Source organism: Anastrepha ludens, chromosome 5 (genome assembly GCF_028408465.1).
Source record: "Anastrepha ludens isolate Willacy chromosome 5, idAnaLude1.1, whole genome shotgun sequence".
Lineage (NCBI taxonomy): Eukaryota > Metazoa > Arthropoda > Insecta > Diptera > Tephritidae > Anastrepha > Anastrepha ludens.
The window spans coordinates 22182627-22324870 of NC_071501.1; the positions used below are offsets into that span (position 1 = coordinate 22182627).

The window sequence follows — 142244 nt, forward strand, 5'->3', positions numbered from 1 at the left end:
TGTACAAATCACACCAATTTAAATAGGAAGGTAGATGAAATGCCTGAAGTATCGCTCTTTCACTCTTAAAGTAATACTAAAGCGCCGTTTTCATACCTCCTTGAGACCTCCAACAGGCAGATATCTACAGCCAGCCAGAGCTGTTGATGTAATGCCCCACTGCCCCAGGTTGTCAAAGAAAGGAACACCCAGTGACCTTAATCGTCTAGCTGCCAAACCTGGGCAATTACAGAGAAAGTGCTCAATAGTTTCCTTCTCTGACAGCTCCTGCAATGGGAATTAAATGGTAAACCGCGTATGTGCCGATCATCCAATGACCGGATGATACAACTACGAGTTTGGAAATTGAATAGCGTGGAGTCCCGAGGACTTTTTGAGTCCTCCGTATATTGAACTGTGACTAAAGTGTTTTCAAAATAGCATATGAAGAAATGGAGCTTCATTTTTTATGTGCTTCCCTGAGAAATAAGTTGTGCAATACCCCTTCAAGATAAGAGGTCTCTAAGACCAATTTAGTCCCCTTTTGGCAAGCTCATCAGCAATTTCATTTCCCTCTATGTTCTTTATGTTCTGGAACCCAGCTCTGGGGAATGTTATCTGCACACCAAAGAGATTTGATCTTATCCTAACAGGAGTTGTCTAAACTGGGTTTGCACCATGGCGTCGTGGAATGCCTTGATCGCGGCTTGACTATCAGAAAAATAGGGATTAGAAACAATCAGAAAACATATTGGTTGAATTGAAGAAAACCCCTGATCCGAGTCCCTATTCCATCTTGGAATCGTCAGTAGAGACAGAGGTACCAGCTTCGGTACAGTGCCTTGATCGCGGCTTGACTATCAGAAAAATAGGGAATAGAAACAATCAGAAAACATATTGGTTGAATTGAAGAAAACCCCTGATCCGAGTCCCTATTCCATCTTGGAGCCGTCAGTGAAGACAGACGTTCCAATCCTGACTACTTGGAAAGATTGCCTTGGCGCGACCTCTAAACTCCAGTTTGCAGTGTTAACTGCCTAAAAATGCTACATGTCCCTTGAGAGATAGCCTCACACCGATTTACAAATCTCTAATTTTCATAAGTTTCGGCGTGGATCTGGTGGCGATGCAGAATCTGTTGCAAAGTTCAAACAACACGAGGAACGTTCTGACACTGTTCCATCTGCAGAATTTATTCAGCAAGTGCAAGTAATCATTAACGAGGTCTTATCTCTTCGAGTTTTCTATGAAGATCTCCAGTATAAATCCTACGTTACACGCAGAAGTAAGTTTAGGTCGGAACAAACACGAGAACAGCGAGTTGTCCGATCAAAACGATTTCTAAACAAAATTAAACACCCCGAAACCACTGAGATGATATGGTTTGTTGACCAACCAACCAACCAAACGACTAGCCGCAGAAATGGCAGATAGCTATATTCCAATCCTACAGAGGTTCCTGTTGTTATGCACATGAAGTTTCCAGCCACTGTTATGGTTTTAGGTGTTGTGAGCAACAAAGGACATGTCATGTCACCACACTTCTTTGCTCAAGGATGTCGAGTGTATTCTGCTGCCTTTATTGAGGTTCTAGAGATAGTAGTGAAACCCTGAATTTATATTATATTTTACGCGGTGATACCTAACATATGTAACTTTCAGCAAGACTCTGCTAATAGCTCCAGATTTCAGTACAAGATTTCAGTACAGATGCATGAAGCTATATAGCTATGACCTGATAAAAAAAAACTCGTAACCCAATAGATTGCAGAGGATGTACGATTCGAAGACCTAACATCTACTCGATTCACCATAATAATCCCAACAATTGCCTTCCTTCCGCTCAACCGACACGAGAAGCGCGGTATGCATGGCATAGGATAATTTTTAATTCGCGCTGAACCACCATCAAAAATCTCTTAAGAAAACTCCACGTTAAAAAACTGCAAGGACAATAGTTAGCCATCAGATTTGCCACACGACTCCCGCTACTGCTCTCAGAGAATAAGGCTAACGTTCATTTCTCGATACTCACGCACCGTTGCCGAATAAGAAACTGGACTTTGGTAAGTCGGAAAAAACATCAAAAGACGTATTATTCAAAGAAAGAAGTGAGAGACCGAGAAGAAAATCACCAGAAGATTTCAAAACCGGTGCGCTTTTCTGTAAGATCTGATGACTGATGTCCACAGATTAAACCTACTCTGTCCAACGGTCAATGGGGGTATGCCGAGATATCAGAATTATTTAAGAGCCGTAAGATGAAGTTGAAATAGAAAAACGGAAATTTTACCTAGACTTTATACCGAGCCTCTGGGATCAACGAGTACAATTTTTGCAATCGCTTAAAAATATTTTATACTAATTTTGTATTAATTTGATTTTTATTTCACAGCAAATATTCAGTTATTAGTTGTTTTTTGGAAAATGCTAACCTAACCCAACAATATCTTACTACGTAGGTGAGAGATCAAAATCAAGAAAAGGTTTTTTCTAATAGCGGTTTTTTCTAAATGCTATCCTAACCTAAAAATATTTCAAAATACTGATTTTTTATTTATTCGGTTTTTGTAGTTTTCTTTAGCCGATTTAGCCTGGCCTCAACATATTTTATACTAATTTTTCATTCATTTTATTTTTGCTCCACCACAAATTTTAATTTATTGACGGTATTTTTGCAAAATATGTACTCTCTAAGTGAACTTTTTAAGAGCAACAAGTCGGACTTAACCTAAAAATATTTATACTAATTTTTCTTTAATTTAATTTTTGTGATTTTTGTGGCCATTAATTGAACTCTTTTCAAGATCAGCCCGACTGGCCTAACCTAAAAATATGTATTAGCTATATTCCTGAAAATGCTAACCTAACCTAAAGATATTTTAAAACACTAATTTTTCTTTAATTTGATTTTAGTAGATTTCTGTGGCCATTAAAAGGACTCTTTTCCAGAGCAACCCGACTGGCCTAACCTAAATATATGTATTAGCTGTATTCCTGAAAATGCTAACCTAACCTAAAAATATTTCAAAACACTAATTTTTTATTAATTTGAGTCTTGACCTAAACATATTTTATACTCATTTCTCATTTATTTGATTTTTGTTTAAAGAAGAAATTCAATTACTGGCTGTATTTTGGAAAGTGCAAACTTAAGCTAAACATATTTTATACTAATTTTTTTTTTATATATACAGTCGAACTTCGATAACTCGAACTATGACATGCCACAAAAAAAATCGAGCTATCAAGATTTCGAGTTATCAAATATAATATACATATGTACATAAATACATAAAAATCCATAAACAAATAAAACCTTAAGGAAAAATAAAACGATCCATAAAACTCAAGGGTTAGCAAACAATTTTATTGATAAAACAGTACATGCTTCAAATTATGTATAGTTGCTATATAATATTGTATGTGTATATTTTAAAATTATATATACATAATTAAGAACATTGTATGAATAGATGTATAGCTTTCATTCGTTTAAAGTAAAAAAGTCAGTTATTTGGGATTGACGAAAGGATTTTTTGTTATGATCTTCAAAAAAAGCTTCAATATTATTTAAACCATTGTACAGAGAATCGGTTGTATGTTCATTGGTTTTTAAATATGACCGCAAAATCTTGAACGAATTTGCAACTAGCTCATTTGAAACTGGTTGCAGTATATCATCTTGCAAATCATCTTCTACATCACTTTCGCTATCATGCTCAAAATCGGATTTAGATCCCAATAGCTCCACAATATCTTCATCTGTGGGAAACTCTGAAGTAACAATAACGTCATCCACATGCATAAAATCATTAAAGGTGACACCTTCTGTACCTTTGCTATTTTGCCAAGCTTCATATTCATTCTGCAGTTGAATTTCTTCCTTACTCCTTTATTTTAAGCGTTCGCTTATGAAAACCAAAGGAATGTCATCTTCTTCCTCCCATTCAGAATATTGACCGAAGCCGGCTTTTCTAAAACAATTAGAGATCGTTTCAAGCTTAACATCGATATTCTATGCATTAGTTATTTCATCAACACAGTCCATTAATGTAATGTTAAGATTTTTGTTTACTTCAAAGCACCTTGATCGAGTGGTTGTAATTTTGATGTCATATTCGGGGAAAAAATGCAAGTTTGATAAACTTTACAGCTACATCTTTTTTCGCGCACCCATTTCTACTTCCTTTATTAGTTTAAATTTTTCATCAACAAATAAAGTTTTTAAACAACGTTTTGGTGACATGTCAACAGAGTTTATTTTCGCGTAAGAACTACTAATAAAATACCTGTGGACTTAAACAGTGCAGCGACCCTACTGCTGACATCTGTTTGCTATAAAATAAGTAACACGTAATAAAGGGATTCCCCTGGAAATTCGACTTATCAAAGCTGGCGCCAAATATTCTGTTCGAGTTATCAAGATATTCGAGTAATAGAAGTTCGAGTTATCAAGTAAAAATTACACACAATTCTCACTCTAAACGCCATTGCCAAGCAATTTGATTCGAGATATCAAATATTCGAGATATCGAAGTTCGACTTATTGAGGTTCGACTGTATTTTTTTACGTTATTAATTCAGCGAAAAACTTTCAATTATTTACTCTATTTTCGTAAATTCACTTCGGATGATTCATTTTACTGACAGCATTTGGCATAATTTTTCGAAGATCTCTGTACGCGTTCACCCAATCTTTAGGAAATTGAACGAAAACTGCATTTAGTCACCCGAAACTTAAAATAGAAAAATCCTCAATCTAACACTTTCCATACCAATTAGCCGCTCAAGCTTTGAAATGTTTTGAACTGTCCAAATCAATTTCTACAAGTAAATAATAAGCGAAAAAAATCACCAGCACAATTTCTGATGTAGATAAGCATTTTTGACAGCAACCACCTCCTGGTTGATATTTTTTTCTAAGATTTATATGGCTACCAGATCAGTGTCGATAAGCTTGCACATTCGACAGTCAAAGGGAATTATTTTCATGATCGATTCGTTTTTTGCGTTTTCTACAACGAATAGGTAAATAGCCAATACAAAACAAAAAACCAAAACGAGCAATAAAAAATAAAAACGCAATTGCCGCGCATATCACTGTGACTCATTTGACGTCAGTGGACCCCAGTCCCGTCGTCAAACATATTTTGTCTTTGCCGTATTGTGGGGTATTTAAGCAGCAAGAATTGACATCAAATGCTACAAAAGTCTAAATTGATATGGTGAACAACTGAACGCTTTGCTTTCCGTCAATAATTAAAACAAGTGAACAGTGTGGGCCACACGGAAACTTGATTGCTCCGGCAAGTGACAACTATTTGACGCTTTCTCGTGTTAAAATCTTAATGTTGATTAATTGGATTAGCTTTTGAGATTGTTGGCATTATTAATGTGTGCCGTTTTGATAGCCTGATCACCCCTCTTTCGCCAACACCACCACCACCACCACCGCGTTTTGGGTGCCAACGACAGTTGTCCAGCCGCAAACGTGTTTATAAGTACGGAAGCTTACAATCAGTAATAGAGTTACTGTTTTTTTGTTTTACTTTATTTTGTAGCAACAACTTTCAGAGCTCCCTCCACATACACACATCACACACCCACTTAGGCGTTACATGCCAGCTAACCTTGATTGGTTCGTTTCTATGCTATTAGACAGCTTGGTGCGTCGTGCGATTGATGATCACTTCGATCACTTGGATCACTACGCTCACTATGAACACTTTGATTACTTTGAACTCTTTGATCGTTGCTGCAAACGTTTGGATATGCGATTTTCCTTTGGCGGCGAAACCTATTTGATCTCACTCGGCTATGACTCGGCAAATAATTTTGATAGAAGAAGCTGATAGCATGTCGTTCGTTCGGTCGGTAGATGGCGGAGGGGCAGGCAAAAAAATATGCTGATTTACGCGTCGTAATGGAGCGACATGAAGTCTCCAATGGCCGCCAGTTCTCTGCACTTCACACAGCAATTTCAATTTACAATTCGATCCGCTAATCGCATTCGACGGCGGCAACCTCTAATACCCCTCCTGCACAACCCACGACGTCGTGGCATTGCGTTATCGGTTTGCTGAGTGTGCGGGTGAGTTTCAAGTGCTTTGCTCTCACTGCGGCTTTATTGGTATTTATGTACAAGTACTGCTTATGGTTGATGTTGTGGCTGGAATTTGTTTTTTTTTTTCATTTTTTCCACTTGGGCTTGCATGAGTCAGTTGTTGCGCGGAATTCATATTTTATTCTACATATGTATGTATGTATTCATGTATTTTCATATCGTAAGAGCTGAGTTATTTGATTTTCTATATTTTTTCCAAAATATGTATGTATATTCTTCACAGGTTTATAGCTAACTCACTCAGCAGTAATTTTGCATTATCATTCTCGAATGCGTCGGCAAAGTGAGTTACCTTGCAGTTGGTAGTGAGAAGCATTCCTACACACACAACCATACATATGGTACATTTCGTACAAACATGCACACGTTGAACTAAAAGATCTGTGTTGCAATGGGCATGGCTTTCAAAAATAAACACACTCGCACTGATTTCGTTTAACTTTGTTGTTTTTCTTCGGCGACAGATCTGTTAAAAACTCCACTTTGAACTACATTCACCTACCCACTTGCGTTCAGTGATCACATCGATCGACGTGATCAATGATCGGTAGTATTTTTCATCGGTTTTCATTGTTTGGTTGTGAAACAAGTTTTGTATAAATATTTTCATATTGAACACTGATCGGAAAATAATGAAAGATAGTCACTTTATTTATTTATTTACATAATTATGAGTTTCGATTGATTTTGAAAAAGATTTTATGATGTGAAAAATAAACTAAATCGCTCCCTTTCATTTACATACATACATACATAAATGCAGGGAGTTTATTTAATTGAAATCGTCATTGAATGCAGGCTACGATTGAACTGTAGAAAATAAGTAATATAAATAAATTTTAGTATGGATTTTTTTTGGAACGGAATAACTACTGTTCTTTTTAATATTTTTATAATTTTTGGAAGAAATATATTACTTAAGAAAACTTTTTTTTTGAAAAATATTATATTATTTTCTTCAAAATTTATTCAATGTTGAAAGTGTTGGTATAGATTTCTTTTTAGTGAAACATCTTCTGTTCTTTTTAACGTCATTATATTTTTTCTTTTTTAATATTTTAGTATTTAGTATTTCTTAAAAAGTTTACCGAGAAAAAATTATATGTTTTATTCAAAATTGGGAAATGTTTTGTTTATTTTAGGATAAAATATACTTCTTCAAAAGTTTATTGAGATAAAATTATATTTTTTGTTTAAAAATGAGAAAAAAAATGAGAAAAAAAATGTTTGTTGTTATATTTGAAAAACACCCGGAAATTTGTTTCCCATCGTTTTATTAATAATTTACGCTATGCTTCCCCGCAATTTTCCGAATTATGTTCAAATGCGCAGAGCGAACCAGAGAAAAATATCGTTTGCGAAGGTTGCTTTTTATTTTGCACCTTTGAACACTATTTTCGAAGAATATTTCTATAGAAAAGTTTTGTATTTTTTTCAGTACGAGCTTTGTTTGTTCTTTTTTCAGTGAGGTGAAAAATTCATTTCACAAAAGGTGGAGTTGGTATGTTGGTTGGTTAAGGTTATCAGGTTGTTGACATCTAAGCCAGACAGCTGTTCCAGACTCTCTAACAGCGGTTTACCCAGGGTTATAATTATGTCCTTCGATAGGGCAGGACATTCGCAGAGGAAATGGAAGATTGTTTCCTTTTTTGCCGGTTATTTACAACTGTGAGGGATGTTGTGAGGGATGTTGTGAGGGATGCCCATTTTCGCTGCTTGTTCTCCCACAGACCAAAAGCCAGTTATGACTGTCGTTAGTCTCCAGGCGTCCCGTCGTTTCATGTTTATCAAAGTTGACGATTGCTTAAGGTTGTAGGTGAGCCATAACGTTCTGCTGATTTTGCATTTCGTCTGTTCTCTCCATCTACAATCTGTGATCTGGCAGATCCCCTTCTTGCCAGTTCATCAGCTTTTTCATTACCTTCAATGCTTCGATGTCCCGGGACCCAGATTAAGGTAACTTTATGGTTTTCGTTCAAGGTGGTAAGGCTAGTCCTGCTTTGTTCCACCACTTTAGAGGTTGTTGTAGCCGAACCCAGTGCCTGGATTGCAGCTTGGCTATCCGAAAGAATAGCGATATTGCCCTTAAGAGAGGGCACAATCTGCGATTAGTAGCCTACTAGCTTCCCCAATTGCCAGTACTTCCGCCTGAAAGACACTGCAAGCATTAGGGAGACGCACAGATCTTTCAATTTTAAGTCTATGAGAATATACATATACCAGCTCCAACACCACAATCCATTTTACTACCATCTGTATAAACTGTAGTGTCGAACTTGTTTAGTGAGAATCCCTAATTCCATTCTTTCCGAGATGGAAAGAGAGTGACAAAATTTCTACTGAATGTTATCGTCGAACAGTTCCCTTCGAGGTATACTGGGTTTGTCGCAATAATAGACTGGCATGGCCATAAGCTTTTTCCTTCCAGCGACCCGCTTCATTTAACCTAAATGTACTCATTGTTGCCATCTTCTTGATATGTAGATCTACCGGAATAACGTGTGTCAGAGCGTGCAGGGCCTCTGGAATTAACTCGTAAAAATTTTCGTGTGATTTTCGAAGTGATTTATCGAGGCAGAAATGAATTAATCAACTTACTTCGACTTTTTGCGTTGAAGCACCTAGCCACTGTGAAACGGTGGTACAAGCAAATTCTAACGTGGCCGTCGATCCTTTTTGGGATGAATTTTGTGAAGGACGTCCAAAACCATTCGTTGTGTCAGAACCTATCGATGCTGTGCGTCAGTTGCCAATGCAAGATCTTCTTATGGCATTGGTTGGACCAGCATACATTCAATAGTGCATGAACAGTTGGTCATCAAGAAGATTTGTTCTCGTTGGATACCGCAGAATTTGACAATCGCCAAAAACAGAACTTGTGTCGGTTGGTGTAAAATGTTGAAGAAATTCAGCCGCGCTGGGGCGACGTCTATGACAACATAACAGGTGACGAAACCTTTATCTATGCATATGAGCCGGAAACAAAGCAGTGATCGACAATATTGGCTTAATCCAACAAAGGGTTTTTCGCGCAAGAAGCAACTCAAAGCAAATGGTCGCCTGTTTTTTCGGGAAGTCCAATCAAGTCGCAACTGTTTCACTAGAGAAACTTAAAGTACCCAATACCGAGTGATACACAACCATTTGTTTGCCAGAAGCTTTCGAAGAATTAAGGAAAACCATCCGCCGAAGACGAATCATCATTCACTAAGACAATGCGAGCTCGCGCGTATCGGCTCACGCGAGAGAGTTTTTGAGCACTCAAAAGATGGAACTAATTGGTTATCCGCCTTTCAGTCCTGATTTGGCATGTAATGATTTTTTCTTGTTCCCCGAAATCAAAAGTAAAATACGAGTTCAACATTTTTCAATGCCTGACGAAGCTGTTGAAGCCCTTAAACCGATTTTTTTAGAGGGTTCTACTTCTGAGTGGTAAAAGTTCCGCTTCGATCGATTTGAAAGCGGTATTTTGAAGTACTTTAAGAACCGAAAGTTAGGTTAGGTTATGGTCGTAGTTGGTCTGCAAGACCAACTCACTTGGTCCTGGCAGGTCCATTGTGATACCACTGTGCGACACGGGAACCTTATCTATTTTTCTTCGTGGAACCATTTTGTGGCGTATAATTGGTTCCCATCTTCACGCCAGACAGTTTGGTAAGGGAATTGAAAAAGTATTTACCTCGAAAACCTGCTATGATTTTAGCTAAGGCTGGACAATTGCAAAGAAAGTGCTCGACTGTTTCTTCCTCATCTCTACAACTCCTGCTATATTCATGTGAAAAACTCCTACTTTCAAGGAATGCCTGTCAAATAGGCAATGACGGGTTATTCAAGCCATGGCATTCGAGATATCCTCTCTTGAAAGGCTAAGCACTTCCTTTGTATTTTTCTTATTTCTTTGCGGGCATAGTAACCTAGGTGTTACCTATACGCCTTCATCTCTGTGCACCGGGACCCAAATAAGGCTGACCTTCAATACGACGCTAATATTATTTGGGCCTGTCCGGCATTCCTGTGCAAACTTCGATCTTAGTATAGCAGCATTCATTGATGTAATGATCGCCTGGCTATCCGAGAATATACTACATAGTTTTTTTTTATATTTACTTTATATACGTAACCACTTCTTTTATAGCTAGAACCTCTGCCTGATAGCCGCTGCAATAGTCTGGTAGTCGAACGGATAGTGCCAGTCCTAATTCGTTCCAGTCCTTCGAAAATACTCCATAGCCAACCTTATCGTCTAGCTTGGCACCATCTGTATAAAAATTGAATTCCCCTTTCCCCATGGCCTTGGTTTCTGCCACTCTCTTCTTGAAGGTAAGCGCGTCTTAAAGAGTCTGTTGAAGGCGCGTCTAGGAATAGAATAGTCTATTTCTTGTTTGTGACTATTCAGAGTGTGTAAAATAGAAGCGTGATCAAGCCACCAGTCTTTTCATGGCGTCACACTTTTAAGTCTAAGCGCCGAGGTGGCAGTCATGTGTTTCCCTACGAATTTTAGTGCAGTTGGGGTAGTCCTTAAAGCACTAGAGATGCATAAAAAGGCTGTTCTTTGGACCTTACTCATGATTTTGGCGTAACGCGCCTCTTGAGCAGATGGCCACCCTACCACAATATTATATAAATTAAGATTGACCTATCTACAGAAGTATACAGACAATGTGTAACACGAGGTGTTAACCCCATTTAATACCGACCGCTTTTTTGCAAGAATGCTTATCATGCAACGTTGGCCTTCTTTACTCTATCCTCAATATTAGGTTCCTACGTGACTTTTCTGTCTAATATGAGTCCGAAGTACTTAACATTGTTCCTCAAAGGAATGTCCACACCCTCAAAAATTAGCGGGGGGAATATAGTGAGCCTATGTTTCTATGTAACATGAATTAGATTAGTTTTTGCGGAATTTATAGCGAGTCTCTTACCCTCCGTCCAGCTTCTATGCAAGGTCATGTTAGAGCGCAGAATATCTATAAGGGTGTTAAGATATTTGCCTTTAACAGCAATTGCGAGTTCATCTTCATAAGCAGTGACGTGGCAACCTCATCTCCGCTGCTTTAAATATTATATTATTTATAATTTTTCAAACCAACCTTGGCCACAAATATGAAAACCTAATTTGGCCACTAAAAAAAATGTTTGACTCCGTTGAGGGTTTTGATATACTCGCTATCATTCTGCAAAGGAATGTCGCACCACACTCAGCTTCATCTTCGCTCAGCCTTCGCATCACTTAAAAAAAGTCTACCCGAACTTTGCAATATAAATTTGCAGATCAACGAATTAAATAAAATGAAGCAATTCAGCGAGCCCCCGCTATCAACTTTCCCCAGCTACATTGTTCCAGAGAGCCCTATTTCCAGAAATTTTAACCATTAGTTCGATATGCTTTCTCGTCCAATTCAGATGATCTGCTTTACAAACTTAATAAATACCGATTGCTACAAACTACCGGTCATCAATTTGAAAGGTGGTTTTGTTTATAAATTTCGCAATCTTCTTTTATTCTTTCCAATCGATTTCGTCTACCAGTTGTGAAACTCTAATAGTTCGTTTGTTACCGGTTCTTAATTTTTTCTTGTTCCATGTCGTAATTTAAGTAACTCACACACTTTTGCGATGACATCTAAATTTTTATTTTAATTTCGCAATAAATCTCGCTTAATTTGCATAATTTTGCATAAATTCATTTCACATTTCAGGTGAGGTGAGCAAAAGTAATAGCGAAAGGTGAAGGAAGAAAGGCAATGGCAAAAAATATCAGACAAACACGAATTGTCTAACAACTGTGAGCGAAAGATTCTCGCCCGGTCGACACTACAACTCTTCAACGTCGATTTATGTGATTTATTTTGCTAGAGCAAGTATCCCACAATCAGCTGACCAACCAGTTGAACAGTTGCTACGATAAATACAAAATACAGTGGTGAGCATAGAAATAAGAAATTTGCAGTTTTTTTTTTAATTAATTATTATTACATATCTTTATAGACTTTTGACAAATCAATTAAATTTGACGTAATGAACTTTTAATACAAAAATTCATTTTTTTAATGATTAATAATATCTTTTTTTTTTATTCCTTGATATATATTAGGGTAGGTAGATATGATATATATTGGGTTGGGGAATAAGTTCGTAGCGTTTTCACCGAAGACTTTTGTTTAAACAAAAAACAATAATTAAATCAATAGGTTAATCAATTATATATTCGCCATTGCTGTTTACAATCTTTTCCCTCCTCCAATTTGTTGATGGCGTTCCACTAAAAATCGCCTGGCCTGGTGTCAAAGAAGTTGTTGAGCCAATTTTTAAAATCTCTTTGTTATCGAAGGAAACGTCGTTCATATGGCTTGACAGGCAGCGGAAAAGATGGTAATCGGTCGGTGCAAAGTCCGGAGAATACGGCTGATGCTAAAATACGTCCCATTCGAACTTTTTCGGTGCGGCTTTGACGACTTGTGCAACATGGGGCCTGGCGTTGTCGTTAGGGAGTATGGTTTAACCATGTCCATCAGGTCTTTTTCGTCGCATAGCCTCATTAACGCGGTGTAGCTGGGCAGTGTAGGACTTCTTGTTGACCGTGGCATTCTTTTCGAGCATTTCCCAGTGCATAATACCCTTTCAGTGCCCCAAACACATATCATGAACTTCTTTGGATGATGTACCTGTACATGTACAGGCACCACTTCTCATCTCCCGTGAGCATTTGGCACAAAAGGCGCTATTTATGGCCGCGTGTTGCTCGATAGCGGGCGATATGTTGAGAAGCAATTGCGACTTTCTGAGTTTTTTTTTCCGTTGAGCTCGTGAGGCACCCAGGCCCCCAATTTTACGCTAAATCCCCTTGAATGAAGGTGACATTCGTTTTATGATCACAGTTCATTTTTTCTGCCAATTCACGACTGGTTTGGCGACTGTCCTCCTTCAAAGGCAATTTGAGACGTTCTTCATCGAATTCAGAAGGTCTTCCGCTGCGGGACGTGTCATCGACGTAAAAGTCGCCATTTTTGAACTTTGCAAACCATTTTCGTGCTGTATACTCACCTATGGCACCTTCTCCATACACGTCGCAAATGTCCCGGTCTACTTCGGCAGCTTTTTCCCCTCGATGAAACGCAAAGAAAAGCAAGTGTCGAAAATTCTGATTTTTGCCTCCTGGATATTTCATTTCTAAGCCTCAAAACTAATAAAAAATTAAATAACTCTAGAAAACGATTAACACAGTTTTGTAGAGCAGAAAAAGTTCTATCGAATGAATACTTACGCTTTGTCAAACAGCAAACAAATCGTTGTAAAATAAAAGAAAATATAAAAACGCTATGAACTTATTCCCCAACCAAATACTTTTAGGACGTTTTTAACACACGATTAGAAGAAACTTTTTCTATCAGTTTGGTGTGTCATGCACGGAGTTTCGAACTTACGTGCTTCCGAATGGTAGTCACGCACCAACCCATTTGGCTACTTGAGTCGCAAAGCTTTGAAACGGCAGCTTAAACACAAATATTTTTCATTGTTAATAATCCCATTGCTACTAATGAACTTAATCGGCTCTGTGCAAATAGAGTTCAAGGTAAGACATGGCTTCAATTCTTCGTTGAAATCACTGTCAATAATGTTGAAAATTATCAGTGCATCTTTATATGCACTTTTTTATTGATTCGTGAATTCGGTTAGAAAATCGTTAATCCAAATAATTTCATAAGCAATGTCAACCAAGAAAATAAATCTATAGCCTTGTACATCATTCAAACTTATAAGATGAACAATGGCTTCATTCACTTGGAAATCTACCGCTATTGGATGGTACACAACACTTTTTGAGTCCATGAAACCAGCTACAAACATACAAACATTCTTAATTTGATTACAAAAACCTGCTGAAACCATTGAAAACTTCATCCAGCTCAGCTACTATTTATTTTTCTGCATTATTTGCCGCTTGAAGAAGACATATTTTTTTAGAATTAATGTATCAACATTCTTTTCAGCTTCCAAAGACGTACCAGTACTTAAGATTTTCTGACGATAATTATTGAAGCATTCATTGAGATCTTTAGAGGTTGCTGCGTTATCTGTCATGCAAGCATCGAACTTTAAAAACAACTTAGACTGCCATGGCTCCGATCCATTATTTTTAAACCCTCTATTACTGCTTTTAATTGATATTCCATGCTTTTAGTTGGCACTTCTTCAATTGTAACAACAACTTCATTTGATTCGTCTGCACAGAAAGCTGACGCTGTAATTTATGAGCGCCCAATGTGGTTTCGCCATCATGCAACGTAAAATCTTTTCGGTGGTCGAGCAAATAATATATTGAGCTGTTGGGACAAGTTAGTGATGGAAAGAATAAAACCCGTGCACGTCGCTCAAGAACAGCTGAAAATATTGGTGTTGTAGCCGAAAATGTTGAAAAACCCCCAAAACCCATTCCTCGTCGTTCTTTGGAATTAGGGATTCCACAAACGTCATTACACCATATTTTGCATAAAGATTTGGGTCTTAAAAAGTCGAGTTAACACAAGAACTCTAGCCGGCCGATCATCAACAACGTCGTGTCTTTGCTGATTGGGTCGTTGAAATTCATGAAAATGATCCGGAATTCCATCGAAAAATCCTCTTAAGTGATGGGGCCCCATTTCTACCTCGGTGGCTTCGTCAACAAGCAAAATTGTCGGATTTGGGGCTCAGAAAATCCAAGAGTTATTGTTAAAAAGCCTCTCTATCGCCAACGTGTGAATGTGTGGTGCGGTTTATGGTCCGGTGGAATCATTCGACCTTACTTTTTCGAAAATGAAGCTGGAGCAACAGTTACGGTGAATGGATTGCGCGGTCGAGAGGTGATTAACGATTTTTTATGGCCGGAATTGGATGGTATTGATCTGGACATCGTTGATTTTCAACAATACGGCGCTACGTGCCACACAAGCAACGAAACCATTGATCTTTTACGGGAATAACACCTCTTATTGGAAACCCCTTTACATTCGGTATGAGGTAAACAGCTCGACAAAATAAAGAAATTATCATATTTGTATATAGCTATGAAGAAGAGAAGAGGGGAAATAAATTTTTACACGAACGGATCCAAGCTAGAAAACAAAATATGCCTATGGAGTCCGACTTCCGGACTGCTGTAGCGCCTACCAGGCAGAAGTCTTAGCCATAAATGAGACTGTGCACCTTAACACACAGGCCGTAACAAACATTACGATAAATGTCTTCTCGGATAGCCAGAAGGCCATAAAATCAATGGAGAGAAGAAAAGAGATAAAATAAAGTCAGGAGAATTGCTCAACGTCTCAAGAGACGACATCTCGAAGGTGGGTAGGATACGGTACCCTAGACAGCCCTTGGTCGGGAAAACCCCGAGTCAATTCGGCTGCCATGGGAATGCATATCTCGAAGGGCGTAGCTAGGAGTATTTTCTCATGAATACGGCAGAAGTTGTAGAGACGAGGAAGAGGAAGACACAGTAGAACACTTCCTCTGTAATTGTCCAGCCTAAGCTAGGAGTAGAGCAAGGTTGTTGAGAAAGTACTATTTTGGCTCTCTGACGGATCTATCCGGTGTTGGGATAAAATCTATCCTACGCTTCATAAGAGCGTATAAATGGTTCCATGATGAATAAACACTGAGGTTCCCGTGTTACACAGTGGTACCACATGGTCTAATTGAGATGGCTATTCTAAAGAAAGATGATGAAAGATGAAAGAAAGATTAACTAAAGAATTTTTGCAGCTTCTGTACTACTTCCCTGCTCTATCCAGACTAAGATTCTTCAATAAGCTCGAGGCAGACCTTAGCACTGTGGAAATCGGGGATCTTATTATTAGTTCAAATTGGTTTTAGAAGAGATCGCTGCAAGTTCAAATTATAAGAAAAAAACTCCATTGGAACACAGCTCTTAAGTCACTTTCGAGCTTCCCAAATTAAAAAAGCTATCTTCGATTAATACAGTTGAGCAAAAATGTTTACCTTTACTATCGTTTTTTATTATTACTATTAGCCTAATGTGCACGGCGACCAAAAAAAAAAAATAGATGAGTACCAGTAATTTGTTTAGAATTTTCTATGAAGCAAATTTACTCTAACCGGTAGTCACCAGTATTTTGCCTTACACCAAATATGGATATGCCTCTATTTTTTTGCCATTACTGTACATAAAAATTAGATATATATGCACATACCTATGCTCAAATGTAGATTTGCGAAAACCAAAACTCAACTTTAGTAAGTTTAGAAATTAATTGCCTACAATACAGCGAATTCAAGAAAATAAGCAATGAATTTTTTTTTCCAAAAAAATGTTAAAACATTTAATATTATTAGTAAAAAAATAATTACAATATTTTTCCCATCAATTAACTCCAAATTGGCTCGGCAAATTTATTGCATAATATTTATAGCTTAATTGGCAACTGAAATGTGTACAGGGTGCGCCATATAGTGGTTTCTTTTTTTAAATTAAAATTTTTTTACAAAAATTAATTGAAAAATAAAATAAATAATTGACGCTTACACCCTTTTTAGTTGATTGGCCGAGCTCCTCCTCCTCTTCCTATTTGTGGGGTGCGTCTTGATGTTGTTCCACAAAAATCAATTTTGTTTCCATATATTTTTGGTTTATTCTAAAGAGCGAATATTCCTATTATTTATGGAGCACGACTTCATTTGAGTGACTGCCTCGCCTGGGATTCGCAGTAGCGCATCCTGTTCAGGGGTTATATACAGTTAGAAGGCCGAAATAAAGTGAAATTTCCAAAATTTTTTTTTAGGAAACTTTTAAATTTATTGATCTAAAAATTTTTACACAAATTATGTTATCTTTTAAATGTATTTTAAGACTTGGTATTAGTAAGCATATTTATTTGGAAAGGAGCTACAGCTGATCTCCGGGAGCTCCTCTCAAAAACGGCGTTTTGCAGTGACCACTATATCTCTGAACTGGATCCTCTGAAATTAAAAAAACCAAACCGATTTCGTTAAAGTAATGTTAAATCTAGTAATAAATCGAAAAAACAAGCAAAATAAAGGTACTAATCTGACGAAATGGCGGCTTCTCAAAAAAAAATCGATTTTTCCCCAAAATTTCGGCCTTAAAGAGTTTATAAAAAAATATTTAGCGGTGGGAAAAAATCTTTGATTTATTACTAAAAAATATATTTAAGAAGCTCGTGTTAAAATTTAAGACTAAGCGGGTTAGCCGTTTTCGAGTAATGTTGGTCACCAACTTTGAAAACACCATTTTGAGTTTGAAAAGCACTTTACATAGAATAATTTTTTTTTAACTTGCATGGAGTTGTCTATTCCAGGAACATATAATACACCCTCCGCCGCTTCCGCCGCTTCTAATAACTCGAGCTGATGTTGTCTGCGGGCCATTCTTCCATCTCGGGTACTCTCACGCGCTCTGAGATCAGAAATGTTCAAGCGATGCTCATCTTCTTTTTCGGCATATGAATGCGCATTGGGCCCAAGTGTAATTCCTATTGCCTTCATATAATGCAATAGTGATGCCATTCATTCATTAAACCAGTTTTTCAAGACCTTGGCAACGGTTTCTGGCTCTATCTCGAGAATGGCTTGCTTGACATTCGCCTTAAGCGCCTGATTTGTTCGCATAACACTGGTCCCACCCGGCACCTCTCAAAAAACGACTAACGGCGTCAAACCGCTGCTCCGAGTCGGCCAATTGACAACGCCGAGGCGCCTGATGACACCTTTACCCAACTTGGCGCGCAAAAAATCGGTTGTGGGCATAGTCTAAGTGGCATGGCGCATCATCCTGCTGAAACCCAAAGATCGTCCAAGTGCAAGACTTCAATTCCCGGCCACAAAAAATCGTTTATCATGCCACTGTAGCACTCACCTTTGACCAAAATGACGTTTACAGCAGGTTTTTCAAGGAAAAAAGGGTCAATAATGATTATTGACTGCAAGTTCCGCCCTCGACGATCACGAAAGTGACTTTCCGTTCCCCGAAGTTTGACTTATTTTCAATAAACTCACTTTTAAGACTACACAACATTGGCTATGCAAATCTGTAAGTTCGCATCATTTCTCAACGCTACTCAAACGTAAATCGATTAATTTCCCTCCGCATAGCAACGACACTGGCTTTCTGTCAAGATCTCCAGCGTGAAAGAGCCGGACCACCCTGTACATCCATAGCCACCAAACAGTCAGCAGCTCTCGTTGAATATTAATAGCAAATCCTTAGATTTCGAGCATAAACTGTCGCAACCTCTGCATAAATTAATGCTAATAAAGTGTAAATTTGAAGGGGACCATGAAATGATATGAAATAAATATTTTTTTATTACCCGCAATTTTTTTGCAAGCCTAGTTCTGTGGTCAACCTAATGCCGTAAGTTACCAATATGAAGTCAAATTTTTCCATTTATACCTCATTAATATTTTGAAGTGTTGAATATTTACGAACCAATTTTTACCCGCGTGTGTAGTATATTGAGATGTTGTATCCAAATACGCGGAGAAGCTAGCCATTTTTTTTTTTTTCATATTAAAAAATTTGTCGTGCGTGCTTTGTATGCAAGAAAATGCGTGATACTGTCGGTGAAAAATATTCCCAAAAATCAATAGTATTTTTTAGCCACTTGCAACTTGCACTTTATTTAGCTAAAGTGAATGGACTGTAAAACTATATACCTAAAATTATTCTAAAAATTATAAATAAATTCTGATGAAGAAAAGTTTGCAATTTTGTTGAAAATTTGCAGAATTTTCATAATTTTTGCTCAAAGTTTGAAGAAACGATGTACAAGGTGAAATGTTTTTGATGGCGCCCCGTTCATGAGTTAGCGCGTTGGAAGTTACATCCCTAGCTGACTTCCAGTGAAAGCTTGGTGACATTCGGTTCAGTGGAAAGGAAGTTATTGCGTCTAAAGGGTCAGTATTTTTGTGTCATCGGTACAAAAATGAGTTTCGAACAAAGAGCTACTAACAAATTTTGCTTTAAAATCGGTAAAACCTTAACCGAAGCATTTGAATTGATGAAAAAAGTTTATGGCGATGATTGTCTATCTCGCACGAGAGCTCATGAGTGGTTTACACGTTTCAGAGATGGTTGTTAGGACAATGAATGGCAATGAACATACGGGCCGCCCAAAATCAGCTATCACCGAAAACTCCATCGAAATTGCTCGTAAATTTATCAAAAATTAACCGCAATAATCGTTGAAATTCACGGAATCGGAGTTGAATATCTCCAAAACATCGATTTGTCGCATTTTAACTGATCATTTGGGCTTACGAAAGGTGCACGTGCACGTTTCATTCCACACAAGTGAATTGAGGACCGAAAATTGCTCAGAATTTAACATTCGAAAGACCTCATTAAAGAGGCTAGAAAAGACGAGAACTTCCTTTACAACTTTGGAACTGGTGATAATGCGTGGTGTTTCCAACATGAACCTGAAACTAAGCGTCAAAGTGCCGCATGGAAGGCCCCAGACGAGTGCCAGCCAAATAATAGCGTTTGGAGAAGTCAAAAATCAAGTCGATGCTCGTTTGTTTTTACGATTACAAGGGAATTGTCCTAGAGGAGTTCGTGCCGACGGGCCAAACCGTCAATGCAATTTTGTATTTTGGCGTTTTAAAGCGTTTGTTGCAGCGCATTCGTCGAATTCGCGCTGAATACCTAAGTAACACGAAGATGGAAGCTGGCACTTATTGCATGTAAATGTAGCATCTCATCGATCCACTCTTGCGACTGATTTTGACGTGATAACGTCTTATAATTCGATTTAGCCGGCTGCACGCACGAAAAAATGTGTCGTTACCTTGCTCATTTGTCGTTACCGTGCTCATTTATCGTTACCTTGCTCATTTGTTGTTACCTTGCTCATTTGCCGTTACCTTGCTCATTGTCGTTATCTTGCTCATTTGCCGTTACCTTGCTCATTGTCGTTACCTTAAATGAACTGCAAGCGAAAGCGCGGAACGAACGGCAAAGCAAACGAACGGCAACGTTCGACATCTTGCTCTCTCCTACTTAAGTGAGCGTATATATGTATGTATATGCGCATATGTACATATATAAATTCACGTATTTGTATTTGCATATGCCTTCTTATTGATTATTATTAATTTGATTTACTTGAAGAATTTAAAATAAAACCAAGTTTGTTAATAATACCTGTTGTTTTAATGTTATTATTATTAATTTTTTTATTATATATGAAGGAAAAAATGTATGGTAATATTTACCATATACCTTATAAGATATGTTGTATACTAATATACATATGTATATAAACATGCATATACATATACAATTTCGCGCAATTTTCAAAAAGAACAAATCTATATGTAAAGATGCATACAAGTCATATGAACATATCAAATATACGAATCTATTCCGTACGCAAGCAAATGTAAGCTAATGTGCTTGAACTGCAAGCGAGAGCGCGGAACGAACGACAAAGAGCACAATCGGCCCCCGCGTTCGACAACGTTCGACATCTGGCTCTATCCTACTTGAGTGAGCATATATATGTATGTATATGCGCATTTGTATATAAATTCACATACTTGTATTTGCATATGCCTTCTTCCTGTGTGCATGGTAATGAACCATTTCTCTGTTGAGAATAGGACGATGATAGAAAAAGTAGGAAATGAAAGGGAGTGTTTCGAGTGTAAAGTGTCTTGAAAAAGGCAAATCGATGATGGTGCCTCTTAGTGTTGTTGACTTATTAACGTCTGATGCACAATCGAAATTGAAGATATCTTTCATGAATTTGATAAATGTTTCGTCATTTTTCACGTTTGTGTAAATGTAACTTGACCTATTCCATTGCAATTCCATTTATCTCCTCCTCTATATCCATACAAAATATCCATTTTAACCATCAATCACTCACCGTATTCGCTTGATTTGGCTCCCTGTGACTTCTACCTATTCGGAAAATTGCGTTTGAAAGGAGAACGTTTTGCGTCCGTAGAGGCCATCCACAAGGCTTGTACCGACATCCTGAAGGACATTCCGGTGAATGACCTGAAACACTCTTTCGAAAAGCTTTTAGATCGCGCAAAACAGTGTATGGAGGACAAAGGTGAGTATTTTGAAAAAACTCGAAGTTATCAGAACAAATAAAATGTTCGAAGGGCGCACAACGGGCCGATTTCGTGGTGTAAGTGGTATCACTGCCTCTATGTGCGATGCGGCTGCCAAACCTAACCTATGAGAACGAAGCTCCTGTCGTTTCTATATTAGCTCAGTCTTTCTTATTTTGAACTTCACCTTGTATGTTATATGACTTAAACGTTTATAAAAAATTACTAGACGCCAAATAAACAAAAGTTAAAGAGCCAAAACCGATCGAAATATCGCACGCGTAATCTAATATATTTTCCATGATTTAAATGCGAAATTAATGTGAGCGTTAATTTTAAATAGAAAATTTAATTTATTTTCATTAATTTGTTTCATTCAAATAAAAATCATCATCATCCTCCTATATATTTTATTTTCCTCATTTCCCAGCATAAAAGTTGCCGAACCAGCATTTGTACTAAAATGGAACTATTTTTCTCGAGCGCCTAAAAGCACGCAATAAAAATTTACTGTTTGAGTCAATCATAGCAACAATTCGAAATCGAAAAAACAATAGCAACAAACTTTTTTTTTTTTTTTTTTTTTACTGACAATTGTATTTATAGTTATTGTATATATGACTATTAACTATTAACTTAACTATAAAATACAAAAAAAGCTTATAGCTATGGCTACTGCGGCCTTAAGCTAATATACTGGGTGTGTATATATGTGTATGTAGGGTGTTAGCTAAATTTCATTTAAGATATTACAATATTTTAAATAATTTATAAGTTTAATAATGTTCTCTGTAGAATTGTTTAAAAGTAGATCAGTAGGTTTTGTGTTGTTTAGTGATTTTCTGTGGTTTGTAAAATGTGTGCAGTCGTCTAGGATGTGTTTGATGTTTGGAGCTGAGGTATTGCAGTATTTGCAGATATTTAGGTCTTTTTTTATTAAATATTCGTGTGTTAGTCGTGTGTGCCCAAGTCGTAGTCTAATTATTTTTGTTATTTCCCTTCTAGTTATGTTAGTATTATGTGTAAATGTGTGTTCATTGATCGCTTGCTTCTTTGGGTTAACAAATTTGTACCAGCTTGTTGTTTGTTCGAATGTGGAGTGTTGTGTATTTTTGAATATTTTTGTTATATGTTTTTTAATATCTGTGTGTAGGAGGTTCAGAGACATAGTTAGGGGGCGGTTTTGTGCTTCTTTTGCTGCTAAATCTGCTAGTTCGTTGCCCTTGATTTTAGCGTGTCCTGGTATCCATATGAGTTCGATTTTATTTTTGAATTTTAGTAAGCAGTTTCTTATGTAGTCTGTATAATAATTATTATTGTTTATATTTTTTATCATTTCTAATGAGGCTAAGGAATCGGAACAAATTGCAAATTTTCCAGGTGTTTGGCTAGCATATTGTACTGCTTCAAATATGGCTATCGTTTCTGCAGCAAAATTTGTGCTGTAATAAGGTAAAACCTTGCTAATTAATATTCTGTCATTGTATATAACGCTGAAGCTTGTTTGGTTTGCGCTCTTTGAACCGTCTGTGAAGATTAGTTTGAACTTTTTTTTTATAAGTTTGTTGGTTAATTCTGAGAAGAGTTTTTGGAATATTGTTGAAGGCGTATTTTCTTTTTTCCAATGGTGGAGTGATGTATCTATGGCATTGAAAGGTAGTTGCCATCCAGGAAATCGGGTGACGGTCTTAGGTTTATAATTGATGGGAATATCTAATTCCAGAGATTTTTCTATTATGCGTTTGAGTGTTGATTGAATTTTGTGTTTTCGTTTAGAAATTATTATTTTGTGTGTAAGTTTTGAAAGTGTTGACTGGTCATTAACGATTAGGTTTTTGCAAAGTTTTGTTGTGGCAAACTCCCTCATTTGTGTTAACGGAGGTATGCCTGTTTCGAACGTCATGTTGCGAATCGGTGTAGTACGGTATGCGCCTAAGGCGGTTCGTATAGCAGAGTTTAGTAATGAGTTGAGTTTGTTGATATTGGACTTAGGTGTGTAGCCAAAAAGGTATAATCCATAGTAAATTTTTGATACAATTAAAGATTTGGTAGCGGCAATGATTGAACTAGTGTTAGCATTCAGTTTTGGGCTTGAAAGGCATTTTATTATATTCAAACGTTTATTTAATGAGTTGACAAGTTTTGAAATGTGGGCTTCCCATCTATATCTTTTATTAAATTCGATACCTAATATTTTTAAGTTTTCGGCGTTGTTTATTGTAAAGTTGTTGCATGTGATATTTGGATGACAGGTTTTTTTCCTGCATATGTGTATGTGTTTACTTTTTTCTGTTGAGAGGCTTGCACCTGAGTAATTGCACCAGTTCAAAATATCGTTGTGAATGTCGTTGAGATCTATGTTTGTATTTTCATGTTTATTCATTTTTTTTATGAGAGTGAAATCGTCTGCGTAAGCCAGAAAGTCTATTTCTTTGTGTAATGATAAAATGTTGCTGAGTTTGTGGTATGCTATAAGAAATAGTATGACTGAAATTGGGGATCCTTGGGGTATCCCATTCTGTAGTGGATATGTTTCGGAGAAGTGAGAATCTATTCTTATTTTAATTTTTCTGTTTGTCATAAAATTTTTGATATAGTTTAATATTTTAGGACCTATTTTCCATTCTAAGAGCTGGTCTAGAATGGTGTGTACTCCGATTTTGTCAAATGCTTTAGTAAAGTCGAGTGAGATGATTGACAAATGCTTTTTTTGGGATAGGGAGGACGTGATCTGATGGTCTAGATATACTAGATAATCAGACACTGATTTACCCTTTCTAAATCCAATTTGCTGGCTATGTAGTAGTTTGTTGCAGGAAACAAACCACCATAGCCGATTAGCTACTACTTTGTCTAATAATTTTGCGCAGACCGGATTCAAGGATATTGGACGGTAGGATTTGATGGAGGATTTATCTTGGTTTGGTTTATGTATAGGGAGGACGAGACTGCTTTTGAACATTTGAGGAATTTGATTGTTTAAAATGTTGTTATAAAGACAAAGTAAACGGGTTTTCATGACCGCCGGTAAGTTTTTTATCATGGGGTAAGAAATTCTATCAGTACCTGGGGTGCGACCCTTAAGTTTTGACAAAGCTATAGAGAGTTCTATTGGAGTTATATCGCTTTCTATTTGGAGCGCAGTTTTGCTTGGGGTTAAGCTGTTAATTGGTGTTAAGGAGGAGTATTTGTGGTCTAAAAATGATCGTGTAAAGTTGGTGTCGCTGGCTTCATTTGACCAGTATTTTCCAAATGAGTTGGCTATTGTAAGTTTATTGGTTGTGGTAGTTTGGATTGGATCTTGTAGGGCTATACTGTGTATCGGAAGGTATGGTTTTAAGCCGCATAATCGACGTATAGTGTGCCATAACTGTCCAGTGGGTGTATGGGGGTGAATGTGGCTTGTAAACTTATGCATTGCCTTGTTTTTGGATAATTTAAGTTCCCTTTTAAATAGAGCATTTGCTCTTTTGTAATTTATTATGTTTTCAGTTGTTATGTGTCTTTTTACTTTATTCCAAAAGCGATTTCTATCTTTCTTCAATCTTTCGAGTTCTTTGTTCCACCAAGGTGTACATTTTTTCGTATTGTAATTCGTTTGAGGGATTGCTTCATTTGCGCTTTGGAGTATGATTTTGTGTAGCGTGGCCGCTTCTTTATTTGTATTATTGCTGTGTGGTTTAGCTTGACATAGTATATTCGCTAGGGTGCTGAATTTTTCCCAATTAGCTTTATTAAGGTTAAACCTGGGTCTGATATTTATTGTGGTGTTTGATTGGTTGTTAAAGATGGTTGTGGTTATTGGGAAGTGGTCGCTGCCAAAAAGGCAGGATTCTACTTGCCAATTACTTTGCAGGGCTATGGAAGGTGAAGCTATGGTTAAATCCACATGAGTGAATGTATGGTGTGTTGTAAAGTGGGTTGGTGAGCCATCGTTCAAAAGAATTAGTCTTGATTGACTAACGAATTTAAAAAGCTTATTACCTCTGCTGTTGCTTTTGGGGGATCCCCAGTTTGGATGCCAACTATTAAAGTCACCGGTAATTAAAATTGGTGGTTGCAAGCTGTCAAATATATCTTGAAGGTTTTTGGTATTGAAGTTTTTGTTTGGTGAAAGGTAGATGGAACTAATTGTAAATTTGAGTACGGACTGTATTTGTATACTAACTATATCAAAAGTGTTAGTAGTGTGGTTTATTATTTTATGCTGTATGGATTTATGTATAAGAATAGCAGATCCTCCAAATGAGTTGCATGGGTTTGTGGATGTGTATAATTATAATTAATAGGCGTTGGCATTGGTATCGAGTTTTGGATGTGTGTCTCTTGCAGGGTAATTACGTGTGGTCTGATTTGTGTTAGTAATATTTGTAGTTCGTTGTAGTTATTTTGGTATCCTCGTATATTCCATTGTATGATTTTTAGTGAGGGCGTCATATATCAGTAGAATAGATAAGTGTTCGTGTTTTTGTTTTGAATTAACTAAATTAAGATTTAATAAGTATTTATATAAGGTGTAAGTAAGTTAAGAATAAGTATGTATAAGTATATATAGTTCTGTTTTTAGGAATATTAGGATAATTAACGTTTTGGCTAGTTGTAGTGTTAGTTGGGTTACTTTTTTTTGTTAAGTTTTTTATCTGTGATTGTAGTCGTTTCGATTTTTATCTTCTGCTTTGATGTAGATGTGGATTCTAAGCTGTCATCTGTCTCTGATTCGCTCATTACATCTGAATATTGCATGATTTGTCTTTCCATGCTATTTTCAGTGAGAGAATTGGTAGTTGGTGTGGTTGGCTTTGTTGGTGGTTTTGTTGGCTGTACTGCGAGTGGGTGATTAAAGTGTGGTGAGTTTTGATGTTCTGATTGTGAGTTGAGTGTTGTTTGTTTAGAAGTATGTTGACTGGTGACTTCTGCAGTGTAGTTGTTGTGTGGATGTCGTTCTTTGTAAATAGCTCGTGCAGTTTTGTTGTCGACTTGTGAGGTGTCTTAATTGTTTGGATTTCTTTCTCGCGTATGAATATGGGACATTTTTTGTCGAGAGTGGTGTGATTAGTACATGTTAGTCCGTTCGCATCGCAATTGCCGCATTTCGTAGGATTATTACATTTCTCTTGGTTTTCGTCGTTAACATGGTAATTGCTTGCACAGTTATGGCAGGACTTTGGACTTTTGCAGAATTTTGCTACGTGATTAAATTTAAAACAATTTTTGCATCGCATTGGTGGGGGGATGTATGGGCGAACTGTTGTTTTAATATAACCGATGTGTATTTTCGTTGGCAATGTTGTTGTGGCAAATGTTAATATAATTAATCCTGTTTCAATCAGGTCATTGTTCACTTTTTTGAGTATTTTTTTCACCTCGCATACATTTTGGGGTTTTAGTTCATCGAGGATTTCACTTTCGGGTATTGATCTTAGTTCGTTACAATATATTACGCCTTTCGAATAATTAAGTGTCTTGTGTGGTGTAATCTCAACTATGATTGTGTTTGAAAGCGCTGTTAGTGTCGTTAATTTGTTCGCTTGTGAGCCGTTTTTGGTTTTGATCAAAATTTGGCCGCTAATAATTTTTTTGCAATATTCAACTTCGCCGCAAGTTGAGTTGATTGCTTTTTGAATCAAAAAAGGTGATACATTCTTTAAATTGTCTGAGTTATTGGGTCTGGACATGAGTAGGTATACCGGTTCGTTCGATGTAAAGTTTGATTGCTTTGTTTTGTCCCATTTGAGTGCAGGTAAATTGGGAGGTAAATTTACTTTATTGTCCGGTGGCTTATTCATTTTGAGTGAGGGATAAGAAGGTAATTCCTATTACACAAATTGAAAATTCACTTGTTCAATGTTATTAGTATTATATATATATATAATATATATATATGTATATTTAAAGTTTGTTAATGCTCTAGTTGTTAAATTAATTATCACTATTTTTTTTTTTTTTTTTTTTTTTTTTGACTATAAGACTTTGCGCGTTTTGCTTTAATATCGATTTTCGCGAAAATACGTTCGTATGCTTGGGGCAGTAGTTTGCGACTGAGCAACAAACTTGTTGCTGGAAAAGCGTAGCCGAGAGCGATTTAAAGGTAGAAAAATAATATAATGGGAATACTAACAACAAATCTGGAAAAAAAAATAAAATAAAATAAATAAAAGTATAAAATGACATATACAGTCAGCGTCAAAAGAGAACAAAACTGTACACCATATATTGACAAATTTTTACTACTTATTTATTTATTTATTAATTTCAATTATTTTCTTTTACAAAAATATAGTTCATACTGCAACAAGATTATATAATCTTTATATTATAAAACAAAATTTCGAACTTTGTATAAAATTTGAAAAATTGCGCCAAATTCTCATCAAAATTCAAACTTTTAATTCAGAATTTTTAGAGAAATTTAAATTTAAATAAAAAAATAAATAAATAAATTTAAAGTCACTATAATTCGCATTTTACTTCTGTCAAACTATTTACCGAATTATCGTTATTTAAAAATTTTAATCGAAAATTTAGTTTCGGGTATGCAGATCATTGAATTTCGGTATAATAAAATGTAAGTTTCAAGTGGTACAAAAATCGAAAATGCAAAAAACCGAGACCGAAAAAATTGTCAAAAATCCGTATGATTTTTTACCTAGTTGACACTTGCACTTCGATGAAAATTTGCCAAAATTTGCTTTACATGGTTTTTGATGTAGTATAGACCCAGTGTAAATATAAAAGATATATTTTTCCCCGTAGTTCCTATGTGGAACAAAGGGCCTCAATAAACCAGTGAAAATTCGATTTGTTTAAACCTAAGAATTTGATTTGTCTCCAAGTGCGCCCAGCTTGCAGCGCTTTTGCTTCCACTGGGCGCCTCCACGTGTAAGATGTCCTACCACATCTCCGACTACTTTGCGGGTTCCAGTCTGTTTTCAAGAAGGACGGGTGAGTACCATATCTGCTTCGCCAATGCCCAGAGGTCGGTGTTAGTGATGGTATTAGGCCAGAAAACGCGCACAATTTTGCACTTGTTAAGGGGTTATACACAGCACTTGTTAAGGGGTTATACACAGTTACGAAGTTGCAAATTTTTTTTATACGAAGTTGCAATTTTTTTTTATACGAAGTTGCAAATTTTTCAGAATTTTTTCTGAGAAAGCTTTTAAATGTATTGATTTAAAAATTTTTACACATATTATGTTATTTTTAACTGTATTTTAAGACTAAGTATTAGTAAAAATATATCTTTGGAAAGGAGTTCCTCTAAAAAAACACGTTTTGCGGTGACCACTATATCTCTGATCTGGATCCTCTGAAATTAAAAAACCAAACATATTTCGTTAAAGTAATGCTAAGTCTAGTAATTAAACGAAGAAATAAGCAAAATAAATTTTTTTGACAAAATGGCGGTTACTCAAAAAAAATCGATTTTTCACCAAAATTTCGACCTTAAATTATTTATAAAAAAAATATTTATCGTTTTCTCACCGAGTCTTCGATTAATTACTAAAAAATATATTTAAGAAGCTCGTGTTTATTTGAGACTCAGTTTAGCCGTTTTCGAGTAATGTTGGTCACCGACTTTGAAAAAACCATTTTGAGAAAAACGCGTTTAAAGTTTAAAAAGCACTGAGTTTAAGTCTGAAACGTCTTTTCAAATGTGCGTGTAACTTTGAAAATATTCACCGGAACGATATTAAATCTTCTGAGTATTCTTAAATAAATGTACATTAAGAAAATAAAATTAAAAAAATTAATTTTTGGAAAATTCTAACTGTATATAACTTCTTTAGCAGCATTTACATTCTTTTATAACGCAAGTTTGAATTTTTCCGGTCACGCTTCTATTAGACAGACAGTTGGTTGGTTGGTTGGTTAGAGTGGTGATTCAGCCAGAATCCAACTAGCGCTTCCGCACCATTTTGTTGCCACATCCTCGTTGCCAAATTGTTTAACAGTTATTTGCAGCAGGACTATATCCAGTCTGTGCGGTTTAGGAACATTATTAGGTTATTGACGTCTAAGCCAGACAGTTGCTCGAGACTCTCGAACAGCGGTTTGCCCAGGGTTAACATTCTGTCCCTCCATAGGGCAGGGCATTCACAGAGGAAATGGAAGATTGTTTCTTTTTTCTCCGGTTGTTTACAACTGTGACAGTATGTGTTGTGAGGGATGCCCATTTTGGCGGCTTGTTCTCCGATAGACCAGAAGCCAGTTATGACTGCCGTAAGTTTACAGGTGACCCGTCGTTTCATGTTTATTAATGTCGACGATTGCTTGAGGTTGGCCATAACGTTCTGCTGATTTTGCATTTCGTCTGGTCTCTCCATCTACAATCTACAATTCGAAGGTATTTTAGGGAAATTGCGTTCTTGACCGCACCTAGTGGAGTGAATACTGGTACTGCAAGATCGCTTTTCATGGCAGATCCCCCTCTTGCCAGTTCATCAGCTTTTTCGTTACCTTCTATGTTCCGGTGTCCCGGGACCCAAATTAAGGTTACTCTATGGTTTTCACTCAAGTTGGTGAGGCTATTCCTACTTTGCTCCGCCACTTTAGAGGTTGTTATAGTCGCGTCCAGCGCCTGGATTGCGGCTTGGCTATCCGAAAGAATAGCGATATTGCCCTTAAAAGAGAAATCTGCGATTAGTAACCTACAGGCTTCCCCAATTGCTAGTACTTCCGCTTGGAAGACGCTGCTGGTATTAGGGAGACGCACAGATTTTTGAATTCCAAGTCTATGAGAATATATACCAGCTCCAACCCCACAATCCATTTTACTGCCATCTGTAAAGACTGTGGTATCGAAGTTGTTTAGAGAGAATCCCTTATTCCATTCTTTTTTAGACGGAAAGAGTGTGGCAAAATTCCTATTGAACGTTACCATCGGGACGATGTAGTCAGTCCTCACCGAGGTTAACTGAGTTTGTCGCGATAATAGACTAGCGTGACCATAAGTTTTTCCTTTCCAGCGACCCGCTTCATTTAACCTAAATGCACTCATGGTTGCCGTCTTCTTTATATGTAGGTCTATTGGAATAACGTGTGTCAGTGCATTGAGAGCCTCTCTAGGACATGATCTGATTGCACCGACCGTTATTGCAAGGCTGATCTTTGTATTCTGCCGAGTAATTTGGTATTGTACTCTCTCCCTAGAGCTTTCCACCAAACTACCGAACCATACGATAAAATGGGTCGTATAATCGCCTTATACAGCCATAATGTATGCTTAGGTTGAAGACCCCATATTCTTCCAAGCATACGCTTGCAGGCATATAAAGCAATTTCTGCTTTCCTTACCCGTTCTTCGACGTTTAACTTCCAGCTAAGTTTGGAGTCCAAAATTACCCCTAAGTACTTTGCGGTGGTTGATAAAGACAGAGTTTGTCAGTTGATATTTGGTAGGGTAAAAGTTGGTACCTTATATCTGGTGGTAAAAAGCATAAGTTCTGTTTTACATCCTGTGGCCCAAGAGTTAAGCTCGCCTAACGCCCTTTGGATGATCCCACTGATCGTATTTGGACACAGTCCTGACACCATTAACACCACATCATCAGCGTACGCCACCACTTTTACCCCACCTCCGTCAAGTTTTATTAAGATTTTGCTAATCACACATAGCCAAAGAAGTGGAGATAATACTCCCCCTTGTGGAGTGCCCCCGTGGACCTTCTTGGTTATGTTGATATTACCCATATTAGCTTTGATGATCCTGGTTTCTAGCATGGAGATGATCCAGTTACTGATACAACTGTCCACCTCCAGGTCTATCAACGCCCGTTGGATGGCATCTATGCTAACATTGTTAAAGGCGCCTTCGATATCCAAGAATGCCGCCATGGTATAATATTTGCTCTCTAGAGAGCCCTCTATTGTTCCGATTACCTCGTGAAGCGCTGTCTCCGTAGATTTGCCTTTAAGGTATGCGTGTTGTGCAGTTGATATACCCGAGCTCTCCAAAGAGCTTCTGAGGTGCGTATCCAAAAGTCTTTCAAAAGTTTTTAACAGGAAAGACGAAAGACTGATTGGCCTGAAGTCCTTCGCTGATTCATGTCCTCTTCTACCTACTTTTTTGGTATGAAGACGACCTTGACTAGTTTCCAGCTATCTGGAATATGGCCTAAGTTTAAACACGCTTTAAAAATTTCCTCTAACCATGGTAGGATACAGTCCAAGGTTTCCTGTAACATCTTTTGGAATGATCCCATCTGGCCCCGGAGATTTAAAGGGTGAGAAAGATTTGATTGCCCATGCAACTTTTTCTTTGGTAATAATTTCATTTGCAAGATGCTGTGGATTATATTGGCTCCGCCTAATGTTTCCCCTCTCACTTTCGTAGGCGCTGCATACCGGAAAATGCGTGTTTAGCAGAAGCTCTAGCGATTCTTCTGCTGTAGTAGTCCAAGTTCCATCAGGTTATACACATAATTGGCGCTTACATTTGTTTGGTGTGTAACCAAGCTCCTCCTCCTAATTAGTACGTACGTCTTGTTGTTATTCCACAAATGGAGGGACCTACAGTTTTAAGCCGATTCCGAACGGCAGATATTTTTATGAGGAGCTTTTTCATCGCAGAAATACTTTCGGAGGTTTGCCATTGCTTGCCGAGGGGCGACCGCTATTAGAAAAAACTTCTTCCATTATTTTGGGTTTTCAGGCACGCTGATGGCAACACTATTTATCACTTCAAAAATACGTCTCAATAATTTCAAGATTTACAAAACGTTATGAGTGAAATTTAGATAAGTTGTAACAAAATATTGTCGTTGTGATAATAAAATATGGGCTCAAATTTTATCCTCAAAAACAACAAATACTCTTCATTTTTAATTAGATTTGGATATGGGTTGTTTTAAATTTTACAGACAGTTGAAAAAGCGAAAATTATTATTATTTTTACGAGGCCCATCTCGTTACAAAAACAACAATAGAATAGAGTTTATTCTTCTAGCATTCGCGTTAAGGGGTTACATGGGTTTCGTTGGTTCAAAAAATCGATTTATTTTTTTTTTTCTTATTAATTTCTACAACTTCTCAGGAATATTATCCATAATTTTCAAGTCGATCCGAATAATAAATTCGGAGATACAGCCTTTGGAATGTGTGCGCTCCAAGCCACTTTTATTGTTACTCAAAACTTTAAACGCGTTTTTCTCGGAACCGTGTTTTCAAATTCGGTTGTCAAATGTTCTGGAAAACTACTCAACCGATTTTGATGAAATTTTACACAGGTGTTCGAAATACAATTTACCCGAGCTTGAACGAAGGAGTTTATGGTCTTAACTAAAACACTTATTTTTGTTTTTTTCATTTTTGATGAGCCTGTCAGGAGTTATGCTGACAACGCGGACGCACCTTTTTTTCGAGGGGTCACCGAAAATGACGTCACAATGGTGGAGTTTTAATTTTCTGTTTTTTGAAAATTTCAGAAATTATTCTTTAAATATGTATCTATAAGGCAGAAAAAAGTTTGAATTATATTAAATAAAGAATTTTTTACATGGAAACAAAAATATTGAAAATAGGCCTTTTTTTGCCCGACGAAACCCAGATTTCTTCTTCTTCCCTTTTATACCCTCCACTAACAAAAATAACATGCGCCAATATTTATTTTTTTTAAGTTTATGTGTTTTTTTTAGTTTTAAAATATTTATTTTTTTCTGTGTGTTTTGTGTGTCATTATAACATAATTTTTGTTTGCTTTGCGGCGTAATTTTTGTGTATTATTATTAATAATAATTACTATTATTATATTAGTAAAAAAACTCGTTTGAATAATGGTTCTTTCAGATCAATTTTTACGGCGTAACTTTATATATATATAAATATATATTAATATATATTAAGTAATAAAAATTAAAACAAAATCTACTTAGTTGCTCGAATCTGTAATAATATATATATATTATTATGTATATATATATATATATATATATATATATATATATATATGTATGTATAAGTGTAAAAAATCGATGTACACACTTATAGTATAATTTACATTACTGTTTTCAACGCTTATGATTTTATTAAATTTATTTTTATTTTATTTTTTTTTTTTTTGTTTTTTTGTTTTTATATATAAAATAATTACTCAAGCAGGATGCCGTGATATACATTATGGTACAACTCAGAAAGGCCTAAAGCTGTTGTTGCTTTGAAGCTTCGAAAAGAGAGCAGTACCACCAAAACATACACATACACATGTGTATGTAGTATTTATATAATACAATATCGTTTTTTTTTATAATTTATGTTTTTTTTAATAAATTAATCTCAATTTGTAAGTGCGCATAAATTGTCACTCGGCCTCACGTGGGCTTCAATTCAAATCGTTTACAAAATTTTATTTTTTTTTTTAGAATTTTCATTTCAATATTTTTAATGCTATACATACTTAGAGAGAGAGAGAGAGAAAGAATAAAAAAACTACCTAAATTGTTCTTGCAATAGCGAATACTTAATTTTTTTGATTATCGAACATCAATTATTTAAAGACTTCTATGCCTAAGGTGAAGTCCTGCCTACACTACTTTTTGGGTTTTTATGCAGAAATGCATACGGTTCGTTAATTTTAATTTAGAAAAATTCAGCTTTAATGCATTCGAATACAAAGATCACTTCTTACGTGCTTAAGAAAATTATACAATACAAATTTTTTAATAATTTTTTTCGTTTTTGATCTGTTTCTTTTTAAGAATGCAGTTTGAAATGTCCTACAGCTATTATCGTATAATTTATTTTTTTATCAAATACGAAACTTGTTTTTTTTTAATTTCATTTTTTGAAAAAACGTTAAAATTCCAAAGTGAATTAAAAATGTTTATTCCAAATAAAAAACGAGTAATTTTTATTAAAATTAAAATTGGCAAAAAATGCTTTAAAAAAATTCGAGTTGAATATCTGTATATAAATTTCTCTTTTTATGTATTTAATAACTTTTAGTTTATTTTTTCATTTTTCTTTTTATCAAATGAATGTATTGTAGAAAAAATAAAAAAACATAACACTCAATAAAAATCACACAAATTCACTGAGTTGCAAAATGAGCTTACTATAGCTGAAATAAAAGTAGTTATGTGTATGTGTGTGTGTGCTAAGCCTAAAAATATTTTACCTCGTGTTTGCTATATTTTTAGCGCAAAAAACAAAAAATCTGCACCCACTCAGTTCGGCTCTGCTCGGCTCGGATTTAGATATCTTATTTGAACTTCGTCCTTTGTTTAAACTCTATACAACAACAGAAACAAAGATAAGCTGCTCTATGATTCTATGCTTGATTACCACAAACAAATACGACAACAAAAAATTACACACTATACATACATGTGCATATGTATATGTACCGTTTAACGTTTTAAGTTACAAAATGTTCACAATAAATTCGCTATTCTTGAGCGTCTCTCGGAGGAGAATTATATAAGTATATATAAGTAAATGTGCGCAAAAATTAAAAAAAAAAAAGAAACAAACAAACAAAAAAGAATCGGGGAGTTCACAGAACAAAGAAGATGGTGAGTGTTTATATACATGTTAATAGATATACTATGTAAGTATGTTTGTATATTGAAAAGCGTTGCTTAAATTTCCCCATAAAGCAATTTTATAAATATGTATGTATGTATGTATCTGCTCTAATACTGATAAAACAGCGCAAACATAAATATCGATTAACGATTTAAGTTGTGCAGATACGCATAATTTTTTTTCATTGTTTTTTTGTTTGTTAATTAATTATTATTTTATTTTATTTATTTTTTTTTGGTGTACTACCGTGAAAAGTAAGTATGTAATAAATAGGGACGACTACAAGCCTATATACATATTATATGTACGTAAGTATGCATATACATATTTAATATGTTGCTAATGTTAGACATTACTCTCATATTAATTTTTCTTCTTCGCAAGTGCACACACACCGCATATGTATGCGTGTATGTGTGTATGTGCTTTTTAAAAAAAATCTTTGAACTTTGAGTAATAAGACCTTTCTGTGATTGTCCATTAATATATGCGAATAAAACACCCTGTATGTGAAATTTGTATTGCTTTTTTTTTAATAAGATTAATAAGTTCGATATTATTAGATTAAATGTAAGTAATTATCACATGATTCGCATATAGGCAAGAGATTTTAAAGTGAGTGAGTGTATTATCTATTTTTTTTGTGTTTTTGTTTAGATTGAAATCTGCTTTTTTGTTTTAAATATGTACAATCCTTATTCTCATATATGTATTGTATATGTAAAACAAGCTTTCCTATTATTTAAGTAGGGGGTAGTAATAAACATTGTCATTGTGGTTCAAAAAATACTGAAGCTTCGATTTTTTTTTTGTTTTAAACTTTTAATTACAATAAATTATTAACTTAAAAAATTGTATTTAAGTATATATGCCCTTGGTTAAATTAATTATTTAATTAATTAATTAATTAATGTTAAAACGTCGCTTTACCTTCCACTCTATAAACATTATTTCATTGCTGTTTTGGTATTGGTTTCTTTTCTTACTGCTTCGCTATGTAATTTTCCCCTTTTTCTTCAAATTCATAATTTTATTTAATAATTTGTTGGTTTATTTGCATTTTTGTTTTTACCTTTTCTGCATGCGCGGCACTCATAGTCTTCTACTTCTAAACTTTTATTTTCTTTTTCTATTTGTTCTTTTTTTTTTGTGTTGTAACTTATTAGTTTTTTTTTTCTTTTTTGTAATTTCTGCTTCGTTATTTTGATTTGATTTTTCTGATTTGGCGTTTTATGTTAACTTAGTATTATTTTCACTGGAGACAAGATTAAGAGGTACTAAAAAATCGTCCATCTGATTGAATTCCCCTTTAATCGAACCTTGCTGTAGTTTCTTTTTCTTTAGCAAACCATCTTTGATCATATTCGCTTGTTCCTCGTCCATGCGTCGCTTGTATTTCTATAAAATAAACACAAATCAATAAAAGACATATAATTTTTTTTTACTTCCAGTGGAAAAATTTCTAATGATAAATAATTTTATTAGGAGTGAGAAAGTATGCGGCAATGTGCGAAATTATGTTAGGTTATGATGTCAACAGTAAATTAAAAGTGAGTGAGAGAACGGACTAACAAAATAAAGCAAGGTGGCTAAAAAATATAGAAGAACTTATAAAGAGTGGAAGTAAAACAAGTAGAAGTAAAGCTAATTAAAAATTGGGTACAAACAATATTCTAATATTATACAAAAATTCAAATAAAAGCATATCAATAAAATATTGAAGAGGAAGAAAAAAATGAAAATATACATCAAATGCCAATGAAGCAAAAATAAAAATTGAGGTTATGTTGAATTTTCAAATTAGATACCAAAAAACAATGTTAATCTTACGTTTTGTATACAGCCATGAATGAAAGGCCGAAATTGAGGTTAGGACAGGGTGTTAACATAATGCTAAACAATTATAGGAATTCCAAACACGAAATAAAATTTTAAAAGCAAGTAAAATAAGTATTCTTAGGAAAAATACATGAGACGTCAAAGTGAAAAAAAAAATATAGTTATCCCTGGATCACTAAACATTCGTCAAATAGACTACGCATGTGCTGTTGTTGTAGCAGTATAAACATTCCCGATATATGTACGGGAGATGGAGCTGGAGTGACAGGACCTTGGCTGAATATAAATCCGGATCATTCCGGTAACATAGAACCGACTGTCGTGGAAATAGACATATTCCCGTCACACCACCTCACTAACAGAACTTTCATAACTACAATAGTTAAGGGGGAGCCTGCTTTAGAGGCTTCAAAAAATCGATTATTTCGAAGTTTTTTTTGGGAAGGAAAGAAATATTCAATTGAAACGAAACTTTCAAGTATTATTGTTATATATTTCAACAGGCTTCTGAAATTTTTTCATTAAAATATATGTCATGGTATGCCTGGTACAAGCATTTTGCCGAGGCGCCTCGAGTGTGCATGTATCGTGCGGCGGGAAATATGCAGGTCGCAATTTTCATCTGAACCCAAAAACGCAAAAAAACATTTTACTTTAGTAGGGGAGGGGGCCCAGTTGTGACGCGGGTTTTGAAAAAAATTAAATTTTTTTCCTCAGTTCCGCAAATTGAAAAATGAAGAAGTTTAACATTTAACTATTAACCAAACGCAACTTTTCTCCAAAGAAAGTATGTTTATTTGAGTTACTCAAAAAATGTTGGAACAAATTTTTTCAGGATAACTTTTTTTAGGACAAAAAAAAAAGTGGCCCAGTTGTGACGCACCTCAAGAAATTTACTGGAAATGAGAAAATATGAAAGGAATGTCACACCAATTGTTGTGATTTAATGATTTATTTATTTTGAAGGCTTTCAATGGCAAAAATAATGAAAAATACAAAAGAAAATGTCCTTCAATGGCCATAAATGACAACGATTTTTATTCATCATCGTCATCTAAATATTCCTAGTCGTCGTCCACGTCACTTTCGCAGTGTTTGCAAGTGAAATAACTTGCCTACATGTTGGCGCACTTCAAATGAACTGGACGCTTGCATACGTTGCAATTGATCGAGTTGGCAGTTGGTTTTTTTTAAACAACAACAAAAATGTAGGAATTCGGCAGTTCTATATGATCGTAGTGCAAAAAAAAGGTGCGTCATAACTGGGCCACCCGCTGAGTCACAACCGGGTCACGATGCTATTTTGTGTATGACAAGCAAGTTTTTTATAGACACCACATAATCACATAAATCCATATAGAATCACAAAATATACGGCAAATACAATATTTTGATGCATTACACTCGCCTTTTCACTGTTAATTTCACAAAATTTTGGTACTTTGAAAAAAATCAAAATAACTTTTTCGCACGATTTTCAACACGATGTTTGGTGCGTGTATACACAATGCGACTACTAACGTTGGTGTCTGCACAAAAACTGCTGAACGTCAAACGAACATGATTGGCAGGGCTCAAACTGTCATTTTCATACCGCATGTCAAAAATATTTAGCTGCGTCACAGCTGGGCCTGCGTCACAACTGGGCCCCCTCCCCTATAGTATAGCTTCTAATTAAACCAAGAAAATTAAACAAAAAGTGAGAAATTCAATAATTTTTCGCTAATTAAAAAAATTCATTTTTTTGGAAAAACAAATTCACTTTAGATTGTTTAAAAAGTGGGTTAATCATAACTTTCTTAAGATTTTTTAGGTTCAACTAGAAGAGAATTTAACTCCGAATACAATCAATGTAATCTCGTTTCGATAGGACGTTTAACTTTTTCCCTATCTTTCCCGCCAATTAGGAAAAATCGTAAAAATAAAAAACCGAGAAATCGCACTTCGTATACCTGCTCGACGCTTGCTCACAATTTCTTCTGTAACTTCCAAAATATTTTGAATTTTCTTCTGAAATTTTGAGGACACATTCTTGGATAGTTTGGAAAGACATTTATGCAAAAAAAAAATCGATTTTTTGAAGCCTCCCCCCTTAAATAGAAATGATAAAATACTTCTCTTAATTTACACTCATTTGTTTGAAATAAAGAAAAAAGAAATATAAACTTGTTTCTAATTTGCAGTCTGTGAGACGAATGATTCTGTCACTAAAAAGAATGGAATAGATCAATTTGGAAAACCAAAGACTTTATGTTAACCAAAACCAAGGTTTTGTATGAGCGAATTTAGGTAATAAAATATTGTTAATAGTTAGTTAAAAGTAACTTCATTAAAAAAACAAATACACAAACAGAACAGTCTGAAAAAAAACAAATGAATAAAATACATCAAACTCCAAAGAAGCTAAAATAAAAATTGAGGTTATGTTAAATTTTCAAATTAGGTTATATATAAAGTGGTTAGTGTCACGAGTGAACGTTCGAAATGAAATTAGAAAATGAGAGATCTCCGAAAACCAAAAATCAAATTTTGGAACACTTACATATATGTACACATAAAAAATTTTGAAATAAAGAGGATGTTTTATATTTTTAATAGCGATCTCCACAAATTAATAAATAAAAATACGTTTTTTCTTAGGAAAGATGTAAGAATAACAAAACCAAACATACAGGTTAATTAATTAATAATTATTAGTAAGCTGCTACAAACAAAAACAACAACAATAGTAATTAATATAATACAGAAACATTTTTTTTTTTAAGCTATCACTACACTATTTAATATTGTATTTATTTTGAGCCTGACGCCTCAATCATAACCGAAGCAACAAAGGTTTTTGTTTTTGCATTTTAAAAACAGTTTTCTCTTTTGAAAGCAGATGTTGTGCATTGAATATATATATATTTAATTGGCGCATACACCCTTTTTGGGTGTTTGGCCGAGCTCCTCCTCCTATTTGTGGTGTTCGTCTTGATGTTGTTCCACAAATGGAGGGACCTACAGTTTCAAACCGCCTCCGAACGGCAGATATTTTTATGAGGAGCTTTTTCATAGCAGAAATACACTTGATGGTTTGCCATTGCCTGCCGAGGGGCGGCCGCTATTAGAAAAATGTTTTTCTTAATTTTAGTGTTGCATTGGTTTTGGTATGCATTGAATACAGTATTAAATTATAGAGATAATTAAGTTATGAATGTGCGAGAACAAAACACATATAATATATTTCTGTATTCAACAAAGAAACTCCCCACAGAAACTTTTATTATAAATTATTTTTGGTTGGCTAATAAAGAATTTGTTATTGGAAAACTTGGATGCTATTTTTTAAATTTTTTTTTTTTGTTTGTTTTAAATTGTTTTTAATGTTTTTTTTTTAATATTTTTAAATTTTTTTACTATTTTTTATTTTTTAATTATTACTATTTCTTTTTCTTAAATTTTTTTCTTTTATTATTTTTTTTCATTATTATTTTTTTTTTTTTTTTTATTATTTTTTTATTCTTTTTTTTATTATTCTTTTTATTATTTTTTATTCTTTTTTTTATTATTTGTTTTATTATTTTTTTATTATTTTTTTATTATAATTTTTTTGTTACTATTTTTTTATTTTTTTTATTTTTTTTTTCTTTCTTTTTTACTTTTTTTTTTATTTTTTTTTTTATTTTTTTTTTATTTTTTTATATTTTGTTTTTTTATTTTATTTTTATTTATTTTTTATTAATTTTGTTTCTTTGAGAGTTTGGTCAATTCACGAGCTTAGATTCCAAAACAAAATTAAAACTCACCAGATATTAAAACGAAATTATGATCAGTTCGAATACAAAACTTAAAAACTCGTATACAAAACTTAAAAAAACGAATAGCAAGATAAAATTATTTTCTGTTAAAAGTTTTTATCAGCCACTATCACACTGAATTTAAAACTTCGAAAATTCAGTTACAAGGCGAGTAATAAAACGAAAATATGTATAAAAAAGAAAGAAAATATGAAATATGAAAGGAGAATTCATTAAAAGGGTTGGCATTAAGCCAACAACAACATTTTGTACATTAGAATGTCATGTCAAAGTAGAAAACGAATAAGTGATTTATTTATTTAAAACAAGTTGCACACTTTCTCATTATTTTACAATTTTTATTTATAAAAAGCCTTTTGAATTTAAATTCATTACCAAATTATAATACGTTTCGTATTTTAATTTTGTATCATCATCCAAATGTACTCGATGAAAGAAAAAAACAAATCAGCTGGTCTACTACTACCACCGTTAATAGAATCGCCTTGTAACTAATGCAATATCAAAACAATAATTGTTTTCGTACTATAGCCTGTGACAAGACATTAACCATCAAACGCCTTTTTTACTACGTTGGAGTTTTGTAACTTCTCTGAAGTGATTTTCTAAAAAATGTTTACAAAAGAAAAAAAATATGCACTTCGAATTTGAAACTTTATTTATTCAAAGATGTAGAAAATGTAATTGCTATAGACTGGCTTATTATTGTGAGCAAAAATCACGTTCAACACATAAATTCCGAAATTCATAAGCACTCGGAAAGAGATTTCAATCGGTAAAAGCTGAAATGGATACAATCCCAATTAATAAAGTAGTTTATGATATTTATTTCTCCAACATTTTGTGTGCGTTGCACTTCAGAGTCAAAATTCAGCGAGAAAATAAAGGAGTTATAATGAGTTTCTTTGATTTTCGAGGACAGGCGTTTTTTGCAGTTACCTGCTGACTTTATTGGCTATATTGAAAGACTTTGAAATATTAAAAGTCCCCAACTCTAGTGCCAAAATTTATTTGTTTTCATTTACGCTACATGCTTTTCAAATACATACGAGTAGTTAGCACAAGAAAATATGACTATTTCAATTATTTAGTGCTAGCATAAAGCAAATTTAGAGGTTTTCGTTTAACACACAAAAACTCTTCGCTTTGTTTGTTCCAACATTGTCTATATTCAGTAATGTCTATTTGCATAAGCCCTCAGTTTTGAATGAATTGTTGAATACACACATATTAATATAGCAGAACGAGCAAAGCGCAAATAATGATATGGAAGAAACAAGCTGTTAATGAATTGGTTAGTTTTGGCGTTCGCTAATGTTTCAAAATGAAAAAAGTAATAAAACATAATAAAAATATGAATGAAATGCATAAAACTTGGTACTTGAAATAAATAGTTCAACCATTATGGGAGAGAAGGAACTTTGTAAGAATTCGAATGATAAGAAGTCACTTACCGTGAAGGCAAAAACAGATGTCTCTGGATTTTCAACTGTTAAGAACACATTTTGTTTAAGCTCAACTCCTGCACCACTCGTACCACAGATGGGCATTTTACATAATACTTCGGAAGGCGAACTTGAGCGTTTGTTTTCTAAATTACAAAAAAGAAGCGCGAACATTAGTGCTGATATATGTAGATGTACGTGTAAACAATGATGATTGATAAAGATCTAAGGCACATTATGTGCATCAATAAGTATGTATGTATGTGGATACAATAATAGCACAGCGACATTTTGCCTAGTCTTGACTATTTATTTATTTGTTTATTTATTTTGTTTTATTTATTTTTTTAATTTTTAAATTATTATTTTTTAATTCATTTTTTTTGTTTTTTTTATTATAATTTTTTTATTATTATTATTTTTTTTTATTTTATTATTATATTATTATTTTATTATTTTTTTTTTATATTTTTTTTTACTTTTTTTTTTTTCTTTTTTTATTTTTTTTTTTTTATTTTTTTTTTTTATTCTTTTTTATTTTGTTATTCTTTTTTATTTTTTTATTCTTTTTTATTTTTTTATAAATATATGGGCATTTTCACGGTAACGGACGCGACATTTGTACGCTTTTAAGTGCGTCCAAAACAATGAAGACAAAGTAAAAGTTTATATATATTGATATTGTTTTAAAGGGCTGACGGAGTGCTAGATTTTAATATATACGGGAAAGATCTTTTACAAATAAGTACGTAGTTATAAGCAATTATAAAGTGATACGGACGCGACAAAAAATAGAAGTTTTTTTGAGGCGCATTCAGAAATATACAAAATTCAGCAAATTAAGGATTTTTATATATATACAATATATATGTTAATAAATGCGAACAGATGACTGTTATTCGTAGGATTATGAAATATGATAATTTTCTCTTCGTTTTTTTTAATTAAGTATAGAAGAAATACGGACGCGACAAAATTTTCCATGAGCTAGGAAATAGAATTTTTTTCATTATAACACTTCAATTTTATTTAAAATAAAAACTCAAGTAATATTACAGTAAAAACGACTTAAAAAATTAAGAAGAAAGTTATTAGTTTTTAGGATGGTCTATTTTAATTATTTTCTTTAATGAATAGGCCGTCCGAGCAACTTCAATACATTTACTGTCGAAATATGAAAACCAATGCATACTTTTAATTCCTTTGATATTTGGAACATTTTGCCATAACTCTGACAGTTGATTAGAAAAACTATCAATTTGTGTTCCAGAGATATACAAAACTTTAACTTCATCAATGTTGTTCTTAGCTCATTCACAGAAGCATAAAGCATCACCGAGAATGGTATTTCTTGCTTTAACGATTTGCCAGACTTTTCGTTTAACTACGGCCCTATTCCGTCTACAGCACCTTTGCCATGTGAAGTGGCGAAAAAATTCCACTCTAAGATTCCGCAACGAAATTCAGCTGCAAGTCTTGGAATACTAGAAAGAATAAATTTATTTTTGAATTGGGAAGTGCTTCAATCAGAGAAAATAAAAATGCTGGTAACTCCTTTGTACTGGTTTTGTAAGATATTGATAATTTTGGAAATAGAGCAGTAAACGTCGAATTTACTGTGAGTCAAATCACTGATAACAGCATAGGACTTGGTTTCACCAAGAACCCAAGCTACGCACGTAAACACTGCTACTTGGTTATAACTAAAGTGGGCATCTTGAATTTCGTTTTGGCATGTCAAGCGATAATTTTCAGCAAAATCAACTTGAATAACAATTTCATTAGTTGCTAAATTTTTCTTTTTAATTTTAAAGTAATTTTGTTGGTGACGTTTAATAAAACAATGCATTTTAAAAGCTGGTAGCTGAATCTCTACATCATGAATTAAGTCGCTTAAAGGACCAATAGTGTAGTTTAAAGTTATGCGATCGTCTACTTTTCTCCACTGTTTCCATTTGATTCGCATATCAAATTGATTAATAAACTGTATTGGAACTAGATCGTCTTTAATGTCGCGTACACAGCTGTCACAAGTATTAGCCATGCACTTTTCATTCATAACGTCGCAGCAAACTGATGTAAGAAATAAATCAGCTTTGGCAGGAATCTGCGGTATAATCTTTGCACAGCCTTCTAGTAAAAAAAATAAAATTTGCATGGTACTTACAGATACACATATTGTGTCGTAAATTATTGATTAACTGAATGTAAGTGGGCTTAGAACGAATAAAAATAGTTTTGCAGACTTTTTCCTCGGTATATTCGGCTTTGAAGAGTTGATATGCTTCTGTTAAGGTCATAAGCGTAAAACGTTTTGAGACTACTTTCCCATTGATTAGCATTGTATCCTTTCTCCCAGGAGCTTGGACGCTGATTCCATCTTGCAAAAAGAATTTTTCAATTAATTTTTCACGCATCAGGCTTTTTGATGACTTGGTAGTATTTTCATCCATCGTTTCTGTTGACCTAAGATATTTATTGCATAAAGATTTGAGGATAGCTATTTTTCTATTCAGGTTTTTAGGTAACGCACGCTCAACTTTTTTTTATTGCTTTTCCCATCGTTTGCTTACAGCTGTAAATTTCGCAATTCAACCTATCAATATTATTTACGCTCTTTTTTTGCCGCAAAACTTGCTGCCTAACACGGTCCTTTTCTTTTTTCTTTTCTAATAAATTGCTATCACTTTTCATTTTTTGCGATAATCTTTTTCGGTACTCTTGCTTTCGTTTAGCTTCTTTCTTCTTGCATTCCTGCCATTTCTCGACGTTTTCTTTCATTTTCTCTCTATATTTCGTTCTTATTGCCTTTCTTATTTCTTTTGCCGTTTTTGCCATCTATAAAATTTTAATATTGTGCAATCTCTACGACTTTATTTAAAATTTTAGGTTCGCGGTAACGGACGCGACGAATTTCAAACACCAATAAATTTAATTAATCGTTTTTGTCGAGAGTTAATGGCTACTTTTCTTAAGTGAAATTAGTTATTTGCTTAAAGTCTGAAAGCAATTTATACTTCAACACTTTTTGCACTAATGAGAACAATAAATGCTATTTTTCGGTAACGGACGCGACATACGAATATAAGCAGAACTAATCAAAAAAAAACTACCGTTATTCGATCTCCACTAAGTCTCTCTGCTTGTTAAACATTATGTTACTATCAGTAGAAGATTTTTAAATTATAAAAACATCATAGTATTGCTTTGAATAAGGGAATATTACAAGGAAAAAGTTGGTATATTTGGTCAAAAGAGTTAGATTTTTGTAAATTTTGTATATTCGTTGTATATTTCGGCTCAAAATTAAAAGAAAAGAAAAATTCTTTTATATTTATAAAGTAAACACATTTGAGATTTATTATTCATCAACAAAAAGTTTTCAGGAACAGTTTGAGTTTTGCACTCGTGGTTGACCTTTTTGTGAAAATGCCCATATAGGTTGTGCTACAACAAAACCACATAACATATTTCCTCCCATATAAAAAAAATTGCGAGCATTTGTTGTGTGGAAAAAATGCATAAACCATCAACAAATAAAATATTAAAACTCAATGCAAGTCACTTAACCCCTCCATTGGGCAGCCGGGTCTGGCCAGACTTTGGACGTGAATTTAAGATATTTTTATTTATATTTATTGTTTAGTCAGTCATATTTGCACATACCGACCCTCATGCCCCAGTTTTTCCAAAAAATGCAATCACAGCATGGTTTCTCTACTGAGAGTGATTGCCAATAAAGCAAAAATCTGGCCTAATAATCACTCTGTACTTGTCTAAGCAATTTTAAGAAGTCCGGAATAGCAAAAAGAAAAATTGGTAACTAGTAATTGTAAACTCAGCGGAATGAAAAAGGGTTACCAAATACTTACTAAATGTTAGTTCTAAGCTATGTAAGCACTTTACCCTTGACTTCATGACAAAATGATCTTCACAAAATGCAACGCATTTGCTTATTAACGCTACAATAACAACTCAGTGATACTAGTTCCCTAGATAGACGTGCGTGTCTGTTTGAGTGTTTTAAGCTATTGCCACCACAACTCACATAACCCCACCCCTATAACACGGTGGATTGGTTCCGCGTTGTAGGAAAACACAGTGTAGGAGTATTCTCGAAAATATCAATTTTTGTGGTAGAGAAACACGTTTCCTTCTCAGCTTACATATTTTTTCCTTTTCACTTGTCATGACTTAGAAATATTTTATTTAAAATAAATACTTTTACCGTTCACTTTCTCTGCAAATGTCCGGCTGGTTGGCTGTAGACGGTTTTATCTTCCCTAATTTTTTTTTTCGCAGGTAGTGGACCACATTATGGTATCAAAACAGCACGTAAGTGCTACTTGCAATGTACCGGTGGTACTCTTGCCATCTAACCTACCTACCTACCTAAATACTTTAGGATGCCTTTACCTCTCGGTACATAAATGTATGTATAATCAATACTCTTACACTTCAAAAACTATAAACACAATGTAGAATTTAATTATGAACTCTACAACTAATTCACAGTAGAGAAATATGGGGGAAATACCGCATTATATGGGGGATACGTAATAAGAAATCGCGTTTTAGGGGGTTTACTGAAATTTATCTTAACTTACTCTTCTTCGATTTTTCACACTCCTTCGGACGTCTCCGCCGTGTGTGTATAGTGTCACGCCTCATCGAATGCGGTCTGTTTACACCATGTAATTTGAAGTATAGACCACAAGCATTGCATACCATTTCACCTCGAATACTACGTCTCCAAATAGTCGTAGTAAGTGTGCCGCAATTGGAGCAAGACATATCCTTTGGGTTATTGATTATACCGGCAGCGCCAGCGCTAATATTCTTGTTATTCTAAATAATTAAAGTTCTGTGAATTACATTACATTAATTTACTACTTAAACTTTTATTACCTTTTTATCTTGCATTGATGCAGCTGCCGCTGCAGCTGCGGCGGCAACAGCCACGTGGTTATGTGTACTGACATTAAGCTCGAGATTTTGAGCATTAACAGCCATAACATTGGGCAGTTGTTCGATTGCATCATTTTTCGTAGGACATGTTTGCTTTCTTCGGCATAATTTATTTATATTATCATTCTGAAAGGGATTGAAATTAGTATTTTAAATGGTGATCGATCATTTACAACCAACCTTTAATAATGCCATTGGTTCCTCAGGTACATTCTCAGCGGATATTGCAGTTGCCGGCGGGGGATATACAAGCGATTGATGTATCATATGCCGGAGAAGCTGATTATTTTCATTATTTGCTGTAATTGTGTAAAGTTAATATTTGAAGGCAAATTACAATGAATATTTCTGTGTAAAAGTGGATTAAATGAAAATAGTTATTTGTATTATTTTTTTAAAGCTTAATAACTTATTCGTTATCGGAAAAGTGTTTGGCCGAGTTCGGGATTAGCATCTTGAATTTGTTCGCCAGATGCCTTTTATCAGAAGCTTTTTAAAGGCAGTGGGAAAAAAACTTTTTTTTTCAGTCGATGTTTCATATCAAAGTAGGCATTGAACTCGGTACCGAACGAATGGTAAAGTAATAACGCACAATACACGCGGCTATGTTAGACAAACTAGCAAGTTGTTGTTTACTTACCAGCTGATCTGGCAAGCGCTTGCCACAATTGTGTGGTCGCAACGTCCGTTACTTGTTCTTCTGATGTTATACTGTCCGGCGATTTACGTTCATTCAACATTGAACTCATATCCATCTCTAAACGATTCGAATCGGAACTCTCATCGGAGTCTGTGTATGCTGCTGGTGTTTCCTTTTTATTTGGTATTGGTAAATGGTTACTACTGCAAGGTATACTTGTATTTTCAATTCCTCCTTTAATAATACTTGTAGTTTCTAAATCTAAATTTACAGGTTGTGTAAGTGTTTGTTGTTGTTGTTGCTGTTGCTGTAATTCGAGTATTGTGGGACGAGTGTAATGAAGTAATTGAGATACGGTTGTTGTTGTTTGTTGAGTGTTTGAGAATTCTTGTTTCGGTTTTTTAATTGATAAGTCTATTTCCTTTCCATCTTGTAGTGTTGTAGTAACTGTTGATGTTACTGTTGTCTTTTCATTTGATGGACGTTCATTTTTTATCACAGAATTTTTAATACTTTCATCTGTTGTTTGCATTGAAGGTAGATTTGGAGACTGGCGATTCGAGCATGGTGGTGATATGATCACTTTTTTACTAATATCCATAAGCACAGCAGCCGTTTCTAGCTTTTGTTGCAAATGCCGAATTTTCTCAATATTCGGCAAACTTTCACTTTTCATATTTATCAAATTATTTGCAATTGTGTGCGACGAAATGATACCATCATAGCTTAATGGATTATCATTGGGATAATAATCTGTACCAGTGCGATTTTCTAATATATCTTCCGTTGTTGTGGTTGTTGTTGTTGTTGATAATGTGGGTGGAGGCGGCGGCGGAGGTGCTAGCAGTGGAGAGAGCGCTCGCAATTTCTTCCTCATTATGGGCGGAGTTTTCGAAGAACAGGATGCTGTATTGTAAATGTCATCATCATTTTCGTTTATATTCGTTTTCTGAAGCGATTTAGTGACAGCTGCTGCAGCTGGTGCGAGTGTGCAAGCTTCAGCATAATTATCGGCAGTAGCATTTACGGGTTTATAACTTCCAAAATAATTTTTAGATGATTTACTTAATTCGGTTAAAGCCTTTGCTGCCATTGTTTCCGAAGAAGACTTTCCGCAAGGTGGTGATTTTGAAATGCTTGTGAGACGAGTGTCACTTTCCAAGGAATTCTTTCAAAGAAAAATGGAGGAGATTAAGTAATATAGCGAAAATATTTGCTTGTATATTTGATGATATATTAAGGTATTTTTCTTAGCTTTACAAAATCAAAAGTATGTTTGAAAAAGAATCAACTAATAATTATAATCGATCTGTTAAAAACTGATTTCGTGCCTCCCCTTTGCTGGTTTACCTTCATTCCAGAAAGTGCATAGACTCATTTCTTGAATCAGTTTCAGTACTGTTTGAAGTGTGTAACAAAAATTCTCAACTTTCCTAAATTAATAATAGAAATCCCCCCCATGATTCTTAAGTCTGATAGATATAAAATGTTATTACGTTTTGTAAATCTGTTGTACCGTAAATTGGGCAGTAGTAGTTGCAGTTACTTGGGACTTATCAGAGAATAACGTCTTGTCGTTGCGAAGATGGCAGGAACCACTGTTGAGGATCATGTTCAGGGTAGGCAAGCTTTACTAAGCGTTCTCTAATTTTCTGCTGTCAAAACAAAATCCGACAAATAACGTTTACTTCAACACATTCCCTAAAAATGTGTTGTATAAGGAAAGTTTGTTAGAAAAAAAGGCATAAAACCCATTTGTTTTAAGGTTCATCGCTATTTTACTGGGACTGCAGCCCTTCCGTCCAGCATATTGCAGTAGGTTTCGCTGTTACCTATCCAGAACTTACTCAGCGTACGTCCGGCATGTAAAGGTACTCTGCACCACACTAGCCACCTATTCACGTATACCCTCAAACCCACTATCTAACACCCCTCACCCTTTGAGCTCACCCCGCCGAAATAGCATGTTTCTTGAGCCTAATCGTTAGATCAGATTGACGATGACGACCGGTGACTACACCACTTGATGAACTGCTACAACAACGGTCTATGTATTATAACTTGCTGGACGAATGAGGGGATTTGGGATTGCCCATTCAACTTTTTTCTAACTAAAAGTAACACTGATTTCTTCGTCCAAGTCTGCCCTCTCTCTCTGGACAACCTTTTCAAACTAACCTAAAAGTCACACATCTACTTGCGTAGCGTTAGACAGTTTAATCCTCAATTCTGGATTATAGTGTCTATCCCCGCTTCCTCTTTCCATCAGTAAGCTATTTAATACTTATTAAATTATTTTATTTTTGCGTACTTCTGTCTTAGTTTCAAAATAAAAATTATTCATAGCTTTTTAAGACGCACCTGTTTTGAAAATTTCGTTAATTCTTTTAACGTAAACTCCGATTTTTGAGCCATCAATCGAAAATTCCAAAATGCTTTCAATTTATTTCTACAGTTGTTGCACACAATGGCGGGCAAACCGTCATTTGGTGAAATCTAAAAGAAAATGAGAATTCGATTTTAATAAGTATTTATTTCATATCTTATATCAATGTTATTTGTATAAATATAAAGTTAGGTTGATTGCTTTAATTCGTTAAATCTGAATTAGTTTTGTTTTTTGTTTCTTCTCTGCGGGAGATAATGTTGCAACACTAATATCGATAAGGGCACAACAACGATAACACAAAACTGAATTATTTACTAACAAAAGGAGATTGGCTGCACGTGTTGCGCTGACACGTTTTGACAACTTCGCTTATAATTCCTTTCAAAACCATAAACACGTGTATGCAAGCGCACATTGTTTTAAACTTGTAAGATTTAATTTTTCTTTGCACATATTACGCACATTTTTTTTTACAAATGCAACTTGATCAAAAAACGTGAAACACACAGGTTTTTCTCATTGTGCAAATACAAATGAGCCGGCAACCCTAATTGTTTAATTATTGTCAGTGGTGTCGTAATCGGATCTCTTATTTATTACGTACCTTTATAGAGAGACAGCTGAGTATTTGAATGGTAATATGTGGTGATGAATCATCATGGTTTTCCTTCTTGAACACCTCCTCTCCCAGAGATATGCCATCATTGCTTTTGCCTTCTTCGTTATCATTGGATAATGTAATCTTACATTTCACATGTGTGGCATTTTTTGCATGTATTTGTGGATTAGACGTTGAAAAGCCCCCCGCTTCGTTATTTTCCAATGATTTGGACATCAATTGACTGATTCCATATGTAGAAGTTTCAGATACAGCAATGGAAGAAGGCACAATCGGCACAAGTGTACTTAGATTATTATCTGGTATCTCTTCCTCACTCTTGAAAACTGATGCAGGGGAATGAGATAGGTTATCAGAGGTACAATCATTTTTTGTGTTGCAACTGCTCTGTGGCCTCCCGAATTGTTGAGGATGGAGATTATAATGATGGTGAAACTGTTGGTCGAGGGTATTTGCAGAGGCTTTGTTTGATTGGTTTTCAGAGCCAAACGACACTGTTGTCGTAGCTGTAGCTGTAGCTGCTGTTGATGATGAATTAAATATTTGCAGCACCTCAACGTCATGCTCTTTGACCAAAGTAAGGCATAAACGACAAACTTGAAAGAACTTAGGTGGTACATTACACATAGTTATTGGGTTATATGAAATTATTTTCACACAATTTAAGCACTTCACAATCTTAAAACAATATACAAAGTTATAAATTAATTAATAATATTAAAAAAAGAACGCCCTTTTAACACATCCGAACAGATTCACAATAAAATCTAATAATATGAAGGCGCTATACTAATACGTTCAGCCAGAACAAGACATTTTGAGACATTTCTCTCACACACAAGAAAATCCAGAGTTTCCGTTACACGAAAATAATTCAACGCACTGCATGCAAACACCAACACAGAAAATCGTGATAAAATCTAAACGTGTACACAAATATGTAATCATCACATTCACATTCAGTCCGACAATCTATCTTTGCATATATAAATACAACTGGTCTCTTGCTCTTGTTTTGTGTTTATTGAACGAGTTGGCCGAATATTCGCTTTTATGTTTTGTTGAGAGCGCTTACGCATCTGCATCATATCAAACGATGTTGCCAACATTTACTAACTTGCGCGTTTCAGCAGCAGTACCTCTTATCGTCCTTCTTATCACTTCTGTTAACACTAAATATGTTGTTAACGGTAAAGTATAACATTTATTTCAACGTTTTAGTAGATAAAAAACTCTTCTTGACTTCTCGTTTACACCGATTTTTCTACATCGTCAAAAGAAACTGTAGTTTTTTGCTTATTTGAGGCAGACCGAATCAATCACCATGATTACAAGGCAACGAACAACACCAATCATGTACAGTATTGCCATGTGCAGCCTATAAATACACAAGAACCCAGCCAACGCAGGGAGCCCAACTTTTAACTGTTGCGCCATTTATGTATTTCACGTAATTTTATTCATCTACACCCTGTTGAAAAGAAATGCAATTATTTTGTGAAGAGCAGATATGCTCATTTGTAAATTTAAGTACGATTATTAACTATATATTTTCAAACAAGTAAAGAATATGCACCGATTCGCTAAGAAATAACCCAAAATTAGGTTCAATACAAAAGTTCACGCTGATTATAACGGTTTTATGTGCTAATTAAAAGCGGAGGAGATATCGAAGGTCAGGTCAATTTTACGCACTTTAAAGCCCACAATATCTCGAATTTTTCTCAAGTTTTTGAAAAGCTAAATTTTGTAAGTATTAGTAAAGCTACATGAAACGACGTTTTATTCGAAAATTTTCCGAATTAACATAGTCAAATACTATGTCTTTAAAAATATTATTCAATAACCTTTCATTTGAAACACCATATGCTTACTTTTAGCTCTTCTTTCAACCAAATATGACACATACAGTAGGGAGCAAAAGTGTTTCCATAGTTGACATTCTCAACTTTATGGGCCAATAAAATGCAAACGAATGAAGCAAACCAAAAAAACCTTTTGTTCTAATAATTTGTCTTTAATTCTTAATAAATTGCCGTATATGATAAAAACAAAACAGAATCAGTAAAATATTCAAACAAAAAAAACCAAAACAATTCGCATGTGTACAATTTTGCACCTTTAGTGAACAAAATGAAATATGATATGAAATTAATATTTTGTCCACAGACCCTTATTAGCTATTACACCTTTTATTCGGTTTGGCATACTCTCGGCCAACTTCTCTATGTTTTCTTTTGGAATTCGGTTCCACTCCAGTTCTACACGCTTCCAAAGATCGTCTAGGTTGGATGGCGCTGATTGATATTGCCCGAGCCGTCGCTTCACGATTGACCACAGGTTCTCAATCGGATTGAGGTCGGGACTTTGAACTGACCATTCCATCAACTTAAAATGTTGGCTTTTTAACCATTCGCGGACAATTTTGGCAGTGTGCTTCGCGTCCCCATCTTGTTGAAAAGTAATTTCCTCTTCGGGATATGCACACTTGTCCAGAATATTTGATTAGTTTGCAAAATATTGAGGTAGTCTTCTTTTAACATTATACCATCAATTTTTTGTAATGGTCCAATGTGCCACCAAGTAAATCATCCCCAAACTTTGACATTGCCTCATCCATGCTTGACGCTTTGCTTCACATGGTGTTTTTGAAGTTTGTCGCCTGGCCTATGCCAATAGTATTGCTTGCCATCCGACTGAAAGCGGTTGAACTTGGATTCATCTGACCAGATAACACGTTTCCAGTCATCTAGAGTCCAGTTTCTGTGTTCCCGGGCAAATTTCAATCGAGCCTTGACATTCTTCTCGGATAGAGCTGGTTTATTTTTTTTTCACACTTGCCACATATCCAATCTTAGCCAGTGCTCTTCTAGCTGTCCACCGACTTACGTCTTTTCCTATGTCCATAGATGCCTTCTTTGGTGTTAGGAACTTATCAGATCTCATTTTCGACATCATTAGTCTGGCGTCAGAGTCTTTTAAGAGGCGTTTACGGCCTTTAATAATATTTTTGGGTGCAACATGTCGTCTTTTTTGGTCCTTGGGCACCGCTGAATGGGAAATCTTAAGCTGATCTGCAATAGCACGAGTCGAACAGCCACTTTCAGTTAGGCTAATAATACTATTTTCGACATCAGACGAAAGCTTCTTCATTTTTTCGCGGTACTTTATAGACTAATTGCTAAAATCAACAAATCTGTTTCGAATAATAAGAAACAGTGATTTTCTGGATCATATAAGCGAAGAATGAACAAACAAAACATATAATGGTAAAACTGCATGTCTATTACTGAAAAGAGAATTAAGAAATCAAACAAAAGTAAGAATAACGGAAAGTGCAAAATTGTACACATGGGAGTTGTTTTGGTTTTTTTTGTTTGACTATTTTACTGATTCTGTTTTGTTTTTATCATATACGGCAATTTGTTGAGGTTTAAAGACATATTATTACAACAAAAAGGTTTTTTGATTTGCTTCATTCGTTTGCATTTTATTGGCCCACAAAGTTGATAATGTTAACTATGGAAACACTTTTGCTCCCTACTGTATATTTTATGTATATGTTTAATTTTGACATCAGTTTATTTTACTGTTTAGAAATAAAAATTTATTTTCTTAAATTATTTTTAATAATATAACAGTGTTTATAGCGTAGCGGGAGTTGGTTCCGTGAAGGTTTGTTTTTTAAGTACAGCCGAAAACAAAGTATATGGTATTTCAAATGAAAGGTAATTGAACATAGAGGGGCAGCTCGGCCTAACACCCAGAAAACGATCTTCACGCGAATTAAACAAAAAAAATGTATGCAATATCAGGCAGCGAAATAAGATAAAATGAAAATTTTTTTTAATTTCAATCACGAAATATAAATTGTATTCAAGAATGTTAAATTTTAAACATTGGGTCGATAGCGGTCCAAACAAATTTGGTTCGGCTCATCTAAATACATCGTTATATTAAAGTAAATATGCAAACATTGAATTCATTTCAATTTGAAAAAATAAAAAATAAAAAAGGCAGAATATGTAGAATGCGGAAGGTAATTTCAGATTCCTAACCTGTTGATGACTAGTGGAAATGAAAAACAATGCCAGTTCTCTACTAACTAAACACTCTCATATTCGAACTGTTGGACCACCCTAATGGCATTTACAACGAATATTAAAACACTCAAATATCCACTCAGAATGTAAGACAAAATGTTATTTGAGAGAACGGAGAATCTTTTGCCAATAAGTGCTACTTTGGACTAAGTAGGCAAGTAGTAAAATTCTCTCTCGACGAACGAAACTAACAATCTATAAGGCTCTCATCATGAAGAAGAAGCTTATACGATGACAATATCCGATGAGGCGTCCCTTGTAGTGTTTAGAGAAAGATTCTGTGGAAGATTTTTGAACCACTTTGAGGACGTTGAGTGTCGTAGGCGATGGAACAATGAGCTGTATGAGCTTTACGGCGGACATAGACATAGCGCAGCAAATAAAAATCCAGCGGCTTCGTTGGCTGAATCGTGTTGTCCGAATGGATACAAACGCTCCAGCTCTAAAAGTATTCGATGCGGTACCTGTTGGTGGTAGCAGAGGAGGGCCTCCTTTGAGTTAGAAATATCAGGTGGAGAAGTACTTTGCTTCACTTGGTATGTCCAACTGGCGCCGGTTACAACGAGAAAGAAACGTCTGGCGCGCTTTGTTCAACTCGCGTACGCGACTATCGTACCAATCAAGAAAAAGAAAACCTTTGAAGATCTGGAAGTACAGCAACGATTCCTCATCTAGTCTCATATTTGCAAAAACCAGCAAACTTCGAAATGCTGTGATTCATCATCATGCTTTTTAGTACGTAGGAATCACTGGGTACAAGTTCTGAAATTGCGAAAGTCATGTTTATCTACATCGTCATGGGCAACAACAACAACAATCAGACTGGCAATGCATGGAATGAATCACTTAACTACAAATTCAATTTCCAACTTGATCTAAATGTTCTCAGGTTTTAGACGTCATTGAAAATTTGATTCGATAGTCAAACGCAAGTCAGAATCTGGCAAGCATAATCTCGACGATTATCTCCATTATCAATAATCATAAACTACTGTAATGAAATCGAGCGGTGTTGTCCCCCAACTCCAAGCATAAACTTACTGGTTGCCATCTATTTAAGGAGATGATCTCAAATCAGCGCTTCGACCCAACGAAAAGTTTTGACTTGTGTATCAATTGTCTAAGCAATGGGCTTAGGATAACTTAGTGTCCGTCAAAACTGCGCTGTCGCACTTGCAAAAAAAAGGTCATCACACGATGCTACATCATGTAACTCGTCTCTGACCTCGTATTCCACTCCACGAGTTTGGCAAATTCTACTAATAGACTTCAGACGTATACCGATGCGCATTCTTCACAAGCAGTAACACATTCGCATATGAATACTTCGGAAAGCGAGCAAGTGATACTTACAAAGGCAGTCGTTTTGGTCAGAGACGCAACAGGTTCCTACAAACTCGGCAGGGGTTTGATTGACTCATGCTCGTAAGTGAATTTAATCACGGACGATTTCGCAAAAAATTTCGTGTCAGCCGCAAAAGACGTCACGAAACTCATTGACAAATACCAAGGCACGTGCAACTACAACCGTCAAGTTACGGACAGCGAACTTTAAACTGTCACTACGATTCGGCATTGCAAAACACATCGTCTACCAACCAAATGCTGATATCGATACTTCGACATAGAGCCTTCCACGCAACACAACTTTGGCAGACGAAGAGTTTTTCAAACCACGTCGCATTGAACTCCTTGTTGGAACAGAAACATTTTTCTAAGCTCTTGTAGTTGACCAAAAACGGTTAGGAGCCCTCTACAAACATTGCAAAAGACATTGTTCGGTTGGATCGTTTTTGGCAGATATCAGAAATAAGGTGAAATCAATAACTTCACTTCGGTGCTAGTTTTTTGTAGTCATTAAGTCGTTCTTAATTTTTTGGATTTTCGTTTTTGTATCAAAATCCAAATTATTCTTAAGTTATCACAACTTATAATCGAAAGCTCTTCACAAAGCGCAATCTCTTTATTTTGTCATTCTTGACACCCCCTGTTCTGTTTCTTAAATGATTCTTTGCAAATTCGCAACATAAGAAACTTCAAACTTGGTTTTTGGCGCGTTTAAGCGACATTCTGCTAAGAAATTTTCCACATTTTAGTGGTTTTCTTAATAGTGGTTAGCTGCTAATTTTTCTCCGCAATGAAGTCGCCTAAATTATATGTAATAAAAAGAGGTAAGTTTTACGGAATTGTAATATACAATATATCATTACCCAAATGAATGTAAAAGCGTGTAACTGGCTAATTAGGATATTTTTATGTCGGCATATTATATGGATTGATGTGATAAAAGCATCAGTGTCGTTTTTATATTAATATTATTATTAAAATTGTCCATGGTTTCATGCACGGTGCTATATCAGTTTTGGCTGGATGTTGTGAAATACACGCTTGCGCTTATGTTTGTGTTGGCAGCAAAAAAATCGGAATAGATTGTCGGAAAAACCTCTGTAGTAACGGTTATTGGTACGGTAACTTATACTCGACTGGGAACGTGCTTCTATACCTCGGAAGTTATTGATTACGTCTAATATAATATGTAGAATCCCATAGAGCTGCCCATATTGAGCAGAATGAATATTACTCCCATTGTTCTAGAAATAAAAGAATGTCTCCCATTTACGATTTTGCAAAGCCTTAAATATCATGAAGTTTATCTTTAAAAATAAAATTCGTAAAATTTTCCTTAACAGATGGACGGAAGGAAGATATACATTTTGATAAAATCACCTCACGTGTGCAAAAGCTCTGCTATGGACTCAACATGGATTTCGTTGATCCGGTAAATTCATACATACAATTTATCTTCATTAGAAAATTCTCATGTCTTTTAATTGCCGTTAAAGGTCGCCATCACACTTAAGGTCATAAATGGCTTGTATTGTGGCGTTACCACACAAGAACTTGACAACTTGGCAGCCGAAATTGCCGCAAGTCTTACAACTCAACATGCAGACTACGCAACTTTGGCTGCTCGTATTGCCATTTCAAATTTGCATAAAGAAACTAAGAAAGTGTTCTCTGGTAAGTGTTGAAATTACAAACATTTTAGTTTAATGAGCACAGATTTTTTTTTTAACGATTTTTACGCCTCCCTACTACTGCTTTGTATAATTCTATATCCCATTAGATGTCATAACTGATCTATACACGTATGTGAGCGCCGAAACTGGCTTAGCTACGCCGATCATATCGGACTTTCATTATAATGTTGTAAAGGAAAATGCAGATCGATTGAATTCCGCTATAATATATGACCGTGATTTCAGTTATAATTATTTTGGTTTTAAAACGCTGGAGCGTTCCTATCTGCTTAAGTTGAACGGGAAAATTGTTGAAAGACCGCAGCATATGTTAATGCGTGTTTCCATAGGTATTCATGGCGAAGATATTGATGCTGCAATTGAAACATACAATTTTCTTTCCGAACGCTATTTTACACATGCTTCACCCACACTTTTTGCTTCTGCTACTAGACAGCCACAATTATCATCGTGTTTCCTATTGACTATGGTTGGAGATTCGATTGATGGTATTTTCAACTCTGCCCACCAATGTGCATTAATCTCCAAGTCCGCTGGCGGCATTGGTCTTAATGTCCATTGCATACGCGCAAAGGGGACTGGAATAGCTGGCACAAATGGCACCTCAAATGGTTTGGTGCCCATGTTGAGGGTATTTAATAATATAGCACGTTATGTAGATCAAGGTGGTGGCAAGCGACCTGGAGCTTTTGCCATTTATTTAGAACCTTGGCATGCAGATATTTTTGAGTTTTTGGATTTAAAGAAAAATACAGGCAAAGAAGAGAACAGAGCTAGAGATTTATTTTATGCTTTGTGGATACCTGATTTATTTATGAAACGTGTTGAAGCTGACGAAGACTGGTCATTGATGTGTCCTCACAAATGTCCCGGCTTACACGAAGTTTGGGGCGAAGAATTCGAGAAATTATATGAGAAATATGAACAGGAAGGACGTGCTAATAAAAAAGTGAAAGCTCAGAGTCTTTGGTTCGCTATCATTGAATCGCAGGTGGAAACTGGCACACCATATATGTTGTATAAAGATGCGTGCAATAGAAAAAGTAATCAGCAGAATATTGGAACTATCAAATGTAGTAACCTATGCACCGAAATTGTTGAATATTCCGCGCCGGATGAAGTGGCAGTGTGCAACTTAGCATCGATTGCGCTTAATATGTTTGTTACGCCTGAAAAAACGTACGATTTCCAACGACTTAAAGACGTCACTAAAACCGTTACACGGAATCTAAACAAAATTATAGATATAAATCACTATCCATTGCCAGAAGCAAAAAAATCAAATTTCAGACATCGCCCCATTGGCATTGGCGTTCAAGGTTTCGCAGATGCCCTTATTCTTATGCGTTTTCCATACGAAAGCGAGCAAGCATTCTTATTGAATCAACAAATTTTCGAAACAATTTACTACGGCGCTTTGGAAGCTAGTTGTGAGTTGGCGGAAAAATATGGTCCATACGAAACGTATGAAGGTTCACCAGTTAGTAAGGGAATTCTTCAATATGATATGTGGAACAAGAAACCAACAGAACTGTGGAATTGGGCCGAGTTGAAAGAGAAAATCAAACAGCATGGTGTTAGGAACTCTCTGTTGCTTGCACCTATGCCAACCGCATCTACAGCCCAAATTATGGGTAACAATGAGTCATTTGAACCTTACACTACAAATATCTATACGCGTCGTGTGCTTTCCGGAGAATTCCAAGTTGTTAATCATCATTTGATTCGCGATCTTACAGAGCTGGGCCTATGGGATGATGACATGAAAAACCAAATCATTATTCACCGCGGTTCTATACAAAACATTGATTCCATACCACAAAACATACGCGATCTTTACAAAACTGTTTGGGAGATATCTGTGAAGAACACAATTAAAATGGCAGCAGATCGTGGTGCGTTCATTGATCAAAGTCAATCTTTCAACATTCATGTTGCAGATCCAAACTATGGTAAACTTACTTCCATACATTTTTATGGGTGGAAAGCGGGACTCAAAACCGGAATGTATTATCTACGTACAAAGCCTGCTGCAAACGCTATACAATTTACAGTTGACAGAAGTCGCAAAGAGACAAATGGCGAGGTAAAAGCTAAATCGCCAATACAAGAAGCTGCATCACCCAACCATAGTAGAAATTTGGCAGATATGGTTTGTTCGCTCGAAAATAAAGATGCTTGCATGTCTTGTGGGTCATAAGATTGGCTTTTATATATATTTTAAAATAATTTTTGTATGTTTTTTCTCGTATTCAATGTATTACAAGTTCGTAAATAAAATTTTAATGTTAAGTGTAAATTATTAAAACCAAAATTAACGACTTTGTTTTAATTTGACTTTTGACTTGGGCGGTTTCTTATAGACTTTGGGACTAATGCTATACAATGCCTTGCCTTAAATTAGAACTGGCGGTGAAAAGTTTTCTACACTGAGATTGACACGAGCGTAATATTAAAAGAAAAATATGTGCATATAAGGAGAATTTACGTGAGATATAACAATGAACGTGCAGAATATAAATGGTGTAGTGCGAACTTTTCATCACTTTCAACGAGTTGCAGATTGCCCCTTATGACAGCAAATTCTATATCAGGAAAATAAGTATAGAATTAGTAATTTGCAACTAATAATTTGATTTGATATGTTGGAAAATTAAATCACGCGTGCTTACAAAGTACAACTGATAGTAAAAGAAAAATATCCAATTTTTTCAATTTATTTTATATTTACTAGTAATGAAAAATGTTAGGTGTTACCAAGTTTATCACAAAAATGTGTCGTCTTATTTGTTTAACACATGAATGAGTCAGCTGCGCAAGTCTCGTTTGTGAACTTTTTTTGGCTACCCTTACCATTTTCTTAACTAATTCCAAACTTTATCGGATATAATGCAATTTTAATCCTTTTTACAAACATCTAATACTACTCCTCTCCACCAGGAGAATAGTAATCGGTTAAATAGGTAATAAAATATTAAGCAGTATTTTCACTTATCCATAACATACCTATAAAAAGTGCTTCAACAATACCAATCACCAGTAGAGAAACTAAGCGTTTTCAGTTTTCCCTGATTCAAATGAATGTTTGAGAGTATCAACGAAGTAAAGTTAAAATCAATAACTGCACTTCGGTGTCAGTTTTTTGTAGTCATAAGAACAACAAGTGACCTCCTCGCTCTTAATTCTGTTGATTAAATTCTCAATTATTCTTAAATGATTATAATTTACAATCGGAAGTACTTCGCACCCAAGAATGATAGAAACAAGATTGCGCCCATCATATATGACTAGATGCGAAAATTATCTATGCTTCGCAAAGTGCAATTACTTTATTTTATCATTTGTGATACTCCCTGTTCTGTTTCTTCCAGAGAACGTAAATTCATTGAATTCATTGAATTTACGTTATCTGTTTCTTCTTTCGCAACATATCAAACTTCAAACTTGGTTTTTGGCGCGTTTAAGAGACATTCTTCTAAGAAATTTTCCTCATTTTACTGATTTGCCGTTATCGGTTGTTTAGCTGTTAATTATTTCCCGAAATGAAGTCACCTAAATTATATGTAATAAAAAGAGGTAAGTTTTACAGAATATCAATATATAGAAGGTAAATATGATAACCCAACTAAAAGTAAAATTAAAGATTCGGGATAACTGCAATAATTGTATTACATTGGATTACATACATACAAACATACATAGATTGATTACATGGACTGATTTGCATTTGATAAAAACATTAGTGTCGTTTTTATATTAGTATTTTTAAAATTGTTATTAGTTATTAAAATTGTTACAAGTTATTAAAATATTTACAAATTATTACTGAAATTGTTATTAGTTATTAAAGTTGTAGTAACGGATATTGGGCGACTAATAATTGGATAGTTCAGATACGGTAGACTCGACTCGGAACATGCATTTATACTTCTAAGATATATGTAGATTATGCCTGATATGTAGAATGACAAGGCCTGCCCATATTTAGAAGAATAAATATTAGTCCATTATTCTAGAAATAAGAGAATGTTTCTCATTTACTTTTTTGCAAAGCCTTAAATATCATGCCTTTTGAAGTTTTATTAAACCGGGTAGTTTTGAGACACCAATATAAAACTAATATTTTACCAAAACCCTCATATGTAAATGAGGTAGTAAATAAAATTCGTGAAATTTTCCTTAACAGATGGGCTTAAGGAGGATATGGATTTTGATAAAATCGCCGCACGTGTGCAAAAGCTCTGCTACGGACTCAATATGGATTTCGTTGATCCGGTAAATTCATACATACAATTTATCTTAATTTAGAGAGCGCTCATGCCCTTTTTAACTGCTGTTACAGGTCGCCATCGCACATACGGTCGTAAATGGCTTGTATTGTGGCGTCACCACACAAGAAATCGACAACTTGGCAGCCGAGATTGCCGCAAGTCTTACAACTCAACATTCAGACTACGCAACTTTGGCTGCTCGTATTGCCATTTCAAATTTGCATAAAAAAACTAAGAAAGTGTTCTCTGGTAAGTGTTGAATTTACAAACACTTTAGTTAATGAGCATAGATTTTTTTCCGTTTAGATGTCATAACTGATCTATACACATATGTGAGCGCCGAAACTGGCTTAGCTACGCCGATCATATCGGACTTTCATTACAATGTTGTAAAGGAAAATGCAGATCGATTGAATTCCGCTATAATATATGACCGTGATTTCAGTTATAATTATTTTGGTTTTAAAACGCTGGAGCGTTCCTATCTGCTTAAGTTGAACGGGAAAATTGTTGAAAGACCACAACATATGTTAATGCGTGTTTCCATAGGTATTCATGGCGAAGATATTGATGCTGCAATTGAAACATACAATTTTCTTTCCGAACGCTATTTTACACATGCTTCACCGACACTTTTTGCTTCTGCCACTAGGCAGCAACAATTATCATCGTGCTTTCTATTGACTATGGTTGGAGATTCGATTGATGGTATTTACACCACTGCCCACCAATGTGCACTAATTTCCAAGTCAGCTGGCGGCCTTGGTCTTAATGTCCATTGCATACGCGCAAAGGGGACTGGAATAGCTGGCACAAATGGCACCTCAAATGGTTTGGTGCCCATGTTGGCGGTATATAATAATATAGCACGTCATGTAAATCAAGGTGGAGGCAAGCGACCTGGAGCTCTGGCCATTTATTTAGAACCTTGGCATGCAGATATTTTTGAGTTTTTGGATTTAAAGAAAAATACAGGCAAAGAAGAGAATAGAGCTAGAGATTTATTTTATGCTTTGTGGATACCTGATTTATTTATGAAACGTGTTGAAGCTGACGAAGACTGGTCATTGATGTGTCCTCACAAATGTCCCGGCTTACACGAAGTTTGGGGCGAAGAATTCGAGAAATTATATGAGAAATATGAACAGGAAGGACGTGCTAATAAAAAAGTGAAAGCTCAGAGTCTTTGGTTCGCCATCATTGAATCGCAGGTGGAAACTGGCACACCATATATGTTGTATAAAGATGCTTGCAATAGAAAAAGTAATCAGCAGAATATTGGAACTATCAAATGTAGCAACCTATGCACCGAAATTGTTGAATATTCCGCGCCGGATGAAGTGGCAGTATGCAACTTAGCATCGATTGCGCTTAATATGTTTGTTACGCCTGAAAAAACGTACGATTTCCAACGACTTAAAGACGTCACTAAAACCGTTACACGGAATCTAAACAAAATTATAGATATAAATCACTATCCGTTGCCAGAGGCAAAAAAATCAAATTTCAGACATCGCCCCATTGGCATTGGCGTACAAGGTTTCGCAGATGCTCTTATTCTTATGCGTTTTCCATACGAAAGCGAGCAATCATTCTTATTGAATCAACAAATTTTCGAAACAATTTACTACGGCGCTTTGGAAGCTAGTTGTGAGTTGGCGGAAAAATATGGTCCATATGAAACGTATGAAGGTTCACCAGTTAGTAAGGGAATTCTTCAATATGATATGTGGAACAAGAAACCAACAGAACTGTGGAATTGGGCCGAGTTGAAAGAGAAAATCAAACAGCATGGTGTTAGGAACTCTCTGTTGCTTGCACCTATGCCAACCGCATCTACAGCCCAAATTATGGGTAATAATGAGTCATTTGAACCTTACACTACAAATATCTATACGCGTCGTGTGCTTTCCGGAGAATTCCAAGTTGTTAATCATCATTTGATTCGCGATCTTACAGAGCTGGGCCTATGGGATGATGACATGAAAAACCAAATCATTATTCACCGCGGTTCTATACAAAACATTGATTCCATACCACAAAACATACGCGATCTTTACAAAACTGTTTGGGAGATATCTGTGAAGAACACAATTAAAATGGCAGCAGATCGTGGTGCGTTCATTGATCAAAGTCAATCTTTCAACATTCATGTTGCAGATCCAAACTATGGTAAACTTACTTCCATACATTTTTATGGGTGGAAAGCGGGACTCAAAACCGGAATGTATTATCTACGTACAAAGCCTGCTGCAAACGCTATACAATTTACAGTTGACAGAAGTCGCAAAGAGACAAATGGCGAGGTAAAAGCTAAATCGCCAATACAAGAAGCTGCATTACCCAACCATAGTAAAAATTTGGCAGATATGGTTTGTTCGCTCGAAAATAAAGATGCTTGCATGTCTTGTGGATCATAAGATTGGCCTTTATGTATATTTTAAAATAATTTTTGTATGTTTTTTTTTCTCGTATTCAATGTATTACAAGTTCATAAATAAAGTTTTAATGTTAAGTGTAAATTATTAAAACCAAACTTAACGACTTTGTTTATTTTGACGTTTGATTGAAATTTAGGAACTTGGGCGGTTTCTTATAAATTTGCAACACATTGCTTTTGAAACTGGTGGTGAAAAGTCTAAGAAAAAAAAAAACGACAATCACCCTCAGTTGGGTACAAAGCGCTTCTAAACTATTTTACCATTTTCGTTTGGATTTTCAAAGACCTAAATGGAATTTTAGAATAGTCAATGGGATTTCTTATTGATTCATATACTAAACAAAGGCTTCTTCATTTAAATTCTATCATATATAATTAATAAAAGAATAAATATAAGAAATAAAATAATTTGTATATGTTTGTTCAGCTGCTAATGTGTCGGCCAGTAACGGATTGGATAGGCTTGGAATTTTTAGTTGTCGCATGATTAATAAAAGTATATACCAAGGCACATTCATGAATAGATTCGCCTTGGTACATACATTCGAAATTCCACAGTCACTAAAAGAAAAGCCTCTCCGTTTTTCGATTTGTTTTATATTTACTAGTAATAAAAAATCTTAGGTGTTAGCAAATTTATCACAAAAATGTGGTGTCTTATTTGTTTTACACATTAATGAGTCAGCTGCGCAAGTTTCGTTAATGATTTTTTTTTTTTTTCTTTTACTTTGAACAGGTTTTTAGACGTTTTTGGCTCCTCTTACCATTTTCTTAACTAATTTCCAACTTTAACGAATATAATGCAATTTTAATCCTTTTTACAAACATCTAAATATCTGCCTCTCCTCCAGGCAAATAGTCCTCGGTTAAATAGGTAATAAAATACGACGCAGTACTTTCACTTATCCATAAAATACCTATGAAAAGTGCTTCAACAATACCAATCGCCATGCCACCAACAACATCCAATATGTAATGACGGCTGAGTAAGACTCTTGAGAAACACACACTTATCGTCCACGAAAGGATGGGCATCCATAATATTTTTGAGACAGGGTTCAGCACGGTGAAAAAAATTAATACGAAGGCCGATCTGGATGCATGACCCGAAGGAAAACTGAACTTGTCAGGTCCTAAGGTGAGCATATCTGAACATGCTGATGGTCGTCTTCGACGAAAGATCGCTTTTAGCACTGCAATTACGACGATATCAAATATTAGACCAAATAGTAGATTTAACTGCATTTGATAGAGTGATTTGCTGTCCGCTATCCAAATGAAAGCCAACAGCCCGGCCAACCAAGCGATGCCATTGCACGAGATCTCCAAACACTTGCAGTGCAAGCGTAGTTTCGCGAATGGAATGTGCTGGAAGACAAATGTGACCAACTTCTTTGTCCATATAACATCTTGCTTTAAGACCACTTCGGCAAGACCCGAACGTTGTGATGTCCCCTGGAAAATTGCAACAATTTTTTTAATAACTTTTTACATTCGTTGGTTGAACAATTCAAGTGTTTGGAAAAATAAAAAAATTGAGATTTTTATTCGATTGCTACCAGTAAGTTAAGGTCCAGGATAGACAATTCTACATTAGAGAAGGCCATCTATCTTGTTGGGAATAAATTATTAATTTGGGTTTGGCTCAATAATTTAGAATAAACAACATAAATGCATATGTAAATAGTTGTTGCTGATAGCCTTTATTGGTTGTTTGTTCGAGCTCCTCCTTTGTAGTGTGATTTTTGATGTCGTTCATAGGAAGAGCAGTAATCATACAACAAATATTTGCATTTGTATCTACATATGTACGCATTCAAAGTTGCTGAAAATAGTTTTATCACAATGGAAAATTTTCTTTTCTGCAAAGCGATTGCAAAAAACCAATAACAAGTATAAATTATTCCATTTAAATAAGAAACCAACCATTATTTATTTTATTGCACTTATTCTGCTACACGTACTTCTATAATATTTTATTGTTGCAAATACGACAGAGCACAAAGCTGCAAATGTATAGGGCTAACTGTCGATGGAACATAACTATTGCATTTATCGATGGTGCTGACTATCAGCTGTACGAGTACACGACGGGCGACGGTATTCCATACCTATGTATCGGGTGTGTTTTAAGAGCTTAAAATTACATACAAAACAGAAATATTGTCGGAATTAATTTTTTTTAATAATCTTGTAGATAATGTCATGGCATTTATTTTTTTGAATATGATATCCAGCATATGACCACCACGGCTACGATATTATTAATAATAATAAAAAATCTAATGAGCCCAAATAACAAAACTGCGGCGGAAACGATGGTCATTCGGATTCAATTCTTTCACAAGCCACAAGGCACGTAAGCCAAGGTTCTTACGTGAAATTTTCCACGCGGCGGTAGGACAAAGGCCAACAAGTTGAGAACGACGACGCATTAACATAGCGATCCATTTGTTTTAATTTAATTTTTCAAAGTAAATTTCAAACATTTTGAAGCGTTCTTCTGGCATTGAACGATTCATGATGAGTTCTTATGGTTCCGAGAGGGAGCAAAGGGCAAGGCAAACCTTAGATTAAAAATGCCAACACATTTTGACATTCTCAGCTGTCAAACTTAGTTATCGATATCGACAGTTCTCATGCAGCTAAAAAACACCCGAACTTATTTTTTAATTGAGATTGTAGTATGGATGGACCTCCCAAATACTATAAACATGCAAATATTCTCGCTAGCGAAGTAGATATGTGGTAAACTATCCATAATATCAATACCATATCACAATACCGACTACCGATATACATATATATACGCACTATCGGCAGAAAACGATTATGGAAACAATCGATAGTGCGCCAAAAATCGTCTGGAAGTATCGATAGCTTGTCACCCCTATTGCAACTATTAAATAAATGTATAATGCACAGGGTGACCAAGTGATTGCAAAACTTATATGTAGCGGTGTTGAATAACATATTATTGTTACTAATGTGGTACGTTTTATCCAAATAAATAGTAACTTCTCACAATAATTCCTCTAAGTTCGCCCACTTGATTGTGAAATAAAAGTCACAAATTAATGGCAACACGTTAGCGTGCTTTATTTTCAACTCTAATCGCTTTACTATTCATGTACACGCTCACCCGCTTGACTTAAGACTACAATCAATGGTTTATCAAACCTCACTTCACCAATGATGGCATTCTTCGTCGAAATATAATTGAAAAAAAAAAAAACGCGTACAAGTAAAATTTATTTTATTTGAAATTATTGGATTTTTAATTGAACTGAAAATCACTGTAATAGTTTTCCAGTTTTGTTGATTCAATCAATTTACTATATAAATCATGTTTTAAATTATTTGTTAATTTGTATTGAATGCGCAAATGTCTTATATGCATAACAATTTTCACGAAAGCTGTACTCAATTTTACAGAAGGAAGAGGTTTTACATTATTTATTGAATACTTAATTACACATACATTGAATTGAACACATTTTATTAATTTAAGGCACTTAATTGAGTACTTTTCAGAAGTTTTGTTCCATATGCAATAAAACAGACAAAAAAGCGAAAATTCATGGTACGAATCAAGGTGAATCTGTCAGGGTGGTATTACTTATACAACTACAAACATCTCCATGTATTGTCTTTAACCATTCTGATGGAATTAGTGCTACAAACCTGAATTTCAATTTGACATTACACCCATCAAGTCGAAATAAAATAAAAAATCACGTCACAAGAAATACCAGCTTAATAGATTCGCCTTGGTAGGAATTTTATCACAATCAGATATTCGTTCGTTTCTTTTTATACATTATACACGATGTTTGTCGTAACCGTATTTCTTCCAACATGCGTATTAACAATTGGTACAAACTACGCGTACGAGAACACTACTATTGATTTTTAATTTGTTACGTTGATTTTTAATACGATATGGCAACTTTCACAATCGCTTTTGTGTTTTTACAGATGTTTTTGTATTACCCTTAATTTTGTTGAATTGTGTGCGGCAAATTTTTGCTTCGGACGTGCACCAACATATATCAATTCGGCAAAATGTTGAATGGAACAATAGCAGAGCCATCCGTACATTTCTTCGAAGGTGTAGAGAAATTATTGGAAATTTGGTTCGAAGACGGTGATAGCGACGAATGTGACTTGAGGAAGATACCGAGGTAAGATTTGTCTCCCTTACGGATAACATTTTGTTCTATGAATATAAAACGTGATGTTTTCGCGATAAATAAACCGAGTGTTAAATAAGATAATTTAAAAACTAAATAAACTCCAGTATGTATGTTTTCTGGAGCAACAAGCCTGGCCGGATGCAAACCCGGGTCGTTCCGGTTCCGTGGATCATGCTTTCAATTTTCAAACTTGCATATATGTATATGTATGTATGATTTTAAACTCACGTGTATACATATGTATGCATAATGTTCCATTGTGTGTTGAGTGGTGACGATAGTGAGTGAGAGTAAAATTAGTAGAGGTCGCAGAACGTAGCTTAAACGCTGGCTTTATGCACTGGTTTTATTTAACACGCCTTTTTCATATACTTTGTAATGCTCTTATCAATTATATTCTTTCATAAACAAATTCTTATCACATTCATATGACCCTTAATAGTTGAACTTTTGAATTGTAAGTAATGTTGTAGAAGATTGTTATCAAATTATCTTTACATATTTTGCTAGTATAGGAACTATTCTATATTTTCAGATCTAATTGGGAAACTTTACTGCAAGTCGTTAAATGTGAAATCATAAGTTTTTCCAAAAATGATGCCATCGATGCTTACGTGCTAAGGTGTATAACTAGAAAATGAAAATCCTATGTAATTTGTGTAACTAACTTTCTTGTAATTGTAGTGAAAGTAGCATGTTTGTGTCCAAAAAGCGATGGATTCTAAAGACCTGTGGCTCCACAACGTTACTTAAAAGCCTAAAGCCGTTACTGGAACTTGTGCCACAGTATGGCTTCACAGAAATAACCGACTTGTTTTATTCAAGAAAAAATTTCTCGAGGCCAGAACTTCAAGTATGTATTTTTAATTCAATTTTTTTATTATTACACCTAACACACGCACACCCATTGCAGTCATTCCCCCATCGTGGATTCTGTGAGGAAGTCGAGTACCTTGATACTCTCTTTGAAGAAGGCAGATCCTACTGTTTGGGATCAATCAATAGAGAATGTTGGTATTTGTACACATTCAGCAAATATAAGAAAGAAGTGAGCAGACCACCCAAATTGGATAATTCAGAGCCGGACCAAACTATTGAAATTTTGATGCAAAATCTAGATAATGATGTTATGGGCAAGTTTTCCAAAGAAAAATTCTCAACCGGTGCCGAAGTGACCAAGGTTTGTGAAGTCAGTTTCAACGCGAGTGTAATAAATACATATCTTAATCATATTACCAGGCTACAGGCATAGATAAACTGCTTCCGGAAATGGAAATAGATGATTTTCTTTTCGATCCATGCGGATATTCAATGAATGGAATTGGCGCAAAGGTAAGAAAGTGTTGCTATTTGTATGTATGTATAATTGGCGCGTACACCCCTTTTGGGTGTTTGGCCGAGCTCCTCCTCCTATTTGTGGTGTGCGTCTTGATGTTATTCCATAAATGGAGGGACCTACAGTTGTAAGCCGACTTCGAATGGCAGATATTTTTTCAGGAGCTTTTCACGGCAGAAATACGCTCGAAGGTTTCCCATTGTCTGCCGAGGGGCGCCCGCTTTTAGAAAAACGTTCTCTCTGGATTCCGAATGGTAGTGGCGCACCAACCCATTCGGCTACGGCGCCCGCCTTGCTACATAGCTAAGTACCTATTTATATTATAGCATACCACATTTTTACTATTCGTAACAATTAAAGAAGCTTAGAAATATTAATCATAAAATTACAACTTGATTAATATTTATATTTGTTTCTGTTTCTTTGTTTTTTAGGGCGAATATATGACCATTCATATAACACCTGAAAGCAATTTTTCCTACGTCAGTTTTGAAAGCAATGTTTCAATGAATAATTATGCGGAACTCATAAACCGGGTGATCAAAACTTTCAAGCCGGGAAAGTTCGTTGTAACAATTTTTGCAAATAAGGTAGTCAACATTAATATATTCATTAATTTCAATAGCTGCTTACATTTAATCTTTTCACACTTGCCCATTTCCAGTCATCGCCTGCTTACGCAACTATAAAGGAGTTAGAGCTCGAATATACAGAGACGACCAGTTGGAAACGCTCAGACATGCAGTACTGCAGTTTCCCGCTCTACAATTTATTATTCGCACAATATCGTCAATGTGCTTGAGATTGTTGAGACGCATAGAAATCTCAAATGTTTTTAACACATGACTTCAGTAAACTTATTTCTGTTAAATTTGTAGAATAAAAACCAAAGCCAAAAATCAGAATAGAACGAAAAATATATACATACACATATTTCAGTTAAAAATGTTTTAATTGCAAAATACTTGAATAGCATTTGGAACAACTTCGATGCGTAACGGTTTAACACGATATTCCTCGCCATCGACCGAGTAATGCGCGTCAGCTGCATCCTTAAGTGCAGGTAGTAGATTTATTGTTCGACTTTTAATTAAGCTGTTGGGTTCCAGCTCTTTTTCAATTACTTTATTTACTTTTTTAACGAATTCGATACCAGGCGTGAGTGTATCGATAATTTTGGTTTCAAGTTCTGTAATTGAGTCACTATTTTGCTTACAAGTTATATTAAGTTGATTAGCATTTGTATGCCCTTCAATTTTCGTATCGCAGTCTTCATTCAATTTATAAGAGTTCGCGTTAACCGCATTATTGTGCGGAACTGTATATATTCTGGGCAAAAACTTTTTTACGTAAGATGTATTCTCATTCGGCTGGCAATTGCGACAGCCAGCACAAGGCGGTGTGTAAATGAAATTTGTGGAGAGATTCCAGTTTAATTTACTTGAGAATGCATTTAATAACGTAGCTGCATACTGCCTCAGCGGTCCGAAGTACCAATATTTATCTGTAATGCTCTCAAGATCTCTTAATAGACCCCACGAAAAGTCAGTCAATCCATAAATGGTGTTAGAGTCTTTGGAAGGGACCACATTATCTGTTGGATCATTAACGAAATCTACTTTCATAACACTTTCGTTCTTTACTTTCTCTTGCAGCAAAGGCATTAAGGCTGCGGTTAACGATTTCACACGCCCGAGTTTGTTTTCCGGTTTAAAGTCGAGATATTTCAACGCGCTTGTGCTTTTCCGACCCAATGGCAGTAATACAATTGGGCACTTGCCTTCCTTTCGCCGCAATAAGCCGGTAACTACTTCAGATGCCGTACCATCGCCACCTGCAACTACAATCGCATGTGGACGCACAGTCATATCGTTCAGCCATGTCTTGATATGTCCCTCTTCCGTCGTTTTAATGATATCCACGCTGTAACCAGATAGATGTAGAATGGGCTCGCAGTAATCCTTAAACTGTAAACAATTTAAATTTAAATCAAGCGAAAAAAGATTCGCGTCAAATTTTACCATTTTCTCTGCCTTTCTTTTGTTAGCTGCAGGATTTAAAACAACCAAAATATGCTTGGGCTTGTCACAAACTTTCCCTTGAGCTATAGTTTCCGTGCATACATTTTTCATATGCTGTGATATACTGCAAATATTAAAAATAAAATGTGTTTTATAACTTATGCAAGACCGTAAAAAATCAGTTGTTTACAAATCTTAAATTGCACTTTGAGATATCTGGCAACAATTTGTAAACCGCATATCCTCTGATTACACCATAATATTGGAATTGCAAACACTTTTTAATTAAAAGCAACTTACTCAAAGCTTGTTTTTGCATAATAGAGTCCGTAGCCTGCAACGCCAGCTGCAAACAACGATTTCTTCCAGTGATTTCGTAAGGTTGTTAAGCTAACCATTTTATTTCCGCACTACTATCGCAAGCACACTTGCTACAATCATAAAAACTTTGCTGAAATGTCAAGTAGCTGCTAAGTACAGGGTGAGTTGTGTCGAAGAGCACTATAGATTTTCGATGGTAGACAATAATTGAAAAACAAATTTTCAACTTTAAGAAATATTATGTCATTTTCGCACGACACGTAATTTGCTGTCTAGGTAGGTAGGTGAAATGGTTGCAGAACCACTCGGGCACTCTCAAAGTAGCACTAAAGGTTTCTCTCCCCTCCAATAGTCAGTTATCTGCAGCCAACCAGAGCTGTTGATGCAATGGAGAAAATTGACGGGGCTTAGGTTCGCGCACTGCCCTAGGCTGTCAAAGAAAGGAGCACCCAGTGATTTTAATCGTCTAGCTGCCAAATCCGGACATTTACAGAGAAAATTCTCAACAGTCTCCTTCCCTGAAAGATCTCCACAGCTTCTGCAATGTGGGTTAAATGGTAAACTTAGCTTTTCCGTGTGTGTGCCCAATGACCGGTAAACACAATACGAATTTGGGAAATGAATTCCGATGAGGTGCCAGGAGTTTCTGAATCCTCCATATATTGTAATGGGGCCACAGGGGTTTCGAAGTAGCACATGAAGAAATGGATATCCATCTTTTCTGCGCTTTCCTGATAAATAAGTTGCGCAATTTCCCTTTAACAACAGTCATGGGTATGCCGAAGGCCGCGTATGAGGTCTCTCAGGCCCAGGCGGTGCCCTTCCTGGCAAGCTCATCAGTAATTTTATTTGCTTCTATGTTTCTATGTCCTGGAGCCCAGATCAGGGAAATATTACCTGCACACCCAAGAGACTTGATCTCCTCTTTACAGGAGTTGACTAACTTGACACCATAGCGTCGTCAGAGCTTTGCCCGCGGCTTGGCTACAGGAAAAATGTTAATATCTCCTTCAATCCCACGGTCCCCATGCTCCTTAAACATTTTGCATGCCTGCAGGATCGCAAAAATTTCCGAATGAAAAATACTCGCGTTTATGGGGACCGTCTAGTTTAGCCCTTTCAAAAAATCAATTTTTTTTTTTCAAAAGTATATGTATGTAGAAATCTTGTGTTTAAATTTCAGAGAGTACAAAGCAGTGTAAATATATTTTTTTCTTATCTGAACATCACTACCTAGAAGCGCTTTTTATATTAAAAAAAACTTTAAACGCGTTTTTCTCAAAACAACGTTTTAAAAACGGTACCAAGGAGTTTACAAAAACTGTTAGACTGATTCTTTTGAAATTTAAACCACATAATCTACACATACTAAACGAGGTAGTCTATCTATAAAATATTAAAATTTTGCATTGTTACTAATTGTTTATTTAAAAAACAGCGAAAACAAAGTGATTTTTTTTTCAATTTTTGACCGCCATTTTGATATTTTTCGATAAATATTGATTTTTATAGGTGGATTAACTAGTATTTGTTATACTGAATCTAACCCATTTTGATTTTTTTGTTTCAGACTAGCCGCTCCCGAGATCTGCTTGGTACCATTTTGCACTTCGATTTTAAGCCGCGGCCACCATTTTGTACATTAAAATGCAATAAAATGAATAAAAAATTTTTGTTTACATAATTTAAGACTTTATTTATTATATCTAACAATATCTATATCTGTATCTTTCATTACATACTCAAAAATAATTCCTAAAAATAGCTTTTTTTAGCGCATGATCTGGACGGTCCCCTTAAGTAATTCGTAAGTAAATTGCCTTATTTCAACGGTGCATTCGTAATCCAGAAAAAAAGTGCTAAGTCGACTTAAGTTGTTTTATCAAAAGTGAACAGATATATTCTAAAGACGCGTGTGCTATAATATCTGTGGTCAAAAGCAATTAACACCTAAATCGACTTAAGAAAGAATTGCTATGAAAAAGCTCGTCATAAAAAAACATATTTTTTCCATTGAAAGTAGTGGAGAAGCGTGGGTGTTGCTGATTGCTAATGTCAAGTTCAGCTTTCATGGAAAATTTATTAAAAAAATTGGTTAGATGATAATCAACAAAGTACTATTTAAGCTGAGGACATGCACTAAACTAAACTATGGGAATAATACTGCGCTATCATTTATATGGTATTGGAAAAAAGTGGCAAGACTTTTCACTTAGCACGACACTTAACCCTTAGATGAGAGCATATATATTTTAAATTTGGTATTTCATCAATTAAAAGATTTGAATTAAAAACAAAATTAATGCACATACGCCGTTTTTAAATTTTTATTCAATAATTTGGTATTATTTTTTATCTAATAACAAAAAAAAAAAACAACCTCTTGGTACAGGTATGAAAAATATACAAGTGAAAACGTCACACTTAATGCGCATGTGCCATTACCAGGCTCTTGTCTATGTCAAGGAAGTATTATGTGCATTTTATAGTAAAAGTTTCTGTTGTGTTAAAAGCAAAAGTATGTCTTGCGACCTGAAGCAACTTAAATAGTTTCATACTTGCAACATAAAACTAAAATGTTTCGCAACTTAAAAGCAATTTGTGGATTAGCCATAATTTTTATATGTGAGTAGCATAAAGTGTAATACATGGCGTATATTTAATTTCCCATCAAAAATATGGACTCAAAACAAGCACTCAAGCGCAGATTTCCGATTTCACAAAAAAAAAAAAGAAAAACATAACGAATCTTTCCCCTGATTGATGCGAAATTTGCTTTATCTGTATTTATAATCAAAAAAAAACCTTTACCTACTTTAAATTAATACCGTTATTTTTCTGCCACATAGTTTTTCACAGAATAATCGACTGCCAATATGTGTATATTGATCAGAGCCAACAAACCAACGGGTCGGAATTGATGCAAAAATCAAGGGGGGTCGAGGAAACGTTTGAAACAATGGAAGAAACATATTTGAAAGGAAATAGACCGCTTAATAGAGGGCCCTATTTTGATACGTCAGCTACTAAAAATGTAACATCATTGGTGGGTAAAACGGCGCATTTAAATTGCCGTATTAAGAACCTTGGAAACAAAACAGTGAGTATTAATAATTGCCATCGGATGGGCATTGAGCCAAATGGATGGTGAATTGCTCGTGAATGCATTGAAGATTAATGGTTTTGAAAAGCAGGAAGGGACACTAAAAAAAGATAGTTGAATTTTCTATTCCTCCCCAACTCCCCCTTCTTGGTATATTGACTAAAGAAGTTTGCCAAACAATTATTTTTTTGCAATTTTACGTTGTTGTAGCGGAATAAAATATTTCACATACATTTTTGTGGAATGTTGCTGAAGTGACGTTTCCTTGACCGGTACCGGTAGCGTAAAACCGACTGTTGTGAGAAAGTATAAAATTTACAAAATAAGTTGTGTATTTTACGGGCCACTCTGCCGCCGTAGTCGAGTGTGTTTGTGCGTGGCATAACATCAATAGAACTTGGCCGCGATCTTTTCACAAAAAGTGTCTACCGGTCTCAGATGCCAGAAAACTGCTAGTCTCTTCGTTTGCTTTGTACGAAACAACTTAAAAGTGCACACACTAAATTGGAGGAGAAGCTTGGGCTAGATAAAAAAAAAAAATAATAATTGGCGCGTGCACTTCTGTTAGGTGTTTGGCCGAGCGCCTCTTCCTATTTGCGGTGTGCGTCTTGGTGTTGTTCCACAAAATGTAGGGACCTATAGTTTTAAGTCTAGTCTGAAAGGCAAATTATTTGTTTAATGAGGAGAATACACTCGGCGGTTTGCCGTTGCCTACCGAGGGGCAACCAGTATTAGAAAAAGCTTTTTCTATTATTTGATGCTCAAGCATGGAGATTCGCACCTACGCACTTCCGAATGGTAGTCACGTACCAACTTATTCGGCTACGACGGCCTTCTAGCTTGGCCTAGATACGTCTTCGCTTTCTTGATTGCCCCTGTATTTGCTATACACGATTTTGACCGAAACCTACAAAACGTGCCAGCTATTTCTGCATTCGAGGTGAAGCCAAATTCGTCTCAGTAATTGACCTTTGCAAATCAAACGAGTTCCTCAGCATGTACCGCATTGAATACTTTTTATGCTGGAGTTGTGCGCATTGCCTAGATATATAATTATCAAGGTTCTCGATCGTCTGTGGTATTCATCGAAAGCTCATGCGCAGAGATTCAAAAGTCCTTCGCAGAATCTATCTCTATAACACTCCAAGGACGACCTCATCAGATGTAATCAGTGTTCATCTATTTGAAGTGCTGTTTTTGATCGTTCAGTGGAGATTTTATTTCTTCCACCGGCTACTTAGTCCGGAGTGGCATTATTTGGCAAGACAGCTCCTTCGTTGGGTTTCAAGACTGAAATTATTATTGGTCTTAAGGCTGGCTTCAAAATAAACAAAGTCCTTCAATATTTCAAAACTATAAATGTCAACAGTGACGTTTGAGTCGAGAAGCTAGTGCGCTAACTGTTTGCTTGATGATGGGAGACCATTTCTGTTGTCCTTATCCAGCTCTAGATCCAATCTTTTAAACCACATTTTATATCTTACTGCTGGTCAAGGTATTTCTCAATTCTGATCAAGCTATTGCATCTCACTTTTGCTAGTTGTTGTCGTCAAGCAGCCGGCAATTTCAAACCTCTACCATTAAAAACTTAACACTTTTGAAGAATATGGGGACCAGTTGTTGTCCTCGCTAATTGTTTAAAGAATGCTACTGAAGTGACAGTCTTTGAGCGGTTATAAACTCGGGTAGCTTCGCTAACTCAAAACCAATTAGATTATTATTATTATTATTATTATTTTTAATTTAAGATAAATATTATTCTGTCGCAGTTTTGCATGGAGGAATGTAATAAAAACTATTTTCATTTCAGGTCTCGTGGATCAGACATAGGGACTTACATCTACTGACTGTGGGTGAAAGCACCTATACATCCGACCAAAGGTTTACTTCCATATACAACAAGCTAACTGGAGACTGGTCACTGCAGGTAAGAATATTTTTATCATAATAATAACAATCATCTGGGAACATATCCCTTTTATGTCCATTATATGAAGGACTGAAGAAGAGTAGACAACGTATTCCATTCACAGAGTTGGCTAATGGTAAACGTGAGGGGCATTAAGCCATGTCGGTGAAAGCTATTGACGTCTGCTATCCAGTAGGTACTGCTATACAGGATGGAAGTCTGGTAGGGTCACTGCGTTTTGCGATGGTGTATTTTACAGTGTCTGCAGTTGGGGTTCTTATAATTAGTTACACCAATTGACTTACAAAATTTGGTTGAGAGCGAAATAAGGAATATGCATAGGGAAAATAATTCAGAAGGTGTGGCCAAGATCAGACCGTTAACCGGCTCTCGGCGAATATGAAAGAATCAGCTGATTGGCTCACATCACCGGGATCATGACAGCGTTTTATTTACAAAAAAGCTGAGATTGTGTGGGTGATATACAGCCTACGCTCATGTTGCTTCGGTGTCGTCTGAACAACGACTGATTTGAAAAGTGTGTGAATACGTGTGAAATGAGCGGGCGAAATTCGGCAGCCGAGTACCCGGTGACGTGGCAGCCGAAGTTGCCCACACAATTTTGTTTTTTACCATAGCAGTTTGGACAAACCTGGCTATCTACTATCCTTGAGGAAATTGGATACTTTAAACTCCGAGGTAGGCAGAGTAGTCGCCGTAACGTAAATTTAAGAGCAACTGAATCGACAGTGGCAAGAAACGATGGCCAACACTTTTAAAAGCCATTGTTCCGTTATGAATAAGACAACAGTTGGTTTTTACCTGATATAATTTCTCACGGGCACAGATAATTCAGCAATTACTTTCATAGTATGGGCTGAATGGATTCTCATACATATTGTTATCCATTTGAGAATATTTCGAGCGACGTGAGTTTTAAAGGTTCTCCATCAATCGTCGTCGCCGATTTCATGCATATTACCCTGGGAACTATAAATTAACCATTCGGACGGTGTCGGTGACGGGAATGAAATGTAGATGACTTGGTTTGGAGCGGCAAGTAAAGAAAGGATGTCAGCCACGTGGGATATATGTCGAGATAAAGTCTGGATAGGCAGGAATGTAAACCGCTACAAAAGCTAGAGCATAAAACCGCGTAACGCAGCATAACGAAGCTTTTCTTCCGCATTCATGAGACGAGAGTTAGGGAAAGTGGTTATAATCTGTCTTTGAATACTCTTCAACGTCTGTCAAAATATAAGAATGATAAAATACAGCATGTAAACTAAATTCTACAATTACTTAAGTTCAGTGACTGATTTTGCCAAATTCACTGAGAGCCGAACGAGAGGTAACCTTCTATATTCTCTCAACTGTAGCCAAGATGCCGCCCACTGGTTGTCGGATGTTTAAAGTGATGATTTCTGACATGTTTGGGAGTTATCTCGGTGACCCGCAGTTGTCTGCTATGATGAGCCCTATGTTGCTAACTCAGCCAGAAGTCACTGGCAACGCTTGATACAATAATACAAGCCCCATTGTATCAGTGACATTCTAGGTAGGCTTGCACGATGTAGAATAATTGTTGCAGTTGTAACAGTTCAGAAACGCCGACCGAATACAATAATGCCATCGGTCATCGTCGACTATCTCATCTAATAGTTGGCCCAGGAAACTGGTTGGTTCTTCAGAGTGGCATCAGAGGGAAAGCGGTGTGAGATAAATGGATTTAAGGGAGCATGTAATGAGGTGATTAGTATCGGGCTGGATACCTTCACATGCGTGGCATATATTAAAAATATCTGGGCCAATGATAATGACTGATGGGAGAGACCGAGAGCTATGCTCCTCTGGTGAGCTCTAGGGAATTGCGGAGCCTCCAATTTAAGTGCTTTGGAAAGGCATCGGCGCATTGCGCTAAGTAGAAACTGTGGTGGCTGAGGGCACCTGTTGGCGAGAGCGCCATGCGGCCGGCCACCCACTGTGCAGTCCATTCCTTATGAGTTTTAATACATGAGCAGGTACTAAGGTGACTGCACCTGTTGCATCGAGTTCGGGAGAAGCCTTCATTGGCTAACGCATATATATTTATATGTTATATATACCACGGATATAAACTTCGAATCAACGGTTAGGTTTAGTGTCTGCGCCCTGATTAGAAGCGTTTGGAACAACTTAGCCGCATAGCGAGGCTCCAGGGACGAAATATAAGGGGGGAATTCCTTTGTACTAAAAAGGTTTAGTTTTGTGGCGGCAGCTCTTGTTCGGGAAAACCCGAGTAATACCGACTGCAGACTAGTATTCCTGGTTAGGGCGTAAATCATTTTTTGCTTACTTAAATCGAATAAAATATATAAAATAATAATAATATCGTTTTTAATAAGTGCTAATAGATAAAATAAAATTGAATCATAACATCACCGTTATTATCCGCCATTATAGATCAAATTTCCGCAAATCAGAGATTCCGGTGTTTATGAGTGTCAAGTCTCCACAACGCCTCCCGTTGGCTATACAATGGTGTTCTCTGTCGTCGGTAAGTAAATGCCCACATGCATGCATACACAGTATATATGTATATGTATGTATATGAATAATGTAAAAATATATGCAGAACCAATAACAACTATTCCCGGCGGTCCCGAATTGTACATCGACATGGGATCAACAGTTAATTTAACTTGTATCGTTAAACACCTGCCAGATCCACCTTTAACAGTGCACTGGACACATAACAACGAGGTTAAGAATCGAATTATTCGAAAAAAATGTGGTGGTGTTGAATAAATTTTATTAATATATTTAAATAGGAAATTAATTATGATTCACCACGTGGCGGAGTTTCTGTCATCACTGAAAAGGGGGACATAACAACGTCATATCTTCTGATACAAAAGGCGAGAATCTCAGATTCGGGCAGATATTCTTGCTTGCCATCCAATGCGAATTCTAAATCGGTAAACGTGCATGTTCTAAATGGTAAGATATTAGTAAATACAAATATCGAGAATGTAATGAAAATAGAATTTTTTTAAATATAAATTAAGGCGATCATCCAGCTGCCGTTCAACGGGCCGCTGATTCATTGAAGTATTATAGCAATTTAATTGTTGTGTTAATTGTGAGTCGTATAATCTATATAATACATTAAATCTTGTATGTATGTATAACGTAAAAATTAAATATTTCTTACATTGTTATAGATTCGAACATTTTATAGATATTTAATGGAATATCATTGTAAATTAAAAAACATTTTCTATGTAAATATAATTTATCTGATCTGATTAAGACAAAAGCGAATTTAAGTGGGTTGGTTTTTTTTTTTTTAAGATTCAATCAACAGGTTGAAGTTAACCCCTACAAACGGTTCTGAATCACTTGGAAGTGTGCTTTGTGTCATTACTGGCCTGGCAAACTAGAAAGGGCTATATTTCAATGGCCATATTTTTTATTTTTTTTAAATCCATTAAATTTTTTTATTTATTAAGCAATATTTTTACTTAAACCTATTTAATTTAAATTTCAATCGCCATATTTTTTATGTTTTTAAATCCATTTTGTTTTTATTTATTAAGCAATATTTTTACTTAAAGCTATTTAATTTATTTAAGAAAAAAAAAACATTTATGGAATACACCCAGTGGTGCAACCATTTACGTATTTTAAGACACATAATAATTTTAACTAATTTATTATCATATGAGGTATTTTGTAGATTTTCTCTTAAGTCTGGTGAAGGTTATGGGAATTGCAATTATTTCTGTGACGAGAGGGTTTGAGCGCGATTAGAGTTGTGTATGCCACAACACATTTTCTTACTTCTTCAAATAGTGTGGGTACGATGAATTTGTGCATATATGATACAATAAGGGGCGTTGGAGATCATTCTCAGCGATATGAAAATATGCCGGTTGTTGTTGTTGCTCTATTCTGAGTTTAATAAGAGAACTGGGCTTGGATGAGGTACTGCGATGAGTAGAGGGAATAAAAGCCCATGAGGTCGAAATGCAAACCTCATTCATATATCTATATCTTGTTGTTGTAGTAGCATAAAAATTCCCCATGCATGTACCGGGAATGCTGCTGGAGTGGCAGTCCTTGACAGGATATAAATCCGGGTCGTTCCGGCAACATAGAACCGACTGTCGTGGGAACGAAAAAGTATGCCGTTCGCCGTATGTGGCCACCATTCTGTTACAAACGAAACACGAAAATTGTAGAAAAGGTTTTTTCTAAGAGCGGTCGCTCCTCGGCAGACAATGGCAAACCTCTGAGTGTATTAAAATTCTAAGTCCACTTTTTCGCTATTTAAAACTCATCTTACTTATAAATATGTATTGAATGCTGAACCAACAAAAATTACTTCGATTTTTCGAAATGTAGCAGTGCCGAACATATTTCCAAACAATTTATTTTTTCTAAATCAACTTTTTGCTTTACAAATAAACCCATAAAGCATTCGAGAATGCTGCTAAAGTGATAGTTATCGGTCGGACATAAACCCAACTCGCTTTAAAAATGTAGAAGCGTCAACGTGGGACCGCTAAATTTAACCTCTTTAATTATTTAATTTAATATATTTAAAAACCGTTGTATATTGCACTGTTTGAGCTTTTGTGTAGCACAGTACTGTACATATGTATATAAATATTTTGTTGCTCATTCTACCTAAAAATTGTTCTACTCATTCCATTACATTTTTACAAAACATTTTTTTTTACTGAAATCTAAATAAAGATTTATTTATTAATTAATACAGTTAGTGTACGTTTTTAATTTAATTTCCATTTGTATTTTTGTTAATATTAAGAATTAACTAAAAACGATTCTAGTCTTTGTGACTGTGTGAGGTATTAATCGAGAAATCAAGACGCATAGAAATAATTGCAATGATGAAAATAATAAAGAAGAAAGCAACAACCAAGAGCGGTTCTTGCAATAAGGAAACTTTCGAGAATGTATATTTTAAATGGAAATTTGCAATATTATTTTCTACAAGATTTTTGGTGTACATCGTTATGACTGGCCTGCCCACTGTGTCCAGGTAAGTATAATGAAGTTCATTTGGTCCTCTCTTCACTGGATATGGCGTTGTTAACTCGATATTGGAAACACCTTCTGGTAAAATGATTTTTATTTCAGCTTCATCAATTACCATATCATTGTAGATATGATCAATTAGTCGCATTTTCAGTAGGTATTTATCATCGGCGTTGAAGAGATACTCAAAGGACGGGATATTGTAGCCAAGTGTGTATTGTGTTTTCCAACCACCGAAAAGCGGAAATCTTGGACGCAATTCCAATTCGACTGAGTCACGCAAAATCCTCATGTTTGAGGTCGAAATATTCCCATTGGTATCACGGTAATAGACATCAGAAGCCGATGCAGGCAGGAAAGTTTTATAAGATTTAATAGCATGTCCAGACCGTGCATCTTTTTGGAATTCATAACGTGAAAATGAACCCTTTAGCAAAGCACCTGTATGTTCCATGAAAATGTTTTCCTTTACTGCAATATTTCCCCAGTGTGATACTTCTATTATTCTTTCAAGGCGCGTTGTGGTCAAGAAGGGGCGTTCATTTTCATAGTGTATAACAAGCGATTGATTTGCAGTTGCTAGAAGAAAATATACAAATATTTTCATTTATAAAATTTACCATAGCTATAATTCAAATAAAGACTTACCTGCAATATTTTCATACGGCCCATACTTGATTTTATTAGAAGCAACATTAAATGGCTTTATTTGTGTGTATGAAAGTATGTTTGCCGAACTTAGTAACACGTTTATTTTCTGGCTGTTCGTCTCATACGGTGAGTAGAAGTATAGATTACCCTCATATCTTACAAGCTGTTTACCCGATTGCGGTATTTGGCTGGGATGGGGTATTAGCTTCTTGGTGTACACCGTTTCTACAGTGAAAACCTCTGTTGCTAAAGATGTTGGGAATGCAATTGTAAATAGAAAGTCTCCATCAACGAATTTCTTCGTAAATTTCAAATCTTTCTTATTTTCATCTTTTGCTGAAATAAAAGCCAAATTTTTGTGATCGGCGGCTGGCACCACAAAATTATACACGCTAATCGGCTTGCCATCGCTGTTAGTTGCAGTTATTTTGATATTCTCCTTTACCAATTGGCTAGATATATCTAACGAACGTTCGACATTTTTATTAACAATTTTTGCCTGAATTAGGCAAAATGAAGCAATAATTAATAAAAATAAAACTGTACACCGGCTAAAACCCATTTTTTGGACACGTAGGTTGGGCACCGCAAAAAGATAATGAACGATGGGCCTAAGAACTTATGTTGGAATGAAACACAGGGTGCTAGAAATAAATATTTTATAGAACAGAGCTCCGTATATCATCAAAATAAAGTTAAAATTATTATTTGAATTAGAAAAGTAATTAAAGTTAGAAACTAATAATGGCAAATTTTTGAAAACTTCAATCAGTATCCGCCAAATTATTTGAGTACGGTAAGGGCCAACGTAAAAACTCGACCAGATGGTATTTAACCAAGGATGATAGGATACAAGTTTGTGCCTTTCGAATTCGCTTTGCCGTCAGGCTCCATTAATAAACAACAAAAAGAGGGGAATTACTTGTGACAAGAAAGAGTGGATGAAAACTATAGAAACTGCGAAACACAAGAAATTATACACATACACACACTTTCTTGTCACGGAGTGTTTCGCATAAAAACGCAAAAAGAAACTGCATTTGGAGGCATTATATTATTTTACGATTTCATAATATTACACGCGATACTTCGTTTTCATTAGTTTAAATCTCACAAATCACAACATTACCTAGACATTCGCTGAATTTTTAACAAACATTGCATTTCTCCTCCTTTGGTTGGTTTTGTACTGGTAAGGGACTTGACGTTAGACTTGTCAAAATCGCGAAAAATATAGGTGGGAAGACGTCCCCTTCAGTACTCAATTCGCCTTGGTATTTAAAATTTATACCCTTTGACTGAAAGCCAAAGTTAAGTATTGAGTTGCCACTTGTTCCGCAAATTTTGTAATAAAGTGATTTCATTCATGATTTTTCTGGCCTGTCGCCATGGTAGTAAACCTAAATTTTCAATGAACTTAAAGTTTGTCTTTTCATAAAAAGCTAATAAAAGATTTCTGAAATTACATTACCAATATCTTTTTTAAATAATTTCGAGTTGTGTCCATTTATAGGCACTGTGCGCTATGATTTTTGCTTTCACTTTTATTATAGTTAATTCAGAACTAATGTTTTTATTTTTACATAAATTCATATTCATCATAAAACTTTAGATTTCCCTTTATGATTATTCCAAATCTGCCGCGATATACAGAATACGAAATATAAGAAGAAATGTAAAAAACTGTAAAGGCAAATTATTAAAGGCCAAATAAATGGATATCTTGTGGGCGCAGGTACAAATAAGGATAACAGAGCAATTATAAACATTGAAAATAAAGAGATAGACGAGAGAACAGATAGTAAACTATCTTTAAATTGTGGAAAATTAAGCTGCTTTAGAAGTATATTTTTAATGCAGATATGATAAATAAACAGCAGCGAAAAAAATGGTACTCCCAAACCATCTTTCACAAGCAGTGGAAACATGCTAAACACGGTAGTTTCCAAAAACCACAGAGTTTCCAAAGGGTAGGCGTTGAATAAACAGAATGCGGGCGCAGCGACAAGAAGTATAGATTTTTCATGCACCTATTAATATATAAAAGGGAATTCAATTTATAAAAATTATCAAACACATATATGCCCCTTATTACCTGAAAGGAAAACAAGTAAAAAGCCATAGCGGTGCTCACCAAACTTAATATGAATGTCTCTTTTCTCTTGTTGAAAAAAAGGTGCATGTTGATTGGAAGTATAAAAGCTGCAGTGACCCCTAAGCACAATATGGCCATTTGTTGATTTACCAATTTGTTTCTGAAAAATACATTTTGTAAAAACTTTTAAATTTACAATTTGATCCTATAATTACTTGATTTTATAAACCACATTGAGAGCACACCAAAAGTTTGCTACTTTATCTTCGAACACTCCACGCCCAATGGGAAATAAACGTGCCACCACTTCTAGTATTGATTTCAAAGAACCTAGCCAAGGTAACCACAGCACAGCGAAAGTAATTACAACTGTGCTAGCTATAAACGTTAAGGTTGTGAGCTTCTGCGAGAATCTAAAAATAAATTTATTAATTCATAAATTCTAAAACAGTGACAGACAATGAAGCAAAGTACAAATTTATTTGCGCCACTAACCTTTTTTGATCAAAGCACGTTCGCAGTAGGAAAATGAAAAATGGCAACGCATGATAAAGCTCCATTTGTTTATAGTTCAAAGCTAACGTGTATAAGAAAGATCCCAAATAAAACCGTTCTTTGCAAATGGCAGCTATAGCTAGCAAACATAAGCCAAGCGACATGTTATTGTATTGGAAGTGTCCGTTATCAATAAGAATTTGTCCGGGATAAAAAACCGTAGGAAGCAAATATACAAGCAGTGATTTTTTTACTGCCTGATTTGTGAGCACTAAACAAAGCATTAAAATAGCTGGCAGATATAATGCAATGTCAGAAAGTAATACCGTCAATCGCATAAAATTCTTGTGTGCATTAGACTCTATGCCCCTTGATTTGTTCAACTCGACATAGCTTTGGTTGAGTTTTTCCGCGACAATACCCAAGAGATGACTATGATAAGCTGTCACGGGCGGATAATCAAGTCCCCAATACAACAAATCATTTTGAGTTGTGTTTTTGTACCAATCCTTTGGCTTAAGGTTTACAGTGACTTCTTGCCAATGCCTTTGTGCTTCGTAATCACCAAACATTGGTTGCTTTCCAGCTCCAGAATACGAATACAAAGATACAATACAACGAACAGCTAAGGCAGCACTTAGTGCGGCCACAATATCAGTATTTAAGGCGCTAAATTTCATTGTTTTGCTTTTATTAAGTCTACGCCATCCGAAGAAACGTACCGGTAACAGGTTTGAAGGTTTTGTTTATACAATTCAAAACAGCTGATTAGTGATGTGGCGTTTTGATTAGAAAAATATGTAGGGATGTTTTGTATACGGATGCAATGATTTTAAGACAGGGTGCCACTATGAATTGAAAAGGGCCAATTTAAGATGATTTACCTTGAGTTGAGTTTACGTAAGCCAATGCTTTGAAAGTAATTGAAAACAAAGAAGGGAAAATATGTTTGTAACGTAAGCGTCCTGGTAGTTATAAATAATAAATAAATAAATAAATTTTATGCAACCGATATGCAGCCGATTTGTTTGGGATTACATTTGAGTGAAGCGTAGACTGTAATAATATTTTAATAAACTTACTAAATATCCAATTTAAAATAGATTTATCTGTATTGCACCCCTTGGGAATGTAATTAGGTTTTTCTTTTTTTCGGTAATTAAAACGCAACGTCGCCGAATTGTTAATTTTCGTCATATCATTTGCTAAATTTACTGTCGCCGAAAAATCATAGAAAGTGACAAGGACAGTGAGAGAGTTGTAAACTGACAGTAAAAAGTATGAAGTGCCATTGTCTTTACAAAACTGTACCCTAATATGCAAATTGAAAACGTAGTTTCCTTTTGTTTACAGAATGTTTTGCCAAATGTACTCCAGCTGATCGTTTGATACAGTTACCAGAAATTAGCAGCAAAAATTTCTCTTTCTGAAACTGGCGACGGCTGATAGAGAGAGAACCTTGTTAAGTCTCTCAATTGTACTCTCTTTTACTAGCTTTTCGAGTACAAGAGCGATTTCCCGTCATGTAAAAATTTATGTAAATAAGTATGAATTGGTACTAACTATAGTAATAGCTCAAATACAACGAATACACATCAAATACATTTAATATTTTTAACACAAAAAATTACATAATAAATTATTATGGCAATTTCAATTTCTAGTCAATTATACAAGTTTAAATTGATCTACACCAAAGATTAAAATGTTTTGAATTTTATCCAACTAAACTGAAAGTATGCTCACAGAAATAAATCCACAAAATTAATCTATCCATTCAAATATATGGCAAATTACCTGCAAAATTGACAATCAGATGTAAAAACTGTTTCGAGAGGTTTTTCTTCATAGGAATTGCTTTGGTGGATTATTTTGGAGTTTTTGCTTTGCGCAACTATTATTAACGATATGAAGAAAAAACAAGGAAAAGAAATAGCTAATTTAATTACACAATTGGATGCTAATAATAAACAGTCGGAGGAAATCTGTAAACGACGTTTACTGAGGTCTCAAAAAATGATGGCAGCAATACGCATGCGAAATTCGATATTACATTCTATAATAAATAATAACAGGCCAAAGCGTCTATGAACACATGCTTTTTTCTTTATATGAATGCATAATTAATAATCTTTAACAAAAATTTTACTAGAATTATGTCTGCAAACTTGTTTTCTTTGCCGGTATCCATTTTATTTAGATTTTACTTTGATGTTTCTCTTTAAATTCGTTAAAATAATTATCGATAGCACCGGGTTGTATGTAAAAAAATTTGTGGCAATAATGAAGGATTATTTTATAATCTTAGATTTTGGGAAAAGAATTTTGTATGGGTAATCTCGCTCTTTAGTTACGGATTGGGCGTTAAGCACGAAAAAGTAAATAATATACTTATAAAGTTGATCAACTCTTTAATCGATAAGTTCCACTATATATCAAAGTAATATCGACTAATTTGTTATCTTCTTCTAATCACCAACAAATAATTTTGCAAAATAAAGCGTCTTTCGTCCATATTCGAAATTTGTGTATTGTATTATAAATACAAATAACTGTGGCTTAAATTGTGTCTCTCTTTCAGAAGTAAACTAGAATGTCTATCTTCGATAATGCTAATTCAGAAGGTCCCGGCTTTGTAGGCATACGCTTTTGTCAAGAGTGGTAAGTGCAAATGTCACGCCGAATTTTATTTATCATACATAAGTATTCATACATATATAAAATATTTTTTACATTATTTCGCAGCAATAACATGTTGTATCCAAAAGAAGACAAAGAAAACAAGGTTCTATTATATGCTTGCCGAAATTGTGACTACAAACAGGAAGCCGACTCAAATTGCATTTACGTGAACAAGATTATGCACGAAATTGAGTAAGGTTTAAATTTTTATATATTTTTCGAAATAAAAAACTTAACATGAATGCTCATATTTACCCACGTATCTATCTGCCCACAGTGAACTCACACACATAGTGCCGGACGTAATTTCTGACCCAACTTTGCCCCGTACCGAAGATCATGCTTGTCCGAAATGTTCACACAGAGAAGCAGTCTTCTTCCAAGCGCAAACACGTCGCGCTGAAGAGGAAATGAGATTGTATTATGTGTGTACAAATCAAAATTGTACGCATAGATGGACGGAATAAGTTATTTTTTATTGCATTTTCTATAAATTACAAAAACCTGATACAATTTTAAAGTAGACTTGTTGAAATATTTGAAATTCTAATGATGCATAACTTATCAATTGAATTTAATAAGATCTTATTTGTAAACATGGCATGAGTATTCATTTCATTTCTTCATTTTCACTATTGAAGAAATTTGTATTAAGTAAAAGAACAAATGTTCTACAGCTGATCGTCAGTAAATCGCAGATCGACAAGCAGCCAAAATGAGTGTCCACATACTGTCACAGTTGTAAACAACCGGAGAAAAAAAAAACAATTTTCCATTTCCTCTGTGAATGCTCTGCCCTATGGAAGGACAGAATGTTAACATGTTATGTTCGAGAGTTTTGAACAACTGTCTGGCTTAGGTGTCAACAACCTAATAAGTTTCCTGAACAGCACAGACTGGATATAGTCATACCTAAAATAACCGTTAAACGAATTGGTAACGAGGATGTGGCAACAAAATGGTGCGGAAGCGCTAATTGAATTCTGGACGAATCACCACTTAAACCAACCAACCAAAATGACAACCGTTCCCCCGACAGTGGGTTCAACGTACCGAAACGACCCGGTCAAGGATTGCCACTCCAGCAACACTCCTTGTATTACATGTATGGGGAATGTTTTTGCTGATACAACAACAACAACAAAATCTATGCTAAAACTTCTAAAGACTCAAAAAATGTTTTTCCAGCCTTCGTAACGGTTTGGTGGGGAGTGTCTTAAAAAAGTATTATAATTCCATATCTATAACGGACTTAACTTGTAACAGAACTTATGGCAGTTTATCTACACCTGGTCGATATCTATTCTCGTATGAAATGCATTATAAGCGAAACCATACAAGTTGGTAGCAGTAGAACAGCTCTTCGCTTTTTTTCTTGGTAGTTGGTAGTTAAAATGTGATCTATTTTTTATTGTTATTTTGTTTTTTTCTGATTGAAATTTAAACATTCAAACCAAAAATTTGCAAAAACATACATAGTAAATCTAAATCAATAATGATAGAAATGTTAGAATACAAGGTTGCGCCTTCCAAATTTACTGTGTCGTTAGAGCTCATGAATAAACGAACAAAAAGGAGTGCAATTAATTATTTGTTTGTGAAGAAGAAGAGTAAGCGAAATCAACTAAACACAAGAAGTTATACGCACACGTATACACTTTCTTGCTACGGCCTCTTCGGTATGTAGAGACATATTACGTTACGCTTTCACCATTTGACACACGGCACTTCGTTTTCATTAGTTTTTCCACGTACAACACATTTAACAAACATGTAAATGTTTGTTTGTTTTGCTCGGAAAAAGTACCTCCAATCTGATCACCCTTTATATACAGACATGCACACGGCAAGTTTTTAATGATTTCTAAATAATCTTAAGTAAATCATCATCATCATAAATTCATAGAGTTCCAGTGTGGAACATAGGGTCAGTAAAGTAAGTAAATAGTGGAGTATTAATAGTAGAGCAATTGCTCTTATATTATATCTAATATTTGGATAAGATATTATATTTATATATTATATTATATTTGCTTAGCAGCAGCTGAACATAGCCCCGTGCAATTTCGCCTATTCAGCTGAAAAGAAAAGTTATTTATTTCTGTCAATAAAAAACTTTTCCGTTATTTTGTTATAGATGATTTTGTTAACACATTACGTCCCGTTTGCACACATTTGTACTTTTCATTGAACTTCTCGAAAATCCCGTGTACACATATTTGAGCGTTTTGATGAATTTGAACTCAAGCGTTAATTTCACATTGTTTTCATTTTTAAAGCTAAATAATCGCGTCTGATCTCAAATTTCTCAAGAACTCTTTCACATGAATTTTCATTTGCCCTGTATGATTTCTCTTTGTCTATTATTTAGTGTCCCATGGTATTTCGCATAGTTTAGCACATATTTCAAATTTGGTTTAAAAAACCGTTATTTGCTATATAAGAACGATTTATTTGCAGTTTTGAGTATAACACGACGTAAACAAATACATATAAACTAAAATTATTTTTAGAAACAATTTCAGGCAAGGTAAAAAAAATTGTTGAAAAACTGTTGTTATACAGAATACCGTTTTACATACATATACACATATTTATTGAAATTGAATTTTATTACAAATTGCATATTTTTGAACCCATATGTCTACAATAAAGTGAAGCATGGATGAAATGAAAAATATATATTTTGAAGATAATTTTGTGTATATCCTTTCAGCCATTCCCAGCGAATATGCAAGAAGTGATGAGCCTTATGATTCTGTAATTCCCGCACCAAGGCAACGAGTAAGCCGATGAAAATTTGGATTGGTCAGAAACTGATGCCGAGAAATCTAAAGGATTTTGAAGGTGTTTCGGGAGGGAAACTATTTTCAGAAAATCGTGGCAGCTTAGAGGGTGTAACATTGCTTTTTATTGGTGACGATCTTTTCTCTACTATATGTGAAGAAACAAATAAATATTACTCCCAAAATCGTCACAATTATAAAAAAGTGAAGCATACTGCAAAGTGGCATGACGTAACTAATAACGAACTGAAAAAGTGGTTTGCCCTGATAATAATTATGGAGTTGGTAAGAAAAAACTCTATAGCTGATTGCTGGTCAACTCACCCTCTGATTGAAATGCCTATTTTCCGGACAACTATGACCCGTAATAGATTCCAGCAAATTTTGACCTTTCTTAATTTTTCAGAAAATTCTATTATACCATCAAATTCAAATCGTTTAATCAAAATTCAATATATCATCGACTACTTTTGTAGAAGATTTATGGAGATCTACACACCCAACCAAAATTTATCATTAGATGAGGGTATGGCGCAGAAGCGTGGACGATGACAACATCCGATGAAGCGACGCTTGGAGTGTTTGAGAGAAGGATTCTGCGCAAGATTTTTGGACCTTTGCACGTTGGCAACGGCGAATATCGCAGACGATGGAACGATGAGCTGTATGAGCTTTACGACGACATAGACATAGACCAGCGAATAAAGATCCAGCGGCTACGTTGGCTGGGTCATGTCGTCCGAATGGATACAAACGCTCCGGCTCTGAAAGTATTCGATGCGGTACCAGCTGGTGGTAGTAGAGGAAGAGGAAGGCCTCCTCTGCGTTGGAAAGATCAGGTGGAGAAGGACTTGGCTTCACTTGGTGTGTCCAATTGGCGCCGGTTAGCACAAGAAAGAAACGACTGGCGCGCTTTGTTAAACTCGGCCAAAATCGCGTAAGCTGTTATCGTGCCAATTAAGAAGAAGAGGTTATGATTCCATGGCGTGGTCGTCTAAAATTCAGAGTATGCAATCCCCTGAAAATAGTCAAATTTGGAATTTTATATGGAATATATTATGCGAATCTAAAACTGTATCAGTATCTATCATACTATCCTAGTTAAAAAAAAAGGACCCTAAAAGTTACAATGTATCCACGATAACGGCTTTTAGGATCCATAAAACAACACGAGTTGATGCAAATTTTCAGCGATAAGGCCAACAAATTTGTTAGAAGGAATTGTCGCGTCTGTTCTGCACACAAAATAAGAAAAACAAGTGCTTATACGAGTATGTATGTGTAAATCTTGTAAAGTAGCATTACACATTCAAAAATATCATACCAATAAAACGTACTAAGCTGTTTAATTATCCATGTACCAAAATTATTAAAATATATTATCATTTTAAAAACAATTGAACAATCGGCCGCCGTAGCCGAATGGGTTGGTGCGTGATTACCATTCGGAATTCACAGAGAGAACGTTGGCTCGAATCTCGGTGTAACCAAAATTAATAAAAACATTTTTCTAATAGCGGTCGCCCCTCGGCAGGCAATGGCAAACCTCCGAGTGTATTTCTGCCATGAAAAAGCTCCTCATAAAAATATCTGCCGTTCGGAGTCGGCTTAAAACTGTAGGCCCCTCCATTTGTGAAACAACATCAAGACACACACCACAAATAGGAGCTCCTCGGCCAAACACCCAAAAAGGGTGTACGCGCCAATTATATATTTACATATATAACTTCTAATTGGTTAGGTTAGGTAGTGACTAGTTGCCCAGAGAGTGGGCGGACTTGGACGAAAGAAGTTTGGTTCATCCTTTGTGATGCCATTGCAAGAGGGGAAAAAGAGGTGAAGGAAAAAAGGACGAAAGAGAAAGGGTTGGGGAAGTTCAGTATTTGTGGTCTACGAACGGTGACTAGTCTGCGGTTGTGTTAAACTCTTTATGCTGCTGATGAAGTTGATCAGATTTTTGTTTTCAATACGTGCTATATCAGCAGGCGCAGAAAAGAAGTGAGAACCAAGATGCTTGAATCTTAGTCCCACGAGAGCTGGGCAGCTGAGGAGCAGGTGCTGAGATGATTCCACCTCATCCTCCATACAGCTGACGCAAAAGGGACTCGAAGTAATTCCGAGTCTTACGGAATATATAGCCCGCGGACAGTGCCCCGTGAGGATGCCCACGAAATTTGATCGATAAGTTTTTATCACCCTCAGAATATCCCTCGAACGCCTCCTAGCCAAACGTGACCAGAAGGACTTCGCGACCTTACACGTTCGTGTACTTGCCCAGCGCTCGCTGAGTTTGTGCAAAGCGCATCCTTCCAGGATTAGAGCGTAGGTTGTCAAGGGGATCCTGATCCTATCCTTTCGCGGGCACACTACCTCACTTGCCTGGCCTTCTAATTGGTTATAATTTTGATAATTTGAAGCTGTTTTGTTCAAATTTCTGAAGCTAAAAAGCATTTCAAATATAATTGTTTTTGTTTTCTTTTTTTTTTTTGTAATTTGCCCCGGTACCAGAAGAAAGGCTTTTAGAAAGAACGCCGGGAGATAATATGTTAATGAGTAATATTGTTGATTACAAGTCTGTAAAATAACACAAGTTTAGCCTTTTCCCCAAGTATGTGAAGAATTTTATTATATTATAATAAAATTATTACTTAATTGTCATTGTTGCTATAATTATAGGGCAGTCCATCTAGCGCTGTTAGTTTTTTTGTTTATGTTGGTTTCTGTAATCTGTTATTTTAAGATGAGTAGGGGATTGGCCTTCTGCATCCGATCCTGGATCCGGGGCTGCCGTACTGCCTCCAGGCTGGCATGGCGTAGGGATTTCCCCCTCGCTTGTAGGAAGGTTATCCCGCCTTTCGTTTTAAACAGGGGACGCCCTGTGAAGGAGAGGTTGACATTTGGGAAGGAGAGGCTATGTATTCGCGTCACCATCCCCATTTCCTCATCTTCAATATTGGATGACGAGCACCCCCGCTTGGAATTTAATTCAGCTTTAAATAAAATACGCATGAATATTTCTCAATGAGTTAACCTTACTTGAATATGAAATATAAATTCATTTAAATGACTTCCAAGGCTACTTTCACAGTAATCCATTCCGTACAATTTTGTGAGTTTCGGCGCTTATATATGTCTCATAAATGGCAACTTTGATTCATATTTCAACTCCTGAACTCCTGAACGTTGGCGCAATATTTATCCATAACGGCACCCCACGAACAAACAACAACCTAATGGAGTCCAATCGCAGCTCTTGGCCGGATCATTTAGTGCAATCAAAAAGCGAGCGATTTTGTAAATATCAAGCCATAAACTAAATTTCTGTGTACCACGGATGATATTTTAGCCAAAGTAAACAAAAACTGTCTTTCAAGTTTCAAGCTCGTTTAAATTCGCTTCTGTTTGCTTAATTTTGTATTGCTTTCCCTTAGATATTTTTCGTTAAGTGAGTAAAGAAGTGACGAGTGAAGGGAATCTTATTAAAAGAAAATATGCCTTAATTTTGTTGATATTGTGGTTTTTTTTTTCAATTAAACCACGAAATTATTATACACAAATACACCTGCATGTGTGCTAGCGGCACTTACTCTTGGAGTGGTTAAATATTGAAATATGAGTTTGCGCGACCAGACGCAAATCAAATAAAAAAATAAATAATTGGCGCGTACACTTCTGTTAGGTGTTTGGCCGAGCTCCTCCTCGTATTTGTGGTGTGCGTCTTGATGTTGTTCCACAAATGGAGGGACCTACAGTTTCAAGCCGACTCCGAACGGCAGATATTTTTATGAGGAGCTTTTTCATGGCAGAAATACACTCGGAGGTTTGCCATTGCCTGCCGAGGGGCGACCGCTATTAGAAAAATGTTTTTATTAATTTTGGTTACACCGAGATTCGAACCAACGACCTCTCTGTGAATTCCGAATGGTAATCACGCACCAACCCATTCGGCTACGGCGGCCGCCAGACGCAAATCAGATAATATAAAATTAGACAATATATAGCAACTTAGCGATTGGATTGCTTATACGCAAACACATAATATCACAATCTTATAATATTGATCTTCCAATACTAAAAGTATGTCTAATAGAAGTGTGAGCGCCTTTACTACTACTTGACCAATTTGATTCTAACAAATTGATAGAGCAGCTCTTATTCTTATGAACATCGGCTTTTTTTGACACAGGTTTCATCCAGAAGAGCTTCTCAGATTTTCGGAAATCTAATACAAAAGCATTAAGAAATTAGAATTTTTTCGTTTGTCTCTAAAAGTTTTAGAAAAAGTGTAGAAAAGAGATGCCACGCCATACGAGAGCCTTAATAGTTATTAAAAAGAAAGCATCAGCCTGGAACACAAAACGCACCTTTTCTGTACTTAGAATAAATACTCGTATACGCAAGAGTTTATTAACTACGATAAGATGGGAATCTGTCTCCACAACCAGATCCATTTTGTAAGAAAAGATTAAATTTCCGCAATACTTTGTGACATGATAAGATAGCTTTAGCTGCACGAGTTTTTTACCGAAGACGATATTTTCATAATCATATATATGTGTGTGTGAGTGGATGTACCTAAAAGGCATATGGCACTTGTGAATACTAATCTTTCACGTACAAATGTCCCCAAATTCAATTGACTAAGCAAAATTTTGGTATAAAAATAGGTGGTGTTAGAAATTCTTTTATATTGGTAATTTGGTATATCATCAGAACAGCCATGAAGTCAGTGATCGTGTTACTACTCGCAGTTGCAGCAGGTATGTGATTTAACGCCCAATACTAAACAAAAACTGTCCTGTACTCCTTTACTTATTTTACTTGGTCTCTTTCAGCTGTGGCCATCCCTATTTCCGAAAAAAGGATATCCGGTGAAGGTGGTTGGTATGTGCCACAACTGGATGGATCCTTGCAGTGGATGACTGAGGAGGAAGCCGAGGCATTGAGCGAAACACCAACCGGCCGTAGCACTGCTCAAGTTTATTACTATTTGTACACGAACGAGAACCCTACCACTGCAGATATGCTTGTTACAGATGACACCGAATCTTTGCAGAAATCCCACTTCAATAAAAATAATCCCACAAAAATCATTATTCATGGTTGGCAATCCAACGCAAAATCCGATTTGATAACATTGATCCGTGATGCGTATTTGTCCAAGGGTGATTACAATATTATTGCAGTAGACTGGAGTGACAAGGCGAAAAATATTATTTATTCTAACGCGGCATCGCATGTTGCTGAGGTTGGTGCACAGGTTGCTGGATTTATTGACTTTTTATACCAAAAAGGTGGCTTATCATTCGCGACCTCGCATGTAATCGGTCACAGTTTGGGTGCTCATATATCCGGTTATGCTGGAAAGAATGTGAAATATGGAACCATTGAGCGAATTACAGGTTTGGATCCTGCCTTACCGTTGTTCAGTTATGACAAGCCCGCTAAGCGTTTGAGCCAAAGTGATGCCAATTATGTTGAGTCTATCCAAACTTGCGGTGGTAGGTTGGGTTTCTTGAAACCAATTGGCAAAGGAGCTTTCTATCCCAACGGTGGCAAGAGTCAACCTGGTTGTGGCATTGATCTTGTCGGTACGTGCGCCCACTCACGCTCATACATTTACTACGCTGAAGCTATTGGCAGCGAAAATTTCCCATCTATGAAGTGCGGGGATTATGGAGAGGCTATTAGCAAGTCTTGTGGTGTGACTTATTCTTCTATTCGCATGGCCGCCACCAGTAACTTTGTCAATGGTTTTGGTGAGTTCTACGTTCCCGTAAACGAAGTGGCTCCCTATGGCAAGGGTGAATAAATCTTGCACAAATTTCTCTGATGTTCAGAATAAAAAATTATGAATATACTTTAATAAAATAATATTTTTGAAAAATATTTAAATAACGTTTAGATTTGAATTTAATTTTGACTTAATTTTTAAAGTTAGAATTCCATAGCTTTCCAAACACTAAAGATGTGTACATCCAGCAGAGCTGCTCTATTAATTTGAATTGAATGTAAACATGCGTTCTAATCGGCAGATCTGTTGGTCCTCCATGTATGTATGTGTATGTATGTATGCATGTTTTTAATTTAAAAATTAAGACACTATGACTGATAGACATTCTATTAGTGTCTTACGCGCATAACAATACGACATCCTTATGAATACCCCAAATGTGGTTTGTATGTATATGTGTATATATGTATATGTTTTGAGAAGAGAAATGTTAGGAATATATTCTGAAGTACCTCAAGGAGTATCTAAGGGAGTTGATAGCATAATAATTCGACTCCAAGTACATATCACTGGTAACACAATGGAACCTAGAGGTCTAAGTAAGATCTTTTTACAGATCAGCCAGTACTGCCTAACCTAACCTTCTCTCTTGGAGTTTTTTCTCTCCTCATAGTATCTTTTTTTGCGTTGTTTTCCTGCGGAGACTTGTGGCTCAATTTGAGAAGATTGTGGTGATGTATGTATATACGAGTATATACCTATATATGTATATGGGTGGTTAATGCAGCTGCTTGGGGAGATAGTGGCGGTGATGGTAGAGATGCTGCTGTGGGTAAGGATGATTTTAGGAGTAGGTATGATAATTTCTTGCGGCCGCCGTAGCCGAAAGGGTTGGTGCGTGATTACAATTCGGGATTCACAGAGAGGTCGTTGGTTCGAATCTCGGTGAAAGCAAAATTAATAAAAACATTTTTCTAATATCGGTCGCCCCTCGGCAGGCAATGGCAAACCTCCGAGTGTATTTCTGCCATGAAAAAGCTCCTCATAAAAATATCTGCCGTTCGGAGTCGGCTTGAAACTGTAGGTCCCTCCATTTGTGGAACAACATCAAGACGCGCACCACAAATAGGAGGAGGAGCTCGGCCAAACACCTAATAGAAGTGTACGCGCCAATTATTTATTATTTTTTTTTATGATAATTTCTAAGAGGATGGGAAGGTCTTAAGTAGATGTGCGCAGATGGACGGATGTTTGTGGATACAGCAAGCTTGTAGAAAGAAGCTGTGTAACGGATCTGGCCTGGCTGTGACGAAGATGGTGTTGGGGGAAGTTTAAAAATTTGTTGTGTGTTGTTTTTGATGCTGCTGATTGGTGAGATGATACGGTTACTGTTACTAAAAGATGTGGCACTATCAGCCCTTTTACTGGCACAGTGCCGAAATTAAGAGTGTGATTATTGGCAATCAGCCAGCTATTGACAAAAATCTCTTCGATCTATTCAATATAAGGGACAATACATGGAGTTCGAGTACATCCGGCGTCGTCCTTCGCGCACTTGAAGACAGACACCAAAGGTTTGGAAGGGTCCTATGGAAATTGTATTTCTATATTTAAGCAATTTCAAAAAAAAAAAAATAACACTTAAAATGTGGGGAAACCCTGTGCTTATGCCCCCCAAAACGTGAGCATAGACATTTCTTCATTCCAGGAGTTTCTTCTCTTTCCGTGCCCAGTAGCTCTTTAGCAAACTTTCGGTTGCCACCACTGTTCACACCTTACGTTTCCTTTAAAAAAATAATTAAAAATAATAATTAAATACTTACCTTTTAGTATCTGTTGTCATTTTATTATCTAGTTGTAGTAGTATTAGTTATGAAACTTGTCAAATATCAGAAAAGAGAGCTGGCTGCATTGAAACCAATGAGTTACGCCAATTTTATGAGGTAGATATAAACATTATCGCCGGCCGCCGTGGCCGAATGGGTTGGTGCTTGACTACCATTCGGAATTCAGAGAGAGAACGACGGTTCGAATCTCGGTTTAAGATCAAAAATAAAGAAAAAGTTTTTTCTAATAGCGGTCGCCTCTCGGCAGGCAATGGCAAACCTCCGAGTGTATTTGTGCGATGAAAAAGCTCCTCATAAAAAAATATCTGCCGTTCGGAGTCGGCTTGAAACTGTAGGTCCCTCCATTTGTGAAACAACATCAAGACACACACCACAAAACAGGAGGAGGAGGTCGGCCAAACACCCAAAAAGGGTGTACGCGCCAATTATATACATATATATTATATATAAATAATCATAATCGCTTGCGGTGGATCTTCCTTGATAACTTTGTTATTGCTTTCGCATGCAAATTTTTTGTCAAGTTGGACGAGTAGAGAGATAGCGAGCAGAGAAGGGGCGAGTATAAGAGGCCTATTATATATATATACATATAAGCAATTCAATCGCCAAATTGCTATATATTGTCTAATTTTATATTATCTGATTTGCGTCTGGTCGCGCAAACTTATATTTCAATCTTTAACCACTCCAAGAGTAAGTGCCGCTAGCATACATGCAGGTGTATTTGTGTATAATAATTTCGTGGTTTAATTGAAAAAAAACCGCAATATCAACAAAATTAAGGCATATTTTCTTTTAAGAAGATTCCCTTCACTCGTCACTTCTTTACTCACTTAGCGAAAAATATCTAAGGGAAAGCAATACAAAGTTAAGCAAACAGAAGCGAATTTAAGCGAGCTTGAAATTTGAAAGATAGTTTTTGTTTACTTTGGCTAAAATATCATCCGTGGTACGCAGAAATTTAGTTTATGGCTTGATATTTACAAAATCGATCGCTTTTTGATTGCATGAAATCAGCCGGCCAAGAGCTGCGATTGGACTCCATTAGGTTGTTGTTTGTTTGTGGGGTGCCGTTATGGATAAATATTGCGCTAACCATCTAGAAACCGTTCAGGAGTTGAAATATGAATCGAAGTTGCCATTTATGAGACATGTGTAAGTGCCGAAACTCAAGAATGAACTACTGTGAAGTTATAACCCTACGTAGAAATCATTTAACCCTCCGTTGGGCTCCCGGGTCTGGCCAGACTTTTCTGCTCAATTTAAACGTGAATTCAACAAGTTTCTATTATAGCTAACGACTTGAGCTTTTAGATAGCTTCCTAAAATTTACGTTTCTTTCGATTTATGGATATAACCCTTTCAAAAGGATTCTCGAATAGGACGAAAAAAGGCCACACCGGGGTGCCCAACCGAAGGTTTTAAAAAAGGTGTCCAACGGCGGGTTAAATGAATTGTGTTTCATGTTCAAGCAAGGTTTACTTATTGAGAAATATGCAAATCCAAACGCTAGTCCATCCCCTATAATTGTAGCACCAATGGCAATTCAGTAATATTTTGGAAGTTAGTATGGTTGATTTTTTTGTTTTTGTCGGGACAACTAGCAAGTACACCACTTAGACAACATTAAGTCCATTGTACCGCACTCGGGTTCCCTTTTTAATTTTCTTTCACTCTACTCGACCTCTGAAGAAATCTGAATAGAGCTTGTGGTGCCAAGGAGCCAAGGTGGTCGCTTCTTAACACATCACTGCCAATGATCTCAAGCTTGATTGGAGCGAAGGCCACGCAGATGCACAGAAAGTGCCGTCCCATCCTCCTCTCCACATGCTGGGCATATTGCACTGTCTGAGATGCCTACATTTTCCATGGGCGAACCATAGAAAGCGGCCCGTCATCAGCCGAACCAGCTGCTTGCAGTCAATTCCGCTTTTGTCCATATGCAGCCTCTCTCAGCCTGCTAAATTCGCTTGTGGGTTGAAGTAACTCGTTTGCTAACCGTGGTTTTGATGGCGGCAAAAGCAAGTGGCAGGACGGGGCCAAAGAAGTTGGCCTCAGAGCCCATCCTAGCTAAAGAGTGAGAGGTCTCGTTATCCGCGATATCCACGTGTTCCGGATCCTATGTTAGCTTCATAAAAGTATGTCTATCGACATAGTTCATCCTCGATTTACAGGACTCAACTACCCTTAAAGTGGTTGGAGGGCTGTCTATGGCCATGAACGCAGCTTTGCTGTCGCTGCAGACACATAAAGGTCTGTCTCTGCACCTGTTTTCCACAACAAAGTTCATTGCTTCTTGAATAGCATACACATACATACACATACTCCCCTTGAAACACAGATGCTTACATTCCAAGGGCAAAGTGTAGTTTTGCCCCGCGGATTCCACGTAGGCACCAAGGCCGGAACCGTGATAGGTCCCGTAGCCATCCGTGAAAATGCGAAAACAGTGTTTACCGGGTGTCTAACACACATTGTTCTAAGGCATTTAAAGAAATGATCCCAAAACATACAACTTTGTTAAAAGTTTCCTGACAAATATTTATGGTCAGGACAAGGGGCTCTTTTTCCGAAAGGAATTCTAACTTTAAAAATTAAGTCAAAATTAAATTTAAATATAAACGCTATTTAAATATCAAAAATATTATTTTAATCAAGTATATTCATAATTTTTTATTCTGAACATCAGAGAAAGTTGTGCAAGATTTATTCACCCTTGCCATAGGGAGCCACTTCGTTTACGGGAACGTAGAACTCACCAAAACCATTGACAAAGTAACTGGTGGCGGCCATGCGAATAGAAGAATAAGTCACACCACAAGACTTGCTAATAGCCTCTCCATAATCCCCGCACTTCATAGATGGGAAATTTTCGCTGCCAATAGCTTCAGCGTAGTAAATGTATGAGCGTGAGTGGGCGCACGTACCGACAAGATCAATGCCACAATCAGGTTGACTCTTGCCACCGTTGGGATAGAAAGCTCCTTTGCCAATTGGTTTCAAGAAACCCAACCTACCACCGCAAGTTTGGATAGACTCAACATAATTGGCATCACTTTGGCTCAAACGCTTAGCGGGCTTGTCATAACTGAACAACGGTAAGGCAGGATCCAAACCTGTAATTCGCTCAATGGTTCCATATTTCACATTCTTTCCAGCATGACCGGATATATGAGCACCCAAACTGTGACCGATTACATGCGAGGTTGCGAGTGATAAGCCACCTTTTTGGTATAAAAAGTCAATAAATCCAGCAACCTGTGCACCAACCTCAGCAACATGCGATGCCGCGTTAGAATAAATAATATTTTTCGCCTTGTCACTCCAGTCTACTGCAATAATGTTGTAATCACCCTTGGACAAATACGCATCACGGATCAATGTTATCAAAGCGGTGTTTCCGTTGGATTGCCAACCATGATAATGATTTTTGTGGGATTATTTTTATTGAAGTGGGATTTCTGCAAAGATTCGGTGTCATCTGTAACAAGCATATCTGCAGTGGTAGGGTTCTCGTTCGTGTACAAATAGTAATAAACTTGAGCAGTGCTACGGCCGGTTGGTGTTTTGCTCAATGCCTCGGCTTCCTCCTCAGTCATCCACTGCAAGGATCCATCCAGTTGTGGCACATACCAACCACCTTCACCGGATATCCTTTTTTCGGAAATAGGGATGGCCACAGCTGAAAGATACCAAGTAAAATAAGTAAAGGAGTACAGGACAGTTTTTGTTTAGTATTGGGCGTTAAATCACATACCTGCTGCAACTGCGAGTAGTAACACGATCACTGACTTCATGGCTGTTCTGATGATATACCAAATTACCAATATAAAAGAATTTCTAACACCACCTATTTTTATACCAAAATTTTGCTTGGCCAATTTAATTTGGGGACATTTGTACGTGAAAGATTAGTATTCACAAGTGCCATATGCCTTTTAGGTACATCCACTCACACACACATATATATGATTATGAAAATATCGTCTTCGGTAAAAAACTCGTGCAGCTAAAGCTATCTTATCATGTCACAAAGTATTGCGGAAATTTAATATTTTCTTACAAAATGGATCTGGTTTTGGAGACAGATTCCCATTTTATCGGAGTTAATAAACTCTTGCGTATACGAGTATTTATTCTAAGTACAGAAATGGTGCGATTTGTGTTCCAGGCTGATGCTTTCTTTTTAGTAACTAACTTAAGGCGCTCGTATGACATCTCCTTTCTATACTTTTTCGAAAACTTTTTGTGACAAGCAATAAAATTGTAATTCCTTAATGCTTTCGTATTAGACTCCCTAACTTGTGAGAAGCTCTTCTGGATGAAACCTGTGTCAAAGAAGCCGATGTTAGCAACAATCAGAGCTGCTCTGTTAATCTGAATTCAAAATGTCAATGTGCAGACACGAACCTCTTACGAAAGGACATTAAGTTTGTTTTTCATAACAAACTTACAAAAACCTCAGTTCAGCGGACGCGAACTCTTCATAGGCGGACATAATTAAAAACTGCTCACTCAGTTACTTTTGAAAAAATACATACACATTTTTGTTTGAATGTTATAATATCATATATGTATTTTATTCAAGTAAGAAATAGTTTAGAAAATTTAAAAGTTCTGAAATTAGCTATCCTCCCTTTGAGCGGGCACACACCGCCAGTCAACTTTTGTCCGCCCAAGGGAGATTTCCCTGTATTTTGAGTAAAATAAATCAGCTTTGGCAAAATCTGTTTTATTTTTTTTTATTTTTGCACCAGTCCGAGAAATTTTGTGACAGACCTTATACAAACATGTGTAGGTAGCAAGATTTTCCCTACAGAGCTGTTGAAATGTAAAATTAAAATTACTTTTATTATTAAAATGATTAAGCGCTCGAAAGATGCAAAAGCGACATCACGATCGTTATCTCTATGCTCGATTAACTTGACGAAAACTTACCACTTGCTAACGCTTGGCGAAAAGAAGGGCCTCTTCTTTTAGCCAAGAATTAGTATGTGGCGAAAGATGAAGCAACTGGTACAAATGAACATATCGCACCCTAAATACAAAAGGGTCACAACTCAAAATGTACCATCTGCTCAAATATGAACGAGACGTTATCAATAAAACGGTCCGCGGATGACATATGGCAAAAATCAATTTTTTGTTTTTTGGTAGGACTGTTATAAGCTTACATGGCAAATTTCAGCGTGATGTGTCACATAGTTTGTTTTCTGTGCTACTGTGAACAAGTCAAGCTGGGAGTGTGGAAAATTTTGAGTTGTGACCCTTTTGTATTTAGGGTGCGATATGTCGGCAATGCGGGAAGAGACCTGCCTTAAATTACGTGTGTTGGTAAGGCACTGCGTCTAATGAGCTATAGGCATACTCGGTAGCGGCGAATCTTATTCAATAACTTTATTGTTGTTTTCGCATGCAAATTTTTTGTCAAGCTAATCGAGCATAGAGCTAACGAGCGGGAAAATGGCGAATCGAAGAGGCCTGAAGAGCCTTATGTAAACCTATCAATCACTAAAACCTGATAAATGTATACATTTTATTTCTTGTTTGGCCACGTAGAATTTTAGAACGCGCAATTTTTAAAATGTATAAGTTTTTCTAGTTAGAAGGCGGAGTTTTTGAACGCAAAATTATTAAATGCCGAGCGTTGTAAAAATATTGTGAAACTGTAAAAAAGAATATAAAGGTTTGTAGTTATTAAAAAATAATGCGTGTATTTATTTTTCAGTCGCACTTTTGCTACGTAGTAAGAATGCAATGGCTAAGAGAGACATCAGATATAGTTTGAAAAAGCCATTGATAGCTCGTGGGAAAGTGAAGAAGAGAACTCAGTGAAGGTAATAACAATACGTAATGGAGCCAGAAAGTGAAGGTTTCGATAGATACTGTTAGTGGTTTTGCGGCAGATGTAAAAAAATGAACCAAGTCTTGTTATTGATAAAGTGGATTTTGTACGAGGCTATACAAGTAAAAAAATTAGCGAGGATGTAATCAAGAGATTCAATGTTACTCGTATTCAATATAAGTACGGAAAACCAATTAAATTTGCATACATTGGAGACTTGTTCTATATTTGGGTGAGTAATTCGGAAGGCTTTGCCGCAAAAACAATTATGCATAACTTCAACGCTTTAGAAGGCAAACTCGGGTCTCCATTTTGTCGCCAATTGTTCAATATATTTGGCCCGCGCAAAGTGCTGAGTTGTTTAAGGTAATATTCGAAGGTTTTATCGATGACTTGTGCAAATTGTCTAAAAAATCCAATGAATTCAAGAATAACTTGACATCGCAAAATATTGAAATGGATAAAGTTAAAGCTAATTGGGAAAAACTGTGTACTAAGCACAACACAGGCTCGAGTATTTGTATGAGCGATACAAACCCAAATGTATGAGGTATAAAAGATTTGACAACTCAAGTCTCGCCGGTCAAAATTACGCCAACTGATCTGCAACTCAAAGGAAATAAATTGGTTGAAAGTGAATGCAAAAAAATTTGCACAACGCTCACGCGTTGAGCGTTATAAAGTTGACTGGCTTCAATATAGCAAATAATGGCATTTCTTTGTATTGGTTGGGGAATAAGTTCGTAGCGTTTTTACCGAAGACTTTTTATTTAAACACTAGCATCACCCAGTGGGCTTCGCACCACCATACATAAAATGTTTTTTTTATATCGCAAGAAATTTTTCATATTAAGTTTTCTTTATAGAGCTCGTAAAATGTTTAAACAGTTGAATAAGTTGATTTTTTTCATTCAACATACTTTCGAAAGATGTCACAATAGCCTTTTTTGTACTTTTTTAAAATTTGATTGTGGTGGTCACCTATATACAGGTAAGGTGAAAGAGCCGATAAAAACTTGTAATTAAACTTTGATTCTTTAATTTCCATTTCAATTTTTTACGCTAAATAAATTATGCTAAAATAAATAAAGTTAAAAATGTTTTTCCAGTTCCTTGAATGCTCCAGTTTTTATTATATTTTCGCCCAAAATTAATATTAACATAATACACTTACAACCACAACAGTACAACAGAAACGCTCATAAGCGGCTGTGTATTTGTTATTGTTTTTCCCATACAGGCATTTCGTATGAGAGGAAACCATTACTTACATAAAATATCATAACTCAGGCACGGCTGCACCGATTACAATCAAACTTCGAACAAACGACCTCCTCAAAGATAGAAAAGAACTCTAAAATTTTTGTGTCAATCGGTTCGGCGGTTCTTGAGTTATAAGATTACCAAGGAAATGTAATATATAACGACACCATGAAATAACCTAGGATCAGCAGTGTGGTTAGGAATTTCAGCTGATATAAGGCTATCGATTTGATCCGGAGTTATTTTATGTACCAGCCAAATTAGTATATGTGCGTGCGGCAATCCCCTTTTCTGCCATTCGATGGAGTACATATGGCAACGCACCTCCCCAAATACATATAATTTCACAATTAAATCCATAAGTGCTATACATTTTTGCCGAAATGGATACTCATGTGGTTCAAACACATCCTAGGGTTATCCAGGTCCACGTTTTGGTCTATATCTCGAGGCCCTAGTTACGGAGGGGCATTAAAAATACTCTATACTATAGAATCATCAACAGCTTCCATTTGCTACCCATATTGTACAAACACATCCTAGGGTTACCCGGGTCCACGTTTTGGATAATATCTCGAGACCCTAGTCACGGAACGGTATGAAAAATACTCTATACTATAGAAATCATCAACAGCTCCCATTTGCTACCCATATTGTACGAACACATCCTTAAGTTATCGGGGTCCACATTTTGGGCAATATCTCGAGACCCTAGTCACGGAGCGGCATCAAAAATACTCTATACTATAGAATCATCAGCAGCTTCCATTTGCTACCCATATTGTACGAACACATCCTTAAGTTATCGGGGTCCACGTTTTGGATTATATCTCGAGACCCTAGTCACGGAACGGTATGAAAAATACTCTATACTATAGAAATCATCAACAGCTCCCATTTGCTACCCATATTGTACGAACACATCCTTAAGGTATCGGGGTCCACATTTTGGGCAATATCTCGAGACCCTAGTCACGGAGCGGCATCAAAAATACTCTATACTATAGAATCATCAACAGCTTCCATTCACTACCCATATTGTACAAACACATCCTAGGGTTACCCGGGTTCACGTTTTGGCCTATTTCTCGAGACCCTGGTGTCCGATTCTTAAAATTTTAAAACACAAACCATCTACTGAATAGTCCAAACAAAGCCTAAAAGTTTGGTTTGGATAGGTGAGCCCGTTCTTGAGTTATAAGATTACCAAGGAAATGTAACTTCTTTTTATATATATAGAAGAAACAATAATTATATCAATAAGTTAATTAATTACAATATATACTCGCTGTTTACAACCTCTTTCCAACTCTAGACCAATTTTTTTGATTTTTCCGCCAAAAATCGCCTGGTCGGGTGACAAAGAAATTGTTGAGCTAGTTTTTAAGGACCTCTTTGTTATAGAAGGTAACGCTCTTCATAGGGTTTGAAAGGGAACGGAGAAGATAGTAATCGGTCGGTGCAAGGTCTGGAGAATACGGCTGATGCTGAAGGACCTTCCATTCGAGCTTTGACGACTTGTGCCACATGGGACCTGGCGTTGTCCTGAAGGAGAATGCTTTGACCATGCCGATCAGGTCTTTTTAGTCGAATAGCTTCATTTCCGCGATGTAACTGGGCAATGTAGAGCTCCTTGTGCACCACATCCTCCCAGTCCCACCAAATACATATGATGAACTTCTTTGGATAAAGATCCGGCTTGAATTTCGACTTTGGCGTATTTCCTGGAGCCGTCCATTTCTTTCTTTGCTTCATATTGACGTATACGTACGATTCGCGCGTGTTGCTTAATGGTGGGCGAGCTGCTGGGAAGCAATTTGAGGCACCCAGCTCGTGAGGCACCCAGGCTCCCAATTTATCGGCAAACCCCATTGAATGAAGGTCATTGAGAAACGTTTTATGATCGCAGTTCATTTTTTCTGCCGATTCAAACCATTTCCGTGCTGTAGACTCGCCTAAGACACCTTCTCCATACTCGTCGCAAATGTCCTGGGCTGTTTCGGCAGCTTTTTGACCTCGATGAAAAACAAAGAAGAGCAGGCGTCGAAAATGTTGACTTTTGCCTCCTGAGTATTTCATTTCTAAGTCTCAAATCTAATACAAAATTAAATAACTGAAAAATACAATTAATATAGCTTTGTAGAGCAGAAAAAGTTATATCGAATGAATACTTACGCTTTGCCAAACAGCAAACAAATCGTTGTAAAATGAAAGAAAATATAAAAACGCTATGAACTTATTCCCTAGTTCAATATTTCATATATTATAGTATGGTACAAATAGGAGTTTTTAGCAGAAATTGTCTAGTTAGAAGTAAAACAAAAAAAAAATGGCTTAAATTAATCCAATAACTAGATTTTGTAAAATAATTTTTGTATTGAAAACATATCGCGAAGTTGCGAAATTTTGCCAATATGAAGCTAGACAGAAGTTACCTAAGCAAAAAGGGTTTTTGTTGTTGTGGTTGTGACAGCATTAACATTACCCATAAATGTTGAGAAATGTTGCTGGAGTGACAGTCTTTCGTATAGAACTCCAGGTTGTTCCGGTAACGTTGTTTTTGTTGTTGAAGTGGTTGAGTATTTCTACAGAAATAATCCTTTTTTTGTTTCTAAGTCGGATCCATTCTGTGAGATAAAATTATAGTAGCAAATTCTTTATCTCGATGTCTGAGATCTTATTAATTTGCTGTAAGAAAGGCCTTCCGAAAGAGCGAAGTTGTGCCCTAGCTAGCCCTGGACATTCACATGAGTAGTGGAAAGAAAAGACTTTCCTTCACCCCTTCCGCTTGACAGCTTCTGCAGATGTGATTGAAAGGGAGGTTGAGTCTGGCTGCATTATCCGCTACCTTCCAATGACCTGTAAGGGTTGCAATGATGCTTGAAATGTTTTGGTCCAGAGCATCCTAAGGTAACGTAGTACCGACTGCCGTGCGATAGGCAAATAGGGGCATAATGAATTATTTTATAGAAGAAGCGGACTCATCCCAAATTAGTAACAAAACTAAACAGCTTTTTTACTTTCCTAACAACCAAGTGCACGGGTATAAACATTGCACTCAAATTGCACAACCACTGGAGCAAAATCTGCCTTGACCATAAAATTTTAAAACAAAAATAAACTCCTTAAGTGAAGTTAAGTAATCCAGCCTAGAAAAATAATGCGCCCCGGTTGTTGTATTTGTTGGCATGCACAATGAAATGTAAAAGAACATCAGTAAATGTTTTTCTGTACGCTTAATTTATTAACTCGTAATGAATGACAAATAATGATGATTGATGAACTCCTAATGATGACAAATAGTTACCAGTTAATCAATCATCATTCATTTACTTAAGCTAATTTTATCATTATATAAATGATAATAAAAAAATAAAATAAAAATATATAACTTTTAAGCTAAAAAAAACAAACCAATACTATATTCCCGACTAAAAAAACGCAGCATTTATATATATGCCAATAAGATATGGGTTGTAAAACACGAGAGGCGCTGTAGTTGGGCAGTTGGAAACCTGTAAGCGAAAAAGGTTTACTTGTTAAATAGTAACAGTCGATCGGTTTAAACTAACGTGTTTACGTCTGTATGACGAACTTGCGCAGGAAGTGTCGCTACACTGGGGAGGAAGACATTTAAATCAGCACGGAAATAACTTAATTAGTGTAAAATTATAATTTATTTATGAAATAATTCGAATTTACTAAAATACGTCTTCAAATTCACGAATTCAGAAATTCAAATGTGAGCGAATGTGAAAAAATCGAATAGCAATGATATCAACGGCTATGTTTGTTCCACAAATTTTACTTTTCCTCCACTTTTACTCAAAATTTCTAGAGTTAGCAACACAGTTTCTTGTTAAGGGAGTCGCTTTGACAAGAGGGAACGAGAAAGCTGCATATTTTTCTAACCTTTTAAAATTTAATAATGGACTAATAGCATGCAAAATCATTTTCAATGATAAGGTCGTTTGCGTATCGATTTTTATGTACAAATTTATTTTCATTTTGAAAAGGTTATTACAGGGTCCGGCACTCGAAGTGTAACCAATTAAAACGGCTTTTTGGAAAATTATTTTTATTCAATTCAAAGTGAAAAATGTGTGAAAATAATACAAAATTAAGAATAAATTTACTTTTGCTCGATATCCACCTTTCGCCTTGACTATGGCCTTGAGATGGTCCAGAAACGAGTCGTAAGCTGTCCGAATGTGACTTGTAGGTATTTTGGCCCACTCGTGGGCAATGCCTTTTTTCAGCGCCTCGAGCCTGGGGAATCTTTTAGTTCGGACCTTGCTCTCAAATGGCCCAAAGAGAATAATCCATCGGATTCGTGTGTGGTGAATTTGAGAGCCATTGTGTGGACGTTATGAATTTCGGAACGTTGCTTTTAAGTCATTATTGGTTCACCCGAGCTTTGTGAGAGGACGTCGAGAGTCCTGTTGAAACGTTCATGGTCTGACCTCGGCATTGTTTGTCTGCCCACGGCTTCAAAGCAACCGCCAGAATACTTTCCCGATAATATTTCACATTTACCTTGACGCCAGGCTCGATGAAAACGATTGATCGATGACTCAAATTCTCCTATGAACGGTCGGTCAGATAAACCCTATCGTTTTGGGACTTTACGAATTGCTCAATATGAAAAATGTTCTCGTCAGAAAACACAATGTTCGAAAATTGAAAGCTTTCGATCAAGCATGCAACTCCTTCTCTCTCTCAAGTCTGACTTGTTGCATCTTTGGTGTGAGATGATGGGTATTTTGGATCTTATAAGGCTTGACTTTAAGATAATTTTTCAGTATGTGGCGGATGCTACGGTCAGATATTTTCAGTTATCTCGCCATTTGATTGGCATTTCGTCGGTGATTTCGCTCAAGAACCTTCTTCTTCGCTTTTTGAACCATTCTTCACGTTGCAGTTTTGATGAACACCTCCGTGACATTTCGTGATGATCGGCATCAGCTGCGCGAGCTTCCTGAAGTTGGTTACACTTCGAGTGGCCTGTCTACAGGACCTTCACAGAAGACTTCAAGATGGGGTCGGGAGTCGGATCAGGGGTTTTCTCTAAATCAGTTAATTTATCTATTTCTATCATTTCACGTGATGGTGCGATAAACAGAAACTTAATTGGCTTGAAGGTGGTCGAGCTCACGAACAATTGCTGGTTGTTTTTTTTCCAGGCAAATATAATGAAATCACACTTTTACGTTTGAAATCCATAACTGATTTTCTTTTTCGCGTCCACTTTTGATGTAAGCGGTTTGCGTCTAGCCACGCGAGAATTGTAGTTCTCTTCATGTAATGGTCTCCGGACCGTTATTGGATGAATATCCTTTCCCATCTCTTTCTTAACTCGAGTTTTTTACCGAAGACGATATTTTCATAATCATATATATGTATGTGGCATATGGCACTTTTAAATACTAATCTTTCACGTACAAATGTCCCCAAACTAAATTGGCTAAGTAAAATTTTGCTATAAAAATAGGTACACGAGCAATTCGTTTATATTGGTAATTTGGTAATTTTCGAGAGAGTAGCCATGAAGTCAATGATCGTTTTACTACTCGCAGTTGCAGCAGGTATGTGATTTAACGCCCAATACTAAACAAAAACTGTCCTGTACTCCTTTACTTATTTTACTTGGTATCTTACAGCTTTGGCCATCCCTATTTCCGACGAAAAGGTATCCGGTGAAGGTGGTTGGTATGTGCCACAACTGAATGGATCCTTGCAGTGGATGACTGAGGAGGAAGCCGAGGCATTGAGCGAAACACCAACCAGCCGTAGCACTACTCGGGTTTATTACTATTTGTACACGAACGAGAACCCTACCACTGCAGATATGCTTGTTACAGATGACACCGAATCTTTGCAGAAATCCCACTTCAATAAAAATAATCCTACAAAAATCATTATTCATGGTTGGCAATCCAACGCAAAATCCGATTTGATAACATTGATCCGTGATGCGTATTTGTCCAAGGGTGATTACAATATTATTGCAGTAGACTGGAGTGACAAGGCGGAAACTATTAATTATATTGTCTCGGCGTCGCATGTTGCTGAGGTTGGTGCACAAGTTGCTGGATTTATTGACTTTTTGTACCAGGAAGGTGGCTTATCATTCGAGACCTTGCATGTAATTGGTCACAGTTTGGGTGCTCATATATCCGGTTTTGCTGGAAAGAATGTGGAATATGGAACCATTGAGCGAATTACAGGTTTGGATCCTGCCTTACCGTTGTTCAGTTATGACAAGCCCGCAAAGCGTTTGAACCAAAATGATGCCGCCTATGTTGAGTCCATCCAAACTTGCGGTGGTAGGTTGGGTTTCTTGAAACCAATTGGCAAAGGAGCTTTCTATCCCAACGGTGGCAAGAGTCAACCTGGTTGTGGCATTGATCTTGTCGGTACGTGCGCTCACTCACGCTCATACATATACTTTGCTGAAGCTGTTCGGAAGGATGATTTCCCATGTATGAAGTGCGGTGATTGGGAAAAGGCTGTCGAAAATAATTGTGGTGTGAGTTATTCTTCAATTCGCATGGCCGCCCACAGTAACTACGTCAATGCTTTTGGTGATTTCTACGTTCCCGTAAACAAAGTGGCCCCCTATGGCAGGGGTGGATAAATCTTGCACGAGTTTGTGTGATATTCAGAATAAAAAGTTTATGAATATACTTTAATAAAATAATATTTTTGAAAAATATTTAAATAACGTTTAGATTTGAATTTAACTTTGACTTAATTCTTAAAGTTAGAGTTCCATAGCTTTCCAAACACTAAAGATGTGCACAGCCAGCAGAGCTGCTCTATTAATCTGAATTCAACTTGTCAACGTGCGTTCTAATCGGCAGATCTGCTGGTCCTCCATATATGTATGTGTATGTATGTATGCATGTTTTTAATTTCACAATCAAGACACTCTGACCGATAGGTATTTTGGTCATGAATAAAATTCTTCTGTAGTGCTCACTTCACTAACTTTAAACGATTCGGAATTCCGGGTCCTTTTCACGCATTTCAACGACCCAATCAGTAAAGACACGACGTTGTTGATGATCGGCCGGCTTGAGTTCTTGTGTTAACTGGATTTTATAAGCCTTAGAGAACGGCGAGGAATGGATAAACTTGGGTTTTCTTCAATACTTTCGGAATGTTTTCGGCTGTTCTTGAGCGACGTGCGCGGGCTTTATTCTTCACATCTCTAACTTGTCCCAACAGCTCGAATTTTTTCACCAATTTCTGTATTGCGGTCCGACAAGTTGCTTTGGGATGACCCAAAAATGTTCGAGTGTTACCATATTCATAATATTTCCATAATGTAGGTCCAATAAAATAACTGTTTATTTGAATTTAATGTTTTATTAATACTTTGTGTATATTGCTTTAAGATGAGATCTACATCTCCTATAAGTAACCGTGCCACAGTCGAGCAACTCACTCAAAAATTTCTTTTGCAGCTTGCCGCTCCACTTTGGTCATAGGAAACCTCACCTCAGAATTTAATTGAATTAACTTAAAGGTTACAAGATTTTTCTGTTTTTTAGTCGAAATCGCTATTATTCTGAAACTTCTAAGTTAATTGTGAAGCTGAGAAGTTAGGTGCTCAGCAGAGTCTGGAGTTAACCGGAATAGTTTTTTGGAACTTTCCTGCAACCAAATGGAAAGGATTATTCCCATCACGGAGCAAATATCGCTCCACTGTTTGAGGGCTCCCTACCTCCTTTTCACGCAATAAGTCATAAGCCATAAGGCGGCCACCGTAACCGAGTGGGTTGGTGCGTGACTACCATTCGGAATTCAGAGAGAACGTAGGTTCGAATCTCGGTGAAATACCAAAATGAAGAAAAACATTTTTGTTTTCTAATAGCGGTCGGCAGACGATGGCAAACATTCCAGTGTATTTCTGCCATGAAAAAACTCTTCATAAAAAATATCTGTCGTTCGGAGTCGGCTTGGAACTGTAGGTCCCTCCATTTGTGAAACAACATCAAGACGCCCGCCAAAAATAGGAGGAGGAGCTCGGCCAAACACGTAAAAACGCCAATTATATTTACAATATATAGACATAAGCCTCTTTTTCATTTAGACGGCTTGTTTAAGCGAGTAGAAAAGTGAAGAATAGAGAACGATTAATGATTATAGATACCGCTATGACATTCCTCCAGCAAATGGGCGACATCATACATAAAGGCGTTTTCAATTGGCGCGGATCGATTTTGGCGCCCTGTGGCAGCCATTTTGTTTTGGTGACATCTGTCAAATCTTTTGTTTATTATTCAATTGTTTATGCCATCCAATTTCTTATGGCCCATATTGAACCATATGGACCTAGACGACATGTGGTCAGGACGGCGCTACGTGCCACACAGCAAACGCCATTTTATTCCATTTCAACATCTACCCGCCTTTATTGAAAAACCCCATACATACACGCATGACGTGAATATACTAAATTACATGAATATTTTATCTGGTAGTAGGCACATACTATCTGTGAAAGTGCCTGAGTTATGATTAACCATATCAATATTAATTAAGAATAATAAAATACCACACTTTTATGCACGACAATAAGTACAGCGATGTCAATATTAGTGGAAATTTTGAAAACGGGATTTCGGGATTTCGGGATTTACCGCGAAAAACAAACCCTGATTCTTAAATTTCGAATGCTTCACGCTCATAGTTTTTAGCACCGCTCGAACCATTGAACACCCCAAATCGCTTCATTAACACTCTTGAATTCTACCATTCTACCTTCTCGAGTGTTATCGTTAGCGCGCTTATCTGTTACTTTCATATGTGCAGCTGCTAGCTACTTGCTCTCGAACGCTCCGGATCGCCCAAGCGCTCTTTGTTAATTGTTGAATAACTCGAAAAGTATTCGTCGGATTAAAATTTTCACACAATATTTTAAAGATATTATACTTTAAGAAAGCGCAAAAAAATCAATTTTTTTGAAAATTCTGACTACCCCTAACCCCTTATACACTTTGGACATTCGTTCATTTCCTTTAACACATCCCAAAAATTCAATCATCGTACAGTGATTTGATTTTTTCTATTGTAGAAAATACTGTGACACGTCGATACTATGTAAATGACTTGTAAAGAAATGTTAATTCATTGAACGAAATGAAACTTCACTCTTCATATAAAAAGTGTTTGACCGAGTCTCTCCTCCTATTTGTGGTGTGCGTCTTGATGTTGCTCACAAATGGAGGGACCTACAGTTCCCAGCCGACTCCGAACCGCAGATATTTTTTATGAAGAGCTTTTTCATAGCAAAAATACATTCGGTTACAGCGGCCGCCAAGCGGTGTACCAACATAACAAAAAGAAAAAAAAGTGTAAGCTAGTAGCAACGCCATCTCTTATCGAACCGCAAAACTTATTGAACAACTAGTATTAAACGCTTTTTTAGCTTGATTTGTAAACAACAAAGCTTGCTCAGTTCGAATTGATTTATGTGTAAAAAGTAGGTTTTTTTGGGAATTAGAAAGCTTTTATTGTATATTAATATACAAGTTTTTAGTTGAAGCTGAAAAACATCGGGATACCGAAATTGACATCTCTAGGTAGGCAACGATTAGATCATGCGGCAGTTGTCCTCCTTTTGATATTCAAGTGCGCTTCTACTTTTCGCTTAATACCGAACGTGTATTTTTGTGGTCCGCGATAGACTTACCATCTCTCAAGTTTGTAAACAATTCTAAGTATATATTAATAAGTATTTCATGTACATACGTGAATGTGGCAAAATGAGTGTCAATAACATTATAACGAATACACCAAATGAGTATATACTCAGTCAGCAGAACCAAGCGCTGTTTCAAGAGAATTATCAGCGCAGCCAAAATGAACAACAACTATACAATCAATGGCAATATGCTACCAATGGATGGCAAATTGCAAACAATGAAATCATCCGATTGAATGCTTTCACATCGGATTTACAAAAACAAATAGATGAACTGAAGGCAAATCTATTAAAAGGGAGACCAGGTACTCCCTTTTTGATTGCTACAAGATCAGCAACCCCTGCTTCATCAAGACCAAGTACACCAACCCATGTTAATGGCGAAAATATTGAGTATCATACAGATGAGGATGAGCTGGCTAAAGAAACTGAGTGGATAAGGGTTAAGCATAAAACCAAAAAAAGGAAAATGAATACAACACCCTCTCCAGCCACTCCCAAAAATAAAAATAAAAACAAAAACAGCCAAACTAATACCAAAGAAAATAAAAAAGAACCGATGCCACCACCTATTATGCTGGAGGATATCACATCATATGAAGTTCTCTACAATCAATTAATATCCACAATAAATGCAGATGCATTTCAAACAAAAATTATTAATGATACAACTGTAAAAATCAATTGCATAGATTCTGAAGCATACAGAATAGTAGTTGGAACATTAAACAGAAATGGAAACTCATTCCACTCTTATGAAAATAAACAAACTAGAGTGATTAGAGTTATGGCAAAAAAAAAACCCAGAAAATATAATGAAAGATCTGATATGCAAAGGATATAAAATAAAGGCAGCAGTAAATAAGCTAGCATGGAAGAAAAAAACTCCTCTTAATATGTTCATGTTGTTTTTTGAAAATAATGAAGATATTGAGAGAATATACAAAATCACAAATATACTAGGCTGTCAGGTAGAAATTGTGCCGATTAAGGGAACTTAACTTGTCCCGCAATGCAAAAATTGCCAAACATATGGGCATACCAATAAATATTGCAGCAAACCAGCTAGATGCGTTAAATGTGCTGGTCGACATCATACACAAGAATGCAACAAAACAAAAGAACAAGCGCCAAAATGTGTTCACTGCGGAGGAGATTATCCGGCCAACTACAGAGGATGTATTGTAGCAAAAGAGTTGCAAAAAGTGAGAAACAGCAAGATCCAAAAACCTAAAACTAATAGTAATAATAAAGCCAATAAAATTATCCTTAAGCAAGCCCCAGTTATGCAAACTGAAAATAAAATTAAGGGCACATAAAATAAATTGTCATATGCTGCTGTCACTAAGTTGAATACAGCAGAAAAAAATGTGACTGACAATCAAAACAATAATATCAGCCAAAGTCTACAACTCATTCTGAACAAAATGACTATACTTGAAAAATCATTTTCAAACATGAATGAGAGAGTGATCAAATTGGAAAGTAGTAACAAAAAAACTACTTCCAAACCTAAAAGGAGATAATGGCCAATACAATTAAAATTATGTCATGGAATGCAAATGGACTGCTTAAACGTCAAGCTGAGTTACAAGCAATCCTAGACATAAATAAAGTAGATGTGTGCCTAATATCAGAAACACATCTAACTAATCAATCGTACATTAAATTTCGAGGTTATAAAACATATCGCACAATTCACCCAGAAAATACTGCAAAGGGTGGAAGTGCAATAATTATAAAAGAAAATATATATCATCACGAAGAAAACAAATTTCAAGCAGAAGATATACAAGCAACTATGTTAAGTATTAAAACTAAAAATCAAAATATTACCATAGCTAGCTTATATAGTCCCCCAAAACACAATATCAAAGAAGAACGTTACTTTGAACTATTCAGAGCTGTTGGAAATCGATTCATCATAGGTGGTGATTATAACGCTAAACACACACATTGGGGATCGAGACTCACAACAACAAAAGGAAAAGAATTGCTAAATGCAATACAAACATACAAGTGTGACGTAATTTCTACAAGGAAGCCCACCTACTGGCCCACTGATCCTGACAAAGTTCCAGATCTAATAGACTTTTTCGTCACCAAAAACCTAGGAAGTAATTATATGCAAATAGATGAAATCTTAGAGTTAAACTCAGACCATTCGGCAATAGTATTAACACTAAGCGAAACTATAATTTCTAAGCCAACAAATCCAACTTTAGTCAACAAAAAAACGGACTGGGAAAGCTTTAGAATAACATTGGAAAATAGAATTGAACTAGCGGTTCCACCACAAACCGAAGAACAACTGGACCTTGAGGTGGAAAAACTAGTCAACGATATACAGTATTCAGCATGGGAAAATACACCTGAAGTCAAAAGAAAACTGAAAGGCAATTGCTATCCTAAAGAAATAGTAGAGCTTATTTCAGAAAAAAGAAAAGCGAGAAAAAAATGGCATCAAACCAGAAACCCGCGGGATAAAACAATACTGAATAATTTAACATCACAATTAACAAATGAAATTAGACAGTTAAAAAATGACTCTATAAGTGACTTTCTTCGTGAGCTTAGTAACGACTTCAGTACTGAATATTCGCTTTGGAAGACTACAAAAAATCTAAAGAGACCAATCATACAAACACCTCCAATTAAAAATGTGGATGGAAGCTGGGCCAGAAATAATGAGCAAAAAGCAACAATATTTGCAAATCATCTTGAAAACATATTTCAACCAAATGCAGCTAATGACATTAATCCCTTACCATACATTGCAGAACAAATGGACGGGATAATACCATTCGTCACTCCGGCTGAAGTCAAAAAAGAGATCAAGAGTAATATCAACCCTAAGAAAGCACCTGGCTTTGATCTTATCACTGGCCAAATACTAAAGGAACTTCCAAAAAAAGCGTTAATGAAAATAACCAACATAATTAATGCATCACTTCGGTTACAATATGTTCCACAACTTTGGAAAGTTGCCGAAGTTATAATGATACCAAAGCCAGGGAAGCCGACACATGAAACAACCTCATATCGACCAATATCATTGCTGCCGATTATGTCAAAGTTGTTCGAGAAACTTCTCTTGAAAAGGTTAAAACCAATTATCGAAGAGAAACACCTCATTCCTGATCATCAGTTTGGTTTCCGAAATCAGCACTCTACAATTGATCAGGTACACCGAATCACCGACATAATTGAAAAGGCGATAGAAGAGAAAAAAGTTTGTTCGACAATATTTCTGGATGTTGCACAAGCTTTTGACAAGGTTTGGCATGAAGGATTAAATCATAAATTACAAATACTTCTTCCTGCTCAATACTCAAAAATTTTAAAATCATACATAACAGAACGTTACTTCAGAATAAAACAAGAAGACACCTATTCTGACCTGAAAAAAATTCAAGCGGGAGTACCACAAGGAAGTGTACTAGGACCAATCCTATATCTCCTATACACTAGTGATATCCCTACATTTACAAATAATACCGTTGCTACGTTTGCTGATGACACTGCAATAATGGCCACTGGTGAAAACAACATTGAATCAACAGAAAAATTACAAACAGCCATTACTGAGATACAGCGCTGGACAGTCAAATGGCGTATAAAACTCAATGAAACCAAATCTGTGCACGTCGACTTCATTAATAAAAGAATCGACCATAAACCAGTATACATCAATCAACAAATCATTCCGTACGAGAATTCAGCGAAATATCTTGGCATGACCCTTGACGCAAAACTCAGGTGGAAACCGCATGTCAAGAAAAAACAAGAAGAGTTGAAAATAAAGTACCGAAAGATGTACTGGCTATTGGGTAGACATTCTGCCTTGTCAACATACAACAAGCTGCTCTTGTATCAGCAAGACCTTAAGCCAATCTGGACTTATGGTATTCAGCTCTGGGGATGTACCAGTCAAAGCAACAGAATGATCATTCAACGATTTCAAAATAAAGTGCTCCGTGCTATTGTTAATGCTCCGTGGTACATCAGAAATGACAACTTACACAAGGATTTGGATGTTGAAATTGTCGACAACGTTATCAAAAAGTTTGCGCAAAGTCATGAACAACGACTTCAACAACATGTCAACATTGAGGCCCTCCAGCTCCTCGAAAACGATGACTTAACCAGAAGATTAAAACGAGTGAAACCATTTGAACTTGTGTAAAAAATAGTGAACTATCTATAAACAATACATAATATATTAAATAAACCAGTCACAAACAAAAGTAGTGACCAAAACATTTACAGAAACAAAAAGTGCATATATCATAGGATAAGTACTTTGTAATTTTAACCGTATCAAATTAAGTCAAATTCAAATAGCTTATTAGTATTTGTGCTAGATTGCTATATAATAAATACACCAACAGGTGTTTTAAAAAAAAAAAAAAAAAAAAAAAAAATGTACATACATACTTTTGTTTTAAAGATAGTACACTCCACTCCACACTACCTTAGTGCACGTGAACGTGGCTAATGTATGATATCACAGAATCATAAACAACATATTTATACCTTTAATTTATTAGTCTTAGACATACCACACGTTTTAATTCTTATAAAAATACTATCATACAAGGGTAGATCAATAAGTCCTTAGAAGTTAAAGATTTTATTTATTGGTGCTAAGTGAAGCCACGTCTTGAAATTTCCAAGAAATTTTCTTTATACTCTGCCACGACCAGTAGGCACGTCATCGAATACTTTCAGGACTTGATCGTCTATGGTACATCTATTCGCCGAATCTATATTCGCTCTACTAAGTCCGTGTCCCTGTTAAACTCACAATGCTCATAATTTTATCTTCCGCCGTATTCACCATCGCCAATTCGCAAAGGCCCATTTACGTATCTCTGCTAACACTCTAAGGCCACCTCATCGGATGTGGTTATATTTCAAACTTCTGCACCAGACATTAACACATTGAGGACCAAGCGGATTTGGCAAACACCTTCAATGGATCACAAAGAGGTTTTTTGTTAGAAAGCGGTGAAAGTTGTATACCGTATATTTAAATTAAACTTTTTTTAAACATTTACTAATTTAATATATTAAGAAAACGTTTTCAAATGGGGGTAACCCTCTTAAAAATTGTTTTCAAAAATTAACGATCTTAATACTCTTTCCTTTGCACCCATTCTGTAATATTCCACTTAACTCATTCATTTAGCTTTTTCACATTTTATCCGCTTTGTTTCCGTGTTTTAAAATTGTCCGCCAAAAATTTTTCTATGTTCTTCACTTGATTGATATAATGGTATTGCAGTTAAATTTTATTAAATTTAATTACCCCTTTTTAAGCAGGTGGCAACCATAAGGGACTATAATTTTTCGGACTAATGGCAAGCCCCTTTAAAAATATTTTCGAAAGTAAGATTTATCAAAACTCTTTCGTTTGACTTCCATATTTTTACATGTTATTTATCTTATTGACAAGATTTAATTTTAGTTTTCAAAAAGGTGGCAATCCCAAAATATATTTTTTAAAAATATCACTTTTAGACATTTTGCATTCGATACCCGCATTGCAAAATGTCATCAATCCTATTAGTTTAATTTAACTTTTAACAGGTGGCAACTCGTCAGCGGTATGAAATATATTATTTTTGCGCAAATGGTTTAAAACTGTTTTATGGGCGATGCTACGACTAGTAACATGCCGGTAAACTTCGATTATTTTTGTGATTTTAAAGACATTTTCGACTTTCTTTTAACATCAAAAATACCTGAACAGAATCGACTAATACAAAATTGCACGTAATTAACTGTTACAGTATCGGCATCATAAACACCATTCACAATTTCGGCGCCCTAGCTTGTATTCTCGCCTTCGTCAAAGAAAAACCTTAAAAAGTACCGAATTTTCTCTTTGTTGACTTCCATTGTTAACACCCTGTAACTCACAACTGAATGGAATAAACAAACAAAAAGGCAAAAGATTTGTTTAGTGTGAAATGTCACCTTGACAAAGAGCATAAACTATAAATTGTTCGATCAATACTTTCCGAGATATCGATCTCTACAGCCATCTACCGAGAAAATAATGGTACCCCATACTAATACATATGTATTACAGGTCGAAGCCCGCAAAAATTTGTATCTCATTAGGATAAAAAATATTCCGTCAGTGGCTTCCTCATTTGCTCACGAATATTTACTTCGTATTTTGGGCAACACATCTACGAGGAGGTCGTCCACCTTGTTTTTTTTCTTTTGTGGTTACGAGACAAGGATCGTTCTTTTTCCACAATCTCCTTGCTTAAAAAACAAAATAAATATTATTATGGATAAAAAATGAAAGACAATTGTTGTCGAAATTTGAAAAATTGAAATTTCAGGGCAATCACCCGAACGAACTAAATACTTATCTCCCAGGTAAGATAATGATAAAATATTTATATATATCTATTTACCTTTCGGAATGATGTGGCAGAGTCTGAAAGTCCAGGCACTTTCGTGATTTCTTGGGCGTTTCTCCCACATAGCCACCACCAACGAGCCTTGTAATTGTAAGCTAAAAGTAAAGCGTTTACAAGTATACATGCAGTATTTTAATAATATAATTATCATTCACTTATCAGAACATTCACTGTATTCAACCGCTCCTTACGCCACCTTTTTTGCCACCATATTTTTGAAGTGGCTGCTGCTCGGTGTACAAAATATAGAAAGCGTAATCTTGTATTCTATCATTCTTGGCTTTCGGCGTACAAGCATTCATGTGCCTGTATCGCAGTTATCAGATCTTCGCTACAAATCTGAAAAATTAAAAAAACACTTATTATAAATTACACGAAAAACACAATTTTAGTAGCAAATACAATATTTTTTACCTCTATTTTTAACGCACAAATTGAAGAATTGATTTTTTTTTAACTCAGTCTCCCATTACCTCGTTGTACTTTATTTTCCAGTTAATCCAATACTGCTTTAGTTTAATTTTTTGTCGTAAAACCGAATACTTCTCCAATTGCTTCTTCCAACGCAGAGCAAGCCTTCCGTTTTGAAGGAAATTTGATGTTAAATATCCATTCCGTGTGCAATGGAGTAATCCAGAGAGCATTACAAGAGCTTTGACGGATATTTTCTTTACCGTTCGTTCCAAGAATAAAACAGGTTCTGGAGCCGGAGGGTACGTAAACGAGAGTAATAGGTATCATTACACTATGGGAGGAAATTTTTGCCATTCTGAAAGTAGCAGAATGGATAATTGAGAGGAGATGGAGCGGGAAACAGATTGGAGTCTTTAGTGACGGTCATGCTGCGTATAAGGCTCTGGAAATGCAAAGCAAACCTCTAAGATTATTCAAGAATGTAAGAAGAAGCTTAATTCTGTTGCCCGTAAGCTCGTACTTATCCACTGCGGGGTTCAAGGGAATGAAATTGCCGATGAATTTGCCAACTGTGGATCCGCGGTTCCCTCACAGGCACCGTAACCAATAATCGGAATCAGTTTTGCAGGAATCAAGAAGTAGATCAGCGATTATGTATGCTATTTACATAAAGAGCGATCGTCCGTTCTTGACCGCTGCAGAACTGCAAAGTGTTATGTGACAAGACCGAACAGAAAACTGTCGACCACCATTGGAATCATTGAGGAGCCGACTTGCCTCTCTTGTTTAGAAGAGGCGGATGGCACAGAGGATTTTCTCGGTGAGTGTCCCGCAGTTGCTAGAGCAAGGTTACGAATTTTGGGTTCGAACGTCATGAAAACTTGTAAAATTTGTTCTTTCAAACTAGAGGATATTTTCAGATTTATCAAAGAATCTGGAAAATTCTCGCAGGTTTAACTACCTCTATTCCTATATTCTATCCTATCTTTTTTCTTCTGTTACTTCTCTTCTTTCCTCCTTGACTATCTATCCTTTCACTTTCCAAAGCTTTAAATACAATGGGCTTTTTAGCCTGAATGTTTTAGGAGATGCCAAATCACTTATTACTTAGTTATTAGAGCTGCTGGATCTTATTTGCTGCTTTTTGTGTAGGTCGCTGTAAAGTTCACAGTTCAGCGTTCCGTCGTAAGTGAAATTAGCAAATCTTCGGTGGAGTTTTGCTCTTGTCGTCATCCAAGCTTCTGCACAATACAATAGTAAAAGATTTGTATCATACTTGCAGATTTCACTGCTGGGTAACGGCTCAAAGCAATTTATCGCTTGAAATCAAATTATGAAATCAACAAATCCTCAAAAATGAGACAGTAGTGATGAATTAATTATCGTAATAAAAAGCTTAAGCATACATACATACTAATAATATATTTTCTGACAACTAGCTGCTAAATATGTTATATGGGTCCTTAATTTATTAATTATGATAAGAAAAGTACCAGTCTCCGCAAATGGATTAAATTCGTTAAAAGACATTCTGTTTCTGTAAGATTTTATGAAATGATAAGATAGCTTTAACTCCTCATATTTTTTACCACAGTAGATATTTCTAAAGTCATATATTTATGAATTTAAGAAGTAAATGGGCATAACTAAATTGGACAAGAAAATGTTTGGTATAAAAATCGGTGGAGCAACCATTTGATTATATTGTTAATTTGGAATATCAGAAGAGCAGTCATGAAGACAGCGATCGTTTTACTACTAGCAGTTGCAGCAGGTATGTGACTTAAGGTCCAATACTAAACACAAAAAATATCCTTCTTTTTTCTTTACTTGTCATCACCACAGCTGTGGCCACCCCTATTGCTGAGCAGAGAATATCCGGCGAAGGTGGTTGGTATGTGCCACAACTGGATGGATCTTTGCAGTGGATGACTGAGGCTGAAGCCGAGGCATTGAGTGAAACACCAACCAGCCGTGCCTCTGCTACACTTTATTTCCATTTGTACACCCGCGAGAACCCAACTACTGCGGATACTCTGGACGCCGATGACATCGAATCTTTGCAGAAATCCCACTTCAACAAAGATTATCCCACAGTAATCATTATTCATGGTTGGCAATCCGACTCTGATTCCGATTTGACAACATTGATACGTGATGCGTATTTCTCCAAGGGTGATTACAACATTATTTCAGTAGACTGGAGCGACAAGGCGCAAAGTCTCAATTATGCTGCCTCTTCGTTGCGTGTTCCTGGTGTTGGTAAACAAGTAGCTGGATTGATTGACTTTTTGTACACGGACGGTGGTTTATCATTCGAGTCCTTGCATTTAATTGGTCACAGTTTGGGTGCTCATATATCCGGTTATGCAGGAAAGAATGTGAAATATGGACGCATTCAGCAAATTACTGGGTTGGATCCTGCTTTACCATTGTTCAGTTATGATGAGCCCGCAAAGCGTTTGAACCAAAATGATGCCGCCTATGTTGAGTCCATCCAGACTAATGGTGGTACTTTAGGTTTCTTGAAACCAATTGGCAAAGGAGCTTTCTATCCCAACGGTGGCAAGAGTCAACCTGGTTGTGGCATTGATCTTGTCGGTTCGTGCGCTCACTCACGCTCATACATTTACTACGCCGAAGCTATTGGCAGCGATAATTTCCCATCTATAAAGTGCGGTGATTATGAAGCGGCTGTTAGCAAGTCTTGTGGTCAAACTTATTCTTCGACTCGCATGGCCGCCACCAGTAACTTCGTCAGTGCTAATGGTGATTTCTATGTTCCAGTGAACAAGAAGACTCCCTTCGGTAAGGGTAGCTAAATCTTCGCAGCTTGTCTGATATTCAGTATAAACGTTGTAAGAATATTGGGTATACATAAATAAAAAACAGATATATTTTGAAAAATATTAAAAGAGATTCTTATCTGATTTATTGATAGATTAGCATCTTTTGAGATTTTTCTCTAAAAAAAACCGTAGTGAAAAGTTCTTTTATTTAAAACAGTGGATTCTGCTGCTTCTTTTTGTGAGAAAAGCAAATAAAAAAAGCTTTTGATATGAAATGAGAGGAAATACGGAGTAAATGGAGTGTAAAACATTTGAGTGTCAAGCTGTTCCAAGGTGGCTGAAAATTAAACTCTCTATGTGAAGTTTTATAATTTTTGCAAATGACGTCGTCGGCCAATCATATTTGACTCTTATGAACTAGACAGCTGTAGTATACAAAAAAGGCGACCATGAACATTTCCATCTCTCGAAATCATTTTTTTGTAACAGGTGGCGCAAAAGTAACCTTGCGATGTTTTTTGGCTGTAATTAAAAAAAAAAAAAATGAAAAACTTTGATTCTTCTTTGGATTATTTTTATTTGGTCTTTTAATTTTTTTACATCAAGTCGAGAATATTATGTCATGTAAATGGCCGCCGCCACAGTTGATTGCCATTTGATCCCTTTTTATGGCATTTTCCATCACTTTGGCCAAAACTTCCGGCGATAGGTCCTCACATTCTTGACGGATATTGTCTTTAAGAGCTGCAAGAGTCTGAGGCTTGTTGACATAAATCCGCGACTTCAAAAAGCCCCGCAAAAAGAAGTCTGGAGCGGTCAAATCAGGCGATCTTACTGGCCAGTGCAAATCGCCAAAACGGGAGATTAGGCGCCCGGGAAATGCATCCTTCAGCATATCGGTTGTGGCACGTGCAGTGTGTGCCGTTGCACCGTCCTGTTAGAACCACATGTTTTCCAATCCCAATTCATCAAGTTGCGGCAAAAAGAACTCGTTGATCATTGCTCTGTAGCGCTCACCATTCACAGTAACCGTTTGGCCCGCGACGTCTTCGAAGAAAAAAGGTCCGATGACTCTTCCAGTGAAAACAGCACACCATACAGTGACTTTGAGCGGGTGTAATGGCTCTTCGTGGGTTATACGCGGATTTTCAGTGCCCCCGAAGCGTAAATTTTGCTGTGTTTCCCCAGTAGGCGTTGGACGGCGAGGAAATCTGCGACGAAATTCACGTTGTGCCAAAGTCACCGACCGATTATTGGTCAAATAAATAGTCAGCAATATTCCGCGTTCTGGAGCAATGTAGCGTAACATTGTTTATTAACGTGTATTTCGCATGTGTTTACTACACAAATGTCAAAACAGAACTGACATTAGGAGCCAATCGCAAAATTTATAGCATTTTCTGATAGGAGGATTACTTAAGCGCCAACTGTTATAATATTTGATTTAGTTCGATAATATTAAAAATAATTATTTATGCTTTAATTTTTGCTTTTTACATGATTTGAGCTTTGGAGAGAATACCAGTATGTACAGTTGGGATTTAAATTTGTGAAAATGTGACCACGGTGAATTTTTTCTGTTTCGTAAGAATGTACAGCTTCATTATGTTGGTTACGGTAGCATCAGAATGCAATAACGAATGGCGTCAGAATAAAATGAATTGATGTGTATATTGAATTGATACCTTCAATTTTTTTAAATTATTATAAAATATTTCACTATAAAATTTTCCGAAAATTACAAGTTTGCAAAAAAGTGTTGTGATAAAAAAAACTATTTCTGTCTTGGTTGGTCAAAAATCGATGGAGATAACAATAGGGTGGTGCCGCTCGTGGTACCATTGCTTTGCTCTCAGCGAATTTGACAATATCAGCTGATTTTCGTGACGTCACCCTTGGGGGTCAGTGTGACCAGATAACTTTTATGTAACTTGATTCGGCATTTTTTTTTATCTGTACCCTCGAAGTTTTAGTTCTTACTTCGTGACATTGTTCTAGCCTCTTCTAATTAAAATGTGATATGTGATTAGTTAAAATGTTAAATGTGATTATGTAAAATATAATTTTTTCAATATGAAAAATGTAAAATATAATTTTTTTAAAAATTAGTTCAATAATTCGCTTAGTTCTATCTAGCTTTACTTTTTTATTATTTGGTCGGCGATTGCGATTATTGGTGGTGTTGGTGATTAATCGTGTGTTATAGTATTCGAGCATGCGTTATATGTGTGTAGAATTTCTTTCTTTATTTACATTTTTTTCCAAGATTGCTCTTCTTCATCGAGCAGTCAAATTTTTCAATTGCAACTGCAGTGTTGCTTAGTTTTGGACATAAAAAAACACAAAAATGCTAATTTAAAGAAAGGAAAATACCAATGTTTTATTGAATTACTTAAAGACTTTTTATGCGTGACAAATTGTTTTTACTGCAAAAAACGCGATTTGCGCTCTCAAAACATCAAATTTTATAAGAATCAAAAAAATTTCAAAATTTTTCAAATCTTCTCAGCATAGGCTTCAAATGCAAGAGTGGCCTTTTTTAGCCTTTTTTTAATTTTAAAATGATAATATACATTTTTTTTAATGTACAATTTTGTAGCTTTAAAAAAAAAAACAATCACCAAACTCAAACATTTTCGCATTTTGCTTATAAAAAAGCATTCAACTTATTGCGAAGACCAAGGGGTTGACAATACCAGACAACTACACTAATGTGACGTCACGCACTCTCTGATGGACGCATTTTGTTTCTATCATTCTTGGATATGCAGCCAATTTCTGTACAAAATGTGTTTCGCTCAAAAACGTTTCTGTAAGCCTTGAACGAAAAATGTGAAGCATGACTAGTTCAAATGACAAAAACAACATATTTGTTTAATAAAGATGTTATTGTTAAAACTAAGAATAAGAAAAGAAGAATTAGAAGTATCGAATAGAGAAATTATTTGTTCAGTATCTTCAAGCTATGACTTTATTGTTAATTACATTAAATTAATAGTTTACTAGTACGGCTAATTATTAGTTGTTTTTCTGTATGAAGCAATAAGCGCACAGATTTATGTGCGCTTGCGAAATAGTAGCGGATATAATCGGTCCTTCCAAGGTTCCTTATGAAGTTTTTACTGCTTTTTGCAATCTGGCTTATCGACCGCAAATAATAAACGAAATGTCTACAGAGGAAAGGTACGTATTTTAATGTACATATTTTGCAAATTCAATTAAAATTATGTTTATTATACGGATTTATTTTACCTTTTTTAGAAAGGAATCGACGAAGTGTTGGAAGAGAGAGAAACATCTTATTTTGCTGTAGTGGTAGAGCGCCAGCACAGCAGAAAGAAGAAATTTGCAGAAATCCAGAGGCCATTAACGGAAAGCTGCGCATCAGTTGTTGTTTAACTATTTTGGTTTCTTTTTTGCATTCATTGTATTTATTTGCATTATTCATAAATCTTATATTTTTGATAGAGCCATCTTCAAATATTGTCTCATCGGGTAATGAAGACTAGTCCTTGAACGCGTCCAATGTAGCTTCTCCGATAAGTAATTTCTCGACCTTCAATGTTGTTTCATCTTCCTCCAAAGCTGAATCATCTCGTCATACTTTAGCAAAACTTATTGAACAACTAGTATTAAAAGCTTTTTTAGCTTGATTTGTAAAAAACAAAAGCTTGCTCAGTTCCATGATTCAATTATAATCTAGACTATAATTGAATCATGGCTCAGTTCGAATTGATTTATGTGTAAAAAGTAGGTTTCTTGGGAATTAGAAAGCTTTTATTGAAATATACAAGTTTTTAGTTGAAGCTGAAAAACATCGGGATACCGCAATTGACATCTCTAGGTAGACAACGATTAGATCATGCGGCAGTTGTCCTCCTTTTGATATTCAAGTGCGCTTCTACTTTTCGCTTAATACCAAACGTGTATTTTTGTGGTCCGCGATAGACTTACCATCTCTCAAGTTTGTAAACAATTCTAAGTATATATTAATAAGTATTTCATGTACATACATACTTTTGTTTTGAAGATAGTACACTCCACTCCACACTACCTTAGTGCACGTGAACGTGGCTAATGTATGATATCACAGAATCATAAACAACATATTTATACCTTTAATTTATTAGTCTTAGACATATCACACGTTTTAATTCTTATAAAAATACTATCATATGGTACAAGGGTAGATCAATAAGTCTTTAAAAGTTAAAGTTTTTTTATTTATTGGTGCTAAGTGAAGCCACGTCTTGGAATTTCCAAGAAATTTTCTTTATACTCTGCCACGACCAGTAGGCACGTCATCGAATACTTTCTGGACTTGATCGTCTATGGTACATCTATTCGCCGAATCTATATTCGCTCTACTAAGTCCGTGTCCCTCTTAAACTCACACCGCTCATAATTTTATCTTCCGCCATAATCACCATCGCCAATTCGCAAAGGCCCATTTACGTATCTCTGCTAAAACTCTAAGGCCACCCCATCGGATGTGGTTATATTTCAAACTTCTGCACCAGACATTAACACATTGAGGACCAAGCGGATTTGGCAAACCCCTTCAATGGATCACAACCAGGTTTTTTGTTAGAAAGCGGTGTGGAAGTTGTATACTGTATTTTTAAATTAAACTTTTTTTAAACATTTACTAATTTAATATATTAAGAAAACGTTTTCAAATGGGGGTAACCCTCTTAAAAATTGTTTTCAAAAATTAACGATCTTAATACTCTTTCCTTTGCACCCATTCTGTAATATTCCACTTAACTCATTCATTTAGCTTTTTCACATTTTATCCGCTTTGTTTCCGTGTTTTAAAATTGTCCGCCGATAATTTTTCTATGTTCTTCACTTGATTGATATAATGGTATTGCAGTTAAATTTTATTAAATTTAATTACCCCTTTTTAAGCAGGTGGCAACCATAAGGAACTATAATTTTTCAGACTAATGGCAAGCCCCTTTAAAAATATTTTCGAAAGTAAGATTTATCAAAACTCTTTCGTTTGACTTCCATATTTTTACATTTTATTTATCTTATTGATAAGATTTAATTTTAGTTTTCAAAAAGGTGGCAATCCCAAAATATATTTTTTAAAAATATCACTTTTAGACATTTTGCATTCGATACCCGCATTGCAAAATGTCATCAATCCTATTAGTTTAATTTAACTTTTAACAGGTGGCAACTCGTCAGCGGTATGAAATATATTATTTTTGCGCAAATGGTTTAAAACTGTTTTATGGGCGATGCTACGACTAGTAACATGCCGGTAAACTTCGATTATTTTTGTGATTTTAAAGACATTTTCGACTTTCTTTTAACATCAAAAATACCTGAACAGAATCGACTAATTGCACGTAATTAACTGTTACAGTATCGGCATCATAAACACCATTCACAATTTCGGCGCCCTAGCTTGCATTCTCGCCTTCGTCAAAGAAAAACCTTTAAAAGTACCGAATTTTCTCTTTGTTGACTTCCATTGTTAACACCCTGTAACTCACAACTGAATGGAATAAACAAACAAAAAGGCAAAAGATTTGTTTAGTGTGAAATGTCACCTTGACAAAGAGCATAAACTATAAATTGTTCGATCAATACTTTCCGAGATATCGATCTCTACAGCCATCTACCGAGAAAATAATGGTACCCCATACTAATACATATGTATTACAGGTCGAAGCCCGTAAAAATTTACACCTCATAAGGCTAAAAAACATTTCGTGCGTTACTTCCTCACTTGCGCACGAATATTTACCTCGTATTTTGGGCAACACATCTACGAGGAGGTCGTCCACCTTGTTTTTTTTTCTTTTGTGGTTACGAGACAAGGATCGTTCTTTTTCCACAATCTCCTTGCTTAAAAAACAAAATAAATATTATTATGGATAAAAAATGGAAGACAATTGTTGTCGAAATTTGAAAAATTGAAATTTCAGGGCAATCACCCGAACGAACTAAATACTTATCTCCCAGGTAAGATAATGATAAAATATTTATATATATCTATTTACCTTTCGGAATGATGTGGCAGAGTCTGAAAGTCCAGGCACTTTCGTGATTTCTTGGGCGTTTCTCCCACATAGCCACCACCAACGAGCCTTGTAATTGTAAGCTAAAAGTAAAGCGTTTACAAGTATACATGCAGTATTTTAATAATATAATTATCATTCACTTATCAGAACATTCACTGTATTCAACCGCTCCTTACGCCACCTTTTTTGCCACCATATTTTTGAAGTGGCTGCTGCTCGGTGTACAAAATATAGAAAGCGTAATCTTGTATTCTATCATTCTTGGCTTTCGGCGTACAAGCATTCATGTGCCTGTATCGCAGTTATCAGATCTTCGCTACAAATCTGAAAAATTAAAAAAACACTTATTATAATTACACGAAAAACACAATTTTAGTAGCAAATACAATATTTTTTACCTCTATTTTTAACGCACAAATTGAAGAATTGATTTTTTTTTTAACTCAGTCTCCCATTACCCCGTTGTACTTTATTTTCCAGTTAATCCAATACTGCTTTAGTTTAATTTTTTGTCGTAAAACCGAATACTTCTCCAATTGCTTCTTCCAACGCAGAGCAAGCCTTCCGTTTTGAAGGAAATTTGATGTTAAATATCCATTCCGTGTGCAATGGAGTAATCCAGAGAGCATTACAAGAGCTTTGACGGATATTTTCTTTACCGTTGGTTCCAAGAATAAAACAGGTTCTGGAGCCGGAGGGTAAGTAAACGAGAGTAATAGGTATCATTACACTATGGGAGGAAATTTTTGCCATTCTGAAAGTAGCAGAATGGATAATTGAGAGGAGATGGAGCGGGAAACAGATTGGAGTCTTTAGTGACAGTTAGGCTGCGTATACGGCTCTGGAGAACGCAAAGCAAACCTCTAAGATTGTTCAAGAATGTAAGAAGAAGTTTAATTCTGTTGCAAGACAAAACAAGCTCGTACTTATATGGGTTCCAGGACACTGCGGGGTTCAAGGGAATGAAATTGCCGAAGAATTGGCCAACTGTGGATCAGCGGTTCCCTCACAGGCACCGTAACCAATAATCGGAATCAGTTTTGCAGGAATCAAGAAGTAGATCAGCGATTATGTATGCTATTTACATAAAGAGCGATGGTCCGTTCTTGACCGCTGCAGAACTGCAAAGTGTTATGTGACAAGACCGAACAGAAAACTGTCGACCACCATTGGAATCATTGAGGAGCCGATTTGCCTCTCTTGTTTAGAAGAGGCGGATGGCACAGAGGATTTTCTCGGTGAGTGTCCCGCAGTTGCTAGAGCAAGGTTACGAATTTTGGGTTCCAACGTCATGAAAACTTGTAAAATTTGTTCTTTCAAACTAGAGGATATTTTCAGATTTATCAAAGAATCTGGAAAATTCTCGCAGGTTTAACTACCTCTATTCCTATATTCTATCCTATCTTTTTTCTTCTGTTACTTCTCTTCTTTCCTCCTTGACTATCTATCCTTTCACTTTCCAAAGCTTTAAATACAATGGGCTCTTTAGCCTGAGTGTTTTAGGAGATGCCAAATCTCTCATTACTTAGTTATTAGAGCTGCTGGATCTTATTTGCTGCTTTTTGTGTAGGTCGCTGTAAAGTTCACAGTTCAGCGTTCCGTCGTAAGTGAAATTAGCAAATCTTGAAATTAGCAAGCTTCTGCACAATACAATAGTAAAAGATTTGTATCATACTTGCAGATTTCACTGCTGGGTAACGGCTCAAAGCAATTTATCGCTTGAAATCAAATTATGAAATCAACAAATCCTCAAAAATGAGACAGTAGTGATGAATTAATTATCGTAATAAAAAGCTTAAGCATACATACATACTAATAATATATTTTCTGACAACTAGCTGCTAAATATGTTATATGGGTCCTTAATTTATTAATTATGATAAGAAAAGTACCAGTCTCCACAAATGGATTTAATTCGTTAAAAGACATTCTGTTTCTTAGATTTTATGAAATGATAAGATAGCTTTAACTCCTCGTATTTTTTACCACAGTAGATATTTCTAAAGTCATATATTTATGTATTTAAAAAGTAAATGGGCATAACTAAATTGGACAAGAAAATTTTTGGTATAAAAATCGGTGGAGCAGCCATTCGATTATATTGTTAATTTGGAATATCAGAAGAGCAGTCATGAAGACAGCGATCGTTTTATTACTCGCAGTTGGGGCAGGTATGTGACTTAACGCCCAATACTAAACACAAAAATATCCTCCTTTTTTCTTTACTTGGCATCACCACAGCTGTGGCCACCCCTATTGCTGAGCAGAGAATATCCGGCGAAGGTGGTTGGTATGTGCCACAACTGGATGGATCTTTGCAGTGGATGACTGAGGCTGAAGCCGAGGCATTGAGTGAAACACCAACCGGCCGTGCCTCTGCTACACTTTATTTCCATTTGTACACCCGCGAGAACCCAACTACTGCGGATACTCTGGACGCCGATGACACCGAATCTTTGCAGAAATCCCACTTCAACAAAGATTATCCCACAATAATCATTATTCATGGTTGGCAATCCAACGGAAACACCGCTTTGACAACATTGATCCGTGATGCGTATTTCTCCAAGGGTTATTACAACATTATTTCAGTAGACTGGAGCGACAAGGCGCAAAGTCTCAATTATGCTGCCTCTTCGTTGCGTGTTCCTGGTGTTGGTAAACAAGTAGCTGGATTGATTGACTTTTTGTACACGGACGGTGGTTTATCATTCGAGTCCTTGCATTTAATTGGTCACAGTTTGGGTGCTCATATATCCGGTTATGCAGGAAAGAATGTGAAATATGGACGCATTCAGCAAATTACTGGGTTGGATCCTGCTTTACCATTGTTCAGTTATGATGAGCCCGCAAAGCGTTTGAACCAAAATGATGCCGCCTATGTTGAGTCCATCCAGACTAATGGTGGTACTTTAGGTTTCTTGAAACCAATTGGCAAAGGAGCTTTCTATCCCAACGGTGGCAAGAGTCAACCAGGTTGTGGCATTGATCTTGTCGGTTCGTGCGCTCACTCACGCTCATACATTTACTACGCCGAAGCTATTGGCAGCGATAATTTCCCATCTATAAAGTGCGGTGATTATGAAGCGGCTGTTAGCAAGTCTTGTGGTCAAACTTATTCTTCGACTCGCATGGCCGCCACCAGTAACTTCGTCAGTGCTAATGGTGATTTCTATGTTCCAGTGAACAAGAAGACTCCCTTCGGTAAGGGTAGCTAAATCTTCGCAGCTTGTCTGATATTCAGTATAAACGTTGTAAGAATATTGGGTATACATAAATAAAAAACAGATATATTTTGAAAAATATTAAAAGAGATTATTTTCTGATTTATTGATAGATTAGCATCTTTTGAAATTATTCTCTAAAAAATTTTCTCAGGAAAAAACAAGAAACCGAAGTGTTCATGTCACAACATATGATAAAATTATCTCCTCTGAACGAGATGTTGTAAAATGTGAGCGAGGTTTAATATTGAACCGCAGCTAACTTATGTTAGCTAAAATAAACTTTCCTTTTTCTTTGGACGTCAACAGGTGTGGTCATGCAGAATATACTTTAACATAAGCAAACTATTAAGAGGATGTTATTTCTAAATATAAGAATCTAATTAAAAATAAAACAGGAGTCACTGAACTGTATACCATTTTAGCAGAGAGTAAGAAAAAGTATTAACTTAATATTATATATTTTCAAGGAATAATAAAAATTATAACAACAAAACATTTTTTGGCGCCCGAGCAGGGACAGTCGGTCCAGTTTTTAAGTTGAACACCAGAATCAACCTAATATTATTTAAATTTTCTTAATAATTTTGTCTAATATGGATCAGGTAAATGTACTTACAGAAATTCAAACGCATTTGCTGTGCGAGCTGACGAAGCTTAAAGAAAAGGCACATGGGCTGCGTCCGGAAACGCTGTCTCAGGGGTATATTAGGGTGATTAGTGAAAGAGTAGATCATTTATATACATCCTTTATAAAAAACCATGAACAAATAATTAGGTCTATAAAGGATGAGGGCGTGTGTGTTGATGAAATTCCATACGTGACTAGTGCAACTTTTGATAGCTTCGAAGACTTATATTTCACCTTTAAAGGGTTTTTGTATGATTCTATGCCAGCCTGCTCTACAGCTTCACCGGTGGCATTGAACAGTACATTTGTGGCTCCTTCCCATCGAAATGATACATTTTACAGTGACGCTAAATTACCGAAAATCTCCGTACCAAATTTCTCGGGAGATTATTTGGAATGGTTTTCCTTTCGTGATCTTTATACTTCTCTTGTGCATAATAACAGTGCACTCAGTAAAATTCAGAAAATGTATTATTTAAAAAATTGTGTCACTGGAGAAGCTGCACGTCTTATCAAACATATTTTCGCAACCGAAGCAAACTATGATCTTGCTTGGAAAACATTAGAGGATAGATTCCATAATAAGCGTGCTATTGTTGACACATGGTTAAAAAAGTTATTCGCGATACCAAAGTGCATTGTAGCTTCGCACTCAGCAATTCGAACACTTTTAGACACTACTAAAGAATGTATTGCTTCATTAACCAACCTTAATGTCTCAACCACAAATTGGGACCCCCTTATAGTCCATTTGACCATTCAGAAGCTAGATTCTGAGACGAGAAAGGATTGGGAAAAGTCATTACAGGCCTCCAGAGAGCTTCCTACTTTGGAACAACTCATTAGGTTTTTGGAGACATGCTTTCGTACTTTGGAAACTCTCAATGTAGACAATACTCAAAAACTTAAGTCGGCGAATATTCCTCAACGCCAACTGGTACGAAATTTCAACATAACAAACTCAAGCAAAAGTGAAAACTCTATTTCTTGCTTATGTTGTAAAAAATCTCATCGCCTCTTTAAGTGCTGGGTATTTAGGGCTTATTCGCCCACAGAAAGAAAACAATTTGTTACTCGTAATTCGTTATGTCGCAACTGTCTTTTTCCTGGACATTCGGCAAGCGATTGCACTTCTAATCATACGTGCAGCGTATGTAATCGCAAACATCATACTTTATTACATGAAGTTTTTTCAGACTCACAACCTGCTGAGTCAGTCACTCCATCTCGTACTAAGCAGATACAAGGGCTCCATGTAAGTGCTCCTTTCTCTTCGCAGGAGTGCAGACGTGAAGTTCTACTTGCAACTATTATTTTAAAAATCGACACGCCTAATGGTGCTGTATCCGCACGAGCCTTATTAGATCAAGGATCTCAAGGCACATTCGTTACAGAGCAATTTATACAATTATATAAATTACCATGCCGTTCCACTTCTTTACAAGTGTGTGGGGTAAACACGCAGCAGAAAAATTGTGTAAAGAAATTAGCGTATCTTAAACTGTATTCCTGCGTAGAATACGATTATACACTACATGCAAAGGCATATGTCTTACCCAAGTTTCGTTCATATCTGCCACAACAGAGTTTTATTCCATTACAGCTTAGTTCTGATATTTCAAATATTCCTCTAGCGGATCCTGAATATTTCAAATCACGTTCCATAGATCTTATCTTGGGCGCTGATGTATATGGTTTTCTAATGAAAGACGCTCAAATAAAAACTGATAGTGGACTTATTTACCAAAATACTCATTTTGGATGGGTTATCTCCGGACCAATGTCAACATCGGTTAATATTAAAACAATAAATACACATCTTTGCCATATAGATGATCAGCTTAAGCGTTTTTGGGAGCAAGAAGAATTGCCAAACATAAGACCGCAATCTGCTGAAGATATAGCCACTGAACAACACTTCATTTCTACACACTTAAGGGATAACACGGGTCGATATATTGTATCGCTTCCTTTCCGAGCTGAGCTTAATGGGAAACCAGTACCAGAGCTTCATAATTCTCATTTAGGTGCTCTAATTAGACTAAAGAATATGGAGCGGGTGTTTGCCAGAAACCCAAACTTCCAAATTGCTTACCTAAAGTTTATGAGAGAGTATCAAGATTTAGGGCATATGGAGTTGGTTGGAGAATACCCCAAAAATCTTACTCCGCTTTCATATTATTTGCCACACCATGGCGTGGAAAAGCTTAGTAGCACAACCACAAAGCTGCGCGTTGTATTTGATGGTTCGAGTAAGTACCAAAATAATCGATCACTTAACGAGGAACTGGTGGCCGGACCTGTATTACATTCCGATTTACACCAAATAATACTTCGTTGGCGTAGGCATAAAATAGCTATGTGCTCTGACATAGAAAAAATGTTTAGGCAAATTGTTGTAAACCCTGATCACCAACGTTTTCAAAATATTCTCTGGAGAGAATCTGTAAAGGATCCTATAAAAATATATAAATTAAAAACTGTAACCTATGGTACAACTTCCGCTCCCTTTCTTTCTATCAGGACATTACAACAGCTTGCAAAGGATGAGTCTGATACCTACGCACTAGCTTCAGAAGTATTGTTACGCGACATTTATGTCGATGACGTTATAACAGGGGCAGACAGTCTTTCCGAGGCTTTTCATCTGCAACAAGAATTGTGTGCACTACTAAAGGCTGGAGGATTTTGTTTGAGGAAATGGTCTTCAAATTGCGCTGATCTTCTTCAATCAATCCCTAAAGAAATGAAAGAATTTTCTACTGCAGTATCACTTAGTGATGCAGATTTCATTAAATCTTTAGGATTACAATGGCATCCAGTGGGTGACTACTTTTCGTTCGTTGTTTCTTTCCCGATACCTGATAAAACTACCAAACGAAGTTTATTATCTGATGCATCAAAATTATTTGACCCCCTTGGATGGTTAGCACCAACAACCATAATAGCTAAAATTATGTTTCAAAAGTTGTGGCGTCTTGGTATTAGTTGGGATGATGAGCTTCCTAATTGTATAAAAAGCGAATGGCTCGAGTATCGCAAAGCGCTTCCTTGTTTAGAAAATATTAAAATTGACAGGTTTATAGGCACTTCAAAATCAAGGCGATGCTGTTTACATGGTTTTTGTGATGCATCGCAAGTTGCTTATGCAGCCGTGGTTTACTCGAGAACAATTATGGAAAATGGAGAAGTAGTTGTGCAACTGCTTCAGAGTAAGACAAGGGTGGCTCCCGTAAAATTACTCACAATACCTAAGCTGGAGCTCTGCGCATCTCATTTACTTGCCCAACTGGTAGATAAGGTAGTGAAATCTTTGCAGGAGTGTGTTGAAAATATTACTTTATGGAGCGATAGTACGACAGTTTTAGCGTGGATTAGAGCGGAGCCGATTCGTTGGACAGTGTTTGTAGCAAACCGCGTAGCAGAGATTCAGCGTCTTACAAACGTCAGCCAGTGGCGATATATTCCTACATCCGACAACCCCGCAGATTGTGCAACGAAAGGCATTCTACCAGACAATTTATCAATTCATCCTCTCTGGTGGCATGGCCCTGAGTGGCTACTTCAAAACGAGAGTGCATGGCCATGTGATATTGACTATAGGAAGGAGACCACCCTTGAAAAACGAAATGTGGTCAACATCTTGCATATCAATTCATCAAGTTATCCACACATTTTATACAAATTTTCTACTTTAGGTAAAACAATTTCTGTGACAGCCTATATTTTTCGTTTTTGTTACAATGCAACTTCTCAACCTCGGCGCTTTGGAAACCTAACAGCCGCAGAGTTGAAATCGGCATTCAATCGTCTGCTATATTTGTCCCAACGCTACGAATATCATGAAGAAATAAAGCAATTGTTACAAACAGGTGAGCTACAGAGGAGCAATCCGATCAAGAAACTGAACCCTTTCATTTGTGGAGAAGGATTTCTACGCGTAGGAGGAAGGTTACAACTCGCTGATATACCTGAGAATATGAAACATCCCTTGTTGTTATCTAAGAAAAACCCTCTAACTCTACTTTTATTTACAGACGCACATACAAGAACGTTACATGGGGGCATACAACTAATGATAACTTTCATTAGGCGAAATTATTGGATACCAAATGCGCGTAGAATTGCGGAAACTGTATTAAAGCGTTGTTTGGTATGCTTTAGATATACAGCGAAAGTAGCAGAACAACTTATGGGACAAATTCCAGCGATTCGATTGACTCCAGCGCGACCATTCTTACATAGCGGCGTCGATTTTGCTGGTCCAATTGATGTACGCCAATCGGCTCTTCGTAATGCTAAAACATCAAAGGGGTATATTTGTATATTCCTGTGTATGGTATCAAAGGCAGTCCACTTCGAATGTGTCTCCAGTTTATCTACTGAGGCCTTTATCGCAGCTTTTCGGCGCTTCATTTCACGTAGAGGAAAATGTACGCAACTATACTCAGATTGTGGGACAAACTTCGTTGGTGCCAGCAGTGTACTGCAAACCATGCATCAGCGCAACACAGCATCAATACCGGAAGACATCAGAGCATGGTTTGCTAGCGAAGGCACAACTTGGAATTTTATTCCGCCAGCCTCTCCATACTTCGGTGGTTTATGGGAAGCTGGGGTAAAATCCACAAAATTTCACCTTAAGCGTGTCTTGCAAGACCGCGTTTTGAATTTCGAAGAGTTGACTACACTTTTATATCAAATAGAAGCTTGCCTGAATTCGCGTCCTCTTTGTCCGCTCAATGAAGATGAGGAAAACTGCGACGCACTTACACCAGGACATTTTTTAATTGGAGAACCAACTCTTAATATTCCTGATGAAAACTTACTTGATTTCGCTACTTCTGGATTAAGTCGGTGGCGTATGGTTGAACGCTTAAAACAACACTTTTGGCGTCGCTGGTATTCGGAGTATCTCAGTCGACTACAAAGCCGTCCGAAATGGACCACTACTCGTATCAATGCTAAAATCGGCGACCTAGTTCTGATGTATGACGAAAGATGTCCACCTGGCAGGTGGCCTTTAGCGCGCATAGTTGAAATACATCCAGGACCTGATGGACTAACCCGGGTAGTCACTTTGAAATGTAAAGGAAATTTTTTCAAGAGACCTATTCGTAAAATTTGTTTTCTACCTAACGTGGACCCTTCCAAATTAACGGAAGATAAGATTGTTGAAGGCAGGAGCGATACGGCTGTGAGTCGGGGCACAGCCATTCAACCTGGCGATAAACCAATTACCTCCAACGGCTCTGCTGGAAACAATTCTAATTTCTCCGTTTAGTGAAGTACTGTCGTCCTTGGGCCCGGGAATGTTCATGTCACAACATATGATAAAATTATCTCCTCTGAACGAGATGTTGTAAAATGTGAGCGAGGTTTAATATTGAACCGCAGCTAACTTATGTTAGCTAAAATAAACTTTCCTTTTTCTTTGGACGTCAACAGGTGTGGTCATGCAGAATATACTTTAACATAAGCAAACTATTAAGAGGATGTTATTTCTAAATATAAGAATCTAATTAAAAATAAAACAGGAGTCACTGAACTGTATACCATTTTAGCAGAGAGTAAGAAAAAGTATTAACTTAATATTATATATTTTCAAGGAATAATAAAAATTATAACAACAAAACACGAAGTGAAAAGTTCCTTTATTTAAAACAGTGGGTTCTGTTGCTTCTTTTTGTGAGAAAAGCAAATAAAAAAGGCTTTTGATATGAAATGAGAGGAAATACGGAGTAAATTGAGTGTAAAATATATGAGTGTCAAGCTGTTCCAAGATGGCTGAAAATTTAACTCCCTATCTGAAGTGACCTCGATGAATTTGTCTGTGCCGTAAGAATGTACAGCTTCATTATGTTGGTTACGGTAGCATCAGAATGCAATAACGAATGGCGTCAGAATTAAATGAATTGATGTGTATATTGAATTGATACCTTCAATTTTTTTTAATTATTATAAAATATTTCACTATAAAATTTTCCGAAAATTACAAGATTACAAAAAAGTTTTGTGATAAAAGAAAACTATTTTTGTCTTGGTTTGCCAAAAATACTAGTATTTGTGTGTAAGGATGTGTAGTTCGATGGACATAATAATAGGGTGGTGCCGCTCGTGGTACCATTGCTTTGCTCTCAGCGAATTTGACAATATCAGTTGATTTTCGTGACCTCACCATTGGGGGTCAGTGTGACCAGATTACTTTTACGTAACTTGATTCGGTATTTTTTTGTTTCTACCCTCGACGTTTTAGTTCTTACTTCGTGACAGTTTTCTAGCCTCTTCTAATTAAAATGTGATATGTGATTAATTAAAATGTTAAATGTGATTATGTAAATAATAATTTTTTCAACATAAAAAATGTTAAATGTGTAAAATATTTTTTTTAATTAGTTGAATAATTCACTCATTTCTATTTAGCTTTACTTTTTTTATCATTTGGTCATATTGTCGGCGATTTCGATTATTGGTGGTGTTAGTGATTAATCGTGTGTTATAGTACAGGGTGGACCATATAGGACCTACTAATGTTAAACACAAATCACTTTTGCAATAATCATTTATTTTGGTTAATTGTTCTTATACATTGAATATATTTTATGGAAATTATGTATGAAATATTACATCAGATAAATGTCCACCATTTTTCTCGATACAAAGATTGGCTCTTTCTAACACGTTTTCCATTACACCACATAATGTTTCTGGTTGAAGGCTCAGTATTTCGACTCGAATATTGTGCTTCGGCTGTCTAATAGTCTCTGGTTTATTAAGATACCCTTTGTCTTTTAAATATCCCCATAAAAAGAAGTCGAGCGCAGTCAAATTTGGCGAACGAGGTGGCCAAGGGAAATCTGAATTTTTGGAAATCAGACGTTCGCCAAAAATTTCACGCACCAATTAAATTTGCATACATTGGAGACTTGTTCGATATTTGGGTGAGTAATTCGGAAAGCTCTACTGCAAAAACAATTACGCATAATTTCAACGCTCTAGAGGGCAAACTCGGGTCTCCATTTTGTCGCCAACTGTTCAATATAATTGGCACGCGCAAAGTGCTGAGTTGTTTAAGGTAATATTCGAATGTTTTATAGATGACTTGCGCAAATTGTCTACAAAATCCAATGAATTCAAGAATAACTTGACATCGCAAAATATTAAAATGGATAAAGTTAAACCTAATTGGGAAAAACTGCGTACTAAGCACATCACAGTATCGAGTATTTTATGAGCGATACAAGCCCAAATGTATGAGGCATGAAAGATTTCACAACTCAAGTCCCGCCGGTCAAAATTACGCCAACTGTTCTGCAACTCAAAGGAAAAAAAAAAATGGTTGAAAGTGAATGAAAAAAAATTGCACAAATTTGCGCGTTGAGAGGAAGCCGAGG

The 142244-nt window shown here is 36.0% G+C and overlaps 15 protein-coding genes and 1 pseudogene across 19 annotated transcripts; 9 read left to right on the top strand and 7 right to left on the bottom strand.

The window, feature by feature from the left end:
• Nucleotides 1-25917: 25917 nt before the first annotated feature.
• Nucleotides 25918-26979, bottom strand: LOC128863701 (uncharacterized). Its single transcript, XM_054102981.1, has one exon. It carries the CDS (start codon nucleotides 26977-26979, stop codon nucleotides 25918-25920), a length of 1062 nt encoding a protein of 353 aa, XP_053958956.1.
• An 8851-nt stretch (nucleotides 26980-35830) lies between these two features.
• Nucleotides 35831-51790, bottom strand: LOC128865228 (myb-like protein Q). The gene is made up of 9 exons (XM_054105354.1): nucleotides 51557-51790; nucleotides 50403-51095; nucleotides 49771-49905; nucleotides 47410-48577; nucleotides 46950-47068; nucleotides 46710-46895; nucleotides 46409-46649; nucleotides 41811-41947; nucleotides 35831-36115 (listed from the first exon to the last, which is right to left on the bottom strand). The coding sequence occupies exons 2-9, from the start codon at nucleotides 51042-51044 to the stop codon at nucleotides 35948-35950; spliced, it is 2796 nt and encodes a 931-aa protein (XP_053961329.1). The 5' UTR covers nucleotides 51045-51095; nucleotides 51557-51790; the 3' UTR covers nucleotides 35831-35947.
• Nucleotides 51791-56550: 4760 nt separating this feature from the next.
• LOC128864044 (ribonucleoside-diphosphate reductase large subunit) lies at nucleotides 56551-59875 on the top strand. The gene is made up of 4 exons (XM_054103522.1): nucleotides 56551-56691; nucleotides 57211-57299; nucleotides 57364-57541; nucleotides 57648-59875. The coding sequence occupies exons 1-4, from the start codon at nucleotides 56658-56660 to the stop codon at nucleotides 59759-59761; spliced, it is 2415 nt and encodes an 804-aa protein (XP_053959497.1). The 5' UTR covers nucleotides 56551-56657; the 3' UTR covers nucleotides 59762-59875.
• Nucleotides 59876-60988: 1113 nt separating this feature from the next.
• Nucleotides 60989-64345, top strand: LOC128864045 (ribonucleoside-diphosphate reductase large subunit-like). Its single transcript, XM_054103523.1, has 4 exons — nucleotides 60989-61137; nucleotides 61748-61836; nucleotides 61904-62081; nucleotides 62139-64345. Exons 1-4 carry the CDS (start codon nucleotides 61104-61106, stop codon nucleotides 64250-64252), a joined length of 2415 nt encoding a protein of 804 aa, XP_053959498.1. The 5' UTR covers nucleotides 60989-61103; the 3' UTR covers nucleotides 64253-64345.
• A 13-nt stretch (nucleotides 64346-64358) lies between these two features.
• Nucleotides 64359-66312, bottom strand: LOC128864049 (polyisoprenoid diphosphate/phosphate phosphohydrolase PLPP6). Of its 2 annotated transcripts, none has more exons than XM_054103528.1 (2): nucleotides 66199-66312; nucleotides 64359-65727 (listed from the first exon to the last, which is right to left on the bottom strand). In XM_054103528.1, the coding sequence occupies exons 1-2, from the start codon at nucleotides 66199-66201 to the stop codon at nucleotides 65101-65103; spliced, it is 630 nt and encodes a 209-aa protein (XP_053959503.1). In that variant the 5' UTR covers nucleotides 66202-66312; the 3' UTR covers nucleotides 64359-65100. The 2 variants fall into 2 exon arrangements, with proteins under 2 accessions (XP_053959503.1, XP_053959502.1); XM_054103527.1 differs by lacking the exon at nucleotides 66199-66312 and adding an exon at nucleotides 65832-66050.
• A 1918-nt stretch (nucleotides 66313-68230) lies between these two features.
• Nucleotides 68231-70723, top strand: LOC128864047 (S-adenosylmethionine decarboxylase proenzyme). The gene is made up of 7 exons (XM_054103525.1): nucleotides 68231-68456; nucleotides 69004-69090; nucleotides 69153-69321; nucleotides 69382-69648; nucleotides 69708-69800; nucleotides 70239-70394; nucleotides 70469-70723. The coding sequence occupies exons 1-7, from the start codon at nucleotides 68338-68340 to the stop codon at nucleotides 70604-70606; spliced, it is 1029 nt and encodes a 342-aa protein (XP_053959500.1). The 5' UTR covers nucleotides 68231-68337; the 3' UTR covers nucleotides 70607-70723.
• LOC128864046 (acylglycerol kinase, mitochondrial) lies at nucleotides 70545-72290 on the bottom strand. The gene is made up of 3 exons (XM_054103524.1): nucleotides 72126-72290; nucleotides 71826-71949; nucleotides 70545-71771 (listed from the first exon to the last, which is right to left on the bottom strand). Exons 1-3 carry the CDS (start codon nucleotides 72221-72223, stop codon nucleotides 70755-70757), a joined length of 1239 nt encoding a protein of 412 aa, XP_053959499.1. The 5' UTR covers nucleotides 72224-72290; the 3' UTR covers nucleotides 70545-70754.
• A 2313-nt stretch (nucleotides 72291-74603) lies between these two features.
• On the top strand, nucleotides 74604-80533 carry LOC128864048 (lachesin-like). Its single transcript, XM_054103526.1, has 7 exons — nucleotides 74604-74771; nucleotides 74996-75246; nucleotides 77060-77176; nucleotides 79601-79694; nucleotides 79773-79900; nucleotides 79969-80137; nucleotides 80206-80533. Exons 1-7 carry the CDS (start codon nucleotides 74723-74725, stop codon nucleotides 80307-80309), a joined length of 912 nt encoding a protein of 303 aa, XP_053959501.1. The 5' UTR covers nucleotides 74604-74722; the 3' UTR covers nucleotides 80310-80533.
• Nucleotides 80534-80813: 280 nt separating this feature from the next.
• On the bottom strand, nucleotides 80814-84016 carry LOC128863703 (dolichyl-diphosphooligosaccharide--protein glycosyltransferase subunit 1). The gene is made up of 3 exons (XM_054102988.1): nucleotides 84010-84016; nucleotides 82850-83470; nucleotides 80814-82780 (listed from the first exon to the last, which is right to left on the bottom strand). Exons 1-3 carry the CDS (start codon nucleotides 84014-84016, stop codon nucleotides 81990-81992), a joined length of 1419 nt encoding a protein of 472 aa, XP_053958963.1. The 3' UTR covers nucleotides 80814-81989.
• A 328-nt stretch (nucleotides 84017-84344) lies between these two features.
• On the bottom strand, nucleotides 84345-86197 carry LOC128864050 (probable dolichyl pyrophosphate Man9GlcNAc2 alpha-1,3-glucosyltransferase). Its single transcript, XM_054103530.1, has 4 exons — nucleotides 85443-86197; nucleotides 85163-85360; nucleotides 84948-85107; nucleotides 84345-84882 (listed from the first exon to the last, which is right to left on the bottom strand). Exons 1-4 carry the CDS (start codon nucleotides 86120-86122, stop codon nucleotides 84451-84453), a joined length of 1470 nt encoding a protein of 489 aa, XP_053959505.1. The 5' UTR covers nucleotides 86123-86197; the 3' UTR covers nucleotides 84345-84450.
• A 1700-nt stretch (nucleotides 86198-87897) lies between these two features.
• Nucleotides 87898-88722, top strand: LOC128863395 (DNA-directed RNA polymerase II subunit RPB9). The gene is made up of 3 exons (XM_054102527.1): nucleotides 87898-88103; nucleotides 88188-88316; nucleotides 88402-88722. Exons 1-3 carry the CDS (start codon nucleotides 88036-88038, stop codon nucleotides 88589-88591), a joined length of 387 nt encoding a protein of 128 aa, XP_053958502.1. The 5' UTR covers nucleotides 87898-88035; the 3' UTR covers nucleotides 88592-88722.
• A 6866-nt stretch (nucleotides 88723-95588) lies between these two features.
• On the top strand, nucleotides 95589-96752 carry LOC128863660 (phospholipase A1-like). The gene is made up of 2 exons (XM_054102920.1): nucleotides 95589-95670; nucleotides 95746-96752. Exons 1-2 carry the CDS (start codon nucleotides 95631-95633, stop codon nucleotides 96720-96722), a joined length of 1017 nt encoding a protein of 338 aa, XP_053958895.1. The 5' UTR covers nucleotides 95589-95630; the 3' UTR covers nucleotides 96723-96752.
• A 4448-nt stretch (nucleotides 96753-101200) lies between these two features.
• LOC128864117 (phospholipase A1-like) lies at nucleotides 101201-102323 on the bottom strand (annotated as a pseudogene).
• Nucleotides 102324-109023: 6700 nt separating this feature from the next.
• LOC128863911 (phospholipase A1 VesT1.02-like) lies at nucleotides 109024-112317 on the top strand. 4 transcript variants are annotated; one of them, XM_054103329.1, is made up of 3 exons: nucleotides 109024-109119; nucleotides 111094-111187; nucleotides 111263-112317. In XM_054103329.1, the coding sequence occupies exons 2-3, from the start codon at nucleotides 111148-111150 to the stop codon at nucleotides 112237-112239; spliced, it is 1017 nt and encodes a 338-aa protein (XP_053959304.1). In that variant the 5' UTR covers nucleotides 109024-109119; nucleotides 111094-111147; the 3' UTR covers nucleotides 112240-112317. The 4 variants fall into 4 exon arrangements, with proteins under 4 accessions (XP_053959304.1, XP_053959303.1, XP_053959306.1 ...); XM_054103328.1 differs by having other exon boundaries at nucleotides 109070-109265; XM_054103331.1 differs by having other exon boundaries at nucleotides 109116-109132.
• Nucleotides 112318-123883: 11566 nt separating this feature from the next.
• LOC128863912 (phospholipase A1-like) lies at nucleotides 123884-125080 on the top strand. Its single transcript, XM_054103332.1, has 2 exons — nucleotides 123884-123942; nucleotides 124014-125080. The coding sequence occupies exons 1-2, from the start codon at nucleotides 123903-123905 to the stop codon at nucleotides 124988-124990; spliced, it is 1017 nt and encodes a 338-aa protein (XP_053959307.1). The 5' UTR covers nucleotides 123884-123902; the 3' UTR covers nucleotides 124991-125080.
• Nucleotides 125081-133119: 8039 nt separating this feature from the next.
• On the top strand, nucleotides 133120-134303 carry LOC128863914 (phospholipase A1-like). Its single transcript, XM_054103334.1, has 2 exons — nucleotides 133120-133166; nucleotides 133237-134303. The coding sequence occupies exons 1-2, from the start codon at nucleotides 133127-133129 to the stop codon at nucleotides 134211-134213; spliced, it is 1017 nt and encodes a 338-aa protein (XP_053959309.1). The 5' UTR covers nucleotides 133120-133126; the 3' UTR covers nucleotides 134214-134303.
• The last annotated feature ends 7941 nt before the right edge of the window (nucleotides 134304-142244 follow it).

Excerpts from the sequence above, each read along its gene's own strand:
- LOC128863701 (XM_054102981.1), bottom strand. The coding sequence starts at position 26,979 with ATGAATAAGCCACCGGACAATAAAGTAAATTTACCTCCCAATTTACCT.
- LOC128865228 (XM_054105354.1), bottom strand. The coding sequence starts at position 51,044 with ATGTGTAATGTACCACCTAAGTTCTTTCAAGTTTGTCGTTTATGCCTT. Across the intron at positions 49,906-50,402 it reads TCAGCTGTCTCTCTATAAAG|ATTTCACCAAATGACGGTTT; the intron begins GTACGTAATAAA and ends ATTTTCTTTTAG. Across the intron at positions 47,069-47,409 it reads AGCGCTTGCCAGATCAGCTG|CAAATAATGAAAATAATCAG; the intron begins GTAAGTAAACAA and ends ACACAATTACAG.
- LOC128864044 (XM_054103522.1), top strand. The coding sequence starts at position 56,658 with ATGAAGTCGCCTAAATTATATGTAATAAAAAGAG. Across the intron at positions 57,300-57,363 it reads ACATGGATTTCGTTGATCCG|GTCGCCATCACACTTAAGGT; the intron begins GTAAATTCATAC and ends TTGCCGTTAAAG. Across the intron at positions 57,542-57,647 it reads AACTAAGAAAGTGTTCTCTG|ATGTCATAACTGATCTATAC; the intron begins GTAAGTGTTGAA and ends ATATCCCATTAG.
- LOC128864045 (XM_054103523.1), top strand. The coding sequence starts at position 61,104 with ATGAAGTCACCTAAATTATATGTAATAAAAAGAG. Across the intron at positions 61,138-61,747 it reads ATTATATGTAATAAAAAGAG|ATGGGCTTAAGGAGGATATG; the intron begins GTAAGTTTTACA and ends TTTCCTTAACAG. Across the intron at positions 62,082-62,138 it reads AACTAAGAAAGTGTTCTCTG|ATGTCATAACTGATCTATAC; the intron begins GTAAGTGTTGAA and ends TTTTCCGTTTAG.
- LOC128864049 (XM_054103527.1), bottom strand. The coding sequence starts at position 65,879 with ATGGCCTTCTCTAATGTAGAATTGTCTATCCTGGACCTTAACTTACTG. Across the intron at positions 65,728-65,831 it reads TCCTGGACCTTAACTTACTG|GGGACATCACAACGTTCGGG; the intron begins GTAGCAATCGAA and ends GCAATTTTCCAG.
- LOC128864047 (XM_054103525.1), top strand. The coding sequence starts at position 68,338 with ATGTTGAATGGAACAATAGCAGAGCCATCCGTACATTTCTTCGAAGGT. Across the intron at positions 69,091-69,152 it reads ATCGATGCTTACGTGCTAAG|TGAAAGTAGCATGTTTGTGT; the intron begins GTGTATAACTAG and ends TTGTAATTGTAG. Across the intron at positions 69,649-69,707 it reads CCGGTGCCGAAGTGACCAAG|GCTACAGGCATAGATAAACT; the intron begins GTTTGTGAAGTC and ends TCATATTACCAG.
- LOC128864046 (XM_054103524.1), bottom strand. The coding sequence starts at position 72,223 with ATGGTTAGCTTAACAACCTTACGAAATCACTGGAAGAAATCGTTGTTT. Across the intron at positions 71,950-72,125 it reads TATGCAAAAACAAGCTTTGA|TATATCACAGCATATGAAAA; the intron begins GTAAGTTGCTTT and ends TAATATTTGCAG. Across the intron at positions 71,772-71,825 it reads AAAGAAAGGCAGAGAAAATG|TTTAAGGATTACTGCGAGCC; the intron begins GTAAAATTTGAC and ends AATTGTTTACAG.
- LOC128864048 (XM_054103526.1), top strand. The coding sequence starts at position 74,723 with ATGTTTCGCAACTTAAAAGCAATTTGTGGATTAGCCATAATTTTTATA. Across the intron at positions 75,247-77,059 it reads AGAACCTTGGAAACAAAACA|GTCTCGTGGATCAGACATAG; the intron begins GTGAGTATTAAT and ends TTTTCATTTCAG. Across the intron at positions 79,901-79,968 it reads ACTGGACACATAACAACGAG|GAAATTAATTATGATTCACC; the intron begins GTTAAGAATCGA and ends ATATTTAAATAG.
- LOC128863703 (XM_054102988.1), bottom strand. Across the intron at positions 82,781-82,849 it reads GCCGTATGAAAATATTGCAG|CAACTGCAAATCAATCGCTT; the intron begins GTAAGTCTTTAT and ends ATTTTCTTCTAG.
- LOC128864050 (XM_054103530.1), bottom strand. The coding sequence starts at position 86,122 with ATGAAATTTAGCGCCTTAAATACTGATATTGTGGCCGCACTAAGTGCT. Across the intron at positions 85,361-85,442 it reads ACGTGCTTTGATCAAAAAAG|ATTCTCGCAGAAGCTCACAA; the intron begins GTTAGTGGCGCA and ends ATTTATTTTTAG. Across the intron at positions 85,108-85,162 it reads AATGTGGTTTATAAAATCAA|AAACAAATTGGTAAATCAAC; the intron begins GTAATTATAGGA and ends TGTATTTTTCAG.
- LOC128863395 (XM_054102527.1), top strand. The coding sequence starts at position 88,036 with ATGTCTATCTTCGATAATGCTAATTCAGAAGGTCCCGGCTTTGTAGGC. Across the intron at positions 88,104-88,187 it reads ATACGCTTTTGTCAAGAGTG|CAATAACATGTTGTATCCAA; the intron begins GTAAGTGCAAAT and ends ATTATTTCGCAG. Across the intron at positions 88,317-88,401 it reads AAGATTATGCACGAAATTGA|TGAACTCACACACATAGTGC; the intron begins GTAAGGTTTAAA and ends ATCTGCCCACAG.
- LOC128863660 (XM_054102920.1), top strand. The coding sequence starts at position 95,631 with ATGAAGTCAGTGATCGTGTTACTACTCGCAGTTGCAGCAG. Across the intron at positions 95,671-95,745 it reads ACTACTCGCAGTTGCAGCAG|CTGTGGCCATCCCTATTTCC; the intron begins GTATGTGATTTA and ends GGTCTCTTTCAG.
- LOC128863911 (XM_054103329.1), top strand. The coding sequence starts at position 111,148 with ATGAAGTCAATGATCGTTTTACTACTCGCAGTTGCAGCAG. Across the intron at positions 111,188-111,262 it reads ACTACTCGCAGTTGCAGCAG|CTTTGGCCATCCCTATTTCC; the intron begins GTATGTGATTTA and ends GGTATCTTACAG.
- LOC128863912 (XM_054103332.1), top strand. The coding sequence starts at position 123,903 with ATGAAGACAGCGATCGTTTTACTACTAGCAGTTGCAGCAG. Across the intron at positions 123,943-124,013 it reads ACTACTAGCAGTTGCAGCAG|CTGTGGCCACCCCTATTGCT; the intron begins GTATGTGACTTA and ends TCATCACCACAG.
- LOC128863914 (XM_054103334.1), top strand. The coding sequence starts at position 133,127 with ATGAAGACAGCGATCGTTTTATTACTCGCAGTTGGGGCAG. Across the intron at positions 133,167-133,236 it reads ATTACTCGCAGTTGGGGCAG|CTGTGGCCACCCCTATTGCT; the intron begins GTATGTGACTTA and ends GCATCACCACAG.